The sequence below is a fragment of the Podarcis bocagei genome (genome assembly GCF_964188305.1).
Source record: "Podarcis bocagei genome assembly, chromosome: 2".
In the NCBI taxonomy this organism is placed as follows: domain Eukaryota; kingdom Metazoa; phylum Chordata; class Lepidosauria; order Squamata; family Lacertidae; genus Podarcis; species Podarcis bocagei.
In genome coordinates, this window is record NC_138126.1 from 119,144,810 (window position 1) to 119,263,480 (window position 118,671).

The following is a 118,671-nucleotide window of genomic DNA, read 5'->3' on the forward strand; positions in this document are numbered from 1 at the left end:
CTGGAAACTGTAGTTTCCCCCTCTCAGAACTACAATTCCCACCACCCTCAGCAAATTGGGATTTTTTTTTGCAGGAGATTTTGTATTTTAAACCATCTGTTATCTCAAAACTTTCCCCCTATGGCAGGCACAAGGAAAAGGCACAAAGGCTGGGGATTGCAGCATAGCTGTCAAGCGTCCCTTATTTGGTGGGACAGTCCCTTATCCCAGCGCATGTCCCGCTGCTGTCCCTTATTGATGATGTCCCTTAAATTTCCCTTCAAAGGAAGCAGCTCCTCTCCTTCCCTGCCTGCCGGCCAGGGAGGAGAGAGGCTCCAACTGTGTTGCTTGGCTGCGTTGCTCACCCAATAAGGAGTCTAAGAACGACTGAATGCCTTGTGCCGATCAAATCGGCCGCGTTGCCTGGGGACTCGCCTTTGCTCAGCGCTACCTAGCGGAGAGGTGACAGTGGTTTTCCCTGCTGCATCCCCTTTGCCAGGTTGCTGCGCTATGGGAACGACCACTTGAGGCTTCGTTTGGCTGCTGGTTGACTAAAATACCTTATTTTGGCTGCTGATCCCTTATTTTCAAATCTGTAAGTTGACAGCTATGGGTTGCAGAGGGGTGGCAACCTGACATTTTGCATCCAGCCTTTTATTTTTCCTTCACCCTTGAGCTGTAGCCATCAATTCCCAGACCGCCTCTTGACTTTCCAAACTCCTCCTTGGACCCGGGGCTGCCTGCCTCCTGTTTGCCACTCCCAGGTCCATCGAGCAGCAGTTGGATAGAGCCCCAGCGACCTTTGACCCTTGCAGCTATTCAGGCAGCCAGACCTTCGAGCACCAGGAGCGACAACACCTGGCTTTCCCAACCACCTGAGAAGCTGACAAAACAAGGTAACTTGTCGAGTTTAAATCTTCCGCAGGCTGCAGGCTCCACTCGCCCATCCTCCAAACACACACGTGCAGCCATCCCAAAATTTGCTCCGGATACTCGACTTTTCTTTGGGGGAAACCCAAAGGAGATTTCTTAAAGTCATCCCTGCAACTGGCATTTTAGAAACAAATGCCATTTCTTTTAGGAGGAATTCCAAACCGCAGCTCCATTCAGTCCATGCAGGTGTGGCTTATAGATGTCAGAAGACGAACCATTCTGTCGAATGAATGCCCCATTAGGTTTTCGCAGGGCCACCCAGCCAGATGGGCAAGGTATAAAGAATAAATTGTTATTATTCTCAGAACCCTTTGTGGGACATCCGCCCCCAAACTGATAACCTCACCCATTGCATCTTCATGGCACTCTTTATATTTGGTGATCCTTGCAGTGGATCCTGTCTCTGCAAACAAAGGTGGGGGTTGTAACTTTCAATTGTTAGGTGGAAAATAGATTTCCAGAGAGCACAATTTCTCATAATTGGAAGAGGTGAAAAAAGCAGCGCCTTCCGTCTTTCCCTACCCTACAAAGGTATGGGAGCTCCTTGTGCTCCATGTTACCCTCTCAATTTCCTTTTATTGCACTCAGATCCAAGAGGGACCCATTGGAAAAGAAATTCTTGCTCTTCTTTGACATTTCTTCCTGAGAGCTGCCCCGGATTTGGGGTGTGTGTGTTTTAAGTTCCTTAAAATAAAATAAAAAGCAACCCTCAAGCTTTTGATCCCCACGTATGAGGGAAAGAGAGATGCTAGGGAAACTAATCAATTGCATGAACTTTCCAGCTTGGAAGACAAAAAGAACTTCTATGTTGAGGTTTTTGAATTAGTGCCGTTTCAGCCTTAGGTTTGCACATATTACTTTTCTCTGGCCTCTCCTGGTGTAATCATTTTTGGCTAAGGGTTTGGGGTTTGTTTTTGCAGTGGGGGAGTGCTAGGGGCTGATCTCTCCCACCCACCCCACCAAGTGGTTTGCGGTTTTCTGGCTGATCTTGGCTATATTTGTTCGAAGCTACGAGATCATATACACCCTCACTGATTGGAAAACCAGTGTTTCTTCCCCAGGTCATGGAAGCAGTAGCTAATAAAATGGTCACCTGTGTTAAACTCTTTTCTGTGTTGCTCTCATCCGCCCGCCTCTGCATCTTTGCCACTGTGCATGTGTTGAACCACAAACCCAGTCTCTGATTTATCACGTTGGGGGAGACAGAATGCAGGCATAGATGGACTTTTCTTTTTACTGCGCTCTTGCTTTCTCAGCTTTCATATCCTCTCAGCCAAGGCTATTCAAAGGAGTTATTTCATCCATTCAGCTACCAGTTATCAAGTGCAAAACAGCTAGTTTTTCTGCACGAGGCCTCAGTGCCTGGCTGCTGATTACGACAACTAAACTGTTGGGAAAGTGTTGGGTTTGAGCTGTGGTGGCCCATTCCGGTGTGTGCAAATTTGTATGCATAAACTAGGTCATAAAGACGGGTGTTTACATGATGCATGTCTTATAATACAGGTTAGTTTTTGGTGACCTCGAGTCCAATTACCAACTCTCTGTGTGTGACCTACCTCACAGGGCTGTTGTGAGGATCAAATTTGGGGGGCACCTCCATGTTCACTGCCTTGAGCTCCTTAGAGGAAATATATATGAATATGAGGGGAGAAATAAAATAAATGTATATATAGCTTGGTGATTTGATGTGGCAGGTAGAGTGGGCATTCTGCAGAAAGGGTGAGCAGGGGAAGGTTTCAATACTCCCATTTGCTATGTTGCTCCCCGCCACCACTTTATACAAATTCAACAGAGTGTGCTGCATTCATAATAATAATAATAATAATAATAATAATAATAATAATAATAATAATTTATTTTTTGTACCCCGCCCATCTGGCTGGGTTTCCCCAGTCACTCTGAGCGGCTTCCACAAAGACCAAAAATACACTAAGATGTTTCCTGCTTGGCAGGGGGTTGGACTCGATGGCCCTTGTGGTCTCTTCCAACTCTAAGATTCTATGTCACACATTAAAAACTTCCCTGAATAGGGCTGCCTTAAGGTGTCTTCTGAATGTCAGGTAGTTGTTTATCTCTTTGACATCTGATGGGAGGGTGTTCCACAGGGCGGGCACCACTACCAAGAAGGCCCTCTGCCTGGTTCCCTGTAGCTTTGCTTCTCGCAATGAGGGAACCACCAGAAGGCCCTTGGCGCTGGACCTCAGTGTCCTGGCAGAACGATGGGGGTGGAGACGCTCCTTCAGGTATACTGGGCTGAGGCCGTTTAGGGCTTTAAAGATCAACACCAACACTTTGAATTGTGCTCGGAAATGTACTGGGAGCTAATGTAGGTCTTTCAAGACCGGTGTTATGTGGTCTCGGTGGCCGCCCCCAGTCACCAGTCTAGCTGCCGCATTCTGGATTAGTTGTAGTTTCTGGGTCACCTTCAAAGGTAGCCCCATATAGAGTGCATTGCAGTAGTCCAAGCGGGAGATAACTAGAGCATGCACATGTTGTTTGCCCCTTACTTAGTTATTTTCCTACAAATACTACAAAATCATGCAATGGGGGGAAAGGAGCTCTTCTCCTATAATATAACACATTAATTTTTGCAGCGGTGAAGTAAGTTTGTCAACAGTTCTGCATCAAAAGCTTCAGCAATGTTTTCCAAGTGACTCACAATCATACATGGATCAGCTGGTATTTGCCAACCAGCCATCTGCTCAATAATATTTTTTTAAAAGCTTCCCAAATGCTGTTATGGCTTGGTGGGTCCAAGTGATACGTATGAGGCCTGCATGAGCCGTATGCTCATTGTCGTGTAGCTATCCTGTAAACAAATCAGAATAAAGACCAGATTTAATTATGTAATCCACCATGCAAGTCAGGATGAATGCCTTGTATCTGGTCTTAACTGAGTTTCCGTTCTGATTTGTTTGCTAGGTGGTTGTATGAAAATGAGCAGTTACCCTGATTCGCTTGTGGGTCATTTATGCCTCTTCCATTTGCTTGTTCCATACATAGGAGGCAATGCCTAGGGGGCCAAGGTCCCTTCAGCACCCCCTAAAATATTTGAGGGGGCCAGATTCCCCCCCAAGTTAATGGGCATTGCCATTCAAATGGTGTTTGTGTGTGTGACGCATAATGTGTTTGATTATATTGGGTGGGGCTTACCTGCCCTCCCCCATATTTTTATTCAAGTTGGCACCCCTGGTTCCACACTTTTCAATGCGTTTCCCAGTCACTTTCGTAACTGCAAAAAAAAAAAAAAAAAGAATAGAGTTCATTTCTTTTTGGAAGTGGATTTGTTGCACCCGGGCAACAGAACCCTTTAATCCACATTAACTGCACAAACCTAAAGTTCTGGTCTGTGCTTGAATTTGTCACGCAAAACATAAGGCTGTGGGGAGGGTGACTAAGGGAGAATACTGTTCTTTCGTAATACAGTCGTACCTTGGAAGTCAAACGGAATCCGTTCTGGAAGTCCGTTCGACTTCCAAAACGTTCAGAAACCAAAGCGCGGCTTCTGATTGGCTGCAGGAAGCTCCTGCAGCCAATCAGAAGCCCCGGAAGCGCCGTCAGACATCTGGCTTCCAAAAGAACGTTCGAAAACAGGAACCTTCACTTCACAGTACGTTTCCGAGCACAATTCAAAGTGCTGGTGTTGACCTTTAAAGCCCTAAACGGCTTCGGCCCAGTATACCTGAAGGAGCGTCTCCACCCCCATCGTTCTGCCCGGACACTGAGGTCCAGCGCCGAGGGCCTTCTGGCGGTTCCCTCATTGCGAGAAGCGAAGCTACAGGGAACCAGGCAGAGGGCCTTTTCGGTGGTGGCGCCCGCCCTGTGGAATGCCCTCCCATCGGATGTCAAGGTGATGGACAACTACCTGACATTCAGAAGACATCTTAAGGCGGCCCTATTCAGGGAAGCTTTTAATGTATGATATTTTAGTGTTTTTTGGTTTCTGTGGAAGCCGCCCAGAGTGGCTGGGGAAACCCAGCCAGATGGGCGGGGTACAAATAATAAATTATTATTATTATTCTGGGTTTCGACCGTTTGGGAGCTGATTTGTTCAGGAGCCAAGGCGTTTGAGACCCAAGGTATAACTGTAATGTGACCCCCCCCCCAACTCAATGTTGGCCTCCACCTGGAGAAGGAATCGGCAAGCCACTCCAGTATTTTGCCGAGAAAACTCCGTGGACATAAAAAAAGGAGCAGCTTTGAGATGAATGTGAGAGTTTCCAAGGCATGCTCTGGTTCATGACGTCACGGAGAGTCGAACACGACTAAGACGACTAAACAACAACAATCAAGAGGCATATAAATTTTATGAAATTACGTAAGTAATACAGTGGTACCTCAGGTTAAGTACTTAATTCATTCCGGAGGTCTGTTCTTAACCTGAAACTGTTCTTAACCTGAAGCACCACTTTAGCTAATGGGGCCTCCTTCTGCCACTGCGCCACCGGAACACGATTTCTGTTCTCATCCTGAAGCAAAGTTCATACACACACACACACACACACCGTATTTTTTGCTCTATAAGACTCACTTTTTCCCTCCTAAAAAGTAAGGGGAAATGTGTGTGCGTCTTATGGAGCGAATGTAGGCTGAGCAGCTACCCCAGAAGCCAGAACAGCAAGAGGGATCGCTGCTTTCGCTGCACAGCGATCCCTCTTGTTCTTCTGGCTTCTGAGATTCAGAATATTTTTTTCTTGTTTTCCTCCTCCAAAAACTAGGTGCGTCTTATGGTCTGGTGCGTCTTATGGAGCGAAAAATACGATATAATATATAATTTATTGATTTCAACATACCAATTATTATACATTCCACAGAACTTCACATCTTATACAATCTTTTTTCCCCATCAGCACCTCTGATGAGCCCCCATTTTTATCATTTCTTCTGCATTTCTTAAATTCCTATTGCCTTTAATTATCTTAACTCACAATCCACCTCTTTAACCATTTTTGCAATAATTCAAATAATTTACCTCACAAAACTACAAACATAATCTGGTCATCACAATTACTTTTCAAATAGTCCGTAAATTTACACCAGTCTTCTGTGAATCTCTGGCCCTGCAGGTTTCGAATTCTTCTGGTTAGTTTATCCAATTCTGCATAGTCCATCAATTTCATCCTCCATTCTTCTTTTGTCGGTAATTCTTCTTGCTTCCATTTTTGTGCCAATAATATTCTTGCCGCCGTCATTGCATATGAAAACAACTTACAATCCTTTCTGTTTATATCATCTCCTACAATGCCAAGTAAAAATGCTTCTTGTTTCTTAATAAATGTATATTTCAACATTTTTTTTCATCTCATTATATATCATCTCCCAGAGGTTTTTCACCTTTTTACATTCCCACCACATATGATAAAATGTTCCCTCTTTTTCTTTGCATTTCCAACATTTATTGCGCAAAGTTCTTAACCTGAAGCACTATTTCTGGGTTAGCAGAGACTGTAACCTTAAGCGTATGTAACCTGAGGTACTACTGTAACTGAGAGTGATGATTACAGCCCCAACATCAAACAGAGAAAGGGCAGAGAGAACTTCTGGTCCATCTTCATTGTCCATCTCTTAGTCTCCACATTGCAGGGATAGTCAGACAAAATTTCCAACATGGACTTGTTTTTCTGGTGTGGCATCCATCTCACCTAGCCCAAACGCTGGTAGTTAATACTTTCCATGCTGAAATCTTGTATGGAGGCCAACTCAGGGGTTATTTTGGAGAACCCTGGGACAATTGCTACAGCCAGGCCATTTTCTGGTGATGTTTTGAGTACTGGTGGTGGCTTTGTCTCCTTGGAGGGGTTCATTTTCTGGTGAGCAGAACTGCGAAAGAAGCCCTGGCCTCACTGTGAAATGGTGAGATTAGAAGGGCAAGTGGCACAGTTGCTCCTGATTTCTCTGAAGTTGCATACCCTGCAATACCCCCCAGTTTTCCAAAGATCTTCAGACATTGGAGATAGTTAGAGCGTGAATGGTGGAAAACTCATTGCAAAGATCAGATATTTGTGCCTCCCACATGGTGGTGAAGGCAGCAAAGTAACAACCCAAAATTGTTAAGGATCTGCAGTCTTTGGCCTCAGTCAATGGGAAGCTGGAGTGCTTGAACAGCTGCAGCGATAAGTGTGCAAGGCTCTTTGAGGATAATGTCCTTCAACTCTCCACTAAGTCGGATGCCATATTTCAGGGGTGGCCAACTCCCAAGAGACTGGGATCTACTTACAGAATTAAAAACTGGCAGTGATCTACCCCCGTTTTGGGGGGGTTCAGGTCAAAGTTGTTGACCTTTTTGGGGGAAGAAAAGCCCTGTTTTGGGGGGGGATCAGGTCAAAGCTATTGAGCTTTTATTAGGGAGGAGGAAAGCCCCAATTTTAAGAGTTTTGGGGGCAAATGAGGAACAACCACTCACCAACAAATCACTGGGGAAACAAACAGCCTCACTCAGTAAACTCCGTCTTCCATTCTGCATATCATGCAACAATTGAGGGGGGGGACAAGGGGGCAGGGCTGGAATCGATTTTAGCAACACTAAGGAAAGGGACCCAGCAATCAACCGCGATCTACCAAAACCTCCTGGGGATCTACCAGTAGATTGCGATCGACCTGTTGGGCATCTCTGCCATATTTGATCCAAATTCAGAGGAGCTGTCCCGTTCACTGCCTGTTCTGGTTTTATGAGATCCGTTTCCACTTTTGAGACCCGAGGATGGAGGCAAGATGCTTGCAATGGTTCGGCCAACCACATGCCATTTAGACCTTGCCCATCCTAGCTCCTACAATCTAGCCAGAGGGTATTGACTGTGTTGTCAGAATGCAGTGCCGAAGGATGAGGTAATGCCCATTGCCTTGAAGGAGATGGTGGCATATATGGTATGACCCCCTCCAGGACCCTTCGCAAACTACAGTTCCCAGGATTCTTTGGGGGAAGTCATGTGATTTACAGTGGTACCTCGGGTTACATACGCTTCAGTTTCCTTACGCTTCAGGTTACACACTCCACTAACCTAGAAATAGTGCTTCAGATTAAGAATTTTGCTTCAGGATAAGAACAGAAATCGTGCTTTGGCGGCGCGGCGGCCACAGGAGGCCCCATTAGCTAAAGCGGTGCTTCAGGTTAAGAACAGTTTCAGGTTAAGAACGGACCTCCGGAATGAATTAAGTACTTAACCCGAGGTACCACTGTAAATGGATTACATGCATGCAATGCGCCTCATTATAGCACTAGTCCTGCAATATTCAGTTCTAGCCGCAAAGCAACCCTCACATCTTCCCGACACCTTATTTACTCTTGGCTTTTCTGTTAACAAGACTGGACATTTTGTTTCAGACATTGTGTAAAATAATTTCCCTCAGCATGGGCACAATTAGATTTCCAGTTAGCTACTTGTCAGCCGGTGATCCTTTAATCGCATTGTTGGTACGAATAATCTGAGAATGGGGGCATATATTGCCAAACAAATCTGCAACAGCTCTGGGAAATGGACTCACTGGTCTCCCGGTTCCCCAGACCTTCTCTTTTCTCTTGGTACTATGTGTTCACATTCTGTTGTATCCAGAAATTGACCTTTAATACATCCTGCTTGGCAAGGAAAGGAGCTCGCCATTTCTGAGTTTCTGCCCGGCTGGGTCAACTATTAACTTCCCCCAAATAAAACAACCTGGCTTGCAAAACTGTCTATCAAGAACAAGTTGTACTCCTGCCCCTCTCTAACAGTTGTTATCTTTCTCTTGAAGAGCAGGGAATCTACCTGATTCCACACAAAACACCCTGGAGGGCATAAGAAACAGAGGAGAAGCATCAGAACAGAGATTAATCTAGTCCAGCATTCTGTTTGCAAATTGGGAAATCGGGTGTTCTCAGGCAGGGGCAACCTGTCCTGTTTCGCCACCTAGGGTGAAACCGAGATAGTTGCTTCCTGACCCCTGCCGTGCCATGCCCTGGCTCTTGCCGAATTTGGCAGCAGCCAAGGCACTCCTCAAATTTTGCCTCTTGCTCAGCTTCTCCACCCGGAGGTGACCAGAACACCTCCCTCTGGGTGGTGGAAGCAGTTGGGTGGATGGGCAGAGTGCCGTCTCTTCCTCTTCTGCCGCCTGAGGCGGGCGCTTCACCTCGCCTCACGGGTGGGCCGGCTCTGCATCGAGGAAGCACAAGCAAGGAATGGATGCAGATTCGTGGGAAATAAGGCTGCAGTCATTATGGCTACATGTTGCTGTCCGTATGAGAAGCAGTGTAACTCTGCTAGGGGTTGTGTGCAGGAGAGGGCCATTGTGGTCATGTGCTCCTTACATGCTCATGTGCTTCCTATAGGCATCTGATTGGTCATGTGGGAATAGAAAGCTGAACCAGGCGCGCCCTTGGCCTAATCTCTCAGGGCTCTTAGTATGCTTTTAAGGCTTACAGTACCCAACCATAGGGCACACAAGGAATTTTGAGGAAGTGCCATAGCCACTGGTCACAAAACTTCTGTCACAGGGAGTGGGGCATGAAACAAAATGGGTGCTGCATCTAAAAGAGCAGGAAGAGGCAGGCAGACTGAAATATACTCAGAGTCGCAAAGTGATTTCATGCTCTTTATTCAGCTCATAGTGGTGAGGAGGAATGAATGAAAGTCCCCTCACAGTATCTGCTTTATATACATTATTTACACAATGGGCTGCACATGATTGGCTAATTCCGGAATTCTACTGTAAGCCAATCAGGTTGTGGATTCACTTCTATCTGGAGCAGGATTGGGTGGTTCCTGCCAACCAATCATACTGCTGCATTGTTCTAGGACCAATCAGACTGCTGCATTCTGAATCTTATTGTTCTAGGACCAATCAGACTGCTGCATTTTGGATCCTATTGTTCTAGGACCAAACAGACTGCTGCAGTTTGGATCCTATTCAACTCAGTACATAACACAGACCCTCAAAATGGTATGACATGTTCACCAGAGGTGCGGTTCTGAGGGCTTTCTGGAAGTTCCCTCACTGCAAAAAGTTGTTACAGCAAGGTTGGTATACGTCAGAAATTTCCCAGGCATAACGGAATTATGGCAGTCGGAAGCAGTACTCAGGCAGAAATCGTTGAAGTGTCTGGGAAAATCTGGACGCATGGAAACACATGTTGGAAGCCTAGTTTTGTTTCTTAAAAATAGCTCAAAAACTTAATTTTCACCTTTTGAAATATGGCAGCCCGAAGTTACAGGGAACCAGGCAGAGGGCCTTCTCAGCAGAGGCGCCCACTCTGGGGAACACCCTCCCATCAGAATTCAACAATTATATGAAAAAGGGGCTTTTTTCTATTCAGAAGAAAGTGCAGACTTGTTCAGTTGCTTCGAAGGGCAGGACCGGAAACAGTGGCTGGGAATTGCGGCAGACACAGATTTCGGCTAAGCCTTAGGAGAAACGCCCTCATGCTGAAAGCTATTTAACAATGAGACCGATTGCCACAGGAGGTGGTAGACTGTCCTTTGCTTGGTGGTATTTAAGCAGAGGGTGAGTGGTCTATGGTCAGGGATGCTGTAGTTTCTCTGAACAGGATGGTACCTTTGTTTCTCTGAACTACTAGGGTACCTTTCAAATCTGCTATTCTAGGATTCTTCAAATTGGCTGGTGCTAATATATGCTGTATTAGATGGAAAGAGCTGGTTTGGGGTAGTGTAGTGTAGCGGGTAGCACTGTGGGTTAAACCACTGAGCCTAGGGCTTGCCGATCAGAAGGTCGGCGGTTCGAATCCCCGCGACGGGGTGAGCTCCCGTTGCCCGGTCCCTGCTCCTGCCAACCTAGCAGTTCAAAAGCACGTCAAAGTGCAAGTAGATAAATAGGTATTGCTCTGGTGGGAAGGTAAATGGTGTTTCCATGTGCTGCTCTGGTTCGCCAGAAGCGGCTTAGTCATGCTGGCCACATGACCCAGAATCTGTACGCCGGCTCCCTCGGCCAATAAAGTGAGATGAGCGCCGCAACACCAGAGTCCTCTGCGACTGGACCTAAAGATCAGGGGTCCCTTTACTTTTTAGTGTAGCAGTGCACATGCCTCACATTTGAAGCACACGGCTCCCCCCCCCCGCTTAATCCCGGGAACTGTAGTTTAAGGATGCTGCAAACTGTAGCTATGTGAGGGGGCAAACTACAGTTCCCAAGATTCTTTGGGGGAGAGTTGTGTGCTTTAAATCCATGGTGTGCTGTTCTTCTACCATGGGCTAACTGGGTAGCCTCTAGGCCCCATATGGGAGATAACTATCCTGACCTACCTTACAGGGTTGTGGCCAGGATTATAGCCAGGGAATGCATGCGAGGCACATGGTTATCATCACGTGATTTGGCATGCCTCTGAATGGGCCTTTACCCCAGAGTATTTTGTGTTTATGTGTGCATATGCACAGTCACATTTCTATTACGCAACTCCTTCCCCCAACTTGGCCAGCGATGTGGGAACAAGCTGTCCATTCCCCACAAGCCCACTCCCTCAACCCACATTTCCGGGAACAGTCTAAAAATCCTGTCATGCCCCAATTTCCACATGCTGTTTGATAAGAGGAGGGGCCTGTGCAGGCCCCGCCTACTGAATGCAACCATGCCTACCCACCACTGAGGGTGATCAACAGCTTGAGGAGATCAAAACAGCGCCTCTTAAAAAGCCTGAATGCTGCAGAGATGCTTGTTTGGGCTAGAAGCTGCGCTGTTCTCAATTAGCGCTCGGTGTGGCTGTGGAAAACCGGTCCCGACTTGGAATAATAAGCGGATAACACCAGCCCTAAAGCTGCATTGCCCAGGAACTCAGAAGATTTGAGGGCTGGAAGGTGCTTTGAGAGTGTGTTCCAGACAGGAAGGAGCACGGTGACGGGAGCAGGTACATATATATACGCATATATTTAAAGTTATTGCTTTGATATTTGCTTGCCTAGCTCCACAGCAACTTCCCAGGGGATTTGTGAAATCTCTGGATTGGAACTATTGCAAAGGCTAACAAGGTAAGTGCCTCATTGGAAGCTGAGTCATTAAAAGAAAAAAGGAAAACCTCATATAGGAAGCAGACTACTCTTCAGTGACTGTCTCCCCAGATTTCTTTCCCTGGCACCGTTCCTTTTGCCTGTACAGCATGTGCTCTGCAAATGACTTAAGCTGCTCTACATAAGTAGGAAGTTTCTGGTTAAAATCTCTCTGCCACAAACTTTTCATTGGTAGCCTAAAGCAGGTTCCTGCCTCTCAGCCTCTAATCCGCTATGTTGGTGGTGTCAAGGAATGCTGTGAGGATTACTGAGGTACTATATATGATGTGGTGACTGGAAACTCGAAAGGCAATGTTACATGTTCTCATTCTCCTACGTTTCCTGCTAACTCCCCACTTGAGGTGCAATAGAAGAGCTTGTCTGTGTGACTGGTTTCAATCCTGTTTCAAGCACCTTGTGCACAGAGATTTAGCAAGCCTCTCCCTGCCTCCCTGCTCCTTGGCTCTCGTTCGCAAAATGGAAATAACGGCGGCTTTTCCAGTTGCAATGGGAGTAAAGGATCCAAGAAAGATAGAGAAAGCCATCCGGTTAAAAGTGACAGAAACTTTTCCTGTTAAGAGGGCTGATGAGCCATTGCATTCAAAACAATATCAGTAGAATGGAATACAGTGGTACCCCGCAAGACGAATGCCTCGCAAGACGGAAAACCCGCAAGACGAAAGGGTTTTCTGTTTTGGAGGCGCTTGGCAAGCGAATTTCCCTATGGGCTTGCATCGCAAGACGAAAGCCCATAGGGAAATGCTGGCGGTCGGGAGCAAAGACTTTCGCCCACAGCCGGCCTTCAGAAGAGGACCTCTTCTGAAGGCCGGCGGGGGGCAAAAGTCTTTGCTCCCCCCCGCCTGCCTTCCCCCCCGCCTGCCCCGGGCAATCTTAAAATGCTGGCGGGCGGGAGCGAAGCGTTCGCTGCCGACCCCCAGCATTTTAAAATCTCCAAGGGACAGCAGAGAAGTCTCTGTCCCGGGGAGATTTTAAAATGCTGGGGGTCGGGAGCGAAGCGCTGCCGACCCCCAGCATTTTAAAATCTCCCCGTGTCCCGAGGAGGTTTTAAAATGCTGGGGGTCGGGAGCGAAGCGCTGCCGACCCCCAGCATTTTAAAATCTCCCCGTGTCCCGGGAAGGTTTTAAAATGCTGGGGGTCGGGAGCGAAGCGCTGCCGACCCCCAGCATTTTAAAATCTCCCCGTGTCCCGGGAAGGTTTTAAAATGCTGGGGGTCGGGAGATTTTAAAATGCTGGGGGTCGGCAGCGCTTCGCTCCCGACCCCCAGCATTTTAAAACGCTGTTCCTGCCCCAGCCGCCCCACTTCAGAACGTTGTTCCGAAGCGGGGAGGGGGGGCGGGGACACCTGCCCCAGCCGCCCCACTTCGGAAAGCTGTTCCGAAGCGGGGAGGGGGGGCAGGGACACCTGCCCCAGCCGCCCCACTTCCGAACGTTGTTCCGAAGTGGGGAGGGGGGGCGGGGACACCTGCCCCAGCCGCCCCACTTCGGAAAGCTGTTCCGAAGTGGGGCGGGGGGGCGGGGACACCTGCCCCAGCCGCCCCACTTCAGAAAGCTGTTCCGAAGCGGGGAGGGGGGGCGGGGACACCTGCCCCAGCCGCCCCACTTCGGAAAGCTGTTCCGAAGTGGGGCGGGGGGCGGGAACACCTTCTGAAGGCGGGCAGCGGGCGAAAGTCTTTGTCCCCCCTGCCTGCCTTCCCAGGGGCTTTTAAATCGCCCCGGACAGCGGAGAAGTCCTCCGCTGTCCGGGGCGATTTTAAAATGCCGCCCGCCAGCATTTTAAGATCGCCCCGGACAGCGGAGAAGTCCTCCGCTGTCCCAGGGTTTTTTAAAATGCTGGGGGTGGGAAGAAAAGCCCTTGTGTCCCCCCCCCCCAGCCTTCAGAAGGGGTCGGGGGACAGACTGTCCCCGGACCTGGTCTGAAGTCGGTTTCCCTAGGAACGCATTAATTGATTTTCAATGCATTCCTATGGGAAACCGTGCATCGCAAGACGAAAAAACCGCAAGACGAAGAGACTTGCGGAACGAATTAATTTTGTCTTGCGAGGCACCACTGTACTGGATAAAAGTGGAACCAAATGGATTTTAAGTTTTTAATGTCATCCAAAATTTCAAAATTCGATGGCAAAATTCAACGGTTTTGCTGTTACAGTGGTACCTCGGGTTATATACGCTTCAGGTTACATACTCTTCAGGTTACAGACTCCGCTAACCCAGAAATATTACCTCAGGTTAAGAACTTTGCTTCAGAATGAAGCATTAGCTAAAGCGGTGCTTCAGGTTAAGAACAGTTTCAGGTTAAGAACGGACCTCCGGAACGAATTAAGTACGTAACCAGAGGTACCACTATATTTGTAAAAGCTTTTCACCTATTTGAGGGATACATTTGCTGAGTGATTAAAGGAATTAATGGCTTAACACATCTACTTAATGGTGTTGTGGACCTTTTGTCATGCTGCAAATACTGGCCAAGACATCATACTCAGATGTCATTGGCTGCTACTGCAGCAAAGGCGATGTGAGTGGCACTGTGGTCTGAGCCTCTTGGGCTTGCCGATCAGAAGGCTGGCGGTTCAAATCCCCACGACGGAGTGAGCTCCTGTTGCTCTGTTTCAGCTCCTGCCGACCTAGCAGTTCAAAAGCACGCCAGGTCAAGTAGATAAATAGGTACCACTGCAGTGGGAAGGTAAATAGCATTTCCGTGCGCTCTGGTTTCTGTCACGGTGTCCCTTTGCGGCAGAAGCGGTTTAGTCATGCTGGCCCCATGACCCAGAAAGCTGTCTGTGGACAAATGCCGGCTCCCTCAGCCTGAATAGCAAGGTGAGTGCTGCACCCCATAGTCTCCTGTGACTCGACTTAACCGTCCAGAGGTCTTTTACCTTTTTTTTACTGCAGCAAAACCTTCGGAAGTCAAATGGCGATGCTGACTGTCAAATATTTACACACCCAGAGAATATTTGTTATCAGAATTTGCAGGAGAGAATTTTGCCAAGCTAATCTATTTTTGGCTCTAGCGTACACATACCCCAGTGAGCATCACAACAGATTGTTATGGGAAGAGTGATGATTGACCTCACAGCTTGAGAGGAGGCAGATAAAACTCCCACCTCCTTCAGGCACAGTTAGGACACACAGAGTCAAGTTTAGGGGAAGTTCCCTGCTTTTAACAGCCTTGTGCATCTCTTAAGTGCTTCTCATTGTAAGGAAGGATGATGTTTGGATATGGTCAACCTGCCCCCTATCAGAACAATCCTGGTATTTAATAAATAAAAATAATTGTCCGTTCATGATGGTTTGTGCTCGTAATGGTATTGCGGCCATTAGATGCCATGCCACACTGCCATCAGTTCTGTTTGTGTCTGCAAAAGTTTCGGGGTAGGCATATTGTTTTGTCTCAGATTGGCACATGTCCTTTAGCTCACTGCAGAAATCGAGTTCTTCCTCTGGTAAGTACTGAATCTCAGCATGTGCGGGAAACCGTCAGAAGAAAGACTCACCTAAGAACAGCTGGATAAAAGTTCTAATGAGGCTTAATTTTTAAAATTAACACAAGAATTAGGGCTGAGGGATGTAACAGCGTGGAAACACAGGATTCCAGCAGCTAGGAACAGCTTTCATTCTCTAGTTACAGATGGAACAGTCTTGTGGGTATTTGCTAATCGACGCAGCAAGCCTTTACAGACCCCACAGGAACATACTAGGGCTGACAATTGCAGAAAAACCCTAGTGGTTGTTTTCAGACGTTGCATCCTGGAACATTCCCACAGGGACAAAATTGAATATTATAAGAGGGATTCAGTGCTGCTCGCGGGTGCAGTGGATGCCAGGGTTGCAGATGTGACCTGTGCAGGATGCACATTTGCAACCCACAGCGTTCACAACCCACAGCTGCACGTCTGCGCACACGCAGATTGCAATTTGGTGCTTCTGCGCATGCGCAAAGCGCTATTTAGCACTTCTGCACATGCGCGGCCGCCGAAAGCCGGAAGTAACCCGTTCCGGTACTTCCAGGTTTCAGCAGTCCATAACCTGAAAAACCGCAACCTGAAGTGTCTTTAACCCAAGGTATGACTGTATAGGCAAACTCTGGCCCTCCAGATGTTTGGGACTTCAACTCCCATCATCCCTAGATAACAGGACCAGTGCTCAGGGATGATGGGAATTGTAGTCCCAAACATCTGGAGGGCCGGAGTTTGGCTATGCCTATGCTAAGGCAATTGTTCCATATCCTCCAACATTTCTCTAATGAAAATAAGGACATCCTATTCCATAATAAGGGGACGCGGGTGGCGCTGTGGGTAAAACCTAAGCGCCTAGGACTTGCCGATTGCATGGTCGGTGGTTCGAATCCCCGCGGCGGGGTGCGCTCCTGTCATTCGGTCCCAGCGCCTGCCAACCTAGCAGTTCGAAAGCACCCCCGGGTGCAAGTAGATAAATAGGGACCGCTTACCAGCGGGAAGGTAAACAGCGTTCCGTGTGCTGCGCTGGCTCGCCAGATGCAGCTTGTCACGCTGGCCACGTGACCCGGAAGTGTCTGCGGACAGCGCTGGCTCCCGGCCTATAGAGTGAGATGAGCGCACAACCCTAGAGTCTGGCAAGACTGGCCCGTACGGGCAGGGGTACCTTTAGCTTTACCTTTACCTTTATTCCATAATAAATTTTTTTTTTTTACTACTTATACTCCACCCATGTGACTGGTTTACGCCAGCCACTCTGGGCAACATATATAAAAACCATAATAAACATTAAACATTTTTTTAAAACCTTCCTTATACAGGGCTGCCTTCATATGTCTTCATATGTCTTCTAATGATTGTATAGTTCATAGAATCATAGAATCATAGAGTTGGAATAGACCACAAGGGCCATCGAGTCCAACCCCCTGCCAAGCAGGAAAGACCATCAGAGCACTCCTGACATATGGTAGTTACTTATCTCTGATGCCGAACTTGAATTCTAAGGTCTCAAATATAAATTAAATGTTCATAAATGTACAAGGCACATACATAACTATATAAACCACGTGTCTATATAGGAGAGCAATCCTGAAGCCCTTTTGACTCTCCCAAATTGACCTCAAATATTCTTCTGCAGTAAGGGAGGGAAATGGGGAATCCTTCCCATTGCCTTTTTGCTTGCAAATCCTGCCTTAAAGGCATATTTGTGTATGAATAGGGTGAGCCTGTGACCTGGATTCAGGAATTAAAGTATTTACTATCACAAAAGAATGGCCAGGCTGCCCAGGTAAAGCAATCAGTGACCATTAACAGATATCCTGGCAGACAGGTTTTCTGCTGTAGATCGCCTCCTTCTGGTGATGTATGTAGGATGGGGGGGGGTGGTCTTTGGGCTACAGGGTGGCAATTTGAGAAAGTATAAGGGCTTGTGCACCATTGTTCAGGGTTCTCCTTCCTCCTGTGTGTGGGGAGTGGGTACCCTATGGCAACAGTATTTTTCTATTGCAATAAAGATCAGGCTTCCTGGCCGCTTTGCTTCTCATAAACTCTGGTTGGCCTCTCTTATTTTCTCCTACCAATAGGTAACCCACTTAAGGACTCTATATGGGCTCTTGGATACCCTATAAGGGGAAAGGAGCAAATTTTCTTATAACATCTCCTTGGCTCAGGGGGTCACATAACTCCATACCTGCCAACATTTCTCCGATGAAAATAGAGACGTCCTACTATACCCTTAGGGACTCAGGTGGTGCTGTGGGTTAAACCACAGAGCTTAGGACTTGCTGATCAGAAGGTTGGAGGTTTGAATCCCCACAACAGGGTGAGCTCCTGTTGCTCGGTCCCTGCTCCTGCCAACCAAGCAGTTCGAAAGCACGTCAAAGTGCAAGTAGATCAATAGGTACCACTCTGGTGGGAAGGTAAACGCCATTTCGTTGCACTGCTCTGGTTCGCCAGAAGTGGCTTAGTCATGCTGGCCACATGACCCGGAAGCTGTACGCCGGCTCCCTCAACCAATAAAGCAAGATGAGCTCCACAACCCCAGAGTCGGCCACAGCTGGAGCTAATGGTCAGGAGTCCCTTTACCCTTTACCTTTACTATATTGTTGTTGTTTAGTCGTTTAGCCGTGTCCAACTCTTCGTGACCCCATGGACCAGAGCACACCAGGCACGCCTGTCTTCCACTGCCTCCCGCAGTTTGGTCAAACTCATGTTAGTAGCTTCGAGAACAGTATCCAACCATCTCGTCCTCTGTCATCCCCTTCCCCTTGTGCCCCCCATCTTTCCCAACATCAGGGTCTTTTCCAGGGAGTCTTCTCTTCTCATGAGGTGGCCAAAGTATTGGAGCCTCAGCTTCAGGATCTGTCCTTCCAGTGAGCACTCAGGGCTGATTTCCTTCAGAATGGATCGGTTTGATCTTCTTGCAGTCCATGGGACTCCTCCAGCACCATAACTGAAAAGCATCAATTCTTTGGCGATCAGCCTTCTTTATGGTCCAGCTCTCACTTCCATACATCACTACTGGGAAAACCATAGCTTGAACTATACGGACCTTTACCCTTACTATACCCTTCTGCAAATCTGGGACTGTCCCTGGGAAATAATGACACTTGGAGAGGGTCTGGGCCTGCACCTCTTCGTTGACAAGAGGCCTGGCTCTCTCTCTCAGAACAGCAGCACCGTGAGGGAACGTCTCCCCCATGCTCCCTGGCTCAGCGTAGTGTCCTTTGCATTGCAGCTCCCTGTTGATGGACCAGAGAACCCTGAGGCTCCGTCTGGCCAGAGCATGGGTGGTCGTGCTCTGCCTGCAGGGCCTCTGTAGCTTGGGGCTGGCTGATCCTCCCGACTTGCTGTTGGATGGAGCTGCATGGGCCCTGCCTGAAGATGCCGCCCAAGAGCAGGGCTACTACCTGCAGCAGCTCTTTGGGCAGTATGGCGAGAATGGCACCTTGTCCTTCGAAGGCCTCACTCGCCTGCTGCTGAGCCTGGGGCTCGGAAAGGTGCAAGTGGTGGAGATTGAACATGAGGAGCTAGGCCACGGCCATGTGTCCCACCTGGACATTCTGGAAGTCCAAGACAACAAGCACTTGCATTCGCACTCGGCGCTGGAGCACCTCGGCAAGACCCAAGCAGAAAGCGCCACCCCCACCAGGTAATCTATAAATAATAAATTTAATAATAATTTTTATGTATATCCCGCCCTCCCCAGCCGAAGCCGGGCTCAGGGCGGCTAACAACAATAAAATAGTACAACATTCTAAAATCATTTCAGTATAAAAGTAATTCAAATCAAATTGATGGCAACCATTGGACCAAAGTTCTGTGAAGATTGCCAAAGGAGGGAGTCAGGCTGTGCCCTGGCCAAAGGCCTGGTGGAATAGCTCTTTCTTGCAGGCCCTGCGGAAAGATGTCAAGTCCCGCAGGGCCCTGGTCTCTTGTGACAGAGCGTTCCACCAGATTGGAGCCGCAGCCGAGAAAGCCCTGGCTCTGGTTGAGGCCAGCCTAACCTCTCTGTGGCCCGGGATCTCCAATATGTTTTTATTTGAAGACCGTAAGGTCCTCCGTGGGACATACCAGGGCAGGCGGTCTCGTAGGTACGAGGATCCTAGGCCTTATAGGGCTTTAGAGGTTAAAACCAGCACCTTAAACCTGATCCTGTACCCCACCGGGAGCTAGTGCAGCTGGTATAGCACCCGGTGAATGTGATCTTGCAGCGAGGACCCTGTAAGGAGTCTTGCCGTGGCATTCTGCACCTGCTGGAGTTTCTGGGTCAGTCTCAAGGGCAGCCCCACGTAGAGCAAGTTACAATAATCCAGTCTGGAGGTGACCGTTGCGTGGATCACAGTGGCTAGGTCAGGGCGAGAGAGGTAAGGAGCCAACTGCTGAGCTTGGCGGAGATGAAAAAATGCCGCCTTTGTTATAGCTGCAATCTGCGCCTCCATGGAAAGGGAGGTGTTGAAGATTACACCCAAACACTTAATGGACGGTACTGGCACTAATTGCACCCCCGCAAGAGATGGGAGTTGCCCCCCCAATCCCATATCGTCCCGTCCCAGCCAAAGGACCTCTGTCTTCGAAGGATTTAACTTCAACCGGCTCCCACGTAACCATCCAGCCACAGCTTCCAAACATCTGATCAGTGTGTCTGGGGCCGAGTCAGGATGGCCACCCATCAACAGATAGAGTTGGTTGTCATCAGCATACTGATGGCAGCCCAGCCCAAAACTCCGGACAAGCTGGGCGAGGGGGCGCATAAAGATGTTGAAAAGCATAGGGGAGAATATCACACCCTGAGGTACTCCACACACCAAGGAGTGGCGCGATGACAATTCTCCTCCAAGCGCCACCCTCTGTCCCCGACCAGAGAGAAACGAAATCTGCTTTGACCTTGGAAATATTTGACTTTCTGGCAGGGAACCTGCGTTCCTCCTGAGGTCACTAGACTAGGACTCCCAAATACCACAGGTTCCCCCACGCCCACCTCGCGGAAAAGCTTATTTCTTAATTACTGAGCATAGCACTCTCTGTTAAGTACAGTTGCCCAGCAAAAGTCAGTGGTTACGTGCTTCCGTCGCAACTGCAGAGGAGATTCAAGGTAAGATCTTTATGGGCAGTAAACATCTTGCAATACTTGTCTTGCTTATCTCATTTGCTTGCAACAAAGCTAAAATCTTGCCGGAAGATCTGATCCCGTTGTTTTTCACTTGGCAACGGCAGCGGGCATGCTGTTCAAACAGATTTCACAGGCTTGTTTTGCCAGGATGCTGTGATCTTGCTGGCTGGCTTAGCTATTGCAAAATATTAATTCGGCTCAATTGGCCATGCTTAATGAAATCTCAAAATATTTTAGCGTTGTCAGTAAAAATAGTCAGAATTGTTCATTAAATCCGAAGGAGGTAGATAACGTTCAAAAGAGGAAAGGTGGTAGATTAGACTGTAAAACTGGATAACAAGGCATCCCTCCTAAATTGTAGCACTTTAAAGTCAGTGGAATTTAGTTGATCTAATTGAATCGCAGTTGTAACCTAAAGCATAAATGTTATTCTTCTCTGATGATGATTTCTGCATTTTCTGCAGGCCTGGAATCTCTCAGTCGGGCCATGCCACTCAAACACCTGTTCATCCTGAACTCCGTGACGTCAGACCTGTCACCAAGCCTACCTTTTGGCAAACTCCAGAGCAGCCTGGGGGTGCCAAAGAAGACCTTTCCAAACCTTCCCAGGGCCACTCTGGCCTAAATCTTCTAGAGGGAGTTATTGCTTTGGATCACTCTGTCTACAATCACCTGCATGAAGATGTAAGTGTCGGGTGACCTGGGGTTTCATTGCCCTGAATTCCCTTACTGCAGGGAGCACGTTGGATATACAGTGGTACCTCAGGTTACAAACACCTTGGGTTACAAACACTTCAGGTTACAGACCCGGAAGTAGTACCTCGGGTTAAGAACTTTACCTCAGGGTAAGAATGGAAATTGCGCGCCGGTTGCAGCAGGAGGCCCCTTTAGCTAAAGTGGTACCTCAGGTTAAGAATGGTTTCGGGTTAAGAACGGACCTCCGGAACGAATTAAGTTCATAAACAGAGGTACCACTGTATTGGAGGACAGGAAGAGGAGTGGTTGATTTCTGTGCCAAAAGGAAGTGCCCTCTTTAATCCTAAAGTTGTAGGAAATAGTTGTGGCCTGTGGTCCTGAATGACTTCACAAAATAGCTCCATTACTATTAACTCTCATCCCTAAGTTTAGTGGAAGGTGGGGAGAGGACTAGTTAATTGACAGCATTCTGGCTTTCTTGTATACCCAACTCAGGTTTAGTGTGCCATTGCCAGTCTTTGCTCAAACCAGCCTTCTTCAGCCTTGTGATGATGGCAGTAGATATGAGTAACACGGTGGGAAAAGCATCTGCTGAAGCAATCACGTGACCATGCAGTCATCTTGGGCATTTTGTTTATTCGTTTTCCTTAAGCTGTTTATATCCCACTCTTAATCCAGAGATCCCAGGGCAGGTAACGACATGCAATAATGTTCTGCGGAACAGAATGTAAAACAATACATAAAACCGTGTTTGCTCTCGGGTGAGCAAATTCACTCCAGGACCAAACACTTTGCACGAGGAGTCACGTTTTAAGCTGGTGTCTAAAAGACCCTCAAGTAGCACCCTGTCCCACCCAAGGGATGGTGAGGAACAAAGGCCATAGCTGTCAACCGTCCCTTATTTGGCGGGAAAGTCCTTTATCCCAGCGCTGTGTCCCACTGCTGTCCCTTATTAATGATGTCTCTTAAATTTCCCGGGTTTCAAAGGAAGCAGCTCCTCTCCCTCCCTCCCTGCCGGCCAGGTATAAATCAGCAGCAAGGATGGCAGAAGGGAGAGATTAAATGTGAACCTAGATCTGTACTAGGCCATTATTCCCCTCACACACAGCACATTTCCTGGAAGCAGTTGTAGAAATAATTATATATTTGTAATTATAAATGTCTGAATGTGATACCGTACCTCTGCGTTTTTAGGCATGTTGTGCGATACAGGTGAGTATTTGTTCTTGTTTTGCATTTTTAACCCAGATCTCCTAGAGAACAATGGGTCTTGCTGTTGTTTATTGCCCCTTTCCCCCAATTCTTCATGCTGTCACTTTTCAACTCATTCCCCTTCCAAAACTGGTGATATCCCCACTCCAGCCGAGATTTCTGAGTTCCGCTTGATCTAGTGCTGCAAATGAAAACTTTAATCAAATTAATGACCGAGAACCATGCTGGCAGTCAATTAAACGTTGGTTGGGGGTCCAGTACTCCCATCCCATACAATTAATCATTCTTGCAATAAAGTCGTTTTTCTTCTTCTTTGTCTTCAGTGTCTCAACGTATCACAGCTGCTAGTCAATTTTGGGCTGAACTCGGTCTCCAAAATCACGCCAGAGCAGTTCACACTGCTGTGTCCTGCTTTGCTCTACCAAATTGACAGCCGCGTTTGCATCCAGCACTACGATGAGGTAGCTTTCGGCATGGCAGGAAGTTCTCTCTGGAGTGGTAAGGAACACAAGCTGTCTTCCTCGCACCCTGACCCAGGAGGGGCCTTGACTCCCAGCTCCAGCCTTACCCTTCTGCATCAGCCCCAGTACTGGTTTTGCGCCCTTAATTTTCATTCATTATTCCCCTGCTGACTACAGTCCTTCGACCCTCACCCCTACCTGCCCTTCAGTTACCACCTCTCCCATTTTGTCTCCCATTGTCACTGGCTTTCCAAGGAGTTCTCGGTTTGCAAACCCACATCTTGGGTCTGATCCAACATATATATATATATATATATATATATATATATATATATATAAAGGTAAAGGGACCCCTGACCATTAGATCCAGTTGTGACCAACTCTGTGGCTGCGGTGCTCATCTCGCTTTATTGGCCGAGGGAGCCTGCGTACAGCTTCCGGGTCATGTGGCCAGCATGACTAAGCCGCTTCTGGCGGACCAGAGCAACGCATGGAAACGCCGTTTACCTTCCCGCCGGAGCGGTACCTATTTATCTACTTGCACTTTGATGTGCTTTCGAACGGCTAGGTTGGCAGGAGCAGGGACCGAGCAACGGGAGCTCACCCCGTCGCGGGGATTTGAACTGCCGACCTTCTGATCGGCAAGTCCTAGGCTCTGTGGTTTAACCCACAGCACCACCTTTGGAATATATATATATTCCAAAATACCCCTCCCCACAAAATGTGTGTACTATGCTGTCCTCTCAAGAACAGCTCAGAATCTTCATCAAGGGCCCTTCGGGATGACCTGTTACTGAGCGTTCATCCCGATAGGTTTGCAAAGATGACGTGTCAAAGCGAGTGCGACCCTGCACTTCCCAGTTGATTTCCCCATTACTTTTGTTATCGTAAAACAACAACAACTCTGACCTTCTGAGGAAGCAGGTTTCATGTGCAAGACCTTCCAATCCACTGTCATTGTGTGACCTCAATTTGGCAGTATGTGATTGAATCCTACCTGATAATAGCAAGAATCTGGAAGCGACGTCAGACTAACTGGGTACACAGTGGATACTGAGTACAATTTCAAGTGTATTGGCTCTCAGGATGCTTCAAGTTAATGTTCGAGCTCCAGTTTGGGGGAGCCTCTTATTCAGTGTTTCTTAAACACTAGACAATTAGATTCTCACCTTCAAAGTAACTAGATTTTCTGCGTTTCCTATCCCCCACACCCATTCCTGCAACCTGGAAGTAATCACCATGGCACCAAGTTGTTTTTGGACTATCAGTCATCCCTGAATATTGGTCATGCTGGCTGGGGGCTGATGGGAGCTCTTTGTCCATCAACATCTTAAAGAGACTAGGCTGGCTACCCTTCTATATACCGAATTTCTAGGCTCCTGACATTGCCAATAGTGTTCAGAGAACTGGGGCCCTTAATTGTTTTAGGCGGCAGATAATTAGTTGTCAGGTTCCAGGAGAAGTGGCATGAAAGTCCTTTGGAACATGTGGAGAGGTGGGGCAAATGAGGACATGACTTCGGCCCCCACTGTATGATCCAGCAGGTTGTTTTTAGTTCTCTTGTTCCTAGTCCAATCTTGCTCATCCTCTTTGTTCTCCACAGGTCTGGGCTGGGGATGTTTGGCTATCACCCTGACTAGCTTGCCATCTGCCCTGGCCATAGTTCTCGTTCCTCTCTTCAACCGCGAGCTCTTCCATTTCCTTCTCGCTTTCCTGGTGGCCTTGGCTGTGGGGACGTTGTGTGGGGACGCACTGCTGCATCTCTGGCCTCACGTATGTACCAACTGTTATGTATTCAGTGGTCTGTGTTTGCCTGAGCTTGAGTCTGGATTAAGGATTCTGAGCTCCTGTGTTCTGATTCGATACATGGTGTCCAATCACAGAATATTTCAGGATTTGGGCCACTGCCATTGGCCCTTGAACTCTGTGTCGTGATTCGCAGCTTGGAAGTTTAGACAGCCAATCATGTTGCGAGTGGGAGTGGCCCAGGCTTTCAGAAATGTATATAAGCAGTTGCTTTGCCCATTTCCTGGTTATGTAGTTCAATAAAGGTTCTTGCTGTTATCACTGTGTTTTACCTTGTGGGAAACCTGTGTACACTTCACCAACCCTCTCCCCCAAATCTTTGTGGTATGATTTCTCTTTGGGGTCTCCTGTGGAGGAAGACGAGGTGGGAGAGATGTACCCCAACCTTCTCCATATCATGATGAAACCTGGGGTGCTCAGACAATGCCAAAGGGGAGCATCTTGAGTTTCAGTATATCTGAAGGAGCGTCTCCACCCCCATCGTTCTGCCCGGACACTGAGGTCCAGCTCCGAGGGCCTTCTGGCGGCTCCCTCATTGCGAGAGGCCAAGTTACAGGGAACCAGGCAGAGGGCCTTCTCGGTAGTGGCGCCCGCCCTGTGGAACGCCCTCCCATCAGATGTCAAAGCGATAAACAACTACCTGACATTCAGAAGACATCTGAAGGCAGCCCTGTTCAGGGAAGTTTTTAATACGTGACATTTTAGTGTATTTTTCATCTTTGTTGGAAGCCGCCCAGAGTGGCTGGGGAAACCCAGCCAGATGGGCGGGGTACAAATAAATAATAATAATAATAATAATAATAATAATAATAATAATAATAATTATTATTATTATTATTATTATTATTATTATTATTATTATTATTATTATTATTATTTCTGTTTCCCAATGCCAGTGAACTTACACCTGGAAACCAATATTCCCACTGTGGAAGGACATGTGGATCCAGAATTGGCCTCCACAGTCACTTTCAGACTACGGCTACGAGTGATTGCCAAAGAATAAGTCTGTCATTCCCTTACACGAATATGCTGCCAGTTTAGTCAAAGCATCCCAATACAACTGTCATGCCCTGTAATATTCCTCGGGCATCTGGGAGGCCACCGTGAGAACAGTATGCTGGATTAGAAGGGCATTTGGTTTGATCCAGCAAGGCTCTTCTTGCCTTCTTATTTCCAGCACTCCCTTGTTCTTCATCTCATGCATTTCCCTGTCAGCCCAAACCCAGGAGACGAGGACAAATTGGATGTCTGCAAACCGAATTTGTTAGTGGTTGGAGAAAGTGGTTTCTCAGAAGGCCTTGAGGGTTTTCATACATTGCCTTTCAAACACTCTTGCACCATTTATGTGAGCCTATGGCCACTCTTACCATCAAAGAGAGGGATTTGTCAAGGCAGCTGAGAGCACTTCTGACCAGGGTAGGGTTTTTTATAGTTGCTTTTAAGGTGCAGCTGAAGTAAGAACTGCTTTAGGCCCGATGAGCGGAGCAAAAGAATACCTTCTAACCTTTCTTAATGATTTATGCCCAGCGGAGAATCCAATTTTTCCAGTGGGAAAGAAATACACTTTGTGGTCTGTAGAGTGTGATTGCTTATCTAGCTAATACGAAGCAGGGATGGGCTGTCTTTTTGGTTCCGAGGGTGGGTCACACTCACAAGCACCCTCCTCCATCTCTTACAGAAAGGGAGACCCCGCACAGAACAGAAATCCCATCACCCGTCCCATCTGTTTGGCAACTAGAAGAGCTCAGGAGCTTTGCAAACAGAAGCTGCTTTTCTGAGATGTAAAGAGGTTGTCCCTGTGAACAAATAATGTGGTTGCCATTCTAGCCACACAGCCTAGCTAATTCTCTTAGACCTTGAACAGGTTCTTATACTGAGTTGTGAACTCCACACATTGGAGCAGGCCGTTGGCCCTGATCCCTCTGAATACCAGTTTTTGGGAGTCAGACATGGGGAGTGTGCTGTTGCACTTAGGTCATGATCCATAGGCATCTGGTGGGGAGAAAAGAATGCTACACAAGGCAACTCTTTGATCTGATTCGCTGGATCTCTTAACCTTTACTTTAAAATAATAATAATACAGTGGTACCTCGGGTTAAGTACTTAATTCGTTCCGGAGGTCCGTACCTAACCTGAAACTGTTCTTAACCTGAAACACCACTTTAGCTAATGGGGCCTCCTGCTGCTGCCGCGCCGCCCAATTTCTGTTCTCATCCTGAAGCAAAGTACTTAACCTGAGGTACTATTTCTGGGTTAGTGGAGTCTGTAACCTGAAGCATATGTAACCTAATGCGTATGTAACTCGAGGTACCACTGTAATCGTATTTTTCCGTGTCTAAGACGATGTTCTTTGCTTAGAACTTTTAGTCCCAAAGTGGGGGACATCTCCCACAAAAAGCTTAACAACTTTTGGTGATCCGATCTCCCTACAAAAATATCAACACGCTTTGTTTTGAGGGGGCAGAGACCAAAGGGGAAGCTCACTTGGTCTGTCGCTTGCCTGCCTGCTCTCTCACTTGCTTGGGGCGGTCTGGAAAGAGGAGCTGAGGTGAGGAGCCCACTGCCCACGGACAACGCAGGCCCCCACCTCAAAGCACAGCAGCAGGAGATAACACGATGATTCTGGTTTGTTTCCAGGACGATGGAATCTGCCTCTTCTTCCTTGACTTCCTTGAAGAGTTTTCCAGCAGTACAGTGGTACCTCAGGTTACATACGCTTCAGGTTTACGCTGCAGGTTACAGACTTCGCTAACCCAAAATTGTACCTCAGGTTAAGAACTTTGCTTCAGGATGAGAACAGAAATTGTGCTCCGGCGGCGCGGCGGCAGCAGGAGGCCCCATTAGCTAAAGTGGTGCTTCAGGTTAAGAACAGTTTCAGGTTAAGTACGGACCTCTGGAACGAATTAAGTACTTAACCCGAGGTAGCACTGTACAAAACTGGACATCTTTTTGACCGAGAGACTGCTGGAGTGATTTCTTCATTCTTGGTTCAAAAAATAAAAAAGGGTCACCTTATACATGGAAAAATACAGTACTTGACTGTTTATTTTCTGAATTCTCCCTTTCTCTGCTCAAAAGAATTGTTTTCATCCAGGCACAGGCCAGACCCCATGGACTTCTGTCACCAAGACAAGAACCAGTGACCTTGGTGGAAGACGCAGTCCTGAAGGGCCTCTGCGTTCTGGGCGGTATTTACCTACTGTTCTTCATTGAGAATCTCATGGGAACGCTCAAGAGGATTCAAGTCAAAAAGGTAAAGAGATGGAGTGGCCTGCCAGTGGCCTGGGCAACCTGATGGGCTAGCCAGGAGATTTCAAGAAAGTGATCCCATCCCTGCCAGTCGACTTAGTTCTCCCCATCATCTTCCTTAATGTCCCAGGCAAAAATCCTATTTCCATGTGGGTCTGTGAAAGGATCCCTTTATGCTGTTATAAGAAAAAATGACTCCTTTCCCTTATGAGGTATCCAGGAGCCCGTATAGAGTCTTTAAGTAGGTTCCCTATTGCTAGGAGAAAATAACAGAGGCCAACCAGAGAATATTGAGAAGCAAATTGGCTAGTAACCCTGCCACAAGGTCCTCACTCACTACACGCAGGAGGAGAGGAGGAACCCAGAACAATCGTGCGCACGCCCTTATATAAACTTTTGAAATTGCCCACCCTGTAGTCCAAGGTAAAGGTAAATGTACCCCTGACTTTAAGGTCCAGTCGCGGATGACACTGGGGTTGCACGCTCATCTCGCTCTATAGGCCGAGGGAGCTGGCATTTGTCCACAGACAGCTTCCGGGTCATGTGGCCAGCATGACTAAGCTGCTTCTGGCAAACCAGAGCAGCGCACGGAAACGCCGTTTACCTTCCCGCCGGAGTGGTACCTATTTATCTACTTGCACTTTGACATGCTTTCAAACTGCTAGGTTGGCAGGAGCAGGGACCAAGCAACAGGAACTCACCCCGTCGTGGGGATTCGAACCCCCGACCTTCTGATCGACAAGTCGTAGGCTCTGTGGTTTAACCCACAGCGCCACCCACATCCCCCTATAGCCGAAGACCACCCCCCATCCTACATACATCACAGAAGGAGGCAGTCTACAGCAGAAATCCTGTCTGCCAGGATATCTGTTAATGGTCACTGATTGCTTTACCTGGGCAGCCTGGCTATTCTTTTGTGATGGTTAATACTTTAGTTCCTGAATCCAGGTCACAGGCTCACCCTATTCATAAACAAATATGCCCTTAATATAGGATTTGTAAGCGAAAAGACAATGGGAAGGCTTTCCCCATTTGCCTCCCTTACTGCAGAGAAATATTTGAGGTCAATTTGGGAGAGTCAAAATGGCTTCAGGATTGCTCTCCTGTACAATTACACGTGGTTTATATAGTTATGTATGTGTTTGCCTTGTACTTTTATGAACGTTTATTTTATATTTGGGACCTTAGAATAATTATAACAATGCCATGCAGCCTAAGCTATGTCCAACCAGTCAGAAGTTTCTCCCATGACCGAACCAAAAAAAGAGGAGGAAGAAACAGCTAATACTGTGTGTTTTATGTGTGTGGTTTACGGTATGGTCCGTGTTTTGGACTGAACCACCCATGCTGAGCCTGTGAGCCTCACTTCTGCTCTTTGGATGAGTAGCAACCAACCCATAATTAACAAGGTCACCATTTGGCTTGTTGGCACCAGGTGTGCTAAATCTCTGTGGCAGTGGTTGTTTTAAAACAACAAGCATGCACACGTTTACTGGAGAAACCCCTTAGGACCTTCTGCTCCAGATAGTGTCATGTTTTGTGTCCACCACCAGAGGGAGACACCACTCCTATACTGTACCACCCAACACCTCTAGGGGGAGACAAAGTATTGCAGCATCACTAGGCTGGGCTTCTCATGACAACCTCAGCTTAGTGCTGCTTAGTCATCAATTTTGCTTTCTTTCTGTAGAAGGGCGCCACCGGAAAGCAGCTTGAACCATCTCCAGCTGAGGTGGGTGACAACAGCACTGCTGGTTTGAGGACATCTCATGGTGAGTCACACAGTCTGGATTGCTTTAGGTTTTTATTAGTATCATGGCTTTCTTCTGTGGTCTTAACTGTGAAAAGTTTTGTTGTCCCCCTACAGAAGGATTCATGTGTCATGGCTGCAATCCATGCACACTTTGTGGAATTAAAACACAGCTAGGCATTAGGTTGGAAGGAACTTGTTTCCTCTAATGTCTTTCCTTCAACCAAGATCTGCCCATCTGTTGGGCAGGTGGGGCAGTTGTCCCAGTGACCGTTGTCCAATGTCACTGCTGTTACTATTTTCCCCAGCAATATACTATACTTTAGTCCTTAACCCAGCCCAGGTGGTATAGTGAACATGTTGCTTAAATGACCTCGGCCCAGTATACCTGAAGGAGCGTCTCCACCCCCATCATTCAGCCCGGACACTGAGGTCCAGCTCCGAGGGCTTTCTGGCGCTTCCCTCACTGCGAGAAGTGAGGTTACAGGGAACCAGGCAGAGGGCCTTCTTGGTAGTGGCGCCCGCCCTGTGGAATGCCCTCCCATCAGATGTCAAGGAAATAAACAACTATCTGACTTTTAGAAGACATCTGAAGGCAGCCCTGGGGGAGTTTTAAATGTTTGATGTTTTATCATGTTTTTAATATTCTGATGGGAGCCGCCCATAGTGGCTGGGGGAACCCAGCCAGATGGGAAGGAAGGAAGGAAGGAAGGAAGGAAGGGAAGGAAAGAAAGAAGGAAGGAAGATTATTCACTGTAGAAGGCCTTTAAAATTCCTTTAAGCTTCATGTATTAAAAACCCAGTGTACAGATGAGTTTTTTCCAAGTTTCTCTCTTAGCTAATCTGCTGCTTCATAGACTCGTTGCAAGGACAATATGGAACGCCTTTGCAACCTGTCTTTGGAACGGGTGGGAAAAGACATCTAGCTAAACACAGAGCAGAGCAGGTGATGGCAGAAAACATGTTTTCACAAGTCCATCCGGATGGACCAGAAATTATTTTGGAATGCATCCTACAGTTGCATAAGGGGGGGGGGCTGTAGCTATTTGGGGGAACAGCACCTGCTTCATATGGGGCCTTGTGGGTCTGCCATGCGTCAAGCTGAACAGAAGTAGCTGACGAGGCCAAGGTCCTCTGTGCAATCAAGCTGTCTCTGTGTTTAGCCCATGAAATATACTTGGAGTCGAGTGTGGATTTCATGCTCTATATTCAGCTCATAGTAGCAAGGAATGGAAGTTCCCCCAAATGTCTGCTTTATATACATTATTTACACAATGGGCCCCACGTGATTGGCTAATTCCAGGATTCTCCTGTAGGCCAATCAGGTTGCGGATTCACTTCCACCTGGAGCTGGATTGGGTGGCTCCTGCTGACCAATCAGACTGCTGCATTCTGGATCCTATTATTCTAGGACCAATCAGAATGCTGCATTCTGAACCCTATTGTTCTAGGACCAATTAGACTGCTGCATTTTGGATCCTATTCAACTCAGTACATAACAGCCCATTATCTGTGAGTTCCAAGAGTGCATCCACAGTACTGCTTGCTTAGTCACAAATGCCAGCGATCTGTGCCAGGGTTAGGGGTGGGCAAGTGGATCTGATATTTCTCTGCTTGGTTTGGGTGTCAGGTGCTGAATCCCAGAGCCTGACGGTGGCAGAAGGAGGAGCTGACAGCCTCTACGGGGAAGTCCGGGACTGCTCTGTCCAAATTCGCAGCTCAGAAGAGTGTGGAGGAAGCTCAGAGAGGCAGGAAGAAGAGCTCCATCAGCACCATGCTCACGGGCATTCCCACAGTCCAGCTGGAGCCCTCAAGGCTGGGATAGCCGACATCGCTTGGATGGTTATTCTAGGGGATGGGATACACAACTTCACAGATGGACTGGCCATTGGTGAGTGGCTTTGAGCCAGGGCTAGGTTTCTGCTTGTGCCAGAAGCAAATAATAATAATAATAATGGCAGGGCACAATCCTACAAAAGTTAGGCTGGAACCAGAAAATTATTTTTCAGAGGTTGAGAGAAATTACTTCCATTTATTTATTTGAGTTTATAAACCACTTAATAAAGACATCCCTAAGCAGCATACAGTGACGCGGGTGGCGTTGTGGGTTAAACCACAGAGCCTAGGACTTGCCGATCAGAAGGTCAGCAGTTCGAATCCCCGCGATGGGGTGAGCTCCCGTTGCTCGGTCCCTGCTCCCAGTGGCGTAGCGTGGGGGGTGCAGGGGGGGCCGGCCGCACCGGGCGCAACATCTGGGGGTTAAGGTTAGGGGGCGCAAATCCATGGGTTAGGGGGCGCAAATTACTTGCCTTGCCCTGGGTGCTGACAACCCACGCTACGGCACTGCCTGCTCCTGCCCACCTAGCAGTTCAAAAGCACGTCAAAGTGCAAGTAGATAAATAGGTACTGCTTCAGTGGGAAGGTAAACGGCGTTTCCGTGCGCTGCTCTGCTTCGCCAGAAGTGGCTTAGTCATGCTGGCCACATGACCCGGAAACTGTACACTGGCTCCCTCGGCCAATAAAGTGAGATGAGCGCCGCAACCCCAGAGTCGGCCACGACTGGACCTAATGGTCAGGGGTCCCTTTACCTTTACCTTTAAGCAGCATACAAAGAACAATTTAAAATAATCATCAATGTGCAAATAAAAACAACAAAATTGGTTTTCCTTATTTTCATTTACATGTCTAGATATACTTGTTGCACCAAAGGAAGCTTTTAAAAGGATCTAAAATGGCATAATGATAGTCGCGAGCTTCACATGTAATGGACTGTAGTCTTCCTCTTCTGTCGTGTCAAGTGTTGCCCTTGTACTACTCAGCAGGGAGGAGGGCGTAAAACTATAATGAGCTGACTCTGCCCATCATTGGCTGTGTCTCCAACTACTAATGGCCTCTCAGCACCCCTCTCCTCGCCCCCAGTGGGTACTGGCTACCACCACTGGTTCTCTCCAGCCTTCAGTTCCAGAAAGGCTTGTGTTAGACCTCTGTCACAGAATCACAGAAGCTTCCCACTTACCGTATTTTTCGCACCATAGGACGCACCGGACAATAGGACGCACTTTGTTTTAGAGGGGGGAGAACAAGAAAAAAAAATTATCCCCCTCTCTGCCCAGCGCCCCTTCAGTGAAGCGGCAGGAGGCGATGCACAGAGAGGGGGAGAACTTTCCCCCTCTTGTTTTCCTGCTCTAAAACAAGGTGCCATTCAGGCGGCTACTTTGGAAGCCTGGAGAGCGAGAGGGGTCGGTGTGCACTGACCCCTCTCGCTCTCCAGGCTTCAGGTTCCTTTCGACCTGCTCTTTGGGGCTGGCGGGGGGGGGAAGCCCACCACCAGCCCCAAAGAGCAGGTCAGGGAGCAGCGGAAAGGCGCAGTGGAGAGGCTCCTGCCATAGCCGCGCGTCCCCTCTGCAGCCGGGAGAGGGTCGCGGGGCTATGGCTTCTTTAGCCCCGCGCGCGCTCTCCCGGCTGCAGAGGGGACGCGCGGCTATAGAGGCTCCTGCCATAGCCACGCGTCACCTCTCCAGCCGGGAGAGGGTCGCGGGGGGCTGCTTTAGCCCCGCGCGCGCGCTCTCCCGGCTGGAGAGGTGACACGGGGCTGTAGAGGTTCCTGCCATAGCCGCACGTCACCTCTCCAGCCAGGAGAGGGTCGCGGGGCAATGGCGTCTTCGCTCCATAGGATGCACACACATTTCCCCTTCATTTTTGAAGGGGAAAAAGTGCGTCCTATAGAGCGAAAAATACGGTAAATTCCAGGTGATTGGACGTAATCATAAATACCTTCTTTTTTCTTCTTTGGTGATCACTCAAAGCCAAGTAAGACTGTCTTCCATGAACACGGTTTTAACAGTCAGTCCGTAAGTGACTGTAGAGGCCAATTCTGGATCCACACATCCTTCCACATAGGTTTCCGGGCGGGAGTTGATCACGGTGAGCGTTTGCGAAACATGACTTCCTCTTAGCGCATTTCTTCCTTTGTCCTGACTTTGAGCCTCTAGAAAGCCCATGACTCCTTCGGTAAAGGCTGTTCTCCAATTGGAGCACTCACAGGCCAGCGTTTCCCAGTTGTCAGTGTTTATACTACATTTTTTTATATTTGCCTTGAGACGGTCTTTAAACCTCTTTTGTTGACCACCAGCATTACGCTTTCCATTTTTAAGTTCGGAATGGAGTAGTTGCTTTGGAAGACGATAATCAGGCATCCGAACAACATGACCAGTCCAACGAAGTTGATGTTGAAGAATAATTGCTTCAACACTGGTGATCTTTGCTTCTTCCAATACACTGGCGTTCGTTCACCTGTCTTCCCACTCAAGTGAAGACAAACTAGTTCAGATGACTTGAGCCAATCCACCTGGAGAGAAGGGAGAGGAAACGCCTCTTTTAGGTTCACTCACCTTTGTAACCCTTTTCTCCTAGGAGCTGCTTTCTCTGATGGAATCTCCAGTGGTTTAAGCACTACGGTGGCAGTATTTTGCCACGAACTGCCCCATGAACTTGGTAAGGAAGATCCCCAGCTTTATTCTTCAGGCTTTCCTGACCCCTCTTACTTTTAAATCTGCTTTGTTTTACTATTGAATATTTTAAAGATTTGGGGCTCAGTTTGTGTGTGTGCATTTTTAAATGTCATTCACACACCTTGGGTGCAAATATCCACTCTCATGTCGTGGCTGTAGGTTTCCAGGGCTGTCAGGGCTGCTTCCAGATCCCAGCTCACAGAGGATCACGCTAGCCAGCGTTCACTTTATAAAAGTCTTTATTGAGTTACAGTTTCCAATTTCAAACTGCCGCAGGCAGCCCTACGTCTTATCAGCTAGACCGGCGAAGCTCCGTCTGAGTCCCCGCCTCCTGTACACCAACTTAATAACCTCGCCTTACTCCACCTTTTCCGCCTTCCCCTCCTTCTCTGGGTCCCTCTGCCCCCCGTGGTCTCTTCCTTCCTGGACTCTTCTGACGCTGACCCCCCGGACCCTTCTGTCTCCTTGCGGCGGGCTTTAGGACCTGGCTCCCTTTTCGGGCTGCTTACTCTGCCGCCTTCCTGTGCATTTGAACTTGGCGCGCGCGCCCAACCTCTCACTTTCCGCTTGACCGTTCCTTCACTCCCCGATGGAGGTGTGGCCACTCCTGACTCATGCCCTCCCCCCTGCGGCGAGCCGCCGGATCCCGATACCTGGCGCCCTTCCTCCCCACTGCGCTCTGTTGGGGACGTTGGCCCCGATTTCCAACTGCTGCTCTCTGAACCCCCTTTTGTCCCTTTTTCCTGGGGTGTCCCCTTGATCTCCCCCCTCGCTCTGGCCACTGGCGCTCCTTTCTGTGAATCTTCCGATTCACTGGAAAGACTCGGAGATCTCGGGTCGTCGTCATCGCTCATCTTTCCCTCAGACTCCTCCCCCTCGCTCTCTGTTTCCTCCCTTGCCCTCGCCTCTGCTCCTGAACCCCTGACACCCAGCTTTATTCTTCAGGCTTTCCTGACCTCTCTTACTTTTAAATCTGCTTTGTTTTACTATTGAATATTTTAAAGATTTGGGGCTCAGTTTGTGTGTGTGCATTTTTAAATGTCATTCACACACCTTGGGTGCAAATCTCCACTCTCATGTCGTGGCTGTAGGCTTGGCCATTGGTGGATTTGATATAAACTCAGATCCAACAAACCTTTTCCTATGGTCCTGCGCTTCTGATGACGGAAGATGATGCTGATGATATCAGTTAATCCTATCATATCCTCCTGCCCGGTGTCCAAGGAAGACTCCACCCCTTTACTTGGATCTGCTCTGGTGTTATGGTTGCTCCTACCCTTCTGTTGAACCCATGCCATTCTGGGTTTGTGGGTCCCACCCATGTGACCTTACCTGATGCTGTGGTTACAGGCAGGGCCGGATTTAGCTTTCACTACTGAAGGTAATGGGGCCCTTTATATGTCCAGCTGTCCGTTGTCACAGCGAGTGGCGCTGTGGGTTAAACCACAGAGCCTGGGACCTGCCGATCAGAAGGTCGGCGGTTCGAATCCCCGCGATGGGGTGAGCTCCCGTTGCTTGGTCCCTGCTCCTGCCAACCTAGCAGTCAAAGTGCAAGTAGATAAATAGGTACCGCTCCGGCGGAAGGTAAACGGCGTTTCCGTGCGCTGCTCTGGCTCGCCAGATTAGTCATGCTGGCCACATGACCTGGAAGCTGTACGCAGGCTCCCTCGGCCAATAAAGCGAGATGAGCGCCACAACCCCAGAGTCAGTCATGACTGGACCTAATGGTCAGGGGTCCCTTTACCTTTATGTCCAGCTGTCCTTTCTCAACAACAAATTGTCACTGTTTTTGTGTGTGTTGAATATATGCCGTATGGTAATTTATGGACCTAATAGGTATCTAAAGCCATTTGCACAGAACCAAATATGTATTTTATCAAAGTTAATTGTTGAAAAGTCCACGCAAAATGCAAAGTCCATGCTGAATGTAGGCACCCTATATAAACAAATGAGCAAACCAGTGATATTTTAGGGAGCAGGCTAGCAGGCGGGGCCCATTACTTACATCATAGGAGCCTACACAACACAAAACATTGTTGCTGTTTGTAGGTTTTATTTTATTTGTTTTTTATCTTATATTTTGGAAATGCGCATGCAGGTTTTCTTTTTCCTTTAATTTTTTGGGGGCCCCCGAAGAGAGTTGTAGAGAGCTGTAGCTTGTTTAGCTTATATGTAAATCTGGCACTGGTTACAGGTGATGTGGCACACTTCACAAGAGGTTAGACTTCTTCTTCTTCTGCCTTATTAGGTAAAGGCACCACCAGTATGGTCCACATGTGTAGAAACAGCAAGTACTGCCAGGGGGTGGGCTGAGGAGGAATGGTGGAGGACGCCCCTCCTCCTCCTGAACCTTCCCAAGAACAGGAGGGCAGTATAGATTTAGAACAGTGGTTTGCAGAAGGTCATAGTTCAGATGCTGCAGAGGGGAGAAGCTGGGAAATATTGGGAGAGGGAGCAGCAGGAAGAAGAAGCACTAGGGGAGAGACAGCTGGCAGACTCAGTGTCTTTAAAAAGCATTCCCGATCCCGCTCTCCCAGGACCAGGCGGGCATTGAGAGTAGTAGAACAGAGAGCTCAGAGGCAGAAAGCTCAGATCAGCAGGGGTAGAATAGACGAGATGGAGGGGGTGGGACTTTACTCAGAGCAAAGCTGTTATCTCAGAGAGACTGCATTCCTTCCCCTCTCTCTGTGAATAGTGAATAAAGTACTTGGTAAGAACTCTTCTTGCTTATCTGCTTCTTGGCTGCCACCGTGGGAAGGATCAGATTCCCTGAAGCCTGACAAGTGCTGTCGCCAGGAGCAGCAAATACTGCCACGACAGGTCCATGTCTAGAGCAGGGGTTTGCCAGTTGTGATCTGCGCACCAGCAAGTGGTCCGCAAGTTTCATTCAGGTGGTTTGTGGCATGTCTGGATTTGTGGTTGAAGATGGGAAACAGCAAATCCAATTGTCTATCTTGTGAACCGCCCTGAGACCCGCAGATATAGGGCAGTGGGCAAATTTAATTTGATGATGGTGGTGATGTTGATTTCCAATTGTATATTCATTCATACATTCATTCATTCTTCAATCATTCATTCAGTTATTTCTTTCATTGCAATACGGTGAAATGCAACAGACAAGAAATGAAAGAGGCAATTAAAATACAGCATATGTATGGCAAATTACAATTACCCAAAGAGGCAGAAAAAGCTTTGTCGTCCACAATTTGCAAGTAGTCCACTGGGGTGGGGGGAAGGTGGATTTGGGGAACACTGGTTTTAGAGGGTTGGAGACATTGCTTGGCTTTGAGTCGGTTATGGTGCCTCTGTGAAGATGTGACCATTGCACTCTTAACTCCTCCTTTCTTTGGCAGGGGATTGTGCTGTCCTGCTGCAGGCTGGCATGCCGGTCCGCCGGGTGTTCCTCTTCAACCTGCTGTCTGCTTTCCTGGCTTACTTGGGCGCAGTAGTAGGGACGCTCATTAGTCGGAGCACCACGCAAGTCACGCCCTGGATTTTTGCCACCACGGCTGGTATTTTCCTGTACGTGGCATTGGTAGACATGGTAAGGACAGCTGCCTCTTTGCAAACTTCTCCTGTAAGCATGACAATAATCTTTTGGGGACCGAGGGTTTAGTTATTCCTTACCTGGGCCTCGGGCCATGGGTGGCGCTGTGGGTGGGTTAAACCACAGAGCCTAGGGCTTGCCGATCAGAAGGTCAGCGGTTCGAATCCCCGCGACGGGGTGAGCTCGCGTTGCTCGGTCCCAGCTCCTGCCAACCTAGCAGTTCGAAAGCACGTCAAAGTGCAAGTAGATAAATGGGTACCGCTCTGGCGGGAAGGTAAACGGCGTTTCCGTGCGCTGCTCTGGTTTGCCAGAAGCGGCTTAGTCACGCTGGCCACATACCCGGAAGTTGTACGCTGGCTCCCTCGGCCAATAAAGCGAGATGAGCGCCGCAGCCTCAGAGTCAGCCACGACTGGACCTAACGGTCAGGGGTCCCTTTACCTTTACCTACCCTTAACTCTGGCTTTTGCAGGCCCACTCCTCAACAATTCTATCATAATAATGATGGTGGTGGTGTCTATACTGTTGCTCTGACCTCACTGGAATAATTGAAAGCTCAGAAAGTAAAGGCAATGTCCATGGAGGTTAAAATTCTAGGAACCTTTCCTTGCACTCATTGGCAATTTCTTTGTAGTAGAAGGTGTGTCTAAGATTGGACTAGAAGTGGCTGTGTTGTGAAAAGGAGTACCTGGCTTCTCTGGACAGAAGACAGGGAGAAGGGCAGATCTTTTGCTTCGGAGACATTCCTACAACCTGCAGTTTGTTTTGGCTTCTTGTCTTCCCAAAGAAGACCCTGTAAATCTAAATGAAGGCTGCCTGCTTGGGGTTGCAGTGTGGACAGGCCACTTTGGTTTCCCACCTTCCAGAAACCAGTTGTGGGGGAGGGGGGAATGCATGACAAAACCCCATGCATGTGTTGGTTGGGGCAAAGCATCCCTGACATCCCTGGGATGCGGGTGGTGCTGTGGGTTAAACCACAGAGCCTAGGACTTGCCGATCAGAAGGTCGGCGGTTCGAATCCCCCTGGCGGGGTGAGCTCCCGTTGCTCGGTCCCAGCTCCTGCCAACCTAGCAGTTCAGAAGCACATCAGCTTTGGCGTGAAGGTAAACAGCATTTCTGTGCACTGCTCTGGTTCACCAGAAGCGGCTTAGTCATGCTGGCCACATGACCCGGAAGCTGTAAGCTGGCTCCCTCGGCCAATAAAGCGAGATGAGCGCTGCAACCCCAGTCATCCGCAACTGGACCTAATGGCCAGGGGTCCCTTTACCTTTATCCCTGACACAATACCTGTTGATGAACATTTTAGGCAACGTAGCTCTGATACCATTCGCATTGCAATCTGACTGAAGAAACAAACGACTTTAAAGCACCACCACCGTGGGTGAAAATGGGTCTCCTTTCTCCCGATTTGCTCAAGGACCCGAGAAGGGGAAAGGTTGCAATGTGATTAAGAGTTGACCTCACAGTAGGCATCGCTGTTATTGTCTCTTCAAGGAGAACAACTGCAAGCTGCCCTAACAACAGCTGCCAAGGACATCATGGCCTTTTGTTGTTTTTTCTCCCTCTCTCTCTAGCTGCCTGAAATGCTGCAGAGGAGCTCTAGCAGGGGTAAGAAGGGCTCCCTTCTTGCCCACTTCCTTCTCCAGAACCTGGGCTTCCTGACTGGAGGAGTCCTCATGGTCTGCATCGCTCTCTTTGAAGGGCAGATCAGTTTCCATTTGGACGGGTAGCCCTCTTCAGCAGGAAACTCCAGAACGCAAGATGGATCGAAGGCGATGCCCCCTCCGACTTCAAGCACGATTGCACCTTTCCTCTTAACTCTATAAGAGGGGCTACAGATTTGCTCCATCCTCCTGTTTGCAGGAGTTGGAGAAAGAACTCAGCGGGAGAGAACAGAAGGAACAGCTTATTGTGCCCATGTTTTGTGTGGCAGCAAAACAGGGTGCCAAAGTAAGGGCGAGAGTGCCTTTACCTAGCCTTTGTGGCTTGGATGAAAGGAAGAAAGTTGTGCTTAGTCGCTGCAATCAACGGGTTGAAAACTCCTTGTGCTTTCTAAAGAGCACTAGTTTGCTCGAGAGAGACTGGACCTATTGCCACCTGGGAATGCAACGTGAGAGAGAATTATTCGAAGGACTGCAACTTACTTAGAGAGCCGCTGATATGCAATGGGGGCCTTTCATGTTTTGGAGCGGAGTTTCCCCAGCAAGCTATTTCCTGTAATCCAAGGATAGAGAACCAGCAGCTGTTGCTGGACTACAACTCCCATCATTCCTGTCAGCCTTGCTGGCTGGGTCCAATGGCATTTGGTCCAATCCCTGATGTAAGCTATCAGTGTCCTGAGTATTCATTGATATTTAAGTTGGCATTAAAAAAGGCAACTGGTTACCAAAAGCCTATACACCAAAATTTCAGGTTTGATGGAACAGTGGTCTCTCTCTCTCTCATTCTCTCTGTGTGTGTGTGTGTGTGTGTGTGTTAATGCAAGGAAGCCTGGACCTCTTTAGTTATGGGATGGGTGTGTTTGTGTGAGCAACACATGACAAAGTTCTTGAGGACAAAACTCATCCTTATAATAGGAGATTCAGATGCCTGCTGCTTTAAATTCCCCAGCGATAACCCCACCTGGTTTGCCTGCAAGGGCAATTGCTTGAAGTGCAAACGAGCCAAGTTGTTGTATCCTTTGCACAACTCCTCATGTACCCCCTACCTAGAAGGAAGCCTAAAAACTCCTCTAAATAACAGAACACCTTCATTAGTTATCCTCTACAGAATTACAGAATGGGACGCGGGTGGCGCTGTGGGTTAAACCATAGAGCCTAGGACTTGCTGATCAGAAGGTCGGCGGTTTGAATCCCTGCGACGGGGTGAGCTCCCGTTGCTCGGTCCCTGCTCCTGCCAACCTAGCAGTTCGAAAGCACATCAAAGTGCAAGTACATAAATAGGGACCGTTCCGGTGGGAAGGTAAACAGCGTTTCCGTGCGCTGCTCTGGTTTGCCAGAAGCGGCTTAGTCATGCTGACCACAACCCGGAAGCTGTACACCGGCTCCCTCGGCCAAGAAAGCGAGATGAGCGCTGCAACCCTAGAGTCGGCCACGACTGGACCTAATGGTCAGGGGTCCCTTTGCAGAATTACAGGACTGGTAGGGAATCTCAGCACTGTACCTCCTATCTCAGCAGGCACTGAGAATCAAGGCCATATATGCCGCCAACAGTGGCCTGGGCACTGGTCTCTAATTTCCATTCAACAGCAAACAGGTTCCCCACACACAACCTTGCACACATGAACTGTTCGAACTGTTCCACACCCCCACCCCGGTATCTGCACAGGACAACTTAGGTGAGCAAGGAGAAAGAGAGCCTTCAAAGTCCACCTGTTGCTTTTCACACTGGGAGTGTAGTAAAGAAAAGGACGCTCACAATGCGTTAAGATGGAGTTGCACAATAAGGGCTATTTGCCCTGGGAAAAGAGGGAAAGCGGTCTCTCCCGTTTCCATGGAGGGTAAGTAGCTGAAATGGAGGATGGCCTTAAAGGCAGCTCAGAAAAGAGGAAAACGTTAGTGGGTCAGTTTCACACTTAACTTTAGGGGCATCCCAGTGTCTTTGTTCATCCAAGTTTGATATTGGTACATGACTTAAGCAGAATATCCAATACAGTGGTACCTTGGGTTAAGTACTTAATTCGTTCTGGAGGTCTGTTCTTAACCTGAAGCACCAGTTTAGCAAATGGGGCCTCCTGCTGCGCCGCCAGAGCACGATTTCTGTTCTCATCCTGAAGCAAAGTTCTTAAACCGAGGTACTATTTCTGGGTTAGCGGAGTCTGTAACCTGAAGCGTATGTAACCCGAGGTACCACTACGGACGGCCCAAGAGATTGAAAACGAAACATTGACTCCCAACTATTATTAACGGTTCTCGTTTTGTTAGATTTAACCTGCCCTTCACCAGGTTGAATTAAAATTAAATCGAAACTAAATCATGGGGCGAGACCTGGCAAGGGATATAGCACTTTCCCCTTGTCCCCAAACGTGCTAAGCAAACTGCCTCCAATTCTGTTCCAGGGGAAAGTTCCATTGTGCAGCTTCTCTGGTTGAGGGCAGCATGCTTCTGAATACATTGCTGGAAAACTGAGGGAAGAGGTCATTCTTGCAGGTTTCCCATAGGCATCTAGCTGGCCACTGCAAAAACAGGATGCTGGACTAGATGGAGGCACCGGCCTGCTCCATCGGGGTTCTTCTCGTCTTCTTATGTCCTTCTGTTCATGCAATGATCCAGATACCTCGGGCTCCCATCCTTAAAAAGGAGTTACTTGAAGTACAGGTGAAACTCGAAAAATTAGAATTGAGACCATTTAAAGGCTCAGGAACCTATTGCAGGTGTTATGGATTGAATAGCTACTGCACCTTTTCACAATAATCTAATTTTCTGAGATTGTTAATTTGGGTTTTCATCAGCTGTATGCCATAATCATCACAATTATAACAAATAAAGGCTTGACATATCTCGCTTTGCATGTCATGAGTCTATCTCATATATTAGTTTCACCTTTTAAGTTGAATTATTGAAATAAATGAACTTTTCCACGATATTCTAATTTTTTGAGTTTCACCTGTATCTGTCTGGACTTCAAGGGCCCAGTGTTTTATAAAACAGAAATGGGCAATCGCAACACCTCCTTGGCCTAAGCAAACCAAGATCAAGAGTGCCTTCCCTGGCTGGAGGTGGTGTGTTTCGTGGGCAATAAAGACAGGTAAATGATTTGAAAGCAGCCACTTGAACTGCATTATAGAATTAGGATATAAAACGCAGGTGTGGTATCAAATTTCCACCCCTTTCCCCCAGTATTTCCATTATCCTTACCCACCCACCCCCAGCAAATAACTGGAGACAAGGTGTGGGGGGAACGAAGGCAGAGGCAGATAGAAGCAACAGCATTTTAATAAACATAATTGATTCAAAGCCACAATATGAATAACAGGACCTGGTCGCAGCATACATTGTAGAAAATAGATCAAGTCTGAATGCTTTTGTTTTTTTATTTATTTTAATTTACTTAATTCCTGGTTGACCCCCTCCCTCCCTTGCCCTAACCCCAAAAAGGTGATGCAGAAATTCTGAAAATGCATATTGTAACATCAGAGACAAAAAAAAGGTAACCAGTCACTTGGGTTCACATCAGGGGGGCTTATACAAAGGTGGCTTTCACACTGCGCAAGGAGGGTGTGTGGACAAGGGGGGTGGGGTAGATGGCTTGCGGTAGCTCTCTTGTTTTCTTTATTGGTCTCCAATATATATTTATATAGAAGTTCGAATATAATTTATTTACTTCATGGAACAACCAGGCGGGAGAAAATTGTCGGTGGCGGATTTGACAAGTCTGCATTTCCTTCTAGGAACTGAACGTAGGTTTATCCATTTTTTTTGACACACAGGCAAGTGCTTCATTTTGTCAAGAACCCCCCCCCCAACTGAGGAGTAACGGGGGGGGGGGGCGGGGCGAGGGCAGGTAACAAAACCACTGAGAAAGGTGGAAAGGTGAGCGGCCAAACAGAAGCGGCTGCAGCCTCTGGGCTAGATATAAGGTGGGATGTAGAAAAAGATTCACACTTTGATTGCACATCGGAACACATGGGTGGGGGGACTCTCTGCTGCATGGAGGCTGGAACTGGCCACTGGTTTTTGTGTGTGTGTGGTATTTGCCTTGGAAGCTCCCACCCCACAAGACACCCGCTGCGTGAGCATTTTGCTTCGAGTTTATCTCTTTGTGCTTTAAACCAGTTTGAAGGAAGATCGTGTACCTGCAAGCAGGAAGGTAGGCCTGTGAGCCGATCTGAACGTGTCTTTTCTACCCCCACCCCTTTTTAGTCTCTTCTAAACATTGGTCCAAGTTCTCCACTACTAACAAGACAACGGTGCAAAGTTAAGCCTCGCTGCCAACAACTGTGGATCAATAGGCCAATAGGTTGGGGGTGGGTGTTTGTTTTTTGGGGTGTGTTTGCAGTGGGGGAGTGTTTTGTACGCAGCACTTCCATTTGCACTCCCCGCAGCCATTCTACAAAAAGCAACGCTCCCCCGTCCACCCTTTCAAGCTTGCCTAAATATAAACAAAGGCATACCTTTAAATTTTTTTAAAAGAGTCCGCCTTAGCCAAATAACTCCCAATTAAGGCCCCTGCCTCAACGGAGGTAAACATGGCTGCATGCTGGTTTTGATCAGCAGGGTTGTAGGTTTAGTGCTCTGAAGGAGAAATCACAAGTACTCTTCTTCCCAACCCGACCCCAAACTATTGAACAGGAAACAAAGGAGATCTTTTAAGTGTGAGATGTTGATTTATGACCTGGCTTCTTCTATCCCTCACCCAAATTTACGCTTGCTGAAGTTATCACAGGAGAAGGAAACAGATCCAATACAGAGCAAGGAATGTATTTTCCAGTGCAACTCTCTTGCCCTATATAGCTTTCTTTTTCCTTGCATGGACTCCCATGTCTGCCCTTAGTGTTTTAAGATGAAGAGCAAGGAAGGCTTTTACAGTGCCCAAGCCTGCTCCTTTTTTTTGTTATTATTCTTATTATTATTGCAAGAGGTAGGTAAGACCACCTGCTCTCCCCCTCGTCCCCTCTAAATTAATGTCTGAAAAGTTGACAGAATCTCACATCAAGACATGCCCCTTCCTAAGCAAGGCATTCTAAATATGCTAGTTATTGCAGAGCTCCTCTGCGCTTGGTGGGGCAACCCTAAATATAAATACACGTTTGGCCACTGGCCTGGCAAAATAAAATCAAAGAACTAAAGGCGAGTCTGGGCAGCTGCTTGAGGTGGTAGAGTCACAGCAAGGTCAGCTGGCCAGCATTGCTCTAACACAAGAGAGAGGGAGGGAGAGTACAGTGTTCTACTACCTGGGATTCTTCCGAGAGGCAGTGCAGGCATTGTACTTGCCACAGGGATTGCTGCCTTCTAAGCGACATATCTCAGGGGTGGTGGCAAACTGACCACTGGGCTTGTGTGTGTGAGAGAGGGGGACAGAATTGAAAAAAACGGGCAACTGTAATATGCCTCTGGTCCTAGAACACTTGCAACTCATTTTACTGAACACACGCACACAGAGTAAAGTGCTCACACCTAGGGCAGACAACGTAAGGAGGAGAACTGGCGAGTTCCATGCCCCTTCCCCAAGTCCACTCTTTCACACAGGTTCTCCTAAATTGCTGGTCCCCTTGCATCTCAAAATCCCTACGGCTGTGGCCCAGAATGGGGAGCACTTTAATGGGGAGAGGGGGCACGGAAAGGAAGCAAGAGGGCAAACGTGGAATATCACAGCCCAATGTCAGTTGGGCCTTTGCTCACCCTTTGCAAGCTTGGGACGCCAGGGTGTGTTCAGATGTCAGCTGAATACTCTAAAGGAAAAGGAAACTGAATGGAAGCCTGCAGAAGACTTCTGAAGTGGTACCTTTCTCCCCCATGGCAAGCTCCTCGAAGAACAGGCACAGCAGCAAAAGCAACGCACAAGTCTTTTAAATAAAGGGAAAAGGAACTGGCCCTGAATGCGGTTAAAGAAAAGGCTGTGGAGGGTGCTGATAGAGAATTAAAACCTCGCCCCAAATACATAGATTAACCTAACAGAATGCTGAACTGAAATATATATTTTTCTCTGAACACCTTTAGGATTTGACAGGAACGACAAGCATTAGAAAATTCATCCCACTCCACAAAAGGCTTCCTCTGACAAGCAGCAGTTACAGGTCAAGCAGAAAGAATACTGTACTGCCTTCCCTCCACTGTAGGTGAAAATTATACAGAATTTCCCTTTGGGACGTTATGGGCCCTTGGATGCTGCAGCCAAAGGGTAACAGTGTTCTATACCCCTAACCCTTTCCCCCGCTGAGATGCACGCCTTGCCACTGGGGAGGAAAGGTGGAGTAAGGACCAGAAGCACAATTAAGAGGCTCATGCAAACATACTCCATTTAAGTCACCCATTACTACGAAGACCACCACAACGTACTGGCTGTACCTACCTCACACAAATACAAACACACAATTAGAGTGCCCCTTGAGTGACACACACCATCTGTGTGTCCAAGTGCAAAGTAATCTTTTTTGGGGGTGGATGCAACTGTTAAGAGGGGGAACACGACTGGAAGAATGAACAAGGTCAAAGATGCAAAGAATAAGTGAATAACCAGGGCTTCCAAAAACGAAACCCTGACTGGGAGTGAAATTAGTGCTCCTGTTGGTCTGGCCACCATCCTTGAAAATCCTTCCGTTTACAGCTAAGCCCCCCCCCCCCCTAAACACATTCAAGAGTGCAAGCTATACAACAGGTTACAAAACCTCAACACAGTAACTGATTTCCCTCACCCGACCCTATCCCACCCCTTTATTGCTGCTCCCAAGGAAGAAATTTGTTTTGAAGCACAGGTAGTTTTTGACGTGCCCGCAGGATCAGAGCCAACGAGTATTGCTATAAGACAAGCACACACCCAGCAAAACAACAGCATGGACGCTCTCCGAGCAATGAACAGAACGTAACGAAAGCAGCTCCTGCTGGTCTTCAAAAGAATCGCCGCCACACACTCCAGCTCAACAATTTGTGGCTTCAGTTGCAGACGCAGCATGGCCAAGCAATTCAAAACACAACATGCAACAGGAACGCTAACGATAACACACACACGCACCCCCCCCAAATTAAAAGACCACAGCTCCACCTCAAGAAACCTAAGCAACAAATGCAGTTTGTCAGAGGAGTTTATGCAACCAAGGCAAATAGATATTGTTCACCTGTTAAGCTCTGTGTCAAGATTGTCAAAATGGAGCCCCAATCCCAGTTGCAAAGCAAGACTATCAAAGACAGAAATATGAAGGGCATTGGATCACATGTCCAAAGACAATTAAACTACAGCAGCGTCTCATTGGTGCAACATATTATTTCCATGCAACATATAGTGCAGAAACTCATTCATCCTGTTTTCCCGGATCACCCTGATTTTGACAGTTTTTGCCCCCCCCCCCAAAAAAAAGAGGTTTGGAAATTTTCTACTTCACATTTTGCAGATTTTAAAACCTGGGACAGTCTTTCCCCAGTCTGGAAGACAAGTGACGGTGTGAGCCAAGGCAACCCGGTTCTCTCCCAATAACTTGAGCTCCAAATGGTATCTTTTGCTGGGCTCTACTAACTTAAGGAACAGTGAAAAGTCGTATAAGCTGCTCCCCGATGACGGCTGCATCCCTGCATCAACAAACTCCCACCACATCATCACAGCATACATTCCTTTCTTATGTGCATCAATGATGCGCCCGAGGCCTCAAAGGATTTCATGAATTCTTGCGGATGGTACCGGTGAGAAGGAATGTGTGTGCGGAGATGGCAAGAAGGCAACTTTGCTGCAAGTTAGCCAGCTGGGCTCTGACCCGGAGTTACTGCCAGGTTCTTATGCTAGCGACCCTGTTGTGGAAAACTTCTCTGTTTGTGCTTAATTACCATGGCCAGGGGAATTGTGCCAAAGATACGCAGGAAGGAGGACCAAGTTCACTCTGAAAACGGAAATCTCTCCCTCACAACCAGCCTTGAGCAAGTAACCAATTACAGTGGGCAACGGCAGAACAGCAAAGAGTCCACTGGGCCTCCCACGGCATCAAGAAAATACTTCAGAATGGAACATCATAGCCCAGAAGAAAACCATTACAATCTCAAATTCCTACCAGTCCTTCACAACAAGGCTGAACCAGTTAAGCTGGGAATTGCTTATGAAAGAAGCTGGCCCTTGATTCTCTTGTTACTCTCAATTAAAGAGCTCAGGAAACAGTGATCATTTCCTGTTCCCATCTGAAAAGCCACCCTTTGAATAGAAGGACCACAGCACGCATATATAGAGAAGCTCTACCCTATCCATTATTTGCCCAGTGTTAGCTCCCACCCTCCAAGTGGAAACGAGGAGAGTTCATCCAATTACACTGTTGCTCTCAGGTTTTACACCTATATTTTAAGTCGCCTGCAAATATTGGAACTGCAAATGGATGCCGCTAAGACTGAGATACTAGTTTAGCAAAGTATTAATTAATTGCAAACAGATCTTTTTGTAATGGAGAAAGTTATGAAAGGAATTAAGATGTTTTGCAACCGAAAAAAATTCAGCGTGGTACCCCTTAGCTGAGTGAGAAGAGAGGAGGCTGTTAAATTAAGGACAAAGAAAGAACAGATCCACTAGTGTCATCCTCCAGGAACAGAAGAGTTTTTGGTTTGAAAAAAGGAGGATAAAGACTAAACAAAGGAAAGGTCAGAAACTGGCACAAAGCTATATTTAGTGCAATTTTTAAAATTCTCAATATATACAACACACACTCATGACATCAAGTCACTGAGGGGAACAGGTGGAAGGGGAGGGATTAAACAATTAATGCACCACACATTAAACAGATGCACAGAACCTTAGCAAATGCAGAAGCAGAAACACTTTCTGTGTAAAGTTCCTTTTTCATTTCCGAAATGTGGGAAATTGGGGTCTGCAAGGCAAGGAGGTTTCCCAGGTACTAAAGGAAGGAAGTGGGCTGCCTTGGGATAAGAGCTCCCAGACACAAATAAACCAGGACGAGGACACGAATGGGCAAGTACAAAGCATACACCATACCCTTTCTGCTGGCTGCGCAAAGACTAACTGAACCTTTGGTTTCCATCAAAACTGCAGAAAGGAAAATCTGTACCCCGCAGGCACTCTAGATTGCAATGTTATTTAAAACCACATGCAAAAACTGCTGCATCTATTAGCCGTAGTCCCCTAAGCATGACAAGGAACTAAACATTTTTGTCGTGATGAAGGCAAGTCAGGCACTGGGACAGTGTCCAGAAACGGTGGAATCAAGCCTTACTATTCAACATCAATGAGATGGAAGAGAGGAGGAAGGTGCTTCAAACTAAATGCATTAAGAGGAAGGAACAGTTCTACAAGTTGTGGGAACAGAGGAGATGGCTAGATTAGGACAGAAGAGGCCAGCTAATAATTTGTATTTCTTCACTACACCTGAGATGCAATATACTCAGATTGTTATGTTGACTTAAATCATATGCACTTCATAAGGCTTTACACCTAAGGGGAGCTCAGTTTAGGAAGCGAGCTTGCATACAAGATGCAGAACTCTGTGTGTGTTTGTGTCTTCGAGATAAACTCTAATCCCCCACCCCGTTAAATATTCCTTTAGGAGAGGGAAGAAGAAAATTTAAAAAAGCAAGAGATCATCAATCAAGGGGAAGGAGAAAGGCCAAACTTCTTTAGGCCCAGTGCTAGAGAAAGAGAGGCATCTGGTTTCAGGTGTGAGGCAGGATGGGTGAGGGAATGCTGGGTAATACGTGCCCAATTTCTGAGCATAAGGCCTTCTGATAAGAACGCACCTGCCCATTGATCCTTAGAAAAGGGCCCCTAGTGGATTGTGAGCTTTTCCACCGCAGGAAGATGGAAGAGCAATTGGTCTAATTTGTTTTATCATCTTGCAACGTGCTTCTTGAATGTAAACACAAGTTACGTGCTAGAGGTCTAAAGCTTCTGGAATGATTTATTTATTTAAAGTTATTAACATTTCGACACAATGTCCGTTTCTTATTTAAAACAACCTTACGGACAACATCCCCAAACAGCTACAGAAGCCGGAGGGGGTGTCAAAAGGGAAACACCCAGAAGAAGGGGAAGGGGGAAAGAGAGAGAGAAAGCAACCAACCATGGGACATGCCAGGAGAACACATTTGGCTGCGTTTCCCTCAAATCATCTGCACAAGGGTCAACAAGCAGTAGGTATGTACAGCGCCTGGACCAACCGAAGCTCATCCAGTCCATAACAGGAACCTTTTGGCAGTTAACCATGTTCAAGACACAAATGCAAACACGAGCAGCCATTTTGGGTACGTACCTTCAAGCGGACCAATGAAAAATGCCTTTCAGAAATACTACACAGTAGACCGTTAGCACTCCGGTTGCAATAATGCCCTATTTGCTTTTCGGTCTGCAAAGGTTTCCTCTCCTTTCCAGTTAATGAGGGGTGGCGTTTTCTGGTTTCCTCCTTTTGGAAAGCTAGTTTTTTGATCATCTGTATGTCAGTGCAAAAAGGCCTTCCATTTCATACCCCCTAGCCTATCTGCAGCAGCCTTCTCAAAGGTGTGCCGTGACTGCAAGCAGTGTGTCTTCAGGACACAAGCGAATACAGGGACAGGACCTGCCACCTGAGTTTGGGCACCAGGCTCCCTGCAAACATCGGAAAAGGCTGGCTTTCTCTCTCCTTTTGGTCACTTTGCAATGCTTCGCCTCTCCCCTTCCCACCCAGAGCACTGCTCATTCTTCTGTATTCTCCCCCCTCCCCTCCGCTTTTGCCTAAGACATCCACCAACTGGCCAGACAACACATTAGTGCAAAATACAGGAATTAAGGCAATGCCCAGAAAGTGAGAGCCTAGACTTCCTTCCCAACGCAAGTATCACAGGCTTGTTCTCTAGGCTGCAACATGGACTTTGGGGAGTGCCGTCTCCCTGCCCTGGTTGGACTATGACTATATCTACATCAAAGGAAGGACTATTGGAGGGGTTTCATTCATTTAACAGGAGCAGGTGTGTTGTGAAGGATGTCGTAGCTACATGGGCTCTGGCAGAATCCTAATATACCAAGTAGCCAGACTTGTGTTTCATTGCCCGCATGATCGCGCTGACTGATCCAATGTTGGTTTTACCACACTGCAGCCAGGATGGATCTGGGCAAAAAAAAAAGTATTATTCCCCACGGAGTGGATGAACAAACACACTCAACACACATACAGATCTACAACCCCAAGCCAAGAGACGATGCAGGAGTCGCTTCCAGAGGTCAAGTCAATTCGTGCTTTCTCCTGAGGTAGTCTCTAACTCTGCTGATGGAAAATCTCCAATTGGAGGTATGATCTGTAGCTCTGCTCTATACAAAATGCAGCAATCACCTATGCAAGTCAGACAACTGGGGGAAAAAACCACACACAAACTGAGGCAGTACATCAAAATGCAACAGAAGTAGTAACCCGAATTAAAAGGCTATCTCCTGATGCTTTGCAAAATGTTTGGTCTTGGGGGCTTAATCTGCCCTTTGGGCAAAAGTCATCCTCTTTTTTCCAGTTTATTGCCATCACAAGCCGTGATGTTTGCTGGTCCTCCTAATTAAACACTAACTTATGAGCACAGATGTCAATGGCTTGTCTTTGCTACTTCCAGTGTAATTAGCATGAAAGGAAAGCCTTTAACTTTCACGCTCAAGCCCTTACAGAGCCCTAAGAAGGAGTGGTGAAGCGACAAGCGAGAGCACCTCCAATTCACAGAGAGACAGTCCGTGTCTATACACTGCCTGTCTGGTTGATGTCTGAAGAGGATTTCAAAGTCTCACCACCTTCTGGAAATGCTGGTCTCATGAAAAAAGGAAAATACAATTCGAGGTTATTCATGCAGTGCTAAAAAGGTCTTTCTTCCAATCAAGTCAGGGGAGAAACCCCACAACTCCCAAAGGTTTTGAGAAGGCAAAGCAGGCACAAGTTGGCATCATCAACCCCCCCGTGCCATCCTTTACAGAAAACAAGAAAGCTGGACTTTTAGAAAGAGCCACACGTGGCTGAAATTGCATACTAATTTTTTGTTTGTTTGTTTAGAAAAAAGTTTACTGCCACCCACCGTACACACAAGGCTCGGCTAGTTTCAAAGGCTTTCATGCAATTTTGCTTTATTATATTCAAGTTGTCAAACTAATGGGATTGGAGTTAAAAGTAAGGCTATTTCTCTCTCTCTCTTTTTAAAATCCTTCTGTCTTTGCACCGAAAGTGAATTTGAAAAGATGCTTGTCACACACAGATGCACACACGCAGACGCACACACACGAACTGGAACTCTGACACACAGAAGAGGAAGAGTAGTTTATACCTGACTGGTGATGAGGTCTGTCCTATCTTATTCAAAAGAAATGTTTATGTGCATAATATACATAGGTGCAGCATTTACACATAGGATACTGAAAAAAGACACCAAGAACTTGCTACAGATGCCTTTAAGAGTCCTTTAAAATTCATTTCCCCCCCTCCCCCCCGGATTACTTTCTTCCTTTTGTAACACCAAGGACTCATTTTTGACCCAATATTCATGATTCAAATGTAATCATCACTCCAAGGTTCACAGGAATCCCTAATACCCACTAATGTCCTGGCTTAAGCTGGGAAACATTTTTTTGTTTAAAGCACATCCCCACTGTCACTTTTTCTTCTTCCGGCTAACATGGACAGTTTCCAAGAAATTAAATTGAGCAGAAGCTACGTTTGATTTTTAAAATGCTGCATGCTCAATATTGAGCATCCAGAAAAATTCAAGTCAAGGGAAGATGCTTTAAATAACTGAACGATCCAATGTTTTCACAACTGTGTTCCCAGCACAGATTCTCACCCATCTGCCCAACCCTTTTCTTTTCCTGGACTTGGAAGGGAGGGAAAACCTCAAGGCAAAGGTGAGTTAGGCTTGTAGTCTGAACGGATTGTACAAGATGGTACATTTAAGCTGCAGTTTAAAATGCCAACCCATTCACATCAATGCATCTGGCTAAGGAGGTCCCCTGCCAATCCACCGCGCATTGCAAGGGATTCTGGGGTTTGGGTCTACTCTCAGTTCACACTCTGCATCAGCTGACCCTGCCGGGCCAATCTGCTGTCCTGCACATTGGTCGTGGGGAGCAAGCTGCCTTTCAGGCTTACAGACCTTCTCATGAAGGAGCCCTGGCAGAGGTTCCCCCAGGCTCTGTGGAACACAGTTTGAAAACCACAAAGACTAAAACTGACTGAAAGCAGGGATTTTGGATGCGAACTGAGAGATGATGTTCCGGGACGTCTGTAACCAGTCCACTCAGAATTCATGCCTTACCTTAGAGCTGAATGTGCACTCTTGGGGTGGGGTGCCTATACTCCATGATTTCACTCACCTTTTCGGGGGCAAAGGAAGCTTACAAACGATTCAGAATTAAACTAAGGAAAGGTCTCCTAATCTCCAGCAATTTGGGGAACAAACAACCAAAAATAAGCAAAAGAGAACAGCATCATTTCATCAGGATTAGTTATTTCAAATTCAACCAAGTGCCCGTTTAGGAATAGAAGATCAATTTATCGTTTCCCAGTACTTGCCCTCTACAAGGACATTTACATTCAGTGTTTGTCAATAGTTATATGGCTCAGCTGGGCTCCATGCGGGTGGCCCTTTTATCTAACAATGGCAGTGCAAATACACTTGTCAAACTGAAATGTATTTGTGCTGTTTTTTTTTTTAAAACACAACTTCCCTTTGTTCATTAATTTTCCAGAGACATGAAGTTAATTAAAACAAAAAACAAAACAAAAATACTGCCCTCCCACCCCATGCAAAACAAAACAGAAACCAGACTCCTCCTGGTCCCCCCTTCCTTGTTTGCTGGCCTTTCTCCTATGGGTTGCTATAAAGAGGGGGAACGAGACCCTCGTGGTTGTTTGTTTGTTTTTAAACAAAGTGCTTATTTTACTTGTAAAGCAAGTGCTTTGGAGAAAGGTGGTTGGAGAAAAACTTCCTTATTTGGCGGGGTTTAAGGAGGGAAGCCCAATGATTGCTTTCGAGACAAATGGAGGGAAATGGAAAGGTGGTGTCTTCTGAGGTTCAGAGAAAAATGCATGGTGGTCAAGACCTAGGCCATTCCTAAGGAGGGAGGCAACGGGGAATCAACAGCCAGCAAGAACCTTCTGCGCAGGAAAACAACATTCCGCCTGCCCCTCTCCCCCAACCCCGTGGAAAATACTGCACATCTTTAAGCCAAATGTGTTTGCAAAATACTGGGCAGGAGAGCAGGGGGAGAGAAGGGGAGAGAGACAGCAAGGGGGGAAAGGAAGTTTGCCTCCAGCCCTCTTTTACAATGCACTAGGGAAACCGACTCTCATCTTAGCACAATAATGCAAGTTATTACCACCAGCCACTTCGATTATTACTTAAAATTGTCAAGCTGTGCTGTCAAAATGTACACGTTACAGTATTAAAGGAGAACAAGACTGACAGAACTGGCCACGTTTCGCTGACACCCACCCGATGCCTACCTTCCCTTCCTTACAAAAACAAAATTAAAACCCCGCAAATTTATTCTTAATTCACGTATGCGCTGCTGGAATTTTTCCACTCCATTTTCTTCATCTTTTTTTTTTTTAAGGAAAAGGAAAAAAGAACAGGGGCAAAATTGAACGTAAAAAAAATTATTAATGCATGATGCTACAGAACTAAGAACACTGAAGCCCTTAAAGAGATCACATTGATTGTCATATATTGAATTTTTATGTTGACATGTGAGGAAAAGAACACATTATCAGCATGTTAGGTACTATTATTATTATTATTTTTAATTAAAAAAAATCAAGTGTCAGTTCATCATTTTTCCTCAGTTAATAAAAGAAAACGTGCCTAACAACCCTCTACAATCCTAATAAAATAAAATAAAATAAAATAAAATAAAATGCAAGCACAATCCATGTATCACTAGGGCTAGGAGATTCCCTCATTTTAAAAGGCTCCTTGAAAACCTATGCTCATTTCTGCTCCTCTGTCTCTCCACATCCCACATTGCCATTTCAAAACACAGCTAAAATTTGAGATGGGCACATCTGATATTCAAGCAACTATGCTACTGCCTAAGGAGCCCGATTTCCTGGGCCCTATACTTCTGTAACACCCCACAACCAATTCCACCAGAGTGGAAACAGGCACAGCAACAACCCCAATTTAACAGGCTGTGCTTTCTCAATAGGAATACGCATTCCCCTGGGTTAACAGGAAAATGGTATCTGTTGCCTGGTACAAACCTGTGAGCGTAGAGTCTGTCACATCCAAGGGATGAGGGAGAGGGTTTAGGTCTTTCCAAATTGCAGCACAACCATTAGGTTTCCTCCCTACTGCCCCAGTTTCTTGAAAATACCTCAAGGCCCTCCAGAAATGTTTCTGGTCCGTAAAGGAGGATTAAATTTAGTCCTTTTTTACAAAAAAGAAAGAAAGTGTGGCTTCAGACTTAATTCCCTACAACTTCCCTCCCTCCCTTCCTCCCTCCCCTACCCCTGCCACGGCCTGGCAGTTCAAAATTAGGCCTTTAGAAGAAGTTACAAGTTGCTAGTACCTAAAAAAAAAACAAAAACGAACAATGTAAACAAGGTGTTTAAAGTTATTTTCAGCTCTCCCTCTCTACAAAAGTAGTGAAAAGGACCTTCCTGTATTGAAAAAGTAGGGGACGGGGAGGAAAGGGGGGAAACTTTCATTCAAGTTTTGTTCACTTCTATTCCAACGTGAGGTATTTTGGTGTAGAAAGGTTAACACTTTCTTTCAAGGTAGAGAACTTGGAGCAACTGAGGGCAGAGAAAACTAACCCGGCCGTAGTGCAGCTAAAATAATAATAATAATTAATGGCCAATCTGCAACAGGCGGTTGCTGTGCTTTTTGGCAAGTGCATTAAAACCTTAATACGCTCATATCTAGCAGCTGCGGTGAAAAGATCTCTCACGATTCCTTGGGCATCAAAGAAAGAAAAAAGCTAAGCTAGTAGCGCCCTAGTCTTTGTGGAAGGCTTTGTTGAAGGAAATGGCTGGGTTCGTTAGAAGACTAGAACTCGCTACCTTAAGGCCCCCAATTTTTGCAACCTATCCGTATGCAGAAAACCAACGAGACATGCAGCTAGCTGGTGCTTGAAGAGCTGACTCAAGATGATATGCAGTGGTCTGTGGGGAAAACAAAAGTCCATTTGGTGGGGGATTAAACAAAAAAAAAAAGGAAATGGAGAACCTCTCTTTTAAAAATGCACTGTTCACCAAAGGACAACGTTGCAGCTTCAGTATTTGGCTCTAGGAGTTTGGCTTTGGTATATTAAAAACAGTGCCAAAAGGGAAAGGGGGTGGGTGGGTTTTCTCACTTTAGATTTCAGTTTTTGCCTTTCTTGCATCAGGATTAAGCTTCGCTTAAAATAAAAAAAAAGGAAGGAAGTGGGCCATGGAAATGGCACTGGTGCCTATTCTAACGTCAGCGTCAAATGAAAAAGAAGAAGAAAGAAAGAAACGAAGAGACTGCTTTCAGTTTTAAGTTTTTGGTTAAAGAAACAGTAATTCATTTTAAACCATGAAGCAGTATGGTTAGAGCACATACCTGGCTCATATTTTCTCCTTAACAGTCTAGCTGATTCCCTAAGAAGCTGGTTGGGGAATTACTAGCCCTAACAAGCTCACTGGTCCAAACATGCAATGTTTTTAGAGTAATTCTATAGGTACCAGCATAGCACTGCAGGACTGGGAAGGAGGTGGAAAGAAGATTGTTGGATTAAAAAAATAAAAGTGTGCCCTGGCAGCCCTCAGCCGATTGCTACATCCCAATCTTTGGCTTTGAACGTACTTGTGATATGGTATATATATTTTTTGTTGTTAGTTTCTACACATGATACAATTTACAGTACAAAAAAATGAAAAGAGGGGGGAAAAAACAGTGCATACACTCAAAATGCGTAAAACCTGCATTTTTATAAATATATTTTTAAAAATAAACACACACACACGCATACGCACACATACACCAACCCCACAGGCATCCCTACAAACACCCATGTGCACATTGTCCTAATGAAGCCTTCTGGATGGCATTCGGGGGTATAAATACAACTGCAGGATTGTACGGTTCTGAAGTGCGTTGTTTTCCTTAAAAAAAGGTGAAACTTGCAGAAAGCTCTCTCTCTCTTTTTTTGCTATTTTTTAAGAAGATAAATGCTTGTTTCTTTATAAATAATCTCTTTTCTTTAAAGCAACACTGACTTGTCTAAACGGGGAAAACACTGCGCGACACACCGAGGGTGGGGTTTGCGGGGAAGAGAACCGCGAAGGAAATTCTCTTTGGGGATCCAACGTTTCGTAACCCTTCCCACCCCCTGCCTGCCTGCCTGCCTCAAACAGAAACCAGTCTCCAAAAAAGAGAAAAATCCCTAAAGTGCCTGATATGGTAGGGATTAATTCTGGCAGCGCATACGCAAGTTTCGTCAGAGAGGACCGCGTCAGCTGGGCAACAGCACCCATTTTGCATACGAGGGAGTACGAGCTGCCTAAGGTATCATAGTGTCCCAGGTACAGTAGTTCTCAATTCAAGTGTTTTCACTGGAATCAAAAATAAGGGGGGGGGGGGGCAAGCACAACAAACAAACAAAAATAACCAAACGAACAAAAAGAGAAAGGAGCAGTTATAGTGGCACTTTGCCAGGAGCTGCTGCCCTTCTTAGCGGTCCCTCGTTTGTCAAACGCCTAATGCCAAATAAAACCAAGAGGTTCAGGGCTTCTGCTCCCTGCCTAGAACGGCACGACCCACAAAATTTAACGTTATCAAGTCAGGCAGCACGCAGAAAGTTACCGCAAAGCGGGAGGGAGCCGGGAAGGCTAGGACACCCTGTTTTAAGAGCCTGGTTTTTAATTTTTCCAAATTCAGGCCCCTCCAGTCGTGCGATGTGCTCATTAATCGGCAAGCGTCCCTGCAGGAAATTAATTTGGCCTGGCCCTTCCTTCAGTTCCCAGAAGCATCAAGCCAGAGGAACTGGAATTTAAACAGCTGGCCGTTCCCTAAATCTTACCATGGCCGTGGCCTCAGAAACGAAGGGCAACAGCATTTGGGCAAGTTTCTGTGCTAATTTAGACTCAAACAGAACTGTTTAAGGTATTGCAAATGGACCGCTGTGGATTTGTTTTGAGAGCGGCATTGCTTTTTGTTAACTTTGATGGCAAGAGATGCTCGTGGTGAAAGCAAAGGTCTAAACAGGAAGCAGAAGCCAAGATCCCCCCTCTTTCTCCCTTTCTTTTTTTGGTACCTAGGCCATTTTGGAAGGCCCATTCCAGTCTTGTTCTCCTTTAAAGTGTCCTATATTTATAGAATTCCTAAATAAATAGAAGATATTAGATCACCCATCGTGGTTTGTTTGTTTTTAAGCTACTCCGAGTAACAGCCATCTAAGCCGATGGCATTGTGCCTATCCTTGGTGTAGGGGCAGCTGTTGCCGTTGGGCAGGGCACCACAGACTGCTGTCTTGGCAGCAATACTGCAGTTCTTGAGGAGGTTGAAGCTGAAAGGGCTGATGGCGTCTTTTGGTGGAAAAGGCTTCATGGTGGAAAGGATAAGTGCCAGGCAGTCGGCCACGTCCTTGTTGGGGGCGCAAGCCAAGGCTGGGGTATGGCCTGAAAAACAGAAACACAAACTCAGTCCCCTAAAAAATAATAACCCCCCATTCTTGGGCAACCCGCCCCCCAAAGCATCTTTTCCAAGAAGGATTGGACAACCTGTACAGCACATAACATCAGTTATTTTATCATGAACTGGCTGCTGTTTCCTTTTATAAAAACTGGCTCTTCCCCTCCCTGACCCTCAGCATAAAATACCGTATTTTTCACTCTATAAGACGCACCAGACCACAAGACGCACCTAGTTTTTGGAGGAGGAAAACAAGAAAGAAAATATTCTGAATCTCAGAAGCCAGAGGTGCAAGAGGGATCGCTGCGCAGTGAAAGCAGCAATCCCTCTTGCTGTTCTGGCTTCTGGGATAGCTGCGCAGCCTGCATTCACTCCATAAGACACATACACATTTCCCCTTACTTTTTAGGAGGGAAAAAGTGTGTCTTATAGAGCAAAAAATACGGTAAGTGGCGTAACTGCACTAGTGCTACAGGTAAGTCGTGTTATCACCACTCTGAACACTGACTATGTGAAAGCTCCTTGTAAACTACTCTTTGTGCTATCCGGCCAACACCTGCACAGCAACTCTCTGCACTCCTCTCTCTCTCTGCGTGTATGTATGTAAAAAGGAGTGGTAAAACTCAGTCCGTGACCTGACCCACTCAAGAGATCATACTCTGTGGATACATTTCCATGCCCCCTTTGTATACACAACTCCTGCTTAAGAGATACATTCAGACAGAGCACAGGAACTCCCTACAGATGGCCACCATTTCTCTAAGATCCTGAGAGGAAATGTTACGTTCTGGTTGTTGCGCATCCTCAGTGGTTGAAGCTCACTTTTCCTACCCCACCAACCACCTGCAACAGAGCACAAGTGTCAAGGGATTCTTTGAACCAATGGAATACAGGGGTAACTTGGTTCTCAAACGCCTTGGTTCCCAAACGCCGAAAACCCAGAAGTAAGTGTTCTGGTTTTTGAACGTTTTTCAGAGCCAAATGTCCAATACGGATGTCGGCTATTGCTTCTTGGGCACCAGGACCAATAAGAAGCTGCGCCTTGTTTTTCAAACATTTCAGAAGTCGAACAGACTTCCGGAATGAATTAAGTTTGGTGCTTTTGTTTTTGCGTTTTTGTTTTTGAGGCATTTTCGGTTAATTTGTTTTTGTGATTGTGTGGAACCCAGTGAAGCTACTGATCGATTGATCCAAACAAACAATGACCATCATCAGTGCAGGTAAGGAAAAAATAATAATTTAATTTTTAAATCATCTACAATACTGTCTTATTTATTTTGTAGTACAGTACATTGACTATTGCTTTAATTTTATGGATCAATGGTTTCCTTAGATAGCAAAATTCATGTTAAAGGGGTTGTGTTTAAAAGTCTGGAATGAATGACTCCGTTTTGCATTACTTTCTAAGGGAAAACGTGCCTCGGTTTTGGAACGCTTTGGTTTCGGAACGGACTTCCGGAACGGATTAAGTTTGAGAACCAAGGTACCACTGTACATCAAACTTCTGAAATTTCATCATCCTGCTTTGATAACCATTTTTAGAGCGCCATCGGCGTAATCCTATGGAACTCGGTGATTGCTCAAATTCTATCAAGGGCTACCTTCCTCCAGCAATGAAAGTGTTAAAAAAATAATTGAAAAGCCATACATTCCTGGTTCAGCTGCACTGTGTTGTGTCACACAAACACCACCAACCCACCAGCCAACAGATTAAGAGCATGACATCTGGAGTGAATGGAAAGGGAACAGGAAGGAGATGGTCTCACACCATTTCAAAGAAAAATACAGAACGTGTGTAAACATGAACACCCCCCTCCAACCAGCCTGCCCATGTAGACTCAACAGATTTTGCCAACATATATACATGAGCATCTGACCCCGCTCATCCGGAAGGGCTTCCAGGTGTGAAAATACGCACCTTCTTCATCCACAGCAAGCACAGTGGCACCTCTGCTTAGCAGAGCCTGAACCACAGAGGCCAGTCCATTCCGGGCTGCAATGTGGAGCGGCCTGTGAATGGCAGGAAGAGAAAAGGAAAGGCATTACTGGACGAAGCTTGGGAGAGGAAGTGAGAAATGCGTCTCTTGGAAATGAGGGCATTCACAAAGTTTATCTGACTCGTGTTCCAAGAGAGGAATGTATCAGAGGATTTTCACGTAAAACTCTTGTTGGGAAACTGTGTACGTGCAGCTACTCACACAGTCAATTAAGGTTTGGCAGACAGCCAGAAGGCAATCTGAAGGAGTTAGTCTGCCTGGTGATAACAGACATGGAGGCCGCTCCCTGATTGGTCAAGCTCTCTAAAGGGAGTGATACAGTGGTGCCTCGCAAGACGAAATTAATTCGTTCCGCAAGTCTCTTCGTCTTGCGGGTTTTTCGTCTTGCGATGCACGGTTTCCCATAGGAATGCATTGAAAATCAATTAATGCGTTCCTAGGGAAACCGCCTTCAGACCAGGTCCGGGGACAGTCTGTCCCCCGACCTCTTCTGAAGGCTGGGGGGGGGGAACAAGGGCTTTTCTTCCCACCCCCAGCATTTTAAAAAACCCCGGGACAGCGGAGGACTTCTCCGCTGTCCGGGCGAACTTAAAATGCTGGCGGGCGGCATTTTAAAATCGCCCCGGGACAGCGGAGGACCTCTCCGCTGTCCGGGGCGATGTAAAAGCCCCTGGGAAGGCAGGCAGGGGGGACAAAGACTTTCGCCCCCCGCCCTCCTTCAGAAGGTGTTCCCGCCCCCCCGCCCGGCTTCGGAGCAGCGTTCCGAAGCGGGGCGGCGGGGGCAGGTGTTCCCGCCCCCCCGCCCGGCTTCGGAGGAGGTCCGAGGACAGTGGGGAAGACGCGCTGCGCTTCCCCGCTGTCCCGGATATTTCCCTATGGGCTGTCGTCTTGCGAAGCAAGCCCATAGGGAAATTCGTCTTGCAAAGCGCCTCCAAAACGGAAAACCCTTTCGTCTAGCGGGTTTTCCGTCTTGCGAGGCGTTCGTCTTGCGAGGTACCACTGTAATTAATGGCCTACTAACTGGAATGTGTTAGTTCAGTATTTCAGTGTTCAGAGTTCTGTATCAGTGGAGGAGTTGTGAGTCGCGTCAGAGAGAGCTAGCAAAAGATCTGTGTTTTGTTCCTGTAAATAGTCCACTGTATATAATAAACACCTAACTACAAGTTCCTGGTTCCTGCTTCGTCTATCCTGTCTGCAGCCAAGTCGCCAATTGCTTCCGTGGATTCTGCGTGTACTCTACTAGGTCTGGCTAAGCTCCTGCAACTGGTCAGAAAGTTGTGAAACACCAAATAGGTTTTACCAATAACTCCGGCCCTCCAGATGTTTTGGACTACAATCCCCATCATCCCTAGCTAACAGGACCAGTGGTCAGGGATGATGGGAATTGTAGTCCCAAACATCTGGAGGGCCGGAGTTTGCCTATGCCTGATGTAAACATTTAATTCTGTGGGTCAAAGAGATCTGTAGTTCATCCTGCAGTATGTTCTGTGAAAGTTGGAAAGGCTTTTCAAATTGCTTTTTGCAATGTGTTCATTCCAATAGTTTTCAAAAGCATATGGCATTAAGAGCCCCCTACCCACCTTTCATTCTTTAGGGAAAATACGATTCTGGATTACACTTCTGTGGGAAATTTTGCTCTGGGAATTTGTAAACAGAATCTTTTTCACAGAATTGGTGGTGATGCAGCAGAGGGACCTACTATCCAAGTGAGGTCCACCAGGCTGCAATCCATCACTGTTTTAGACTCAAAGTTTAAAAATTTCTCATCAAGCCTTTCAGATTTTTGATACTAGACACCATAATGCAGTATACAGTGGTGCCCCGCAAGACGAATGCCTCGCAAGACGAAAAACTCGCTAGACGAAAGAGTTTTCCGTTTTTTGAGTCGTTCCGCAAGACGACTTTCCCTATGGGCTTGCTTCGCAAGACGAAACGTCTTGCGAGTTTGTTTCCTTTTTCTTAAAGCCGCTAAGCCGTTAATAGCCGCTAATAGCCGTGCTTCGCAAGACGAAAAAACCGCAAGACGAAGAGACTCGCGGAACGGATTAATTTCGTCTTGCGAGGCACCACTGTATTAGTATTACTTTTGTATATGTAACTTTCTATCTGTATAGTTATCTTTGTTATCTTACGCAACAAGCACACCCACCTGATTTTTATATTACTATTAATTGGCTTGAGCTCCTAATGATTGCAAGGGTAGTAAAGAATTTTTTAAAGAAATAAATACAACCAAGCAGAAGACTTCCAAGGCTTAGTGTGCTGAGGTTATTCAGACCCTGATAATAGGGCTCCGTGACAAACGTCCAACAGAAGATCTCTTAGTTCCCCAACACTGAGGAGTTACGTAACAAGAGTTCTGATTTCTCAGCTAGCTTAGCCTCCCCTTTTCATACAAGAAAGCTCATACACCGAGTATCTCAAAAGAAGATGGGTGAGGCATAAGATCACACCACCCACATTCCTGGCTGTGAAAATCTTTAAGACCAGGAGCATCAAAATAATTGCTTTTCTTTTTCCATGTCTACTCACAGATGTAGAGCGCCCGTCCAAACGCAGAAGACTTTTTTTTTTTTTTAGGGCCGACTAACCAGATGCCTACCCTTGTCTCATTGCTAGGAATGTACTTGGTAAGAAGGAAAACAAGGAAAGGCAGGGGGAACCAAACAGTCTCTCGTTTCCACCAGCTGCACAAATACTCACATCTGCAGAGCACTGTTAGTTGCATTGATAAGGCCAAGGTCTTGGGTTTCCCCCAGAATCAACAAGGCACACTTTTCATGACCCTGGAAAGAAAAGATAATTTCTTTAAAGGAATGATTCGTTTGGAAGGCAGGTGCCTTTCTTAAGCTACACCCCCTTCCCCAATCTCCATGCACAAATTCCATCTAAGTACGGCTTGCTATGTTGTGCAAATCGACGAAATTATGGTAGTTATAATTAGAGCAAGCTTGTAAATGGGAAGGAGTAACCTTTGTTGTAGCTGTGCTGTTCAGCTTTTTATTTTAGATGCTTTTTAAAATAGTGTTTTATAGATTGTTATTGTTTTACTGATGATTTTTTAATTATTCTATATGATTTATGCTGCATTTGCGATGTTCTGTTATGCTCCATTATGTCATTTGAATGAAAAGCAGCATAGAAACATAAGAAATAAAAAAGTGCAGGACACATAAACCCATGAGGAAAGGAAGAATTCTGAGCACGCAGTAAGTGCTTCTGGCTCTTCCTTTCCAGCCTCTGGTACAGTTAATTGTCTTTTTTTTTTAACTGCCCTGCAGCAACCGAGAAAGGCAATAAATTCCAAAATTGCTTAATTAAGAAAGAATCTGGAATGCCCTTAGGACATGCTCCCGGTTTTTCCTTTCAAATATGAATGCACTAATTATTCCATTGAAGTTGAATCACCTGAAATTAGGTGATTGACAGGTGGGTGGTGCAAGGAGTGGGGGAATACCGCTTGCAGGTCCTCCCTGGATATTTACCTTGCTGCAGGCCAGGTGAAGAGCTGTGTTCTTGTTGACATCCAGCACAGTTAGATCCGCTTTTGCTCTGTACAGCAGAAACTCTGAAAATAGGTGGCGATGCCAAGTGAGAGTTGGTGCAAACTGTGACATACTTCAGTAAAAAGTAAAAAGGGGGAGGGAGGCATAAATGTAATGGGTTCTCTACTCACCAACTGCTGCGGTCTGGCCATTCTCAGCAGCCATCATAAGAGCGGTCCTTCCCAGTTGGTCAGTCACGTCTACCTCAGCCTGGTGGCGCAAAAGCAGTTGTAAACCATGGATGTTGTCTGCAAAGGCAGCAGCGTGAAGGGGGGTCCTGGAATGGGAAAAAACCAAATGCCTTTAACAAGCATAGACCCTGGCATTCTTCCAAATTCCACCTTTATTCCTGTTGAATTAACACCTCTTCAGAATATTGTTTCTTCACTCAATCAAGAGCGCAGCTAATACTCCTTTTAAAGACCCTGATATCATCATTATTGAATTAACTTATTAAATTAATATTTCCCCAGGGTAGCTTTTCTACCACAGGGATGTCCCATTTCCCCAGCACTAACACAGCAGAATTTTGCCACTAGGAAAGCAAACCCCCACCCCAACTAACATATGCATTGCAATTTTTAGTGCTGTGTGAAATGTAGCTGCCCAAATCTCACAGGGATAGCTTGAGCAGTGCCTGTCACATCATCAAGTGAGCAACAATGCAACTTTTCCCAGCATGTGCCGTTTTGTGAACATTGCTAAGTAAGCATCATCTTTCACTCTTTAGAAGCTGTGCACCTCCTCTTTGCTCAAAAACATGCTGCAGGTGTTATTATGTGAAACCATCACACTCAGGTTATCCTGCCCTCATTCCGCTTAACTGGCTGTTGGTTAAATAACACCACTTTTCTGGTGAAACGGCGGAGGAGGAAATGCAAGGCCAGAGTTTTTTTTATGACCACCATAATGTCTGTTTCCACCCTAAGAAACTGGCAGCAATGTAGAGAACTGAACCAGATTAGTAGTAACTAGGTGGCGCTGTGGGTTAAACCACAGAGCCTAGGACTTGCCGGTCAGAAGGTCAGTGGTTCGAATTCCCATGAAGGGGTGAGCTCCCGTTGCTCAGTCCCTGCTCCTGCCAACCTAGCAGTTCGAAAGCACACCAGTGCAAGTAGCTAAATAGGTACCACTCCGGTGGGAAGGTAAATGGCATTTCTGTGTACTGCTCTGGTTCGCCAGAAGCGGCTTAGTCATGCTGGCCACATGACTCGGAAGCTGTACGCCGGCTCCCTCGGCCAGTTAAGCGAGATGAGCGCCGCAACCCCAGAGTCGGCCACGACTGGACCTAATTGTCAGGGGTCCCTTTACCTTTACCTTAGGCTTCAGTTTAGCATCACCTGACATTGCTAATCTGAGGGACTCCTCGTCTGCACCCTGTTAACAACTCCTCCAGCATCTTTGTCAATTCTTGAAGCAAAGTTTCCTATCCTAGCAATGGCCTAGGCATTGATGACTGTTGAGTTTCAGAGGGGACCGTATACCTAGAATGTCTACCAACGACAATCAACAAGGCTGCACACTCACTCACCTTCCTTTGGCATCTCTGCTATTAACAATCTTGGCACCCAATGCTTCCACAAGCATCTCAGAAGTGCCATCCTGGTTGTTAATTCTGCAGAAGGAAGAAAATGGGAGAAGCAAATGAGCTAACGTGGCTTGGATTTATCTTCTTCTGCAGTTCGTCGAAAGGGAAGGGAGCTCAGAATGCGGCATGTATGGGGACATCTATTGCTCAGTGGCAAATTACATGCTTCATATGCAGGAGATCCTAGCTTCAATCTGTGGCATCTCTGCTTAAAAAGAACTTCAGGCAGGAAAAGGCCTCCCCTTGAGACACTAGGGCCCTCCAAGTGTTGTAGGACTCCAGCTCCCAGCAACCCCAGGTAGCATGGTCGATGGGCAGGGATGATGGGACTTGCAGAGAGCCCACAGGTTCCCCAGCCCTAGAGAGCCAGCGGCAGTCAGAAGTGACTGTGACAGATTAACCAACAGAATTGGTATAAAGCAGTTTTATAAAGGTAGCCTTGGAGACAGCCACTGAAAAACAAGGAAGACACTGCTCTGGAATTGTAATCTTTGCTGATCTTTTATTTTCCAATGCTGTTTATAACTTGAAATGTACAAGGAATTATTATTTTTTGCCAATCTTCCTTCCGTAAAAACACACAAAAAACTTTAAAACACAAATAAAGTATTCTCAGTGACTTCTGTCAGCTATGGAACTACCTGTCCCTGGAAACTCTTCCAATGCAAACCTGGACCTTGTTCAAAACCACTTCAAGACCTACTGGTTTGGGTTGCTTTCAGAGGTCAAGGCTAAGCTAGATGTAATGGAGACTTGATAATATTTTAATGTGGTTGCATCATATTTCTGAGCTGTTAGGTTAGGGTGGACTAGAACGGTAAATCAATCAATCCAGAGAGACCACAATACTTGGGGACAATGACCCCTTCTAGGTGTTCACACTATCAAAACTAGGGGTACAACTTTGGTATCCTGACCTCAACTCTCTTCTCTGGTAGAACGAACTAAGTAAGAGCTAAGAACTAGGTCAGCAGAGCAGTCTGCTATTCGGTCCTGCTACCCACTCCTTGTAAAGCTTGCACATTCTGGGAGAAAACTGCTAAAACTGACTCATCATTTTGCTTGTGGTGAAGGAAGAGTTCTGCAGGTTAGATGTGCCCTCTAGTGGTTCCCATGAAGATTGCATCCACAGAAAAACATCAAGTCAAGATTGCTCTAACTAGAATATAACATTTAGGGTGTGAATATGCTCCAAATTTAAACAGGTTTGAAACTGGCTTGCCTGTGATGGCACCCAGGCAGGGAAACTATAGTTATAAGAGGGGGCTAAGGATCTCTAGCAAAAAACAATCAGCACTTCATGAGATGCTACGCAGTCTGGGAGAAGCCACGGCAAACTGCAGGGCTAGATGTTTATCTGTGATGGAGGCTCATTAAGAATGTACTATATGTAACAACAGGGTCTCTTGCACTAATCGCTTATTACAGTGGTGCCCCGCAAGACGAATGCCTCGTAAGACGGAAAACTCGCTAGACGAAAGAGTTTTCCGTTTTGGAGGTGCTTCGCAAAACGAATTTCCTATGGGTTTGCTTCGCAAGACAACAATGTCTTGCGAGTTCCTGCTGGTTTTTCCCCCTCCCCCCCCTTTCTAAGCCGCTAAGCCGCTTATCAGCTGATCTGATCAGCAGATAAGCCGCTAAAAGCGCTAATCCGCTAATCCTTCAATGGGCTTGCTTCGCAAGACCAAAAAACCGCTAGACGAAGAGAATCACAGAACGGATTCTTTTCGTCTTGCGAGGCACCACTGTATTTAAAATGCTCCAGGCCTAAGGTACATCTTTTGAGATAGTTTATTTAGAAACACAGAAGTCCAGCCACTCATCACAAAAGCAAACATCCACTTTGGTCTTTGCTTCCACACCCCGTCCCACCCTCCAAAGGACCAATTGAGACTTACACCGCACAGTGCAATGGAGTAAAGGGGTTTCCTTCTAGGTATGCAAATGGATTGTGTTCAAGTAACAATTCAAGACAATCTTCATGCCCTGGCAAAGGGAGAAAAGAGGCAGAAGGCATTATCAAATGACCTTCAACAACTATGAAATTATGATGAGCAGAATCAAGAGGTGCCTTTGTCCAAGGACTTGAAAAGACCCTTTGGGCCGTCTCCCAGATCAACAAAACAGCCATAAACTGGGAAGGTGGTGACTATGAGTTTCTGCAGCTTGCTTTAATGAGCCAGGCTGCAACAGACTGACATACACTTCCAGCAGGGGAATGCGTCTCTCAGAGGGGTGTTATCTGCAGAACCAAGTTCTGTACTCAGAATATGTAGAGAGCTGTGTACCTGCTACATGCTGAGTATCCTATTAGTGGCCCTACTGAACAGAACCCCGGTTGGACTGGTTCTCTGCCTTGGCACAGGAAAAGAACACTCAGAATCAGGCATAACTCGTACCGCTGTAAGAAGCCCAGTGCATTGGTGAGTAGCCACTATAGTCCACCACAGAGTCCAGAGGGTCAGTAGAGAGCGCTGCCTGCAGCAAGGTCTTCAGGATTTCGGAATGCCCACACACCGAGGCAAAATGGATCGGGGTCCGGCCCTTGAAATCCCGACACAATACAAAGGCATCATGGTCCAGCAGTGCTGCAAGGCAGTCTTCACAGCCAGTCACAGCCTGGGAGTGAGCAAAGAACAGTGAATGATGAAAGAATGTGCCCAAGCCAAATACTGATAACGCTGGGTTACTATAAAGGAATCTTGGCAGTGCCAGGATAGCAAAGGGGCGCTTCTCTTTGGTGGCACGTTGAAACCAGCAGGACATCTGCTTACGACATGGCAAAGGCAGACACAGCAGTCAATTGTTACTTATAACGGTTTTTAATGACATTGTAAATTGATACCACCAGCCCATAACCCATTATTTACTAGAGCAAATCCTGAGTCCGTAAACAACTGAAAAATATTTCTCCTTTTTCTCTCTCATCCTGTTCTAACCTCACTTCCCAAACCAAAGTGCATTGAATTGCTTCTGTCTGGCACATGAAGTTCTTTGCCAACAGTTTAGGACAGGCATGTCCAAAGTCTGGTCCGGGGGCCTAATCCAGCCCCTGTGGCAGTTTATTTGCTGGTGTAAAATCCTAAGAAAAGCTCAACATCTTCAATCACAAAAAACCAAGAACTTTGGGGTAAAATTGCAAGCAGAGCTCAACAACTTCAATCAATCACGTATGTTCATCAAATCTGGCTCTCTTTGAAAAAAGTTTGGACACCCCTGGTCTAGGATATACCGTATTTTTCGCTCTGTAAGACGCACCAGACCACAAGTTTTGGGAGGAAAACAAGGAAAAAAATATTCTGACTCTCAGAAGCCAGAATAGCAAGAGGGATCGCTGCGCAGTGAAAACAGGAATCCCTCTTGCTGTTCTGGCTTCTGTGATAGCTGCGCAGCCTGCGTTCGCTCCATAAGACGCACACATTTCCCCTTACTTTTTAGGAGGGAAAAAGTGAGTCTTATAGAGCCAAAAATACGGTACCTTTCAGTATCATCCGGCCACTGTGATGAGCCAGTGCGTTCTGACTGGCTGAAGTTTTGGGATGTTCTGTGATGAAGTCTCTAATTTGGTTTTCAATGTAAGTTATTGAAGGACAACTTAGGGCAGGAAGGGGGAGATGGCGGCCCTATGGAGGATGTTGGGTTACATCTCCCATCATCCCCAGTCACTGTTCAGGCTGGCTTGGGGATGATGGGAGCTGGATTCCAGAAACACCATAAAGGCCACTGGTTCTCCTTCCCTTGTGCAGCCAAGCACATGTAGTGCTCGCTGCAAGGCTATGTTACTATAGCCTGTGAATGCAGTAGCAGCTTTTTCTACTCACCCCCCGGTGCAGTGCAGTCCTGCCTCTCCTGTCTGCTGCATCCACTGTGGATCCCTTCTCAAGTAAGAGGTGGACACAATCCACATGGCCGTTCATGATCGCCAACATCAACGGGGTTCTGGGAGGCAAGAAATAATGGCTCAGGCATAGCAACATTTGGCTCAGCCCCGTTTTAGAGGCCTAAGGGTCTTCCACTGATAAGGAAAGGTGCAGAGGCAGCACCCCAACAATTAGAATGAGAAAAATCAGAATCAGGGCTGCCTTCAATTCCAAGTAGGGTTCTAAACAGAAATAACAGTCAGAGCAAGGGCTGCTGCAAAGCCAGGAGTGGGGCTAGGTGTCTTTTAGGACTTTTGTTGCAAATCAAGGAGAAGGAGCCATCAGGATCCATAGTGCTATTCTCAGCTATTGGAGAAGGAGGAACATAAAAGCGGCAGAGGTGAGGCCTTGGTGGGTAAGTTACTACGAGAAAGCTGCTGTTTCATGGCTTTGCACAAAGGAGGGGAAGCTCCTATACAGTGGTACCTTGGAAGCCGAACAGCTTAGTTCCCGAACGTTTGGCTCCCGAACACCTCAAACCTGGAAGTGACTGTTCCAGTTTGCAAACTATTTTTGGAAGCCGAACATCCAAGGGGACTTCTGGGGCTTCCGATTGGCTGCAGGAGCTTCCTGCAGCCAATCAGAAGCCGCGCTTTGGTCTTCGAACATTTTGGAAGTCAAATGGACTTCTGGAACGGGTTCCGTTCGATTTCCAAGGTACGCCTCTAATTAGAATTTATTCGTATAACCGTTTGGGACCCCTGAGGAGCGAAAAGAACTTATCAGGAACAGAAGGAAGGACTTCCAGCCCAAACACGCAGAACGATGAACATATATAAGCCAATGGAAAAACTCACTGTCCATGGATGTCCATGACATCTGTGATGTCGACTCTCTCCCCACTGTCAATGAGAAGATGTAGGGAATCGGTGTTCCCATAGGCAGCTGTAAGAAATGTAAGAGGAAGAACTAGGGGGGGGAATAGTACTATGTACACAACTTCCCTTTTTCTAATCGTTTCTCAAACTGCCATTTCCGCAAAAACCTACTGTGTGCTCAAGGTTTGTTTGCGACAGCAGTCATGAAAAGCAAGCATCCGAGGAAATGTCATGCCCTCACCTGCAGCATGTAGGGGAGTCCACTTCTTCTTTTTCTCCTTCACAAGAGCAGAAGCACCATGGCTGGTGAGCACCTCCACGCACTCCGTGGAGCCCCTCTCCGTGGCAAGATACAAAGCCGTCCGCCCTTTGTGGTCCCGCACGTCCAAGTTCACCAGGGTCTCGGCAAGTGTCTTCAGGGCTTCACAGTGACCATTATAGGCCTGGAAGCAAGATCAGTCTTTAGTTCATTTTGCACCGCTTGCCTCTTTTTGACTACGGTACATGCCGTGCAATCCCAAGCATGATTACTTTTTTAAAATAATAATAATAATAATAATAATAATAATAATAATAATAATAATAATAATAATAATAATAATAATAATAATAATTTATTATTTATACCCCGCCCATCTGGCTGGGCCTCCCCAGCCACTCTGGGCGGCTTCCATAAAAACCAAAAATACAATAAAATATCACACGTTAAAAACTTCCCTGAACAGGGCTGCCTTAAGATGTCTCCTGAATGTCAGGTAGTTGTTTATCGCTTTGACATCTGTTGGAAGGGCGTTCCACAGGGCGGGCGCCACTACCGAGAAGGCCCTCTGCCTGGTTCCCTGTAGCTTTACTTCTCGCAATGAGGGAACCGCCAGAAGGCCCTCGGCGCTGGACCTCAGCGTCCGGGCAGAATGATGGGGGTGGAGACGCTCCTTCAGGTATACAGGACCGAGGCCGTTTAGGGCTTTAAAGGTCAGCACCAACATTTTGAATTGTGCTCGGAAACGTACTGGGAGCCAATGCAGGTCTTTCAAGACCGGTGTTATATGGTCTCGGCGGCCGCTCCCAGTCACCAGTCTAGCTGCCGCATTCTGGATTAGTTGTAGTTTCCGAGTCACCTTCAAAGGTAGCCCCACGTAGAGTGCATTGCAGTAGTCCAAGCGGGAGATAACCAGAGCATGCACCACTCTGGCGAGACAGTCCGCAGGCAGATAGGGTCTCAGCCTACGTACCAGATGGAGCTGGTAAACAGCTGCCCTGGACACAGATTTGACCTGTGCCTCCATGGACAGCTGTGAGTCCAAAATGACTCCCAGGCTGCGCACCTGGTCCTTCAGGGGCACAGTTACCCCATTCAGGACCAGGGAATCCTCCACACCTGCCCGCCTCCTGTCCCCCAAAAACAGTACTTCTGTCTTGTCAGGATTCAACCTCAATCTGTTAGCCGCCATCCATCCTCCAACCGCGTCCAGACACTCAAATTAAAATAATTTTTTAAAAAACCCACCAAGCAGCAGTAAATAAATAATTATTTCAATGGGACTCACTCCCTAGTAAGTGTGACTGAGCCTAAAACCAACCAACTTGCTGGCGTTTGCCTAGATTTTAGCATTCACTTTCACTGTACAAGCTGCTGTTTTTTTACAGTCCAAGACACAGCCCACAACCTTGCAAAGCCAGATTTATGACAGATATACTTACAGCTAAGTGCAAAGGGCTGACTGGAATGGTGCTTTCCACATCGTCCAGGCAGTTAAAAGACATTTCCAGGAGCTACAAACCAAAAAGGCACAATGTCCATTCACGTCCATTCAAATGCTTTAACTCTTCTAGCCTCCAGAACCCGCAGCAGCAATGATGCCAGCAGTCTTTAGCTTCCCCAGGCAGGAAATTAGCATTCCACCAACCCCCAAATGCATTCGCAGGACTACCAAGCAGAAAAAAAGCTTGATGGGCTGTTGAGTCTAGAAGTGCAACCTAGACAACCGCAATCATATGCTCAAATGCTTAAAACTCAAAATTGGAATGCCAATACACTTTCCAAGTGTATCTCAGTAGCACAACGGTAACAGTACAGTGGTACCTCGCAAGACGAATGCCTCGCAAGAGAAAACGTCTTGCGAGTTCTTGCGAGTTTGTTTCCTTTTTCTTAAAGCCGCTAAGCCGTTAATAGCCGCTAAGCCGCTAATAGCCATGCTTCGCAAGACGAAAAAATTGCTAGACGAAGAGACTCGCGGAATGGATTAATTTCGTCTTGCGAGGCACCACTGTTTTACTTTGCTATCTTTGTTAAGGCACCTTGAGGCATTAAGAATTCTTATGCCGAGACTAAACTCTGGCTAAAAAAAGTATTTCACACATTTTAATATATGAAATGCAGTTAAGTGGTTTCCCCCACTGTAAGTACACAGAATGGGTAGTCATTGTAATACCAGATTAGTGTCCATTGGAAATCACTATTTTTATTGATGTGACCTAAGACCATTTTTAACTCTGTGCATTTTATAGAGCAAGATGTGTGCTAATTTGTTGGTTCTCCGGTGGACTCTTGACTGTGTTTACTTATTTCTTTGCTGCTCAAATTATTATGTTGCTGCTGCCTTTATTTTTATAGGCACTGTTTTATGCTGTTTGGGGGCTTGGATCAGCCACAATTTATTGATAGATATTACTTTGTCTATTTCATAAAAGCCATTTGGGGCATTAACATTTTCTGCAAACACACACACACACACACACGTCAGCGAGAAAGATCACATTGTTCTCATACACTGATTGTGCAAAGCTATTACTCAGATCCTAAGCAAAACTGATATCCATCTAACCATTCAAGAGAGGTTTTAAGGCAACAGCTGAGTTGCCAAAACTCCTGCCATGCCCTCCACCCTGGACCTAGACATATGCAGCTCCCTGCTAAAACTGGTTTCCATGTAAACAGCCTGCTTGTGCTACTGGAGAGGATTGATTAGATCCTCAAAGCTTATATAGCATCTGATGTTCTATCACAACATATGCACACAACGGCTGCTTTAGCACCTAACACTAAGTCAAGGTACGTTGCATGTTTAACCCATAATGTTAATGAGTTAAATGCTAATGCCTGCAACTCAAGCGCTACCATTTCGCTCCTCCTTTTGTCCAACTGGGAGCAACAAACCATGAACCTTGGCTTACTTTGATATCAGAACCAACAATTCGTGGAAATTGGAAAGCCAAAAACAAACCCTGGCTTTGTATCATGGCTTGTTTTAGGCAGAAAAGAAACCAAAAAAGGCAGGTTGTCAGGCTAAGCCAAGACTTCTGGTTTGTTGCACCTACCTGAACAAAGGGAGGAATGAAATCTGGGCACCTGAGCTGCATGCACCAATACACTGCTCATGCACATCATGGTTAACAAGTTGCAAACCCTGGCTTAGTGGGAACATGACCAGTTTCTATTCAGAACAGCTCTCAATTCCATCAAAGCGACCAGGTGCACAATAACAAGGTACTCAACAAGAGAGCCTATTTCATCAAGTTGACTGTGAATACAAATGAAGGCTGCACCCCAGAGTATGGCTCTTCCAAACTTCCACAGAAACATTCATTCCTCAGTCTCCCCTCCAAAATCACAACCCAGTTCTTCCAATCCCAATTCGAGCTTACCAACTCAAGGTTCTGTCTGTTGCCATAGGCAGCTGCGTAATGGACAGCGGTGTATCCCTGCTTGTCCCGGAGAGAGGGGTCAGCACCATTATCCAACAAGAACTCTAAACAACTGGAGCAGATGTGAGTAGATTAGGTCAGATGCCTTGAAGCAGTTGCATGTGAAAGACCTAAAAGTTGCTGCTCAAACAGCCTTTGCCGTGGTTTCTTATTAAAATGTCTCGCAACTGTACTGCAGGAGCCACAACTCTCAAAGAAGAAAGGAGATTCCCCTCATTCACAGAGTTTGACAGAATAAGAACAGCTGCAGCCCTGTGTAAAACATTGCTTTCAACCCAACTTGTATGGCACGTATGTTGGCAGCTCAAATACATCTTCAAAAAAGCAACAACCAACTTTTGTGTTTGGATTTTCGCTTTTTGAAATATGGCAGCCCTAGTTGGTAGAAAGAAACTCCACTGTTCTTCCCTGCATCACAAGCACTTCCCAATGCAAGTATGACACATGTAAGATTTAGAAGCAGTTACTGAACTCCCCTCTCCATGTTAAACTGATGTATGTGCACTTTATAAAAATCCACTCAAGTTCAGTTTCAATAATGAAAAGGGGGGGAGATGAACAAAAGTCAAAGCATCTTTTATTTTGAAAAGGTTTGGAGTGCATTTTAAAGATGAGGCTGGAGGAGCAAAGAAAACCTGGAGAGACTGTGTCCCACGCTGATTTGGTAAAAGCCCAACTGCTGATTGATTTAAGTCACAATAATAGGACAGAACCCCCTAACAATGGCCAGTGCCCAAGCCCAATCAGTCACTTAAAAACTGGCAGTGAGGTGATAAATTCAAACTGTCACTCTAGTTGGTAAATGACATGTGTGTGGAGGCAGCTGAGCTCCTAAAGCTGTATGCTAAGGCAAGTTAAGACGGGCTACTCACAAGATTGCCTCCTTCAGTCGTGACTCCTTCAGTGGCTCCTCGTCAGTGTCATGGCTGTTTCCTGAATGAGTCTCAGCTCTGCAAGAGTGAAAGCCTAGATCAGTTTTGCTGAGACATAGTAGAAGAGGGACTGTGCAGGAACACGTAACAAAGTACCGCATACAGTTTTCAAAGGAATCCCACATGTGGAAATCCATTGCAAGAATAAATTTGGGGGGGGGGGGAACGTGCATGATATTGGTCAATCAGGACAGGTTACAAAGAGCCAGTATAGATCAAGCTTGATGACCTCAGTGGCTCCGACTGAATTTATCTATGAAATTCATAGAAGCAAAATATGATCTGGAAAAAAGACGTTGCCATAAGCCTGAGCTACCTTTCAGAAGTCATCATTCATCAGCCTGGCATCACACAGGAGAGTAGGAAAAGGATTGTAGCCATTTAAGTAACTTCACTAGCCCAAGAAGGTATAGTGCAAGTTGAATTTCAACTTTAACTATTTTTGGAGAAATGTTCTAAAGTCTCTACAGACAGGGAAAAGTCTGAAACAACTGCAACAGCAGAAAGCAAAGTCATGCACACCCCAAATAAGATCTGAAGTATAAATTCTCTATCGCCATTTTTGACTTTGGTTTCTAATGTCTAAACATTTGGGCAGGTAGCACCATGATTCTTAGATAAAAGCCTCAAAGATGAGCCCTGCCATTTTAAATCATTGTTGTTGTTGTTTTTTAAAAAAACCACCAGAATGCACCAGTTCATTATTTAATTTTCACTGTATTTCTAATGAGGGCTTTAATGATACACTTTCTATCCACAAAAGTGCTAGAAAGGGAGAAGAAAAATATTGCATCTACTACAGATCTTTCTGGTGAAAGAATTGCACTTGACTGCTGCCATTTTAGGCAAATGCCCGCCAGCCCCCGCCAGCCCTTTCTCCTACCTCCTGTAAGTGTCCGAAGCAGCAGCATAATGTAAGGGGGTGCAGCCTTTACAGTCAGCTTCGTTAATACTGGCTCCGGCAGTGACCAATGTCACCGTACACTGATAGCTGCCATTAGCGGCTGCATAGTGCAAAGGAGTCCTGGATGGGGAAAACGAGACTTGAAGCACTTACTAAACACAAAGCACCTTTTAATACGTTAGCATTGTAAGCAATGAATGTGGTTCAGAGTTTCCATTTCCTCAATCTGTTAACAGAGTAGGCTCCATTGGGTTAATATGTCAACTTTTGGTCCTGCATGGATCTAACCTGGGTTAGTTTGCTGTGTTGTCCTGAGCTAGTCCTCAGCAGACGTGTCCTTTGCATCCCAGCTGATCTACTATGTCTTTTATTTACGCCCACTTTATATCGCTCATTAACAAAAAGTTCTTCGGGTAACGTAGAGCGTTCACCCTCACAGCCATTTCCTAAGGGTTCCTCTGCAAATGCCATTTTACAGATAGAGAACAAAGACTGAGATTATGAGTCCCTGACCAAAGAGGGACGTTAACTGTGACCTTCAAAGCAGACACGTCATCCAGTGCATGAGTGGCTCTTGCGAATGCTGTGTTGCATTAACAAACAGAAAAGAAATGTATAATCCCTCTCCTTCTAATTCAGCTGCTCCCAAAAGAGCAGCACTGAGCTTTGGTTGAGCAAAAACATTTCTGCAAGTGAGCACCTTACGCTCATCCTCAGTGCAATAAGCACTGAGTCACACTTATAAAAGCAGTCTCCTGTTAACACAGTGCAAGGCCTTCACAGCCTTTGGGCAGGTTTCAATGCCACTGAACAACAGCCTTTCCTTGCCCAAAGGCAAAACTGCATGGTGCTCTTAATTTACCTTCCAAACTTATCTCTCCTCCTCAAGTCAGCTCCGCTGCTCAACAGCAAGTTAAGACATTCAACATTCCTGCAGAGAAGCCAAAAACAAATATAGAATACACATGAACAATGTGATTGAAACAAAAGAGGCTGTTAGAATGAGAAAGTAGAGAGATTTTACAAGGTGGGAAGCCTCAGTAGGATTTAAAGGCACAGGGGGGAAGCAATCTCTTAGGAAGGAGATAGCAGAAAAGATCAAGGACGATTTCCAGTCAAGGATGTAGGCTTGCTAAAACAGAAAATGCACACAATTCACTCAAGCTTTTTACCAACTGATTAGAAAATTAAAGGGCTAGCGGAATGGTAGCAAAGTATGTCCTATTTTTAAGTAGAGCAGAAAACATAAACTGCCCTCCAAGTCAAGGGTGTCGTTGTTTCTGCCTCTTCAAGCAAATGGACCAAGACAACACCCACCAGGTTGTGTCCTAGTGCCCACTCGAGAAGTCAAATAAAAAAATAGAATACATTTGAACAATGTGATTGCACTCTAAAAAAGAGAGAGAACTGACCCAAGAGTACTGGGTCTGCCTGATTGCAGAGTGAATTGTTTATAAAGCTTGGATATCCAAAATGGTAGCCGCTAGACAAGAAGCACACAGATACCCACTGGTTTTCTTTGTATTTACATGCAGGGTCAACCTGAATCCAGGTTTTTGTACACTTTGGAAGTATAACAGCTTCAATTTTGCTGGCACACATTTTAACTAACTGTGGCTGTTCCACATCCATGGAAAATGCTGTCCTGAGAGCACAGTTCCCAAGAGAGCTATATATTTGTGGGTGTGGCTTATCCTCTAGCTGGGATGGAGATCCCTGTCTAGGGAAGGGGTTGTCAACCTGGTCCCTCCCTCCCACTAGTGGGTGTTTCAGGTGGGACCTCCTGCCGGGTGCGCGAGGCTTGGGGCGGCAGCGGACTGCTTGCGCGCCCCTAGAAGCTTGGGGCGCGCTGAGCTCAGCGCGCCCCAAGCTTCTAGGGGCGCGCAAGCAGTCCGCTAGCCCTGGGAGAGCCCCGCGGCTCTCCCAAGGCTAGCGGACTGCTTGCGCACACGCAGAAGCTTGGGGCGCGCTGAGCTCAGCGCGCCCCAAGCTCCTGGTGTAGCGCAGCGATCCGCTAGCCCTGGGAGAGCCCCGCGGCTCTCCCAGGCCTCACGGACTGCTTGCCGGCACGCAGAAGCTTGGGGCGCGCTGAGCTCAGCTTGCCCCAAGCTCCTGGTGTAGCGCAGCGCACCTGGGGGGGAAATAAAATTTTTTTCCTTTATTCCCCCCCCCCAAAAAAAATATAGGTGCGTCTTATGGGCCGGTGCGTCTTATGGGGCGAAAAATACGGTACACCACCACAGCTGTACAGTACTTCAAGGCAATGGAAACCTGAATCTGTCCTAGTTAAACAGAAATAAACAAAGCCAGTCTTTTAACCTTTCCTCCTCTTTACTTAACCAAAGGTAGCCAGTGAGATAGGAATAAGAAACAGCGCAATCATGCAGATCAGTTCTGAAGAATATCTTGCCTGAGTAACAAACTGACTGACTACTCACCCTCCGGAAGCAGCAGCATGGAGACAGGTCCTCCCGAGGTTATCTGGCGTATTGATATCAAAGCCTGCAGACAGCACATGCTCATTGCTAAGTGAAGAGACGATGCTGTACAACTGACCTGTGAATCAGAAAACAGCAAAGAACTAAGCTTCATGGTCAAGTCCATGACTCTGGCCAGCGTTTCCATGGGAAGTTTATTATCTGGAGTTCAGATTTCTAAAATGTCTCAATAATCCTTCACAAGTGTAGAGCTCAATTGTTCAGTTGATGGGCCTTCTGTGCCTTGTTACTTATCAGACAGTGAAGAGCACATTGTGGTCCTCAATGATTTATATTTCTCCTACCACACTGTTCCTTACCAGCAGTATACCAGCTCTATAAACCCAAACCTAAATCTAGGAAGTCAGGTAGGATTTCAAAGCCCATATACCATATTTTCCCATCTATAAGATGCCCCTATGTATAAGGGGGGGGGAGAGAAAAAGATGCCCCTATGTATAAGACGCCCCCTATTTTCGCAGCAACAACCAATCGCCAGTCCAGCCTTGGCACTATCCATGTATAAAAGGTAAAGGACCCCTGACCATTAGGTCCAGTCGTGACCGACTCTGGGGTTGTGGCGCTCATCTCGTTTTATTGGCCGAGGGAGCCAGCGTACAGCTTCTGGGTCATGTGGCCAGCATGACTAAGCCGTTTCTGGCGAACCAGAGCAGCGCACGGAAACGCTGTTTACCTTCCTGCCAGAGCGGTACCTATTTATCTACTTCCACTTTGATGTGCTTTCGAACTGCTAGGTTGGCAGGAGCAGGGACCGAGCAACGGGAGCTCACCCCGTCACGGGGATTCAAACCGCCGATCTTCAGATCAGCAAGTCCTAGGCTCTGTGGTTTAACCCACAGCGCTACCCGCGTCCCTATCCATGTATAAGACACCCCCTAATTTTTGACATTATTTTTTAGGAAAAAAACCTAGCCTTATAAATGGAAAAATAAGGTAATTAAGCTAAGAAGAAAACATGTGCAATGGACAACTTAATGCAAAGTAAGCAAGCTCGTGTATTATTTGAGCTTAGAATGTGTATGCAAAAAACTGTGGGGAGTGGTACACATTTTGGCACAGATGAAGGAATCAGAAAATTTCACTCCACTGTCTACCTCAGAGCAAGATAAGCTAAACCTTATTTTTCTCAACAAGCTCTGGGTTGTCCCTTGCCCTAAACAACGAAAAAATACGGCCTCCCAGCAACCTCCCTTGGACCAGGTGTGGGGAACCCTTGGCACTCCAGATGTTGTTGAACTACAATTCCCATCAGCCCCAGCTGACTGGCTTATTCTGAATTCAGGCACATATGGAGAATGGACTGTGGCTTCCTATGAACACAACCCTACTCCAAAACCTGAAGTGAGAGGACAAGCAAGGGGTGTCCTATCCACATACCTGAGGAAAGTAGCTTACGACAACAGTCTGAGAATCCAAAGAGAACAGCTAAGTGCAAGGGGAACATGTCATGGATCCCACGCCTGGCAAACCAAAAGAAAGAATTATATTGTGTGTGTGTGTGTGTGAGAGAGAGAGAGAGAGAGAGAGAGAGAGAGAAACACACACACACACCACCCGACATCAAGGTGGAAAACACAGCCAGCAGCAACACAGAACTAAGTTTCCGTGTCGCTAGCACAATAATAATAAATAATAATAATAATAAAAATTATTTATATCCAGCCAAATTTATATCCAGCCAAAGCCGGGCTCAGGGCAACTAACAACAATAAAATAATACAACATTCTAAAATCATTTCATTATAAAATTCATTCAAATCAAATTGATGGCAACCATTGGGCTAGAGTTCTATGAAGATAGCCAAAGGAGGGAGTCAGGCTGTGCCCTGGCCAAAGGCTTGGTGGAACAGCTCTGTCTTGCAGGCCCTGCGGAAAGATGTCAAATCCTGCAGGGCCCTAGTCTCTTGTGACAGTGTTCCACCAGATCAGAGCCACAGCTGAAAAAGCCCTGGCTCTAGTTGAGGCCAGCCTAACCTCTCTGTGGCCTGGGACCTTCAGGATGTTTTCGTTTGAAGACCGGAAATTCCTCTGTGGGACATACCAGGAGAGGCGGTCCCAGAAATAACCCCATTTCTGGGTGAGTATACAAAATGTACAAAATTTTCACTCTGCATGAAGCAAATAATTGATGAATTTGCAATCACTAATGTAGGGCAGGTGTTACTCCATACACACATGCACGAAAAAGGTTGAAAGCAGCACTCAACCATCCACCACTCTTTATCCAAAATGTGTGTGCAAAAGTGCGGTGGCTTGGTACACGCGAACTCGTAATTCATTACAAGTGATCTGAAATGTGACCCACTGTATCTTCCTCCTGACTGATGCCACATTAAGAAGAAAAAGTCCTTGCCTTGCAGTATCAGCACCATTCGTCATCAAAGTACTAATTAGCAGCTCGTGGCCGTATCTAGCAGCAACATGGAGGGGGGTATTGCCATATTTGTCAGCGCAGTCAATCTCACTGCCTAGAAAAGCAAGCAGGATTCATTATTTAATTTGTTCTTCAAACTGACCAGAAGCAAGGGACAACTCTGGCTTGGCAGGAAGGGAAGTGAAATGTACTAGATCAGTGTGCCCATCAATACCTCCGCAAAAGGTATCAGTAAATATCCCCTCAAAAATCCCCAACACACAGGAGACCACTTGGTCTCCCTGCTCAGTTCCTGTTTGCGCTGGCTCAGCCTCTCCTAAACATGCCTCCTTCAACATATATATACTTATTCAAATATATAAAAAATACATGCCCATTACAAAGTATCTTTATATATATATTCTAAGCTAGTTAGTCTAAAAGAGAACAAAGTCAGAAGGAAGAAAATAGGAGAAACCCAAAGAAAGAGAAAACGGGAGAAAGGGAAAAGAAAAAACTAAAGAAAGATAAGCTTTTTTATATGGCAGCCATTTTGTGTTATGCCACAATGCCAAGACAGCCATTTTGTGTAATGTTTCACTCCAATGGCGGCCATTTTGTGACTAATGCTCAAAGCACTTCTTCAAAATTCCAGCTGGCAACTCCTGTACTAGATCTGACAAGGAATGATTTTCCGTCATTTTGGCTCTACTGCTAATGCCTTCGTTTTACTTTAAATAACTCACTTATATTTGGGGCATGACTTCAGAACAGTAAGGACATGAGTTAAGCGTGGACCAACTGATGCTTCTGTGGTTCAAGGAATACTGTGAAAACCAAGGGGTTAGATCTGATTTTTATGGAACAATGTAATGGTTTCATTGTATTAAACCTCCTCACAGTAAACTGGACTTTGGTTTTGACTGCCGACCTCAGCGTAAGAAAAGAATTTGCTTAAATTATACACGAGGTAAACCATTGCAAGTGAAACAAAATACGTACATCTGAAATGTCTACAGGCACAACGTTACTCTGCAAATTATAAGGAAGAACTGGGAAGGACTGCAAGGAATAGTGAATAACTCTGAAGGAAGACTGTTAAATATTAAGCATAAATACCAACGGGCGTCTGAGAGCTTACCGTTTTGTATGAGAATTTGAGAGCGTGTAAACCGTCCGTGAATGGCAGCCATGTGCAAAGGACTCTTCCCTTCTTTACTCTGAAAACATCACAGCAAGTTAGCAAATGGACATGTCCTACTAACTACAATATAAATTTGCCTTTAGTTCTCCCATCCTAGCTGAGACTCCCCACCTCCTTCCCTCAAAGCCTGACCGAATCCTGACTTGAGGGCTCATACCTGAAAGTTCACGTCAGCTCCGTTGTTGACGAGAAGTTCCAGGCACAGGGCTCCGTTGGTGGAGACGGCAGCAAAGTGCAGGGGGGTGAAGCCCTTCTCATCGGGCTGATTGACATTGGCGCCGTAGTTGACCAGTTCATTGGCCACAGCATCCTGGCCCATGTAACAGGCAATGTGAAGTGCAGTGTTGCCAAAGAAATTTGGTTCGTCAATCTACAAGGACAAGTGTGAAAAGGCAAGCATGTGAACGTGCTGTATCAATGCTGCACAGAGAGAGCTTGGTGAGAAAGAAGAGCAGCAACTACATTATTGGGCTGCCCAAGGCCACAGAAGCTCCTTCAAATATAACAACAACAACAACAACAACAACAACAACAACAACAACAACAACAATTTATTATTTATACCCCGCCCATCTGGCTGAGTTTCCCCAGCCACTCTGGGCGGCTTCCAATCAAGTGTTAAAAACAATACAGCATTAAATATTAAAAACTTCCCTAAACAGGGCTGCCTTCAGATGTCTTTTAATGAGAAGATAGCTGCTTATTTCCTTCACATCTGAAGGGAGGGCATTCCATAGGGCAGGCGCCACTACCGAGAAGGCCCTCTGTCTGGTTCCCTGTAACCTCACTTCTCGCAATGAGGGAGCCGCCAGAAGGCCCTCAGTGCTGGATCTCAGTGTCCGGGCTGAACGATGGGGGTGGAGACGCTCCTTCAGGTATACACTTGCTTCTTAGCCCAACCTACTGTGCTTGCCTGCTAACATTAACTTTTTATTCAACTTTTTATTTTTTCATTTATTTATTTTTGGGGAAAATAGATCGGCTAGCTAAAAACAGCAGCAGCAGGTATAAGCAGGGAGTTTGTTGAAGCTGGTATAAAACCTTGGGTTTCAATTAAAAGATAAGCAGTACATTCCCTTGCATACATACAGCTTTTTCCTGCCTGTTGCGCTGGTTGTGGAGACAGAATCCAGCAGGCATTAGAAATCACCGGTAAAATAACACCAAGACGGCAGTTAGCGTCCACATACAGTTACTTCCAAACATTTATTTTTAAACACCTGCATCTTGAAAACTCGTATCGCAATGGGGAAGCATTGTTAACACTGGGGCTACCTACATGCACTTCATGATGAAGATCCGTGTGACAAAGCTGCTTCCAGGTTTTTCCATATTGTTGCAATAATCCCCTCCCCTGCAGCACCTAACCTGTCTGAAACTATGCCTGCACATGTTTCAAAGTACAGGTACACACTGTTAAGAGTACTGTCAGAATAAGCAGGAGCAGTGCCCACTGAGTTGGTACATTTGCAGCACTTGCCTCTACTCCAAGCCTCAGCAGGTGTTTCACAACCTCGATCTGGCCGCTGGCTGCTGCCGTGTGGAGCAGTGTGTAACCCTTCTTGTCCTTGCACGTAACGTCAGCTCCTCGGGCCACAAGCAGCTTCAAGACTTCCAGATGCCCTGGGAGGAGGCAATGTACAAGCACAGAGAGGTATAACAAACACAGAGAGGCAACACAGGCAAACACAGAGAGAGACAGCAATTTGAACAAGGCTTCCCACTCCCATACAGATCTGCTCCTTATGTTGGAAGCCAATGAAGGTAGCATTGGACTATAAGGAGGGATAAACCACTCCTGAATCCACAGAATCAAAAATTGCCACGCTTTTTGCGATATTTTGGCTGGTGCTAATAGTTATTGCCGAGCTGTGGATTTTGTTGCCTCAAAAGGTTGTCTGAGCCAATTCACGACGTTATAGATAGCCAAATGTGGTGTTTTCTGCAAGATTTCATTTCTTTGTCCTGCCAGGAATTTCACTAGATCAGGAATCTTTCTCCCTCCTCCCTCCATGGACTGGGTGATAGAAAAAGCACCCAAAACAAGGATATTCGAATTTTAGATTTAGTGTCTACCATACAATGAAAGATTTCAAACTTCTTTTCTCTGCTGCTCTGTGCTTAACAGCTTATGGGCAGATACAGAGGGCATCTGATGCAGGGACAGGGCTGCATACTGTGATCTATATGTTTTCCCTACTTGCCACTTCCATATATGTTTACCTGCTCAACCTCTAGACTTACTTCAGGTTTCTATGCTTTGACGGTCCACTTCTTTCACTTACACCTTTTGTTTGGGTGTTTTTAAAAAAGATAATGGCAGTTTAATTTGAGCACAGTTTTACTTTATATAATTTCATAAACCAAACCTATGGCCCTAAAAGAGTAAATTGCAACCTGTGCGCATTTAACTCGTGAACATTCAAGCTTTACATGCTTGGCAAAAAAAAAAAAAAGGAGGAAGAGTACAAAAGGGATGATTAAACATGCAGCTTTCTTCTTTAATGTAGAAAAAAGCAGCTCTCCCCTCCCCCCCCTCTTTTCTCAGCTGAAGCGCAAAAAAAGACTAATGAGGTGTTAATAGCTCTAGATAGTATGTTAATAGCTGCTGGTGTATCTTAATGACTGTTTGTGTGACTGGGTTCCCTCTGGGTGGAGATATCTTTGAAGGAAAAGAAGCCTTCCCCTAAAGAGAACTCCTTCCATTAGGAGAAAAAGAATCAGAAGGTAGTCTTTAAGCAGCGGATTCAACAATCAATCATCATTCTCATCACCATAGCATATTGCGATGGCCTAACTCTTGAGGCGAATGAAGCAAGCACAATGAGTACAAATGCCCATGTGCCACTTTCAAAATGGTGCCCAGAGTTAAACCCGTCCTTAAGAATTGGGAAGCACCACCACATCAGCTGAGTTTGTACAGTGGTTGGCTCCTACTTGGGACTCCTGCTCACATGGAGTGCCCTCTGAAGTCATGGTCTTCCTCCACCTTGGCTCTTCACTGGGTTCCTGCTTCTGGCCATAATCATGAGTGCTCCCTTTTGTCTCACTTCCTATCAGCTATGTGCAAATGGCCACCCTGTTACTTGGTTTGACTCAGGCCCACCATATTGTGGAGCAACTGGGAAGCTGGGAGTGGTGCAACCCCAAAAGCATTTTATGTAACATTTTCTGAGCAATCAGGGCACATCGCTTATCTCTCATTAAAAGGCAAAGATAAAGAACTCCTGGCGGTTAAGTCCAGTCAAAAATGGGGTGCGGCACTCATCTTGCTTTTCAGGCTGAGGGAGCCGGTGTTTGTCCACAGACAGACAGCTTTCCATGTCATGTGGAAAGCATGGCTAAACCGCTTCTGGTGCAACAGAACACCGTGACGGAAGCCAGAGTGCCGCAGTAGTACCTACTGTAGATTCCGGTGTATTAGGCAACTGGGCGTATAAGATGACCCCCCAAATTGGCAGCTGCCAATTTGGGGGGTTGACTTATATGCCCAGTCTTGGCTCCAATATCCTGCATTCTTTGCTGGACACGTATTCAGAATATTCTATCTTTTTACATATAAGCTCCTCCTCAAAGATCCATGTATATGATTACAACACACACTCTTGCTCTTGTGTGTGTGATCACAACACACACGCTCTCTCTCACACAAACAAGAGAGAGAGAGAGAGAGAGATAAAGATCAGAGGGCCTGCAAAAGGAAGAGAAAAACATACCAAGGAAGGCTGCCCAATGTATTGGCTGTCTCTCCTTCTTGTCGCATGTGCTCAGATTGGCCCCTTTATTTAAGAGCAGGTTAACCATCTAAGAAAAAGTGGAGAAGAAAAGAGTCACAAACAGGAATTTATTATTATTATTTTTTACAAAAGCATGTCCATTTACTTAGAACTTCCTGCTGGTGCAGTGCTGTAGAATCAGCACCTGTCTCCTTGGGCTTTATTATTTAGGGCTTTTTAAGGCAATCTCTGTACTGCTTAACATATGAAAATATATCTAAGTGGTGTATAGGAAAATAAAACAAAAGCAACAACGAATGTCACAGAAATAACAAATAAAGCCACATTAACGAATAAATACAAATATAAATTCTGAGCCATTTCCCCACTCAGCTCCTCTCTTCTTGGCACCTACTCATGCACAGTTTCCCTGCACCACTGGCACACCTAACAGCAAAGAGAAGCAGCAAGGGAAGGTCTAGGTTAGGTGATGCCCCAAAGACCACCTTTATTACATAAGAGAAACGTGTCCTCGACTGGGAGCCAGGTTTTATTTCTCAGCAAAGCTAGCTTTGGAAGGCAGATAAGCATGTAACTGCACCTCTGCCTGGCAATTAAGTAGGAAAGTGACACTATACACAATCTGAAGAAAGGGGCCAGCATTTTGAGCTTCCAAACAAAATGAAATTCTGGCACTTTTATAGCTGAGGTTACCCTTTCCATCATTCTGTATGGTTTCCCTTATGGGTGGCATTTCTGGGGCAGGAGGATGTATCCAACATGAGGCACACTCAGAACAGATCTGCTGATATTAATGGACATAACGGAGGTATATTAAATGCAATGGGTCATCTGTGAGCAGGACTCATGCTAGATACAACCCCGCATGCTGAACTTTTGTTCCTGTTTTGTTGTCGTGCAGGAAGGAAGGCTGAAATATATACCGTATTTTTCGCCCCATAGGATGCACCGGCCCATAGGGCGCACCTAGTTTTTTTTGGGGGGGGAATCAAGGGGGAAAAATTATCCCCCCTCCCCGCAGCCATCCCCAAGCTAGAAGAGGGAGACGGAGCGCTCCGTCTCCCTCTTCTGCCTTCAAGGACAGCCTCCCTAGCCTCTGTGGGGCAGCGGCTTGCCCCGTTGTCCCCTGAGCTTGTGGGGCTGGCGGTGGGGAGAAGCTTGCTTCTCCCTGCCAGCCTCCAAACCAGGTCGGGGAATAGCGGTGCTCCGCCTCCCCGTTGTCCCCCGAGCTTGTGGGGCTGGCCGATATCTGCCTAAAGCCCGGGGTGCGCTCCGGAGCGTTACCCGTGCTTCGGGCTGCCGCCCGCAAGCCTTGCGAGCCCGGTGGGAACTCCTGCCGGGCTCGCAAGGCTTGCGGATAGCTTCCTGAAGCCTGGAGAGCGAGAGGGGTCGGTGCGCACCGACCCCTCTCGCTCTCCAGGCTTCAGCGAAAGCCTGCATTCGCCCAATAGGACACACACACATTTCCCCTTCATTTTTGGAGGGGAAAAAGTGCGTCCTATAGGGCGAAAAATACAGTAGTTCACTCTTCTGTGCGCTTCCTCTGTGTTTGAAATACTGGTGGCGGGAGAAGAGGAACCACATTTTCTGAGAATCTTCTTTAAAGCTATAAGGACTAGAAACTTGTTTCTCTTCAAAAAGCGAAAGCACAGCCAGCAGGGCCCCTGTGGCAACTGCTAGATTCTACATTATAGGCCTTATGACAGGCTCCAGAGCACAAATGCAAGTATGCAACACCCTGAACATATTGCCCAAAGAGTTCCTGTCATCGTTCAGGGAGTCTGTAGGAGGAGCAAAGGATCTCTTTATAGGACCCTAAAAGTCAGAATTACAAACATATGTATCAACACTACTGCATCTGCTTCTGTGACTTGGTTGCATCTGCTCTTACATTGGTTTTTCAGGTGCTTTATTGTTTTTCAGGTGCTTTTGACGGTTTTTAAACATTTTTATTTTCTTCTTAATTGTATTCTTTTAATCAAAGAAGTATTTGCCAACCTGGGCTTCTTTGGAAGGAAGTCAATAGTTTAAATAAATATCAGGGGGAAGCAGGTTTTAGGAAGGGCCAACAATGTGCACAAGCGGCAGAGGGGAGCTGAACTTGCTCCCTACCTGTTGCTTGTCTGCTGCAACCCAACCCTGACAGCCTGCTCTTTTTGCCTGAAGGCAAATCTCTCCTCCAAGAAACAAGTTTGAAACCGTGGGAGGAAAGAAGTGGGTTGCAAAGGGCGGGGTCGCAGCAGAAAAGTGTCAAGCAGAAAGGTGTTTCCTCACAACAACAACAGCTACTTGAGTTTCACAGCATGAGTTTTCCACGCAGTGTTGTTCTGTCTTAAGCCCCAAACGCTTTTCGGACTAGACCCCTCCCCCCATTCCAATACTTATCCAACAGAGGTGGACTGCACAGAAAACCCTCCATGAAAAGAAGCACACCCTTACCTCAATGTGCCCACTGTGTACAGCATGGTGCAGTGCTGTCCGGCCGGTGCGGTCTGCCACATTAACACTACTTAGCAGGGCGATGATGGCCTCAGCACACTTGGTGGCTCTGTTGGCAGCGGCAACGTGCAGTGGTGTTTGCCAATACTTGTCGCGAGCGTTGACGTCCGCAGAGTGCTTTAGGAGGAGGTTAAGTGCCTTCTGCCAGGGAGAGAACACAGACAGAAAGGTCTTTTTTAAAAGACTGCTTGAGCAAGGCAAAGAATCGCTAGAGGAATACAGTGGTTCCTCGGGTTACATACAATTCGGGTTACATACGCTTCAGGTTACAGACTCCGCTAACCCAGAAATAGTACCTCGGGTTAAGAACTTTGCTTCAGGATGAGAACAGAAATTTTTTTTTATAATGATATTTATTGAAAAAAGAATTTTTTAAAATTACAAAGAAAAAAAATTACAGAGAAAAAAGACAGAAACAGAAAAAAATAAAAAATAAAACCATCATTTTCAAATTCTCCACTTTCATTACCTTCTTTCCATGACCTCCTCCTCCTCCCATCTCTTGTATCTTGATTAATAATTGTCACAGCAAATCCTTTCCATAATTCATAATATTCTGTCATTACATTACCTTGCTCTATTTTCATCTTATCTTATAAAAAACCTTAAAACTTAAATCTTATTTTTACCAGCTTCTCATAACCATTGCCTTTTTACCTAATTCTTTAAACATTCTTACAAGAGCCAAGTAATTTCATTTCAACATTTTTGCAACGTTCATAAAACATTTCTGATGATAAAAAAGAGAATAAAAACAATCCAATCTTCTTCCAGCGTCCCCTTCCCCCGGTCCCGGGATTGTCAGTCCTTTTTATCCCAATAGTCTGGCACATTAACCTGGTGATCTTATATCCGAAGCCTTCAAATCTCTTCTATGTCCCTTCCGCAAGGATGAGAACAGAAATTGTGCTCCGGCAGCGCGGCGGTAGCAGGAGGCCCCATTAGCTAAAGTGGTGCTTCAGGTTAAGTACAGTTCCAGGTTAAGAACAGAACTCCGGAACGAATTAAGTTCTTAACCCGAGGAACAAGCTGCATGGCAGAACTGGAATTTTAAAACAAAGCTAACCTAAAACACTGCAGAATCTGCTGCTGGGAAATATCAAAAGGACCAAGAGCATTCTTGTATGAGGCACTACAAGTTGCAGTGATCTAGCAGAGCTAAGTGGGCACACAATGAGGAACGCTGACGGCTGAAAGAGGAGCCAACACTGTAAGGCACAACTCAATATATCCCTCATCCTATTACCAATTCCTACTCTCCTTCATCTTCTTAACCCTGCGAGGCTCAAAAAGCCCCAAACCAGGGTAGAACATCTGGGAAGTTAAGAAATCAGGTCTTGGTGTCCATTATTGGCTGGTCTGCTGGTGGCAAAGAGTTTTAAGTATTACAGGCACCTGCTATATGCAGAATATTAACTAAAGCACCTGAATTGATGCAACAACTAAAAAGGCAATAATGTGAAACTGTCTCCTTTTGCCCCAATTCCCAAGGTGCCAAGAATGTTCGGATTCATACTTTCAGTGTGTCAAGCCTTCGAGCTCAAATGAGATTTGTCTGAATTCTAAGGAAGTCTTCTCTCTAAAAGCAGCTTACTGTCAGGTCAAAGCTTCAAGATCTAGACAGCTAGGGTGAGAGTGTTAGAGACTACCAGAGAAGAGGGTGGGGAGGCAGCAGCAAGGGTTCATGTGAGCCTCAGGTGGGGGCAGGAGATGAGAACCCAGCCAAGAAGGGCTTTAGATTCAAGGCCTCACAAACACAGCAGCTGGCTTGGTTTCAATAATATGCCCACGCTGCCTGGTATAGGATTACAGCCAACAAAGTAACTGTGCAAGCAGAAGGACATCCGCTCATGCAATGCGACTTCTGCCACATCAGCTCTGGGTTTTCCCTCTAGCTCTCCAGAGCAGATTTGGGGGGCGTCAGGAAGAGTAAGATGGCTTTCTCTGGTTGGGGTTGCACTCCCCTGGAAGGAGCAGGTTTGTAGCTTGGGGGTAATCCCTGGATCCAACATTGTCACTTGAGGCTCAGATGACCTTGAGGACTTGGGGGGCGCCTGTTTTCAGCTACACCCCCTTTTGGAAAGTGAGGACTTGCTCATAGTACTCCATGCTCTGGTGGCTGTGGAATTCCCTCCCCACAGAGATGCATCTGCTACCTTCACTATACAGCTTTCAGCAAATGTTGAAGATCACCTATTTACACCTGAGACCTGTGTTTTTAAGACCCACCCTATTTCTGTGGCTGTAATTTGTTTTAACTGTTTTTAATACAGTGGTACCTTGGCGCTCGAACAGCTTAGTTGTCAAACAAATCGGCTCTTGAATGCCGCAAACTCGGAAATAAGTGCTTTGGTTTGCAAATGTTTTTAGGAAGCCAAATGTCTGACGCGGCTTCCGCTTGGGTGTAGGAAGCTCCTGCAGCCAATCGGAAGCCTTGGTTTTCGAACGGTTTTGGGAGTTGAACGGACTCCCGGAATGGATTAAGTCTGAGAACCAAGGTACCACTGTACAGAATTTTAAAATCAATCAATAAATCCTGGGACCTGCTAGGGAATGATGAACAATAAATGTAATACAGTGGTACCTTGGGTTAAGTACTTAATTCGTTCCGGAAGTCCGTACTTAACCTGAAACTGTTCTTAACCTGAAGCACCACTTTAGCTAATGGGGCCTCCTGCTGCTGCCGCGCCGCCGGAACACAATTTCTGTTCTCATCTTGAAGCAAAGTTCTTAACCTGAGGCACTATTTCTGGGTTAGCGGAGTCTGTATGTATGTAACCTGAAGCGTATGTAACCCAAGGTACCACTGTATCTGTACAGTGGTACCTCAGGTTACATACGCTTCAGGTTACATACGCTTCAGGTTACATACGCTTCAGGTTACAGACTCCGCTAACCCAGAAATATTACCTAGGATTAAGAACTTTGCTTCAGGATGAGAACAGAAATCATGCTCTGGCGGCACGGCAGCAGCAGGAGGCCCCATTAGCTAAAGTGGTGCTTCAGGTTAAGAACAGTTTCAGGTTAAGTACGGACCTCCGGAACGAATTAAGTACTTAACCCGAGGTACCACTGTAGTAGCAATGATACTACTACTGTACAAGCATGTCATTTTGCTCACATAATGACTTTGTCGGATTCAACCCATACAGTTTGCTGAAGCCACCATAGGAGTTCCAAGTTCTATCTCTGGTGACTTCTAGAGTGATCCTGCCGCTAAGTAATTGTGATCCTGTAGCTAACAAATGCTCTTTGGTGGCCCGCGAGGTGTAAGAAGCTTGGCAGGAGCCAAAAGCAGCCCAGGGGCCTACATTTTTCCTCATTTGCGTAAGGAAATATACCACAGTATCTCCTTACAAACTCAGGAGTAGGAACCACCCACCCTGCCCCTGGAAGTCAAGCATCAATAAAAAGGCTGACGCTTTTCTGAAGCAAAGAGGTGAATTAATTGAGCCAGCTTAAGCGGTGCTTCTCGACTGCTGGAAATGGCCTGAAGCTGTGAGGTCAGCAGGAAAAGGCAATTACACAAGTTAACAGACTCTGCTGAGGAACAGCGGAAGCTTTTCCAGGAGGACAGTCTCTTGGGAGCCCAGTCTTTGTGCAATTAAGGGCATAAAACCTACCCCACAATCATCTGTACAAAAAAAAAAGCGACTTTCTGCTTTTACAGAGAAATATAGCAACACATTACAACAGCACCCTTAGGATGAAAAGCTGCTCTATTATCAAGTTATGGATGTTATCCTACTCACGGCAACGCAAACTTCTCTACCTCTGAATTAATGTAGCAGTGTGTAAGATAATACATCAGTTAGGAAAGGGGTGGCATTTTCTACAATGCTGTGTCAAGAACAGACTGTGATAATAATATCAAATATATAAAAGAATGGATGGGTTACGGTATTTTTCGTATACAGTGGTACCTCGGGTTACATACGCTTCAGGTTACACACCCCGCTAACCCAGAAATAGTGCTTCAGGTTAAGAACTTTGCTTCAGGATGAGAACAGAAATCGGGCTCCGGCGGTGCGGCGGCAGCAGGAGGCCCCATTAGCTAAAGTAGTGCTTCAGGTTAAGAACAGTTTCAGGTTAAGAACGGACATCTGGAACGAATTAAGTACTTAACATGAGGTACCACTGTATTTGCATGCATATATATATATATATATATATATATACACACACCTACTGTATATATTCCTACACATTTTTGTGCCTTTTTATTTTTCCTTGTATCAGTTTATTTCTTTATAATTGAAACCTTTTCAATAAAATATTAATACCAACATTTTATTTTATTTTTTAAAAAAAGAACAGTCTGAGAGAAAATTAAGGCAACTGTAGTTTACTGCACTATTTAGATCCCTGAGTGTGCATGTGTGTGTCTGTGGGCAAAAGGGAGCTTCCATGTCCATGCATTCTGCGCAAATCTCCATTCCTAATCCTGCTAAAAATGCTCACTGGAAGCAGCCTTGTCTCTGTGACACAGGGCCAGATTAGGTTCATAACGCATTCAGCTTGTGCAGAAATTGCAGATCTTGGCACTCTGGGATGCAGAATATTGATTTATGACTTTAAAGTAAACCAGTGAAGCCCTGCAAACAAGTGTACAAAAGTTACTAACCTTATTTTCTACACAATCCTAAATTAGCTGTTTGTGGACAAAAAGTTGGGAGTGGGGAGAGGAGCTGTTACTGAGCTTTCCTGCCTGGTCACCTGATCCTTTCTCTGCACCAGGTGACAAGCCTAGACTAACTTGTCCAGTTATAGGGGACAGTTTCAATTTGTACAGCTCAGGCATATGGACAGGATCCGTGGAAGGGTGAGGCCTACCTACGTGTGTGCTCCACACTTGCCCTTCTTGGCTTATAATAGCTGCCAAGGGAACTGACCGAGCAAGGGCCCTAATGTCTTTTAAGAAGCTTCCTTGAACCTCATCATATTGGATAATTTCTCTTGCCTGTCCCCAACACTCCATTTCTGGGCAAGACGCCTGAGTTTGTGAGTGGCATCACACTCCAGGTAGGCGAGGTGGATTATTTAGATCCATTTCAATCTTACTTCAAGTCTGATTATGGGACTGAGGCAGATTTAGTCACCTTAGTGGGCTATACACACCAGGAATTGGCAGAGGGGATATCTCTCTGTTGGTTCTGCAAGACCATCTAGGCAGCTTTCAATACCATCAACTCTCGTAATCATCTGACTGGGACAGGACTTGCAGGCTTCATTTTTTTGGAGTTCCAGGGGTAGTTCTAGAAGGTGCTGCTGGGGGATTCCTGTTCGACCCCTTGGCCAATGTCCTAGTACCATCTTGTACCCAGTTCTATTTAGCATCCACATTAAACCACTAATTTTTAGGGTTTCGTGTCACCAATGTACTAATGATACCCAACTCTCTCTCTCTCTCCCTTTTCCATCAAATTCCAGGGAAGCTGGTCCATGTTTTGAATTGGTAATAGACAAGAGTAAGGGTAACAAATTGAAGCTTAATTCAGACAAAATAGGCATTCAGTAGAAATGCTGACCATGGAATGGGGTAGTAAGTAAAAGTAAAAAAATTCCTTCCAGTAGCACCTTAAAGACCAACTAAGTTAGTTCTTGGTATGAGCTTTCGTGTGCATGCACACTTCTTCAGATAAGAAATGGAATGGGGGTTATGGAACGTAACACACTATTCTGTAATTTCCCTTATTCCAGCAAACTTCAAGGACAGGTAACTCTGACTTCATACTCTTTTCAGGTACACAACTGATTTGTCCATCCATGTTACTTAAAGGGGAGGGGGAAAGTACTGGCTACAGCAATCGGAAATCTGAGGGACACAAGATGTAGCAGGACCCCTCCTCACTTGAAACTTACACAGCTACATTAAGTCACAATAAGGCACACAAAGATGAACTGCAAGGAAGGCAACAGGTCTTGCTCCACCTTTCACGATTACAGTGGTGCCTCGCAAGACGAAATTAATTCGTTCCGCAAATCTCTTCGTCTTGCGGTTGTTTCGTCTTGCGATGCACGGTTTCCCATAGGAATGCATTGAAAATCAATTAATGCGTTCCTAGGGAAACCGCCTTCAGACCAGGTCCGGGGACAGTCTGTCCCCGGACCTCTTCTGAAGGCTGGGGGGGGGGGACAAGGGCTTTTCTTCCCACCCCCAGCATTTTAAAAAACCCCGGGACAGCGGAGGACTTCTCCGCTGTCCGGGCGATCTTAAAATGCTGGCGGGCGGCATTTTAAAATCGCCCCGGACAGCGGAGGACTTCTCCGCTGTCCGGGGCGATTTAAAAGCCCCTGGGAAGGCAGGCAGGGGGGACAAAGACTTTTGCCCCCCGCCAGCCTTCAGAAGAGGTCCTGGACCTCTTCTGAAGGCGGGCGGGGGGTGAAAGTCTTTGCTCCCCCCCCCGCCTGCCTTCAAAAGGTGTCCCCGCGGCGGCGGGAGGTGTCCCCTGCCCCCCGCCCGGCTTCGGAGCACCGGGAGAAGCGATCTCCCCGCAGCCCCTTGCTGCAAAAGACGTCCGGGGGAAGCGGGGAAGAAGCGCTTCGCTTCCCGCTGCCCCCGGACCTCTTTTGAAGCAAGGGGCTGCGGGGAGATAGCGATCTCCCTGCAGCCCCTTGCTGCAAAAGACGTCCGGGGGAAGCGGGGAAGAAGCGCTTCGCTTCCCGTTTCCCCCGGACGTCTTTTGCAGCAAGGGGCTGCAGGGAGATCGCTATCTCCCCCCAGCCCCTTGCTTCAGAAGAGGTCCGGGGGCAGCGGGAAGCGAAGCGCTTCGCTTCCCCGCTTCCCCCGGACGTCTTTTGCAGCAAGGGGCTGCAGGGAGATCGCTATCTCCCCCCAGCCCCTTGCTTCAGAAGAGGTTGGGGGCAGCGGGAAGCGAAGCGCTTCGCTTCCCCGCTTCCCCCGGACGTCTTTTGCAGCAAGGGGCTGCAGGGAGATCGCTATCTCCCCCCAGCCCCTTGCTTCAGAAGAGGTTGGGGGCAGCGGGAAGCGAAGCGCTTCGCTTCCCCGCTTCCCCCGGACGTCTTTTGCAGCAAGGGGCTGCAGGGAGATCGCTATCTCCCCCCAGCCCCTTGCTTCAGAAGAGGTTCGGGGGCAGCGGGAAGCGAAGCGCTTCGCTTCCCCGCTTCCCCCGGACGTCTTTTGCAGCAAGGGGCTGCAGGGAGATCGCTATCTCCCCCCAGCCCCTTGCTTCAAAAGAGAAGACCCGCTGTCCCCGGGGCAAGCTTCGTTTTGCGAAGCAAGCCCATAGGGAAATTCGTCTTGCGAGGCAACTCGAAAACGAAAAAACCTTTCGTTTTGCGAGTTTTTCGTCTCGCGAGGCGTTCGTCTTGCGGGGTACCATTGTAAGGTAATTCTTGTTTGCAGACATTCAAGATAGCTACTGGCTTTCATTGTGACCCAGGGTAAGCACTGGCATATGAAGGGGGAAGTGAAGTTGCCGAAAGGGTGGCTGTAGGAGGGCCCTATGAGAAAGAGCATTTCCTTTGCCACTTTAACAGGATGAATGAAAACAGGTCAAAGGAACTAGTACCCACCTCATTGCGAGAAGCTGCAGCACGGTGTAACGGGGTTAGCCAAAGGGTGTCCTTTGCATTAACGTTAGCACCTGCCCAAGGTAGATAGGAGAGATAAAGCAAGATCATATACTGACGAAAAGCATCCCTTGTCCCTGCACCCAATATTAGAATCCATTTATCCCCTTAAAATGCAATCCTAACCATGTTTTACTCAGAAGTATTGCTGAATTCAATGGGGCTTGCTTCCTGGTAAGTGGAGCTAGGATTGTAGCCATTATCTCACCATGTATTTGCAGATATGGGTCTTACTTGTTTTGCAACAAAAATGGCAGCAGACACATTAAGAGAAAGAGAACATTGGCACTGTATTCAGAAAATGCCCACCATTCAAAAAGCTAAGCTGTAAATAAGTTGTCCACATATTGATTGTGCTATTGCTTAGACTGAAGAGCATGGTATTATCAATACCACACACATCTCAAGGTTAATGTTATGTTGGCCTCCTGAACTGTACAAAATCCAGTCTCACTTCCACTAACTTTAACTGTGCAACTGATAAAGGCAGTCCAGTTGTTTAAATGAGAAGAACCTCTGACTCACAGAACTTTCTCACAAGGACAGAGATGCAAAATTCTTCTTAACGAAAGATACCATGTTCAGAAGCCATGCTTAAATATGCTTGAAAAGGAAGAATAATTAGTTTGTACAAGTAGGATCACACAATTTAGTGTCCCAATCCTCATCGAAAGAGAAATATCTGAAAACCGGCAGCTTTCAAAAACTAACGCTTGTTTTAAAATTATATACCATCAATAGCCAACTTCTTCCATGACCATTAACTTGGAGACATTTAGCATATGCGTTGAGAACCATCTGTGCTGGCTTCACTGTCCAGAAAGCCAACTCTGCCCTGCAATCTACACAGGAAGAGTTACAGTGGATAGAGCTGTCTGTTTCAAAATAGCTTCACTGAATTCGAACGTTTCCATAAATCTTTGCTGCTGCAGAATCATGACTCCAATAATATTACTAGTAGCAATCTGCTAACTTTAGCACTTTTAATATGAAAGCACTTTACGATCCTCTCATTCATTCTTGTGACTGTTTAAATTGTAGATCATTATAATTCCTGCCTTAAAGGCCTGTTAACAGAGGATGAGCAATAGCAATTTGCCTGAAGCTGGAACTGAACATGGAATATACAGCTACCACCCCAGTTTAAAGTCAGTGTTCTCAACTGCAGGACTGCACAGGATCTATCAGTGTTACTCGATCCTCTCTGTGACTCTGCCCCCCTGACAGTTTAGGCAGTGATATATACAAGTCTGCACCAAACTGCCACCAGTTCCCTCAGGATAGAAAGAGAAGGTTTTCTTTTTCTATTCAGCAAATGCCCTGAAGCTGCTAGACTTGACCTCCTTCACCTCTTATCAACCAGAACATACACCTTCACTTCTTACCTGATAGTATTAGGAGTTCAAGAATAGGGGCGTCTCCCAAGTATGCAGCTGCATGCAAAGGGGTTCGTCTCTCTTGGTCCTGGTTTGGGGAAACACAACAGAGATAAATGGAAGGTGTTAAAGTGGAATCTAAAAGCCATGAGAGGAATCCAACATAGCACCACGGCAATTGTTTCATCAGTGCAATGGTTTGTGCTTGTGCAACAGAACATTCGCCTCCTCCCCTTCCCCTGCTCCAGAGGATTGAGGGAAACCCATAGAACAGATTCAAGGGAATATGCGGAAGTCCCATTGTGCAATGGGACCAGCTACTAGAATACTGAGGGACGCGGGTGGTGCTGTGGGTTAAACCACAGAGCCTAGGACTTGCCGATCAGAAGGTCGGCGGTTCAAATCCCCGTGACGGGCTGAGCTCCTGTTGTTTGGTCCCTGCTCCTGCCAACCTAGCAGTTCGAAAGCACGTCAAAGTGCAAGTAGATAAATAGGTACCACTCCGGCGGGAAGGTAAACGGCGTTTCTGTGCGCTGCTCTGGTTCGCCAGAAGCAGCTTAGTCTGCAGACAAACGCCGGTTCCCTTGGCCAATAAAGCAAGATGAGCGCCGCAACCCCAGAGTCGGTCACGACTGGACCTAATGGTCAGGGGTCCCTTTACCTTTACTAGAATACTGTTCCATGCTGTTCCATGCCATCCAATCTTTTCAGTCTATAGACCAATTACCTTGATGTGCTGAAATATGTAGCAATATATCTGAGCTAATCTATCCAGTGACAAATTGAAGCTTAAGACGTTATATAGGAAAAGTTGTGCAAAGACAAAGTAGCTGAAATTTTAAAACTGGTTGTTAACCCACGGCATTACCGACTGCAACCCTCAAAACGTGTCTGCCACAAGCCATGAAAGTTTGCTTAAAGGGTGGATCACCTTCAGCCAGGAGCAACTGTACACCCTGTAAGAAGAAAATCCATATGCCTGTTCTGCCCCACTGCTTTTCCCCAGTAACAATGGAAGGTACACTGGCTGGTCTGCTGGATCTCACTAGCTGATCACAGTGACATGACCTATGTAGGATACTGATTCAAAAAGCCTGCACTGCATTCGAATTTGATTGACTATTCTTAACTGCTGCCAAAGTTAAATGAGCTTAGTAAACTCAGATATATTGTTGAAGGATTTATTCATCTAACTTTTACTTTGGTTGCTTTTAATGAGTCTCACAGATAGCTTAACTACGATGATGATAATTTATACTCTGCTCATCTGAATGGGTTGTTCCAGCCACTCTGGGCAGCTTCCAACATAATAAAAGCATAGCAAAAAGATCAAACATTAAAAACTTACAACCACCACCACATAGTAGTAGTAGTAGTAGTAGTAATAGTAATAGTAATAGTAATAGTAATAGTAATAATAATAATAATAATAATAATAATAATAATAATATGTTCTTGAACAGAGAGTTAGAGCCAATTAATGTAGTGCAATGTTTTGTAATGTGCTTACCTAATATGCTCTAAATGTAAGAGACCTTAATTTAGCCTTTCAAAAACTTGACATTGACTTTGAAAGGATTATATGAATTTAAGACGCATTGACATGTCAATCATTGCCATCAAGGCTACACAAATTGGTAGATCCCAGGAAAAAAATCCAGAAACTTCAAAAAGAAACATAACAAAAAAGCTCTCACATAGCTTGAAATGAAAAAATGGAAATGAGAATAGAAATGGCATGTGAACTCCTCTTAAGGAGTATCTTCTCCTTCAGGATGACTAGTGAAATGCTTTTGAAAGCAGTGCTTTAAAATGATACAAAGCCAATTCACATTGCTGCATATATCTTAGACCCAAGACTCAAAGGCAGCAGTACATGGCTAGAGGGAATGTTGTTGCAACCATCTTGCTAAACTTAAGCAGGTCTGGGTCTGGTTAATGCTAAGATGGGAGAATATCTGGAAACCTCATGTACACATTCAGTCCCATGATGGAAGGACGGTTGACTATAAATGAAATAAGTAAACAAATGTTAGTGATTATAGCAGCACCACTACAATTGATTAGATTACAGTGGTACCTCGGGTTAAGTACTTAATTCGTCCCGGAGGTCTGTTCTTAACCTGAAACTGTTCTTAACCTGAAGCACCACTTTAGCTAATGGGGCCTCCCACTGCTGCCGCACCGCCACACGATTTCTGTTCTCATCCTGAAGCAAAGTACTTAACCCGAGGTACTATTTCTGGGTTAGTGGAGTCTGTAACCTGAAGCATATGTAACCTGAAGCGTATGTAACCTGAGGTACCACTGTATTAAACAAACAATACACCTTAAGGCTTTTAAGCAATCTCAAATGCTGTAGTAAACAGAAAAAGAAGGAATGCAATCAGAGTTGGATGACTGTCTCACTCCTGCAACATGGTAAGGCCTTTATATAATGTAAGAGTAGAAAAAGAGGGAAACCCCAGGCAAATGGGGGGGGCAGGGGGAGAGTAAAGGGGTAGAATAAACCATTTGATGTTCAAAAGTTTATAATCCAGTGCATTTCTGACCCATCAGGTCCTCCCTCAGAGAATTTCAAAATTTCGATCTAATTTTTTTAAAAAATTATTATTTTAATAATAAAATATTCTACTTTCTTCTTTTAATAAAGGTTTAATCTATTCTTAGAAACGTTCCCCACCCCTGAGTTAGAGTATAGCAGCTGAGCTGAGCTGAGCTGAGCTGAGCTGAGCTGAGCACTAAAAGAGAGGCTGAAATTTCCAACAAACATCTTCAAACTATTCAGGACACTTGGGAGAACGACTCCCTCAAAGACAAAGCAAGGTTGTTCTGGATGTAGACCTTGCTACTTCATAACTTCATGCCCCAAACAATCAAATCCTAAGAGCAAGGCAAACAGCTCTGATAAGGCATAAAATCAAGGCTATCAAAAGGCAGGAAGCACCACTTAGATTCTGTATCAAATCAACTAGCATTTGGCCTTTGGGTCTGGTGCCAAGTGCTTGGCATTAACTGCTCAGAAGGATATCAGTGCTCTAAGGCCAAATGATCAAATGTGTAAAGTGTTAAAAGGACACAGCCCCACACTTAAAAGTCGAAGCCAATTTGAAACACGGATTGTTGAGTCCTGAACTACTACTACTACTACTACTACTACTACTACTACTACTATCATTATCATTATCATCATCATCATCATCATCAACAACCTGCTTTTCACCCCTATGGTTCCAGAGGCATCTCTGTCATTTTTAAAAAGAAAGAAAAAAGAGTAAGTGAAAAAAATAAAAAAGAGCAAGAAAGTCTGGCAATCAAGCCAAACTTAAATTTCATTTCTCAGCTGCAGAACGACTGATTTAGAAAACTGTGCATCAGCACGGATGAGCTGATCCATTCCAAGCAACTCTATTTATTTTTAATTCTTAGCTATTTAGGTCCCCTCTAAGTGTGTTAGAGTGCACAACCAAGTGCACAAAGTGCACAACCAAGATCAGAGGAAAGCATTTAACCCTCATTCTGCAATCTTAAGAACAAGAACACTAGTTCTATAAATTTAGTGGAACTTAGAAGCAAATATAATTAGGACCAAGTTGTAAATCATTTGCACTGATAGGGAAATATCACACGAGTTGCTTTCCAAGTAATTTCCTCCCAAGTTTTTAATCAATGGACCAAAAGCAGGGTGACCATACCAAAAAATAGGGGGGGGACACATACCCCTGAAAATCTAATGTTTTATTATTACAAACTAGAATGAACCACTGCCAAGTATCAGTTACTGCTATGGTCATATAAAGAATAAGAAGTAGAAAATATGTGAGCTAACATTTATCAGAACTTCTGTTGGGGGAAATCAAAACAAGCTTTCAGAACTTCAGAGATCATCTTTAGGTACTTCATCAAAATGTACCAAGAGTTTGAATTCAGGTACTGTGTTTGAAGTGACATATAGCTCTTGAGCCTAATCGACTCATGCTGTCATCTGTGGCACAAGCTTAACAACTAACAGATAAGACCCCTACCTGGAAATTAGACACACCAGACTCAAAATATAACTGGCATATTATATTGTAACACACTCCAGCAACATCAAGCTTAGCCGTCTCCATCAGATACAGGAAGTTTTGGGATCAGGCCAGGATCAAATTTTGAAAAAAGGGAGCAACAGAGGAGGCACAACAGAGGTTTCCAAAATAATGAACAATATGCAGAGAGAGGGTTGTGTTCAGTGAAGTCACAGTTCTGAATTTAAGTTACTCATGTTCATTAACTTCAAGGGGTCTACTCTGAGTAGAACTAGCATTGAATACCACCCAGAATGTTTCCTTCTCTGAAAATGTTAGAACCGGAGATTGCCCAATGAATAATAATAATAATAATAATAATCATTTATTTATACCACACCCATCTGGCAGGGTTTCCCCAGCCATTCTGGGTGGCTTCCAATGGAACATTAAAATGCAATAGTCTATTAAACATTAAAAGCTTCCCTAAACAGGGCTGCCTTCAGATGTCTTCTAAAAGTCTGGTAGTTGTTCTCCTCTTTGACATCTGGTGAGAGGGCATTCCACAGGGCGGGTGCCACTACCGAAAAGACCCTCTGCCTGGTTCCCTGTAACTTGGCTTCTCGCAGTGAGGGAACCTCCAGAAGGCCCTCGGCGCTAGACCTCAGTGTCCAGGCAGAACGATGGAAGTGGAGACGCTCCTTCAGGTATACTGGACCGAGGCCATTTAGGGCTTTGACGGTCAGCACCAACACTTTGAATTGTGCTCGGAAACGTACTGGGAGCCAGTGTAGGTCTTTCAAGACCAGTGTTATGTGGTCTCCACGGCCGCTCCCAGTCACCAGTCTAGCTGTCGCATTCTGAAGACAAATGGAAAGTACTTTGCACAGTGTATACATTGAATTCACTCCCTCAGGATATACTGATAGTCCCCCAACTTGGATGGGTTAGACAAATTCACAGAGGATAATGCTATCAATGGCTACTAGTCACGATGGTAAATGTGTTGTTGGCATCTGTCCGTCTCAAGAGACAATGGAGATGAGTACAGTACTGTAAAGCTCAACAGTGTGGTTTCATTTTCAGCCTGAGAGCCAAGTCCAATAAAAAGTATCATCTTACTCAAAGTGCAACAAGGATTCATTTAGCTCAGTGCACTCGTCTGGTCACCTGGAATTATGTGCTTTGCTGGCAGTGTATCTGCCATCTATGTGGCACACTGTGACTTGGATGGGGGGGGGTGAGGATTGAACTAGTCCATGTGAACTATTGGGAGAGTTTGTTTGTCGCCTATTTCAAGAGGCAGCAGACTATATCCTGCCCATCAGGGATCTGCCTAATAATAGGTTGTTACCATTAACATGGTAAACAGTTGCCAATATTCTCATTTTCATTTTGTAGATTGCATGTCGCTAGTTTGACCTCATAAAGCACCACTTTTCATTTAACTCTCCCCCCTCCACACACAGCCAAGTCATCTACTGACATCTTTGCCCCTAAATAAAAGGCAAGCATGCAGCCGCATCAGCCTTTTCTTAGTTAAGTGGGAAACATGAATGTTTACATGTTACTATAAAACAGGGCTGCTGGCTATCCCGACTTATTGGAACGAACACTGAGTTGCAGCATGTTATCCAAATACTCCTCCTTTACTCCTCTCCGGCACAAGTGGCAGAAGCAAACCAGGAAGCCATAATTAAGCTTGGTTTTCCATGACGTTTGAATCTTGTATTGTGGTTTGTTTTTTACCTAACGAGCCAAGGTGGGGGGGGGCGGACCTCATTTTATGGCTGACTGATAATCCTGGCTTGTTAGGAAAATACAAACCACGATCCCAAGTTCAGATATTGCAAAAAGTCAAGCTTAATTGCAGCTTCCTGGTTCGTTTCTTCCACTTGTGCCAAGGGTGGAATAAAGAGGGAGAAATGCCTCTGCGTTCCCGAGAAACCAGCAGCCCTTGGCTATCAACATGTGCCAATGAGTCCTCCTCTAATACTGTGCTGTAGAATCGCTCGCAGTTAGGAGGAAGTTTGATTTGGCCCCTTGCGGTAGCAAGATTTTTAAGCACGTTTTCCTAAGGGATGCTCCTTAAATCCAGTTGTTAGAACACTCTGAAACTTGGGTGTCCAGAACAGGACAAATGCAATCCAAAAGAGATCCTACTAATTGCTTAAACCATCTTATTATCCTACTGGAAATATGGCCCAAATATGTATAATCTGCTTTGATGAGTATTCTTTACCAGTTCATCAAACTTGCTGCTCATGTGGCCCAAGCACCCAAGACTCTAGATTTCTCACATTCCTGAGTCTGGGCTACTACTGATATGTTCTGGAGACAGCCTAAGATGCATTTAATTGTCACACCTCCTGGTTTGCTCCAAACACTAAGAGTTTCACCTTCTCACATAAAATCGGCTTATAATGGGCCTATATTAAATGCACCTCAGCTGAATGAGCTAAGATGAAATGAAGAGCCAATTACTGTTTCGTGGGCTAGACAAGAACAAGATGAACACCACTGCAACACAGGCTGTTCTCACTCAGAGGCCACAAGACTAATCCAGAACACACTTGGTGCCAAAGAGAACAGCTGATCCCAGTGCCACCCACCGCTCTGTACAGCTAGACTAATACATCTGGTACAGCCGATTCCCAACAAAGTCAACATTTACGGGTGATGTGTGGGCCTTTCAGCCCTGTATACCAATTCGGTGTCTGCACAGTACTTCACAGTCTGTATCTGTCACCGCAACAACCCTGTGTTCACCAACATTCCCATTTTACAAATGGGAAACTGAGGTCCAGAGATGAAAACTAGGCAATAAACCCACCAAGAGTGTGACTAAGCTGGATTCTAAACCCATGTCTGTCAAAGACGAATATCCAGTCACTGCACCACAGTGGCAAAACAAGTAGTTAAATAGTTAAAACAAGCATTTAAGCTTGCTAAGCTGGGAAACTTTAGCAGATGGGTTGCCAACGTTGCACCTGAAGGCACACCAGCACCTGCAGAGGCCATCCCTGGAGCCACAAATTTCAACTACTCTGCCCCTCAACCTGCTGAAATTATTTTATTATTATTTATTAAATTTATATCCTCCCCTTTATACACATCAGGGCAGTTCACAACATAAAATTACAATTAGGCTTGAAATAAACAAGCAGTGGTTTTTAAAGCCTAATTGCTAGTAGAAGGGGAGAGTGATTGAATGTGTGTGACTGCAGTGTGCACGCAGGTATAGTTTGTGAGTGTATGGTATCCACAACAGCTTTGCTGGTTTGCAAATGTGTCCATGGGCCCAAAGATGCTTCCAACCCCTGCTTTAGCACATCTAGTTCTTAAACACAAATTCTAAAAGGGACACGTAGTACATGGATCAATTCGTACTTCCCTGCTCTACCCACAATGTGTGTTTGGTGGTGAGGGAAGCTTAGCCAAAAGGAAATTGTAATCTTCATGCAGAGTTGAAAGAAGCAGGTTCAGTATTACAAGGAAAAACTGGTTCTCCAAAACTTACCAGTACATTGATATTCTCCTTCTGGCTCAGCAATGACCGTACTTCCTCTATATCACGATTAAAGATGGCTTGGACCAGAGGAGGCTATAGAGGAGGAGAAAAGAGCAACTGTAAAACAAGCAGGAGGAGAAAGGGAATAGTTATGTGCTAGCTTATTATTTCATTTTTTCCCATCTGGATCTTTGTTATTTTTACACACAGGCAACTCCCTGTTTGCGCAGAGGTTGCACCCTGGGTCATTACATGCATCTGCAGAGTGTGCATAAGCCCACACCACCCCCTTCTGGGGCCGAAAACGGCACATGCATCAATGGTCATGCGCCAATTGAACATGTGCAAAATGGCTGTCCCCTGTACTTGTATTCCCTTGTTATATTGTGAGTGCCTCTGTGAAAAATGAGGCCTTGAAAAGCAGCCTCTGGGAGCTCATAACCAGGACTTCTGAGGGTATTTTGAAGGAGAGGCCTGGAGCGCTGTCTCATGGTATACATAGGACCAAGACATGTGGACGGCGAGGGAATTGCTGCAGTGACTTGCAACACCTGTACCATGTTTGTCTTCCTACCTGAGAATGTGCAACAGTGCAAGCTGGTTGCCTTGCTGGAAGAGAAGGTACTGCCTTTTCACACTTTGAGCTACTGGGCAAGATGAAAAATTTCTCACTAGAGCAGAGTGGCCTGGGAACAGTGGCAAAGGTGTGGTGCCCCTAGGGAGGAGGAAGACTGCCTACAGCAGGAGACAAACCCCTGGAGGAACATGACACACAGAAGCAGGACTGCCAGGAGCCATGCTGTGTCACTAGAGCTGCAAAATCAATTCCATGCCCTTACCCCAGACACAGATTTTTGGGCCAGAGGCTTGCAAGAGTGGTGAAAAATAATTTTTAAAGGTTTCTTCAGCTGTGTTTGAAGCAAGTAATAGGTCCTTTGTGTGAAGAAGACGGAGAATTGCTATTCTGACAGACATGAGGCAGGATTGCCTGGTGCCTGTCTTCACCCAAAAGGAAAGCAGTGGCCAACCTGGTGATTACAGAATAAACGATTCAAGAAGGCGGCTGAAGACCAAGGTACAAAAAGAGGTGGTAAGGGAACACTTAGCTACCGTATTTTTTGCACCATAACACTCACTTTTTTCCTCCTAGAAAGTAAGGGGAAATGTCTGTGCGTGTTATGGAGCGAATGCCTATGGGTGGCGGGGGGGAATCTCCTGCAGTCGTGAGCAGAGGATCCATGGTTCCCCTTCCTTCCCTCCTCCGTGGCTCGCTTTGAAACAGCAAAGCGGGAGAGGAGCTGCTTATACAAGTGTAAGTGGCTCCTGTCTGGTTGGCTGCTTTAAATCAACCATGCTCTCTGTCCCTCTCTCCTCCCCACTCAGCTCGCTAAACAGCAACAAAGCTTTTCAGCTCTCTAAGCCAGGGAGGAGGGAGAGAAGCAGAGCCTGCTTGTTTTAAAGGAGCAAAGCGGTAGAGGAGAGGAGCCTTCTCCCCTTATACCCCTCTTCTGCATTATTAGCAGCATCCTTCTCCACCCACCCCACGCGTGCTCCTTGTCCCTTGAGTGCTTTTCCTTCCCTCCCCACTTAAAACGTGGTTACAAAGCACGGATCCACATGGATCCTCAGGATTTTTGCATTGGGCTACCCCAAACTCACCATCAGATCACATGTCTGTGGCCACAGCATGAACCACAAAAATCATACATCCCCTGTTTCATTTAGAGTATTTTTTTTCTTGTTTTCCTCCTCTATAAACTACGTGTGTGTTATGGTCAGGTGCGTGTTATAGAGCGAAAAATACGGTACTTTGCCTCTGTCTATAATCTGTGAGAGAACAAGTGAGGTCCCTGCAGACTGGAGACAGGTAAATGTTGTCCCCATATTTATTTATTTATTTATTTTTATGTATCAAATTTGTGTACCATCCTTCACCCGTAGATCTCAGGGTGGTACACAGAGTAAAATACAAGACAAAAACATTAAATACTTGATAAGAACAAAAACAACAAACCAATAACCCCCCCCAAACACATTTAAAAAAGGTATAAGATGTTAATTAGACAAAGGCACCAGTTGAACCACCCTGGGGAGAACATTCCACAAATGGGAAGCCTTAGCAGAAAAGGCCCGTTTTCATGTTGCTGCCTTCTTTCATGCAGGGGGGCACATGAAGATCGGTCTCAAATGATGATCTCAGGGTCCAGGTAGATTCATGTGAGGAAAGGCATTACTAGAGGTACTGTATTGTGGTCCTGAGTCATAGGACAAAGCCAGAACTTTGAATTGGGCCCAGAAACTAATCAGTCAGGCGAGGATCAGTGAGCAATCTGGCCACCAATTTCTGCAGCCAGAAGAATCTCATTATTTTTTAATAAAAGTTACAAACTTGGTGGATCAGGGGAATGCTGTGAATGTAGCGTATGTTGATTTCAATAAAACAGAGGTTGGGCGGTCATCTGCTGTGAAAGCTTTAGTTGAGATTCCTACATTGCTGGGGGTTGGACTGGACGACCCTCAGGGGTCCCTTCCAACTCAACAATTCTGAGATGCTCTTATTCTAGAGATAAACAAATATAGCACGCCACAAAAATCTGAACAAGGTATAAAAAGCCATCTCTCTTTAAGTCTAAATAGGTTGGATTGACAACCAATAGGACAACACACTAAACTCGTTTTTCAAAGGTATCAAGAAGACATCTTTCCTAACACCAGTGAGAGACCGAAGTTGGGAGTTTCATATGTACAAAGCCACTGATCAAATATGGGGCCTAATACTGAAATATGCATACTGCAACTAAACGATGGCCCCTCCTTAGAGATAAGGACTAAATAATATCTGCTACTACAAATATAGAGATTTCCAAGCACAGGATGCAAAGGGACAAATTCAGTAAAAGCTTCTATCAGGCTTTTATATCTGATTTCTGTGAATGTATTTCTTCTTGCTTTTTTAAAAAGGCAATTGTGTTAAGTCAATTACCCTAGAACAGAAACAATACGTGTTGGCGATTATCTTTAAAGCCTTAAATGGCTATGGTCCAGGATTCCTGAGAGATCACCTCCTCCCATAGCAACCTACCTGCTTCCTAAGATCAGAAGCAGGGTGGAAGCATCTAAGGTGGAACCATAATTAATGGTGACAAGCAATAGGGCTTTCTCAGTGGCTACACCAATATTGTGAAACGCATTAACCTATGGATGCCCCCCCCCGGCTTTTTTTCACCAGCTGGGGAAGACATTCTTTTCCATCTTCCTTCACATTTTATTCTGCGTCTTTATTTTTATTGTATATTTTTCATTGAATGTTTGCTTTATGTTGTATTGCTTTAAATTGTTGTAGAACACTCTGAGTGGTGCACGGACACTAGAAATGTGAGACAGAAATCACTATATAAATAATGAGCCAATTAATCTAAATACCCATAAAGCAAATGCTTAATTTGACAAGTCAGGGCGGATGCACCAGAATTCTCTAGACTACTGACAGTGTAACTACAATTCACCAAGTCAATGAAGGAAAACATTTACCTAAATTCACAGGTTCGGCGCATGCAAATACTTCTGAGCTTGCCTTTTACTGATGATAGGTAATAAAGAGAAAATTATGCTGAATCTTCTGGCTAGCTGTAGTTCCAAAGGCAAGTATCCACAAATTTTGGCTCAGCTCAGTAGACAAGTAACTATTCTGGGTTGCCACTGACATTTTCTGCTATCCCAGATTCCTGTGGTATGCACAGCTCTACAGCAGGCAGAATCAGCACAACTCTTGGTGCTTCTGCATGCTCCAAAGCTCAGTGTAAAATGCAAGAACCTCCCCCGCTTCCAACATTTCTGTTCATTCCAGAGGACTCAAAAGAAAGGAAATAGAGGTCTTACGTCATGCTGAAAGTTGGCACTTCTGCCTGTTCCAAGCTTCAATGCAACAACACAGGAGACCTCCTCTGAGTTCTCTGCAATTTGTACTTCCTTCTGGACATTTAAGGCTCCGATCCCAACCACACTTACCCAGGAGTCACCCCACTGAATTCAACAGGACTTACTTCTGAATGCACATGGTTAGGATTGCAACCTAAACCTATAAAACTTACGAAGATGTCCTGGAGTTTGACCTAAAGATATTTCACAATTGTTTAGGGGAAATAAAGCACACGGATCTAAGGGCACAATCCCTATTCAGCTATACTGTCAGCAGCTATACCTTTCAATACCACCCAGTCCACACACACACGTCCTGCATATTTCTATGTACACTGATCAGAATGTAAATTCATTTTGACTGCATAACTCTACCAAGCCTTTCCTTGTGCACACACAATGCTTAACACGCAAGGCTTGTAAGACTCAATTATTTATCATTTATAGCTCTGGTTTGCAAGGCATACACTGAATAGGCATGCAATCAAAGTACACAAGCAAGATGGACCCCTTATCTACTTGGCACAGCTCTAAACAGCAATCCCATGAGAAGAGGGAAAATACAGTAGAGCTGTACCAAATGCCCCCATGGCCCTCCTACACAGTGCAGCCTAGTAGAAAGGCAGAGTGGTTGCCAGTCCCATCTGCTCATCTCGTCTTCCAAAAGAAAAACTCTAGCCTCTGCAAATCTTTCCAGATGCAGCATTTTTTGTCCAGCTAACCCCAGGTTTACTTCCCTCTACCAGAGTGCTTGGATATAGCAGCAAAAGGAGGAAGGCATAAAGGGGGAAGAATGAGTCATCCAGATGGAATGCAGGGGACTCTGCATCCCTCCTTTAGGGAGAAGAACAATTCCTAGATGATCATCATGCCTCCACAATTTAGAGTTGGGCACCTCCTTGAGCAGCTGGAATGACACACCCAATAAGGTGAATGCTTTAGCTTCAAAAATCCAAGTTACATTTGTGTGGTTGAAGTGCTGGACCTGGAAAACCTAATGGCACCTATCTATCGACATAATGGGAACATTAACGGGGCTGGAATTTTTTTTAGAAATTTCCAAGAACCTGTTTCAGATTTTTAGTGCCAGCCAGAAGGGGTCCAGAGGTAAAACGCACTAACAAAAAATTTCTAGCTCAAGCTGTCGGAAACTTGGAATTTTGCAGGCCTAAATATAAATGATTTACCTCATACAATTGGCATGAAGATAAATGAGAATTATTGCCATGCACTTTGCGATTGAATATGCTTTGGAAGCAATTATCATAGATGCCAGATTCTGGCTTCCACCTCCAAGAAATGGAGGAGGCAGTGCATCTGTTTGCACATACACGTAAGTCCCTGACAAGTACAATACAAGACAGGCCGGGGGGGGGGGCACTGTCTATCATTCAGGCAAGTGAAGCCCAGAGACAGTCATGGAGAACCAGCTCTGTTCCTTCTTTGCCCAATGGCAACAGATGGATAGCAGGGAAGGCCCTCCACTCATACTACCCAAACTCCTGAAAGGCATTTCACCAATAATGATGATGATAATTACTACCACTAGGCAGATCGATCAGGTGGAGCTTAGAACTCAAATCACATCTTCACCATACATTTAAAGAACACTCACACCACTTTAACAGTCATGGCTCCCCACCCCCCAAACAACACTGGAAACTGTGGTTTTTTTAAGGGTGCTGGGAAGTGCAGCTCTGTGAAGAGCCTCCTAACTAAGTACCCTTTATGTACAGTTCCCAGGATTATTTGTGGGGAGCCATAAGAGTGCTTTAAATATGTGTTTTGGATGTGATCTCAGGCACTGCAGTGAATCTGCATTGGCCAAGTAAACATTGCACACTTAAGTAAAAAGGCAAAATTCCTCAACGTGGGTGGTATTAAAAGAATAAATGTTTCTGGGATGTCTGGAGAAATAGAAAAATGAGTAAGATAGTTTTGGTTACTCATGCACATAGTAATTATTTTCTACATTAAGGGAAGCCCCTGTTACAGGAATACTTAATGCAAAACCCTTGGGGTTTCATTATATCCTGTAACAGAATATTGAATGGTCAACTGTCATCAAGTTTACCGTCTTCTAAGAAGCAACGGGTGTAAGAGAAATTCAACATATGTTTCCTGCTATATTCACAGAATGAGGATCAGATGCCAATCTACTGGGAAACATAGGGCAACCCTAATGGAAAGAGATCATTTTATGGAAGAGATAAGAAAGATTAACCTCATGCAAGTAACAAGAATGGAGAAAATGCACAGGCTATGCAAGAAACCAACACAAAGGCCAAAAGCACAATAGCACTACAAGGATTTGAGATTTACAAGGTGCAAAAGGGGAGAGGGTGGTAGAAAAGGGGCAAGTCACCTTGTGCAAGTGTATTTATATGCATGTGGACAGAAACAAAGTCCATGAAAAAATTCTTGCCCATCTGTGCCACAACGCAGCTGAGCAGCAAGCCTGACTTTGGCCAGAAGGAATTGTCATTTGCCTTGGACCAGTGGTTCAACTTCCAAGGCTCTGAAACGGAGAGATGTTTAAGAAGTAACAGGAGGCTTGAACCATGGGCAGATACGCTGGTCTGTATAAATGAATAGGGACATTAGAAAAAAATAAAAGAGGAAATACCAGAGGCAATCCAAAGACCTGGCCAAATCTGATGCAGTGATGGATGGGGGAAGCAGACAACGGACAAGAAACAGGCTTGCTAGAAAAATCTGTGTATACCTGGGGAAGATTCCTGCACCTTTTAGAACTTGCACAGAAAAAGAAGTCCTCCCAGGTGCAAGTTCCTCTTTCGCCCCAATACTATGATATGTGTGTGTGTGAAATTCACCTTTCTGTTGCCACTTCTAAAAATACACAAAAGGTCCTGTGGCAACAGAGGGAAAATATCGTTTAGGATGGGGGGTGTGTGTTCGAATCGCAGAAAGCAGGAAAAAGAGAGAGAGGTAGAAGCTAGCGCAAAGTGTTAGCAATAGGGAGAGGAGAAACGTGTGTATGGGGGGGGGGTGAATTCGCAGGTGCAAATGCGAGTCAAAAAGCTGGTTCCGAGGATTAGATAGATAGCTAACTAGACAGAGATGGAGGGGAAAGCGAAGGGATTTTCTAGCAGAGGCAAGGAAGAGAGCCGAGAGCCTGGAAAACAAGCAGCTCCTTCGCCTTAGGCGGGAAAGAAACGAGGCTTCTGCGCGGAGCCCGGGCGCCGACGGCCTTCTCGGGATGTCGTCGGCGGCAGCATCTGGCTCGGGCCCAGGTCCGCCCGCTCGGCTCCTTTTCTCCTGCCTCCCCTCGTTCTCCAGTCTTGAGGCCGGGGTTCCCTCAGACGAGACCCCAGGGCCGCTCCCGGCGCGCGAGGGTGGGCGGCTCCATACTAGGCCGCGCATCCCCGAGCTTGCGTAGCCAGCGCGGCCGAGCGCGGGAAGGCGGGAGCCGAGGCCGGGTCTGGTGCCTCTGTTTGTTGTGCAGGATGGTGAGGGAGGGAAGGAGGGCGGCGAAAGCTCCTTTTCTCTCTCTCACACACGCACCCCCCCACCCCGGTACCTGGTCCGTGATGCTGAGAATCCCCATCTCCGGGCGGGGCCGCCCCCCGCGCTTCGCTCAGCAGCGCCGCCGCCTCCTCCGAGCTCCCGGCATCGATCGCGCTTCGGCTGCCGCGGCGCCCTCCGGCTGCTGGTGGTGGGGCGGGCGGCGAGAGCAAACTGAGCCCGCCCACCGGAGGGAGGAAGGCAGCGAGAGGAGGAGGAGGAGGATGTAGGCCTGCGCCGAAGCAGCGACCCCTGCCGGGGAGGCCCAGCCGCCGAGGCCCGCCCTGTCCCAGGGGGCGGCGAGGCCGGCAGCCCGCCCAGCGCATCCAGAGCGAGGACTGAGGGGACCCTCATTCCAGGCCTTGTCTCCTGAGGGGAGAAATGGCCCGGGCCTGAGGCGCTCACGCAGCAACCTGGGAGGCGGCTTATTATTTTTAACTCAGGCGCTTCCAACGGCTTTAAATTTATTCTGGTTTCCCTTTCCCGCAAATATTATTTGTGTTGCTTCACTTAATTCGGGGATACAGGGCACCTCTGGCGCCTCAGAGTAACACCCAAGCGCGTGGCACTAGCCATGCCATATCCACACTCGGCCATATGGGCTGGTAATAAATAAAGTATTATTATTATTATTATTATTATTATTATTATTATTATTATTATTATTACAGTATTACTATTATTCCTGTTCCCAAATGCCTACTGAAACATCCCAGGCACTATTGCTTTTTGTTTTCTTTCCCTACACACAAAAGTACTGCAATTTGGTGTTTCTTAGGCGTTTCCTCCCTTCTAAATTTCATCGCCCATTATGTTGTGAGACCTAAGGGACTGGGCTGCAAATAAAATTTTTAAAATGTTTTGTGAAGTGCAGTATACAAAATGCAACACTAGCTGGCGAAAGCGAGCTATGCAAGATTTGATGTATTTTTTCAAAACTTTTTTTGAATTAAAGCATTTTCACAGCGTTTTTTTTTTTCATATGTGTGCAGATTCCACCCTGCTTGATGCACAGTCAGGAGTGAGCAGGAAAGGCAACGCCGAGGGAGGGTTCTGATTTGAGACTGTGGTGGTGTTCGCTCTGTATTGATTAACGTGAAGAAGGCAGGCGTATGCAAGCCACTATCGGAGTGATCCCCCAAGGCTCAGAGTTGGCGCTAGAGCCTTCTCAGTAGTGGAGCCCTTCCTTCAAGAAGTCAAGGAGATAAATAACTACACAACTTTTAGAAGACATACCAAGGCAGCCCTGTTTTGGGAAGTTTCTAATGCTTCATGTTTTATTATGCTTTTATATATGCTGTAAGCCATTCAGAGTGGCTGGGGAAACCCAGCCAGAGGGGTGGGTTATAAATAATAAAATTATTATTATTAGCAAACAGACATAGCCAGAGGGTTTGACATGGAATAAGCCCTAGCTTCAGTTCAAGTGAGCAAGGTGCTCCTAGGTGAGCAAGGGTGCTGTTATGTACTGAGTCGAATAGGATCCAAACTGCAGCAGTCTGATTGGTCCTAGAACAATAGGATCCAAAATGCAGCAGTCTGATTGGTCCTAGAACAATAGGATTCAGAATGCAGCAGTCTGATTGGTCCTAGAACAATGCAGCAGTATGATTGGTTGGCAGGAACCACCCAATCCTGCTCCAGATAGAAGTGAATCCACAACCTGATTGGCTTACAGTAGAATTCCGGAATTAGTCAATCATGTGCAGCCCATTGTGTAAATAATGTATATAAAGCAGATACTGTGAGCAGACTTTTATTCATTCCTCCTCACCACTATGAGCTGAATAAAGAGCATGAAATCACTTTGCGACTCTGAGTATATTTCAGGTGCTAACTTGAAAAAAATATTGGGGGAGCCAGGTAAACCCAACCCTGCATTTGATCACATGATTCATCACATGCACACCATTTGAATGGCAATGCCCATCAACTTTTTTTGAGGAGGTGACCCCCTCAAATATTTTATTGGAGGGGCCGAAGACCCCTCTGCCCCTAGAAGCAGGTGAGAGTGCTTTAAGGTGGCAGGCCTAAAAATACAGTGGTACCTCGGGTTACATATGCTTCAGGTTACATACACTTCAGGTTACACACTCATGCTTCAGGTTACACACAGGTTACACAAGCCAGAAATAGTGCTTCAGGTTAAGAACTTTGCTTCAGGATAAGAACAGAAATCGGGCTCCGGCGGCGCGGCAGCAGGAGGCCCCATTAGCTAAAGTGGTGCTTCAGGTTAAGAACAGTTTCAGGTTAAGAATGGACCTCCGGAACGAATTAAGTACTTAACCCAAGGTACCACTGTACTGCAGACCCTCCAAGTGTCCCTATTTTCTGGATTTACAGATTTGATCCTAGAATGTACTTTTCCTTAGGACGTTCCTTTTTTCATCAGAGAAATATTGGAGGGTCTTCTTCTTTGGTGATCACTTGTAGCTGAGTAAAATAGCCTTCCATGAACATGATCTTAACAGTGAGTACGTAAATGACTGTGGAGGTTAAGTCTGGATCCACACTTCCTTCCACAGTGGGCACATAGGTTTCCAGGCAGGAATTGATCATGGTGAGAGTTTGTCAAATGTGCCTTCCTCTTAGCACGTTTCTCCCTTTTGTCCTGAGTTCAAGTGTCTTCAAAACCCATGACACCTTTGGTAAAGGCTGTTTTCCAATGGGAGCGCTCGCAGGCCAGTGTTTCCCAATTGTTGATGTTTATACTACATTTTAAATATTTGCCTTGAGAGAGTCTTTAAACCTCTTCTGTTGACCACCAGCGTTACACTTTCCATTTTTAAGTTCGGAATAGAGTAGTTGCTTTGGAAGACAGTAATCAGGCATCCGAACAACATAAGCAGTCCAACAGAGTTGGTGTTGAAGAATCATTGCTTTAACACTGATGATCTTTGTTTCTTCTAGTACACTGGCATTAGTTGGAGGGTGTGGGGTTATGCGACCCCCAAACCAAGGAGACAAATAATTATACAACCTTTAGAAGACATCTGAAGGCAGCCCTGTATAGGGAAGCTTTTTAATGTTTATTTTTTATATATATGTTGGAAGCCACCCAGAGTGACTGGGGCGGTGCTGTTAGATGGACGGGGTATAAATAATAATATTAGTAGTAGTAGTAGTAGTAGTAGTATGGAATAGGACATCCCTATTTTCATCAGAGAAATGTTGGAGGGTATGTTAACTGATTAATAAAAGCTACATGTGCAAAACTCATGAAAGGTACAGGCAACTCTCTACTTACTCTGGGGGTTATGTTCCAGGGGATAACGTGTACAGCCAAAATTGTGTATAGTCAAAACACGGGGTCTAGCAGGTGGGATTGCCAAAGTCTTTTTTCCCTGGATACCCACCCACTTTTTATTTTTAATTTCACCAAGTGCATAATAATAATAATAATAATAATAATAATAATAATAATTTATTATTTATACCCCGCCCATCTGGCTGGGCTTCCCCAGCCACTCTGGGCGGCTTCCAAAAGAATATTAAAATACTATAATACATCAAACATTAAAAGCTTCCCGAAACAGGGCTGCCTTCAGATGTCTTCTAAAAGCCTGGTAGTTGTTCTCTTTGACATCTGGTGGGAGGGCGTTCCACAGGGCGGGCGCCACTACCAAGAAGGCCCTCTGCCTGGTTCCCTGTAACTTGGCTTCTCGCAGTGAGGGAACCGCCAGAAGGCCCTCGGTGCTGGACCTCAGTGTCCGGGTAGAACATAGGCGCCGACTCCATGGGGCTTGAGGGGGCTCGAGCCCCCTCAAAAATTTTTTTTGGGGGGCTCAGCCCCCCAATAATCTCAGGCGCCGGGGGCGGGGGCTCCTGCCTCGCTGCTTCGCAGCAGCACCGCCACTTCCAAGGCACTGCCGGGGGGAATTTCCTTCCTCCTGGCGGTTTCAGCCCCCGCGAGAACAGGGGAATCCCGACTGGCCACACCTCCCAGCCAGCCAATCAGCCAGCCAATCGGCTGGCTGGGGGGGGCGTGGCTTGCCCTATTTAGGGCCGGAGCCACTTTATTTGCATATTCATGAGCTTATTTATTATTCATGAGCTTTCCCGGCCCCCCCCCCCAATATTTTTTATAAGTCCGCGTCCCTGGGGTAGAACGATGGGGGTGGAGACGCTCCTTCAGATATACTGGACCAAGGCCGTTTAGGGCTTTAAAGGTCAGCACCAACACTTTGAATTGTGCTCGGAAACGTACTGGGAGCCAATGTAGGTCTTTCAAGACCGGTGTTATGTGGTCTCTGCGGCCGCTCCCAGTCACCAGTCTAGCTGCCGCGTTCTGGATTAGTTGTAGTTTCCGGGTCACGTTCAAAGGTAGCCCCACGTAGAGCGCATTGCAGTAATCCAAGCGGGAGATAACTAGAGCATGCACCACTCTGGCGAGGCAGTCCGCAGGCAGATAGGGTCTCAGCCTGCGTACCAGATGGAGCTGGTAAACAGCTGCCCTGGATACAGATTTGACCTGTGCCTCCATGGACATCTGTGAGTCCAAAATGACTCCCAGGCTGCGCACCTGGTCCTTCAGGGGCACAGTTACCCCATTCAGGACCAGGGAATCCTCCACACCTGCCCGCATCCTGTCCCCCAGAAACAGTACTTCTGTCTTGTCAGGATTCAACCTCAATCTGTTAGCCGCCATCCAACCTCCAACCGCCTCCAGGCACTCACACAGGACCTTCACTGCCTTCACTGGTTCTGATTTGAAAGAGAGGTAGAGCTGGGTATCATCTGCATACTGATGAACACCCAGCCCAAATCCCCTGATGATCTCTCCCAGCGGCTTCATGTAGATGTTGAAAAGCATGGGGGAGAGGACAGAACCCTGAGGCACCCCACAAGTGAGGGCCCAGGGGTCTGAACACTCATCCCCCACCACCACTTTCTGAACACGGCCCAGGAGGAAGGAGCGGAACCACTGTATAACAGTGCCCCCAGCTCCCAGCCCCTCAAGACTGTCCAGAAGGATGTTATGGTCAATGGTATGAAACGCCGCTGAGAGATCCAGCAGAACTAGGAAACAGCTCTCACCTTTGTCCCTAGCCCGCCGGAGATCATCAACCAGTGCAACCAAGGCAGTTTCAGTCCCATGATGAGGCCTGAATCCCGACTGGAAGGGATCCAAATGGTCCGCATCCTCCAGGCGTGCCTGGAGTTGTTCAGCAACCACTCGCTCAATCACCTTGCCCAAGAATGGAAGATTTGAGACTGGGCAATGGTTGGCTATCGTGGCCGCATCTAAAGATGGTTTTTTAAGAAGCGGTTTAATAACCGCCTCTTTCAGTGAGTCTGGGAAGGCTCCCTCACGGAGGGAAGCATTCACCACCCCACGAAGCCCATCGCCCGGTCCTTCCCAGCTAGCTTTTATAAGCCAGGATGGGCAAGGATCAAGGAAACAAGTGGTTGGTTTCACTCGTCCAAGCAGCCTGTCCACATCCTTGGGGGTAACAGATTGGAATTGATCCCACACAACTTGACTAGACAGGACTCTAGCACTCTCCCGCCCTGGCCCTGCTCCCACGGTGGAGTCTACCTCTTCTCGAATCTGAGCGACTTTATCTGCAAAAAACTTTGCAAAGTCATTGCAGGAGATCATGTTGCCCCTACTGGGCCCTGATGGAGCAGGTGGTTCCGCTAAATTGCGAACCACCTGAAAGAGTCTCCTGCTGCTGTTTTCCGCAGATGCAATAGAGGCGGTGAAGAAAGTCTTCTTCGCCGTCGCTATCGCCACTTGGTAGGCTCGACATTGAGCTCTAACCCGTGTCCGGTCAGATTCAGAATGGGTTATCTGCCACCGGCGCTCTAGCTGTCTCAACGATTGTTTCATTGCCCTCAGCTCCAGGGAAAACCACGGGGCTGTCCGGGCTCCATGCAATCGGAGAGGGCGCTTTGGAGCCAAGCAGTCAATAACCCTGGTTAACTCCACATTCCAGTGGGCCACCAGGGAATCAGCTGAAAGGCCATCAACATGGGATAAAACATCCCCTACCGCTCTCTGGAAACCATTTGGATCCATTAAGTGGCGGGGGCGGACCATCCGAATCGGCCCCACCTCCCTGCAGAGGGGAAGGGTCGCGGAGAAGTCCAGTTGCACCAGGAAGTGATCTGACCATGGCACTTCTTTGGTTTCGCTTTTACTTAATGTCAGATCACCAACATCCATAGAGGTGAACACCAGGTCTAAGGCATGCCCGTGGCTATGAGTTGGGCCAGACTTATTCAGGGACAGCCCCATGGAGGCCATGCTTTCCACGAAGTCCCGAGCGGCCCCTTGTAAGGTCGTGTCGGCATGGATGTTAAAATCCCCTAGGACAACCAAACTAGGTGTCTCCAGGAGGACATCCGCCACGACCTGAAGCAGCTCGGGCAGGGAATCCTTGGTGCAGCGGGGAGGTCGGTACACCAATAGGAATCCTGTACTGCCCCTATTGCCCAACTTCCAGAACATGCAGTCAGAGAACTGGGTCTTTCCAATAGGACGCCTGGTGCAAACTAATGACTTCCTAAAAATCACTGCAACCCCCCCCTCCCCGCCCACAAGGCCTGGGTTGCTGTGCATAAGAGAAACCTGAATGCACACAAGTTAAATGTGTATAAGTTGTGAATTACCTGCGTATGTCCCGTTTAAATAAAGCGTCCATGTTTCTCAGTGCCCACAATATTCCTCAATAAAAAGGTGTGGCATGTATTGCTTATAGGAAGATGATTGTAACAGGGGTTCCCAAAAGGTGGCCTGTGGTGTGGACCACCAGTGGTCTTTAAGCTTCATTCAGGGGGACGACAGCATTTCTGTAAAAATAAAATAAAAATCATAGCATCTAGCATGGTATGTTACAATTGCTACACAAGGCAGAATAATTATTAAATGGTCCTCCAAGACCCTCAGCAAATTTGTACTGGTCTGTGGGGGTTGGAGAGTTTGAGAAACATTGGCGTGTAAGATTAGAGCCATAGGATTTGCACTGTTAAATAAACATCCATATTGATATCCTGTGTTGGGTTTTCAGGCTGTGTGCATAACTCGTGAAAGTTAGTTTCATAACTATCCAGAGAGTAGAGAAATAATGACTTATAATAGCATCAATTTAATCTGGCATAAGCATGCAATT

The 118,671-nt window shown here is 46.2% G+C and overlaps 2 protein-coding genes across 3 annotated transcripts; one reads left to right on the plus strand and one right to left on the minus strand.

Annotated features, from left to right (window-relative positions):
• Positions 1–432: 432 nt before the first annotated feature.
• SLC39A5 (solute carrier family 39 member 5) lies at positions 433–40,101 on the plus strand. 2 transcript variants are annotated; one of them, XM_081181372.1, is made up of 11 exons: positions 433–875; positions 18,588–19,001; positions 20,927–21,146; positions 22,694–22,868; positions 24,435–24,604; positions 27,735–27,893; positions 29,580–29,661; positions 31,270–31,530; positions 34,053–34,133; positions 37,504–37,694; positions 39,270–40,101. In XM_081181372.1, exons 2-11 carry the CDS (start codon positions 18,598–18,600, stop codon positions 39,423–39,425), a joined length of 1,899 nt encoding a protein of 632 aa, XP_081037498.1. In that variant the 5' UTR covers positions 433–875; positions 18,588–18,597; the 3' UTR covers positions 39,426–40,101. The 2 variants fall into 2 exon arrangements, with proteins under 2 accessions (XP_081037498.1, XP_081037497.1); XM_081181371.1 differs by lacking the exon at positions 433–875 and adding an exon at positions 11,455–11,740.
• Positions 40,102–42,611: 2,510 nt separating this feature from the next.
• ANKRD52 (ankyrin repeat domain 52) lies at positions 42,612–111,833 on the minus strand. The gene is made up of 28 exons (XM_081181606.1): positions 111,573–111,833; positions 104,123–104,206; positions 96,605–96,683; positions 95,163–95,233; positions 87,567–87,767; positions 85,107–85,194; positions 82,871–83,013; positions 81,548–81,760; positions 81,328–81,406; positions 80,187–80,301; positions 79,211–79,293; positions 77,774–77,891; positions 76,198–76,266; positions 75,315–75,455; positions 74,372–74,449; positions 73,440–73,551; positions 71,496–71,567; positions 70,036–70,237; positions 69,774–69,861; positions 68,878–68,995; positions 67,456–67,675; positions 66,955–67,042; positions 65,000–65,083; positions 63,600–63,745; positions 63,409–63,491; positions 62,627–62,709; positions 59,845–59,936; positions 42,612–57,913 (listed from the first exon to the last, which is right to left on the minus strand). Exons 1-28 carry the CDS (start codon positions 111,597–111,599, stop codon positions 57,669–57,671), a joined length of 3,222 nt encoding a protein of 1,073 aa, XP_081037732.1. The 5' UTR covers positions 111,600–111,833; the 3' UTR covers positions 42,612–57,668.
• Positions 111,834–118,671: the final 6,838 nt, after the last annotated feature.

Coding starts and splice junctions, on each gene's coding strand:
- SLC39A5 (XM_081181372.1), top strand. CDS start 18,598: ATGGACCAGAGAACCCTGAGGCTCCGTCTGGCCAGAGCATGGGTGGTC. Junction 29,662..31,269: donor TGGTTTGAGGACATCTCATG/GTGAGTCACACA, acceptor TTTGGGTGTCAG/GTGCTGAATCCCAGAGCCTG. Junction 34,134..37,503: donor CGAACTGCCCCATGAACTTG/GTAAGGAAGATC, acceptor TTTCTTTGGCAG/GGGATTGTGCTGTCCTGCTG.
- ANKRD52 (XM_081181606.1), bottom strand. CDS start 111,599: ATGGGGATTCTCAGCATCACGGACCAG. Junction 96,684..104,122: donor AGGAGAATATCAATGTACTG/GTAAGTTTTGGA, acceptor TCCCCAAACCAG/GACCAAGAGAGACGAACCCC. Junction 77,892..79,210: donor TCGTAAGCTACTTTCCTCAG/GTATGTGGATAG, acceptor TCTGATTCACAG/GTCAGTTGTACAGCATCGTC.